General features: G+C 41.6%; 1 protein-coding gene across 1 annotated transcript; it reads left to right on the forward strand.

Moving 5' to 3' along the window:
- Positions 1–541: 541 nt before the first annotated feature.
- LGR4 (leucine rich repeat containing G protein-coupled receptor 4) lies at positions 542–100895 on the forward strand. Its single transcript, XM_056526690.1, has 18 exons — positions 542–929; positions 48225–48296; positions 69301–69372; positions 71348–71419; positions 80722–80937; positions 81569–81640; positions 86865–86933; positions 87132–87203; positions 89282–89353; positions 90389–90457; positions 91255–91326; positions 91414–91479; positions 91658–91729; positions 92618–92689; positions 93143–93268; positions 95724–95845; positions 96245–96322; positions 97586–100895. Exons 1-18 carry the CDS (start codon positions 721–723, stop codon positions 98860–98862), a joined length of 2880 nt encoding a protein of 959 aa, XP_056382665.1. The 5' UTR covers positions 542–720; the 3' UTR covers positions 98863–100895.
- Positions 100896–115064: the final 14169 nt, after the last annotated feature.

The following is a 115064-nucleotide window of genomic DNA, read 5'->3' on the forward strand; positions in this document are numbered from 1 at the left end:
AATGTTATTATAGTACTGTGCTGTCCCTCTTTCATATAAATGTTATTCTAGTATTGTGCTGTCCCTCTTTCACATAAATGTTATTCTAGTATTGTGCTGTCCCTCTTTCACATAAATGTTATTCTTGTATTGTGCTGTCCCTCTTTCACATAAATGTTATTATAGTACTGTGCTGTCCCTCTTTCACATAAATGTTATTATAGTACTGTGCTGTCCCTCTTTGTCATCTTATTATCATGCTCTGGAGCGGTGCAGGAGCTCCCAGCATCCCCCTGGTCAGGCAGTCGTCTCCACCATGTCTGTAGTGCCCGTTCACCACTGAGGGACACGAAGGACTGACCATTACGATTCCAGTCAGACAAGGACCTCAGCGGCCCGCCACCCCGTCGTCCTGCGGCTCCGCCCCCTGCCTGTAAGCCAATCAAAAGGCGGGCTGTTGTGCCTGTGATGTAATTTGCATATGAATGCGCCTCAGCCAATGAGAGCGGGCGGCCTCATTACCATGCACCTTGGCTCATTAGCATGTGGATCGGGCTGCGTGCGGCGCTAGGAGGGAGCGGAATGGCTGCAGCAGTTACATTGTATTCGTAGTGGATCCCGGGAGCAGCGGCGGAGCCTGTTGTTTGTTGGAGCGGTCGCCTGTGAGAGAAGTGCGGGCTCCGGGGGCAGCGCTATTGTCGCACCGTTCTGGACCGGAGGCTGCGGCTTCTGCTGGGGAGGATGATGAGCCGTCCCGGGTGGCTGTGGGCGCCGGGCGCCGTCCTTCTGCTGCTCTTCCTGGTCTCCCCTTCCTCAGGTGGGCCCAGCGGGGTCTCCTCGCCGCCCCCCTGCCCGGTGCCGTGCCGCTGTAACGCCGAGAGGGGAGTGGATTGCTCCGGGAGAGGACTGGTCGCGGTACCGGAGGGTCTGAGCGTCTTCACCAACATGCTGTAAGTACGGCAGGTTAGGGATAGGTGCACACTGGTGCTGGGGTCACACCATGCGGTTCTGCTGCGGTATGATGGAGATGTAGTGTGCCATACTGCGATTGGGAGAACTTTTGTGATGTAGAAGGAAACTGCAGAACTGGTGGCATTCTCTTCTATTGGGGTGACCTCCAAAATATCGCGCAATATAGATAGTCTGGAAGGATTGTGGCAGATGTCAATGTCTACTCCAGTGTTTCCCAACCAGGGTGCCTCCAGCTGTTGCAAAACTACAACTCCCAGCATGCCCAGACAGCCAAAGGCTAGTTTTGCACCAGCTGGAGGCACCCTGGTTGGGAAACACTGGTCTAATCAGTGGGTGCAGGGACTCCCAGAGATTCTTGTTGAAGGTCAGCGCATAGGAAAGTTGGGTGACATCTGCCATACACTGGTACATCCCAGGAGTTGGCATACAACAACCTACCGTTCTAGCCTGTACACATCATAAATACACATATATATTTCCTACACACATTATGCTCAACTTTTCCACTGACTTATTTTTTAGCAAAACCCAATCATCTCAGTTGTGGGGTCTCACAGTCTGCCATAGATCTGCTTAGTTCTAGATCAGTGTTTCCCAAGCAGGGTGCCTCCAGCTGTTGCAAAACTACAACTCCCAGTATGCCCGGACAGACTTTGGAGGCACCCTGGGTGGGAAACACTGGTCTAGATATCTGCCAAGTATAGTTGTTACTAACGTAAGGACAAATGTGGTATAAAGAATCATTTGTTTATTGACTGTTACTTGTAATAAAAGAAATACCCACTACATCATATTGGGGTGTGAATTAATGGGGGGGAGGGGGGCATCTTTAAGGTTTTCTCATTCCTTGGCCAGAAAGAACAGTGGTTACAAAGAATTTCTCTTGCTCTAGATCAGTGTTTCCCAACAAGGGTGCCTTCAGCTGTTGCAAAACTACAACTCCCAGCATGCTGGGAGTTGTAGTTTTGCAACAGCTGGAGGCACCCTGGTTGGGAAACACCGATCTAGATTGAAGGTCTTGACAGATTATAACCCAACTCCTGCTGTGCCTCATGGGGTACTTTAATCTACCGGACCTCCACTGACCTACTGTACCCTCCAAGTGACATTGACCTGCTGATTCTTGTAGAACCTTCCATGTTTATCCGACCTATTGTTTATCACTGGATACTATATCAGTAGTCTTTAACCTTCAGAGCAGACAGTGGCAAACTACAACTCCCAGCATGCCCTGACATCCCCATTGACTTGTTTAAGGGGTACTCTGGTGGAAAACTTATTTTTATTTTATATATTTTTTTTTAAATCAACTGGTGCCAGAAAGTTAAACATTTGGAAATTACTTCTATTAAAAAAAAAATCTTAATTCTTCCAGTACTTATTAGCTGCTGTATACTACAGAGGAAATTGTTTTCTTTTTGGAACACAGAGCTCTCTACTGGCATCACGAGCACAGTGCTCTCTGCTGACATCTCTGTCCATTTTAGGAACTGTCCAGAGCAGCATATGTTTGCTATGGGGATTTTCTCCTACTCTGGACAGAGATGTCAGCGCAGAGAGCACTGTGGCCGTGATGTCAGCAGAGAGCTCTGTGTTCCAAAAAGAAAATAATTTCTTCTGTAGTAGTAAGCAGCTAAGTACTGGAAGGATTAAGATTTTTAAATAGAAGTAATTTACAAATATGTTTAACTTCATGGCACCAGTTGATAATAAAAAAAAAAGAAATAATAATAAAAAAAAAGTTTTCCACCGGAGTACCCCTTTAAATTTGATTTGGTAATAGTCAATGAACATTTTGATTTGATCAGTGATACAGATGTTACAGTTCTGAATTGTTTATATTAAAATTGTAAACATGTTATGAAAATAAATAACACTTGTATTACCTGGTTGGAGGAAATCGCCATAAATAGCAAGTAACCAAAAAATATTATTCAGGGTTTTATTTATTAATTATTTTATTTGTTTTGTTTATTGTATTATTTATTATTCAGAATTGTTTTATTGTCATGTTTCAAATTGGTGAAGTTCTTGTTTGTGTCTGTGTGGCGCGCCCCCCCCCCCCCCCCCCAAACCTTCGAAGATGGGTGAGGGGCCCTAGTAATGTAGAACAGGAGGGGGTGTCAGATTGTTGAGTTACTTTTTGGTTCTGCTTTATTTTTTATTCATTTTTAGAGGCTGGTAAAAGTCTAAATATTTTTGGCCGGCTTGGATACCAAAAAATAAGTCTACAGATTGGCAATTATATTAGTTGTATAAACTCCAGAATAGGTTAAAAATGTTTACGTTCTTTTGACTCTTTTCTTAGAGTGCGTTCACACGGCCGTCTGTCCCCGTTTCTTTATCCCCTTTTCGATTCCGTTCTTGCAGGCTGTAAACGGATATAAAAACTGTTTTTAAAAAAATGCCATTTAGGTCAATGGGATTTTTTTAAATTAATTTTTTTAATTTTTTCTTCAAAATAAAGTTTTTATTGAAGATTTTAAAAAATAAACAAAGTACCGAAGCGATTATTAACGTAAGGCAACATAATGGGCGCACGGGCACCGTATGACATGTCATAGGTAAAGGTATTGGAGACAAGAATCGAAGAAGGAACACAATTAAAGGGGTATTCCAGGAAAAACCTTTTTTTTTTTTTTTTTAATTCATTTTTTTATAGATCAACTGGCTCCAGAAAGTTAAACAGATTTGTAAATTACTTCTATAAAAAAAATCTTAATCCTTTCAATAATTATCAGCTGCTGAAGCTGAGTTGTTGTTTTCTGTCTGACAACAGTGCTCTCTGCTGACATCTCTGCTTGTCTCGGGAACTGCACAGAGTAGAAGAGGTTTGCTATGGGGATTTGCTTCTAAAATGGGCGGTTCCCGAGACACGTGTCATCAGAGAGCACTTGGGGCGCGTTCACACGTCGGAATTCTCGCGGATGAATTCCGCGAGCGAAGCTTCCGCCTGGCGGCCGCCGCCGAAGACGCTTCGGCGCTAGGGCCGTGGGGCACTGAGCCATCACTATTGACGGCTATGCAGTGCTCGCGGAATCCGAGCAAAGAATGAGCATGTTCTTTCTTTGCGCGGAACACTTTCAGCGGCGGAAATGTCCGCCGCTGAAATTCCGCAGTGTGAACGGGTCTCGCGGAAACCCGTTCGCACTAATGTTAAAGTTCACACTGCGGAATTCCGCCCGGGAACTTAGACAGAAAATAACTCATCTTCAGAAGCTCATAAGTGCTGAAAGGATGAAGATTTTTTTTTTTATAGAATTAATTTACAAATCTGTTTAACTTTCTGGAGCCAGTTGATTTATAAAAAAAAAAAAAAAATTTTTCCTGGATAATCCCTTTAACTTCTGATTGAATGTATCGTACTGAGCAGAACACTGATATACTAATGCAGTGGTCTTCAAACTGTGGCCCTCCAGATTTTGCAAAACTACAATTCCCAGCATGCCCGGACAGCCGTTGGCTGTCCGGCCATGCTGGGAGTTGTAGTTTTGCAACATCTGGAGGGCCACAGTTTGAAGACCGCTGTACTAATGTAACCAAATGAACCTATCCATTCTGCAATGGAGGCCCCGGTAGATCCAAGGGGTGAATGGAAAGGGGGGGGGGGGGGGGAGAAGGGTAAAGGGAGAGAGGTACTTTACAGGGGGGGAAGAAGAAGTAGGAGCAGAGAGAATGAAGAGACACAGGCGTGTAAAAGAGTAGGCTCCCTCCAGCGCGGCGGGCCGATACTGAATGAAAGGGTAGTCAATGGGATCCGTTTGTACCCGTCTGCACTCATTTCCGTTTCTATGGCGGCAGAGATGCTGTAATTTTTCTTCCGTCAAAAAAAAATGGATACAGTAAATTTTTACGTCGAAGTCTATGGAAAACGGATGACCCTTTAATGTCGTCTGTTTGCGTCCGTTTTCACTTCTGAGCATGCTCAGAACGAAAAAAATATATATATTTTTGGGGGGTTTATTAACTGAACAATAACGGATACAAACGGATAACATAACTTTTTAAAGTCCGACGGGACGGGTCTAGACGGCCGTGTAAACGCAGCCTTATGGTCTATTCACACGTACAGTATTCTGTGCAGGATTTCAAGCTGTGTTCAGTTTACATTGAAATCTGCAGCAAAAAATCCTGCGCATAAAATCTGCACAGAATACTGTACATGTGAATAGACCATTAAGATGTGACGTTTTTTTTATTTGTTTAGTTTGTTTTGGTTTTGTTCATGAGTTAGATGACAGTCCATATGCTTGGCATAATACTTCTTACTAGACCAGTATTTCCCAACCAGTGTGCCTCCAGCTGTTGCAAAACTAAAATTCCCTGCATTCCCAGACAGCCTTTGTAGTTTTGCAACAGCTGGAGGCACACTGGTTGGGGAAAACTTCACCAGGGTGTTAAAGGGGGTTATCCAGGAAAAAAATTGTTTTTATAGATCAACTGGCTCCAGAAAGTTAAACAGATTTGTAAATTACTTCTATTAAAAAATCTTAATCCTTTCAGTACTTAGGAGCTTCTGAAGTTAAGGTTGTTCTTTTCTAAGTGCTCTCTGATGACACGTGTCTCGGGAACCGCCCAGTTTAGAAGCAAATACCCATAGCAAACCTCTTCTTAACTGGGCGGTTCCCGAGACAGGTGTCATCAGAGAGCACTTGGACAGAAAAGAACAACCTTAACTTCAGAAGCTCATAAGTACTGAAAGGATAACATTTTTTTAATAGAAGTAACTTACAAATCTGTTTAAGTTTCTGGAGCCAGTTGATATATAAAAAAAAGTTTTTTCCTGGATAACCCCTTTAAGCACATAACTTGTTAGTCATTGATATGCGCTCATGCCTCAGTTCCTTTATAACTATACACAGGCATGCAGTCAAGAAATCTGGAAAAGCTGGGTGGTAGTTCCGGAGGTAGCAATAGTTGTAGTCAGACATATGTACAATGTGTCGCCTATATATACTTTTGTTTTGATATTTGCAGAATGTCAGGTTCACAGTGTGAATTGTCTTTATTTTTTTTCTCTCAATTTTTTTGTGCTTTTGACATTAAGTATATTGACCCAACATTAACATTTAATGGGTATTTTTTGTGGGACAGGGCAGCGCACCGTCCCTGTTGTAGGTTGTAGCTGTGCCTTTAAGAGCAGGCTGCAGAGATTGAGACATGACAAGGCTTTCTCTAGAACACAATATTGTTGAAGTCCTTCTGCAATTACCCCCAGTGACCCCACTTCCCACCCGCTCGCTGAGCTGTGCAGGTGGCTACTTTAGTCCTGTAGATCCCCAGTGGATGAGATCCTGTCGAATTTTAGAGGCCAGCTGGACCGCTCCGGGGGCCAGTGACCCAGCAAAAAGAGCTTTTATAGACGTCGATCGTAAATGACCTAAAACCCTTTAACGTGCATTGGTTACCTGACTCTTGGAATTTGTCCCATTTCCTCATATATAGAGGCATGTAAAGGTTTCATCTGTTTTAGCAGCTAATTTGTCAAAATGAATGAAGGAAAAGTGAAGCCCTGTTCACATTATACTTGTATCGCATCCACATACTGTCACCATTTTCTGCGGTAAAGTTGACCTGCAGTGTAGATTTTTAAATACTTACTGTGGGTTTTATCTGTATCAGACTAATGTTGGTGTATCCCTCTAAAATCAGCTTAAAGGGGTACTCAGTTAAACAGATTTTTAAATTACTTCTATTAAAAAATCTTAATCCTTCCAGTACTTTTTAGGGGCTGTATACTAATGAGAAATCCAAAAAAGAAATGCATTTCCTCTGATGTCATGACCACAGTGCTCTCTGCTGTCCATTTTAGGAACTGTCCAGAGCAGCATATGTTTGCTATGGGGATTTTCTCCTGCTCTGGACAGTTCCTAAAATGGTCAGCAGAGAGCACTGTGGGCATGACATCAGAGGAAATGCATTTCTCTTTTGGATTTCTCTTTCGTATATACAGCCCCTAAAAGGTACTGGAAGGATTGTGCTTTTTTTAATTGAAGTGATTTACAAATCTGTTTAACTTTCTGGCACCAGTTGATTTAAAAATAAAAAATAAAAAATTGGTTGTCCAAGCATGCTGGGGATTGTAGTTTTGCAATATCTGGAGGTAGACAATTTAGAGACCACTAATCTAGTGTCTAAAGGTGGCCTCCGGTTTGTCCCTTTAAAAGCAGATGTTGCATTTTGGCATGCATCTTCCCTAAGCATGCATACCTATGGGACAGTGTTTCCCAACCAGGGTGCCTCCAGCTGTTGCAAAACTACAACCCCCAGCATGCCCGGACAGCCTTTGACTGTCCGGGCATGCTGGGAGTTGTAGTTTTGAAACACTGCTATGGGGAATTGGGAGAATAGGTTTAGGCCAGACTATTTTGCGACTGGTATGTATCACCCTCTTTTTAAGGAGTACTCCGGACACTTATTTTTATATATATATATATATATATATATATATATATATATATATATATATATACAAAGGACTTTGCACACATTAACACATTATATTACGAGCCAGTTGAAAGAATAAAGCCAGTTGAAAGAATAAAAAAAAAAAATTATATATATATATATATATATATTATTTATATATATATATATATATATTTTTTTTTTTTTTTATTCTCTCAACTGGCTCCAGAAAGTTAAACAGATTTGTAAATTACTTCTATTAAAAAATCGTAATCCTTTCAGTACTTATGAGCTTCTGAAGTTGAGTTGTTCTTTTCTAAGTGCTCTCTGACACCTGTCTCGGGAACTGCCCAGTTTAGAAGCAAATCCCCATAGCAAACCACTTCTACTCTGTGCAGTTCTTGAGACAAGCAGAGATGTCAACAGAGAGCACTGTTGCCAGACAGAAAACCACAACTCAACTTCAGCAGCTGATAATTATTGAAAGGATTAAGATTTTTTAATAGAAGTAATTTACAAATCTGTTTCTTTCTGGAGCCAGTTGATATAAAAAAATTTTTTTTCCCTGGAATACCCCTTTAAGTAAACTGGTGCCAGAAAGTTAAACAGATTTGTAAATCCTTCCAGTACTTATCAGCTGCTGTATGATCCACAGGAAGTTCTTTTCATTTTAAATTTTCTTTCTGTCTGACCACAGTGCTCTCTGCTGACTCCTCTGTCCATAACAGGAACTGTCCAGAGCAGGAGAGGTTTTCTATGGGGATTTGTTACTACTTTGGACAGTTCATAAAATGGACAGAGGTGTCAGCAGAGAGCACTGTGGTCAGACAGAAAGGAAATTCAAAATGAAAAAAAAACCTTCCTGTGGATCATACAGCAGCTAAGTACTGGAAGAATTAAGATTTTTTAATAGAAGTCATTTACAAATCTGTTTTAAATTTAAGTGGAGTACCCCTTTTAAATGTGTTTTTTTGTCCTGTCCACAGTGCTCTCTGCTGACACCTGATGCCCATATCAGGAACTGTTCAGAGCAGGAGAAAATCCCCACAGCAAACCTATGTTGCTCTGGACAGTTCCTGACACGGACAGGGTGTCGGCAGAGAGCACTGTGGACAAGACAAAAATGAAATTCAAAAAGAATAGAATTTCCTCTGTAGCATACAGCTGCTAATAAGTACTGGAAGGATTAAGATTTCTATATAGAAGTAATTTACAAATCTGTTTAACTTTCTGGCACCAGTTCATAAAAAAAAAAGAAGCTTTCCACTGGAGTACCCCTTTAAGTTCTGTAGATCAGACAGTCTAAGGATCAGCTCACATCTGTTCAGAGCCTCCGTTGCAGATTCCATCGTATTTGACATTATTTAGCGCCATTCTTCCTGTAGCATTCTGATGCTATGCTGGGACAGAAAACCGGTATAGATCCAGGTGTGAACGCAGACTTCTGCCTGTTCAGTCAGTACAACAATGTTTCCCAATCAGGGTGCCTCCAGCTGTTGCAAAACGACCACTCCCAGCATGCTCGGACAGCCAACGGCTGTCCGGGCATGCTGTGAGTTGTCGTTTTGCAACAGCTGGAGGCACCTTGATTGGGAAACACTGCAGTAGAATAAGGTCTAGGGAAATATCGTTCCACAACTGTTGAGCTACAGGGGGGTCTGTGAAGGAGTCTAATTTGACAAGCAATTTATTACCATGACACTTTCTCCAGGCACTTCTATCTCCTGTGTCAGTTCAGTTCCTCCAGTACTGTAGACGCGCACCTACAAACATTTCCCTAAATTTAGGTAATATATGCACAACCCTTAAAGGGGTATGTAAAGGAAAAAACTTTTATTTATTTAGATATATATATATATATATCTCCATCTCTATCTCTATATCAACTGGCTCCAGAAAGTTAAACAGATGATTTGTAAATTACTTCTATTAAAACATCTTAATCCTTTCAGTACTTATGAGCTTCTGAAGTTAAGTTTGTTCTTTTCTGTCTAAATCCTCTCTGATGACACGTCTCTGGAAACGCCCAGTTTAGAAGAGGTTTGCTATGGGGATTTGCTTCTAAACTGGGCGGTTCCCGAGACAGGTGTCATCAGAGATGATTTAGACAGAAAAGAACAACCTTAACTTCAGAAGCTCATAAGTACTGAAAGGATTAAGATGTTTTAATAGAAGTAATTTACAAATCTGTTTAACTTTCTGGAGCTAGTTGATATATAAAAGTGTTTTCCTGGAATACCCCTTTAATATATTCGGTTGTCACTTACAATTCCACCATAGCTACTGCTGTCCCCAGTTCTATAGATGGTGCATGGTGTCCCCAACTGAACTATATGGGGTTCAGAGAGTTTTATTACAGCAGATTCTCTAGTGAGGAATTGTATCAACGTAATGCTGCATTTTTATGCCCTTTGGCTGTTCAGGCATTCTGGGAGTTGTAGTTTTGCAACAGCTGGAGGCACCCTGGATGGGAAACACTGGTCTAGATATCTGCCAAGTATAGTTGTTACTAACGTAAGGACAAATGTGGTATAAAGAATCATTTGTTTATTGACTGTTACTTGTAATAAAAGAAATACCCACTACATCATATTGGGGTGTGAGTTAATGGGGGGGAGGGGGGCATCTTTAAGGTTCTCTCATTCCTTGGCCAGAAAGAACAGTGGTTACAAAGAATTTCTCTTGCTCTAGACCAGTGTTTCCCAACCAGGGTGCCTCCAGCTGTTGCAAAACTACAACTCCCAGCATTCCTGGACAGCCTTTCTCACAGGGACAGAGGTGTCAGCAGAGAGCACTGTGGTCAGCCGGAAAGGAAATTTCTAAAAGAAAAGAACTCTGTAGTAAACAGCAGCTGATAAATACTTGAAGGATTAAGATTTTAAATAGAAGTAATCTACAAATCTGCTTAACTTTCTGGCATCAGTTGATTGATTGGTTTTCCACCGGGGTACCCGTTTAAGGGTGCGTTCACACACTATTTGTTTTTGCGGCTTTTACACCACGTATTTGAAAGGGGGCGGGCTCTTCTCGGCTGTCCGCGGCAGTTTTTCCACAGAGGAATTTACGCTGCGGAAAATCCACCGCAAGCCCCATTGAAGTCAGTAGGGACTGCGGCGGAAAATCCGCCGCAGTGTAAACTCCGCCACGGAAAATCTGCTACGGACTGCCGAGAAGAGCCCGCCCACTTTCAAATACGCATCGGAAATCCCGCAAAAACAAATAGCGTGTGAACGCACCCTAAAGTGTCAATTCTTCAGTTGTCTTATTATGACCGGAGAAGCTCCTAGTTAAAGGGGTATTCCAGGAAAAAACTTTTTTTTTTTTTAAATAAATATATATATATATATATAAATAAACTGGCTCCAGAAAGATAAACAGATTTGTAAATTACTTCTATTAAACAATCTTAATCCTTTCAATAATTATCAGCTGCTGAAGCTGAGTTGTTCTATTCTGTCTGGCAACAGTGCTCTCTGCTGACATCTCTGCTTGTCTCGGGACCTGCACAGAGTAGAAGAGGTTTGCTATGGAGATTTGCTTCTACACTGGGCGGTTCCCGAGACATGTGTCATCAGAGAACACTTAGACAGAAAAGAACAACTCAACTTCAGAAGCTCATAAGTACTGAAAGGATTGAGATTTTTTAATAGAAGTAATTTACAAATCTGTTTAACTTTCTGGAGCCAGTTGATATATGAAACATTTTCCCTGGATAACCCCTTTTAAAGGAATGGTTTGTAGATGGAGTGTATGAAATACTGACCTTGAGTGAGGGAAAACGTTATCGCTGGAAGCTCTTATCTGCACTATATACAAGATCCTTGGAGAAAGCTTCGGTATTGAGCCGTCATGGTCAGCTGTCTTCTATACCCCACCTTATAAATGAAATCCGTATGAGTTTTTGTTCCATGCTCCAGATGTGATGCAGGTCACCAGTTTGGCAGGATTATTTTATCCCTTTGCTCTCCAGTACTAGCTGCCGTCATCATTATCCTGTGGTTTTTGCTCTTTTCATGTACATCGGGTCTATGCAGCGCAGTAAGCTCAGACTCTATTACATAGAAACCTAAATTTATGTTGCAATTTTTATGATTTTTTAATGAAGCTATGGATTTAGCTGCACAAAAGATGGCTCCATGGACTCTGTAATTGGGTAGAAAGTCACCTGGCTCGGTTATTGGCGGCTTGTACTTTTGTGTCTAATGCAGTGTTTCCCAATCACAGTGCCTCCAGCTGTTGCAAACCTACATCTCTCAGCATGCCCGGACAGCCAAAGGCTGTCCGGGCATGCTGGGAGTTGTAGTTTTGCAGCAGCTGGAGACACCCTGGTTAGGAAACACTGGTTTAATGGCTAGAAACTGCATCAAAATCGTAGTTGTTTTGGTATAATCTTTGTTTGATTTGACTAAAATATGGAGTCACCAACATGGCATCCCACTATAATCCCAAAATTGGTGACCGGAATCCTTGTTCTGTAGTTGATTCATCTCCCTTGGACTATCCTTAAAGGGGTACTCCGCTGCTCAGTGTTTGGAACAAACTGTTCTGAACGCTGGAGCCGCAGCGGGAGCTCGTGACTCCATATCCCCGCCCCCTCAATGCAAGTCTATGGGAGGGGTCATGTCATGGGCTCCAGTATTCGTAACAGAGCAGCGGAGTACCCCTTTAATGATTTACAGTACCGTCCGCCATCTTGTCGAGGACTGTTGTTTTCTAAGAAATTGTTGATTCCTGAAAGACAGTCACAATTCTCATTGTATTTTGAACAGTGAAAGCCGGAGTGAGCAGTTATTACCAAATCCACAGGTGCCTCGCCCGTGATATTTCCATATCTAGTCTAAAATATGTTGTGTAAACGTTCTCTTAAAGAGGTTATCCAGGGATAGAAAAACAGAGCTAATTTCATCCAAGAAACAGCACCACCTCTGTCGTCAGGCTGTGTGATGTATTGCAGCTCAGTTCCATTAAAGGAGTACACCCCTGGAAAACATTATATATAATTATTATTATTTTTTTTTTTTTTTAACTGGTGCCAGAAAGTTAAACAGATTTGTAAATTACTTATTTTTAAAAATCTTAATCCTTTCATTACTTATCAGCTGCTTTATGCTTCATAGGAAGTTTTTCTTTTTGAATTTCCTTTCTGTCTGACCACAGTGCTCTCTGCTGACACCTCTGTCCATTTTAGGAACTGCTGGCGTTCCCCTGTTTGGCATTCAGAGATAATGGATGCCGGATGCTACACAACTGACGTTGCGTAGTGATTTAGGGTACGTTCAGATTTTTTAGTGGGTTTTCCGCTGCACATTTGAAAGTGGGCGGGCTCTTCTCGGCTGTCCGCAGCAGATTTTCCACGGCGGAATTTTTTGCTGCGGAAAATCCGCCACAGTCCCTACTGACTTCAATGGGGCTTGTGGCGGATTTTCCGCAGTGTACATTCCGCCGCGGAAAATCTTCTACGGACAGCCGAGAAGAGCCCGCCCACTTTCAAATGTGCAGCGGAAAACCCACTAAAAAATCTGCGCATGTGAACGTACCCTTAGGCTGGGATTACGTATGCCGGACATATATAAACCTAGCCTAATAGAGGGCGCTTTATATAAACCTTTGCAGAGGAAATGTTCTCCAGTTGCCTATAGCAACCAATCAGAGTGCTGCTTTAATTATTTAGAGGTCTTTTTAAAAATGAAAGAAGCAATCTGATTGGTTGCTATGGGCGACTTGTCAGCTTTTCCTCTGCACAGGTTTTGATAAATCTTCCCCATTGTGTATGATTAAGTCCTATGTATTCATGGGGAGCTGCTATTTCTACAAAAGCCCTTTTGGATAGGTTAGAAGTGTGATAGTTGGCACCCCCTGACCTCTGTTACAGTACCCCTATTCTTGTGAACGGTGGGGTTCCAGCAGTTGTCCCTACTGATCAGGTACTTATCACGTCTCCTGTAAAACCTTGTACAGTTCCTTTACTTTGGGTTTGTTCGTACTCTTTACCTTGTGTGGTCTTGGCTTAAGCTCGGTATGTTTTTTGTTATCTAAATTCTCGTGACCTGCCATATTGATTCCTCCTATTGGCTGGTTAGTTTATCCTGCACTTTTCTTACAATGGCGATGGCTTTAGCACCTGGGATTTTGTGGCTTTTCTAAAAGCCTCAGCAACAAAAGGCCGATGCAGGGAGACCTTATGTAAGTGCCGGTGTGTCCTACTGAACACTGTATATCTTGGCCATTTCTCAGACTTGGTTGAGGAATTTCAAGGTAAACAAGCAAGAAGCAACAAGTCGGGACACTGGGAATATCTGAAAATGCCGATTGACATCAATGTGCACCGGGAGACTGAACGAACTTGGTTATTTAGTCTCTTGCTTTCATCTTTCTTTCTTTTATTTTTCCTGTGGTTTTTGTCTTTAGTCGTAAGTTACGAAGAAGGTAAATGCTGGGATCCCGCTACAAAAGGCTCATGTATTCAGCTGGGCTTTCTAGGAATTGGAGGAGAGATTCCCTCCTCCCCTAAAATCCACATAAAATGCCCATTATATAGAAGTCCTACCTCCATTGTCTGCCAATTTTAATAGAAGTCATTTCAGCCATTTTTTCCCCCTGTTATCTGTGTATGGGAGAGCGGGGTAACAGACAATTTGGATGGGTAATAAGTATCTGAACACTGGGACTCCCTGTAATCATTAGAGCTAGGGGGTCCTTATCCCCTGTGTAAATGGAATGGCGGTCGAGCATGTGTGCTACTACTCCTTTCACTTACAGGACTGTAGAAGATAGCCTGGTGCTATATTTGACTATCTCTGTCAGTCCTATAGACAAGGGGCAGCATGCATGCGTCACTGCTAAATTCATATGGGGGGTTAAGGGACACTAGTTCTTATGATCAGTTGGGGTCCGAGCAGTTCGAAGACCCTACCGATCAGAATCTTGCTATCTTGTATTAAAGGGGTACTCCGGTGGAAAACTTATTATTTTTTTTTTTAATCAACTGATGCCAGAAAGTTAAACAGATTTGTAAATTACTTCTATTAAAAAAATCTTACTCCTTCCAGTACTTATTAGCTGCTGAATACTACAGCAGAAATTCTTTTCTTTTTGAAACACAGAGCTCTCTGCTGACCTCACGAGCACCGTGCTCTCTGCTGACATCTCTGTCCATTTTAGGAACTGTCCAGAGCAGCATATGTTTGCTATGGGGATTTTCTCCTACTCTGGACAGTTCCTAAAATGGACAGAGATGTCAGCAGAGAGCACAGTGTCAGCAGAGAGCTCTGTGTTCCAAAAAGAAAATAATTTCCTCTGTAGTATTCAGCAGCTAATAAGTACAGGAAGGATTAAGATATTTTAATAGAAGTAATTTACAAATCTGTTTAACTTTCTGGCACCAGTTGATTTAAAAAAAAAAAAAGGTTTTCACTGTAGTACCCCTTTAACCCGTTTGTGGTTGTCTGCTATAATGTGGCGTGTAGCTTTTATTTTCTGTTTTAGGATCCAGAATATTTGATAATCTGGAACCTATTGAATTCCATGGATCAATATTTTATGTAAATCGATAATAATAATAATACTTTATTTTTATTTTCAGTATTTATTATAAAGTATTTATTATTTGGTGTTCTGTGAGCCCCAGCTATACAACTCTAGACAAATTCATTGTAAGACCTGGTTCTCCTCACACAAAGGTGCAAGTTTACAATTGTGTGTAAATGACTGATCTTGCGTCACCTGTTGTGTTTTGTAATAGAAGTCAAACAATGGGGTGCAAGATGCCATGCAGAAGTTTATGCAACCGCTACTATGCCAGAGGCAGACTTGCCACCCAGGTGTTAGACCTTTCTGGCACGGATTAGATTCAATTCTTCAAATGGTTTTGTCGTTTCCCTTCCATTGCTCCCAGCCGCATTTGATTCTTTGGTCTCTAGACGTGACCGGTCCGTTTTATGGGCGGCCATTTGGCACCTCCCTTCTTGGAAAGGATGGAGAGGGCTTCAACTTAGATGCCAAATGTCCAGTTTGATGCCTGCAGCAGTGGTAGGGGGGTGTTAGTTTTGCATGACTTGATAAGGGAGGGTTCACACCACGATTTTTCTATACAGTTTTTGGATACGGTTTAAAAAAAAAGTATGCAACCGGACATAATTTCTCAAACCATATACGGTTTTCAACCGTATACAGATAAGACTTTGTACACACGTTTTGATACAGTTTAGTCAGGTTTTGAGGAATCGTGTTTATTTTTTTTGGTTTTTTTTTATCAAAAAACTGTTGCAAAAACAGAAGAAGATTAAAAAGTGTGTTTTCTAGAAAACTCCTGTCTCTGGCATTGTAGGATGGCATATTCACTTTAATAGGAACAAGCTGCCTGACATTTGCGCAGTTCCACCATGCTAGCGCAGTTTATGATAAATTCCCCCATTGTGTTTTGGCTGCACATCATGGGTGTTCCCTAACATATGCCTCAGATATATTCCACTGTAAAAAAAAAAAAAAAAATCTATCTATCTATCTATCTATCTATCTATATATATATATATATCTCTATATATATCAGGTAAATTTAATCGGAAATTCTGCCATGTTAACATATCCTCAGAGTGTAACTGGAATGGATTTTGGTTTATTGGCGTCCCATCTGTTGCCTAAATCAGCGCTTTCTCAGTACATGAAGAAATCCACCAATACTAAGGGCTCGTTCACACTACAGACATTCCGCTTAAAATTTCCAAGAGTAAATTCTGGGTGGATTCCACTTGCCTCAGCCTCCAGTCGATCTCAATGGGAGGATCAGATGTCAGATCACATGTCGGAAGTTCTGTAGCGGAAGGAATTCTATTCCGCCAAGAGAATGAAAATGTTTATTCTTTTGGCGGAATCTGCCTGGAAAAGCCCATTAGCCAATGGGACTTTGAATTTCAAGGGGTTAATTTCACAAACTATGTTCTATATGCTAGATCTCCACACTGAACACAATTAAAGGGGCACTCTGGTGAAAAACTATTTTTTATTTTTTTAAATCAACTGGTGCCAGAAAGTTAAACAGATTTGTAAATTACTTCTATTAAAAAAATCTTAATCCTTCCTGTACTTATTACCTGGAATACAGAGCTGTCTGCTGACATCATGAGCACAGTGCTCTCTGCTGACATCTCTGTCCATTTTAGGAACTGTCCAGAGCAGCATATGTTTGCTATGGGGATTTCCTTTTACTCTGGACAGTTCCTAAAATGGACAGAGATGTCAGCAGAGAGCTCTGTGTTTCAAACGGAAAATAATTTCCACTGTAGTATTTAGCAGCTAATAAGTACAGGAAGGATTAAGATTTTTTAATAGGAGTAATTTACAAATCTGTTTAACTTTCTGGCACCAGTTGATTTAAAAAAAAAAAAAAAAAAAAAAATTTGTTTTTCACCCTTTAACTTCTGATTGGATGTATCGTACTGAGCAGAACACTGATATACTAATGCAGTGGTCTTCAAACTGTGGCCCTCCAGATGTTGCAAAACTACAATTCCCAGCATGCCCGGACAGCCGTTGGCTGTCCGGCCATGCTGGGAGTTGTAGTTTTGCAACATCTGGAGGGCCACAGTTTGGAGACCACTGATGTATACAGTCCTAGCAGTTTCTGCTGTTAGTGTCCCTATATACAGGTATATAGGATGTGTTGTGTGTAGCGCACTATTCTACTACTCTCTGTACTCTTTTATGTTGAGCGAGATTAGGAACCTTTTGAACTCTATAGTACCTGTTGTTGTGTTTTGTGTCATAGTAAATTGTCGCTTTAATCTTTGCCCATAACAGGTGTAGATGTGATCGGGGAAGGTGCGGGCACCTCTGTACAGGGATGGCTCAGGGCGGGGGACACTGCTTTGTTGGATTAAAGCCTTCTTACAGTTGGTTGATGTGGACATTGTCTAATAATCTTGTCTCTTTTTCTTCTATATTGTATTTGATGTGTGTCGCTATGTCGGAGTTATTTACTCCGGTGAGAATTACCTTATGTGAATTAAGGAGGTTCAAAGAGATGCGTACACTGCCTATCATGGTTAGAAACTAGTGTAGAGCAGTCATCATTGGTAACCAATTGTATGATGCACACGGGGTGTGTGTGTGTGTGTGTGTGTGTGTGTATATGTATGTATATATATATATATATATATATATATATATATATATATATATATATATATATATATATATATATATATATATATATATATATATATTAGTGAATTCTCCATCTATTGTCTTAACCCCTGCATATTTGTGAGATGTAACCTGTGTCTTCTGCTTGTGAGCTTTGATTTGGACTTGATAAAGGGAGGAATCCCGAAAGCTTCTCTACAAAATTCTTAGTCCAATAAAAAAGGAATAATTTATTTCCCTCTCCCTCTCCCCACATTATACACATATCTGTGTGTTTACATCTGAATCTAAATGTTTTTTTTTCTATTTTATTTTTTAATTTTATTTTTTGCTCGAATACATTAAAAGTGAAAATTGAAGGGAAATCCACTAGCTGATAATGTTGCTACTCATTCAAGTCAATAGAGGGGATTGGATTACGTGTGAACATTCCCTTCTAGGTAAAATCTACAGCTATGTCTGCATGTGACCTGCAGGTTTGTGGTGGACAACAAAACACCAGAACCCACACTATATGCCCCAAAAATGTATATAAATATAAAAGTGCACACCATTGTCTGCGTGTGACAATGTCTGATTAATTATTTAAATATTTATTTCTTACAGTTGTATCTCATTGTTGCCGTCCCATTCACCTAAGATGCTGTTTGTGTTCTCTTTATCCCCCCAATAGCATTTTGGTTACAGTGAATGCTTTGACCCAGCGCCTCAGTAGGAGGCTTATGTAGCTTTACATTTAAGAGAGATGTTGTTGACAAAGCAAACATATGGGATATTTCATTGCTGCCCATACTGGCAGTGTGTGGGACTGGACGGAAAGGCATTCAGCAATATATTGGTTATCTCTAAATTTCATTACAAGGGCTCCTGGACTATGCAGAATATATATATATATATATATATATATATATATATATATATATATATATATATATATATATATATATATTAGTGTGTGTGTATATAATCTGTTTTTATAGTAGTGTGTGTTTAGAATACACATTTGGAGGTTTTTTGTATATTACTTTATGGATGATCTTCTAGTGGCAAGGTCAATAACCTCTTTTGTAATTCCCTACAGTGAATGGATACATTGAAGGAGGTGGATAGCAGTCATGTGATTGTGCTCCCCTCTTGAGTACCCCCATCTATTGTGCAGAGCAGCTACAAAAAGCATCTGACTCCAGCAGACTTGTCCCATTGATTTAATAAGAAACAATGTAATGTTTTACAGTATTTAAGGAAAATGAGCGGCACTCACCATGACAATTCTCCAGCTTTTATTTATGTAAGACTCGTGGGGACATACAGGACAGCAGGAACAAACTGGATACAGCATTCGCTTAATTCACTTCTTCCTGATAAGTGGGAGAAGCACAAAAGACATTGTACCCAGATTGCCATCCTGGGTGTCCTCCACAAGTGTTACTTTGATAAAAGCTGGAGACTTGTCCTGGTGAGTGCCGCTCATTTTCCTTTTAATATTGTATTGGCCAAGTGCTACACGAGTGTGGGAGCAGAGCACCCTGTAAGGAGGTTCCTGGAGTCCCACTCGCAGTGAAAGAAGAGACTAGTGGTTTTCCTTATAAAATAAAATAAAAACAGCTGATGTGAACCCAGCCTCAAGAATGTTCTTTTCTAATAATAAATAATGGTTATAACAACATATTATTCCTAACGTGTTTAAGGCGGTGATCGCCCAGCGGAAATTCCGTGTGGACTTCAGCTTGGAATGTCCGCACAGAATTTCCACTCCAGCAGAGTCCCGTTGAATTCAACGGGATTCTGCAGCTCTGTGCACATAACGGAATTTCCGTGCCAGATGTTTCCAGCACGGAAATTCCTTTCTCCATGTCCACACAAAGAATGAACACATTCTTTGTGCGGACTCCCCACGGAATGCATTAACATTTATGCGATGGTGCATTCTGCCGGCGGCCCGTACTGGACGTGATATCCACACAGATATTTTCTGTGCGGACAGTCTGCCGTGTGAACGCGGCCTAAGGGTATGTTAACATAATAAAATTTCCGTGCAGAATTCCGCACAGAGATTCCGCAGCAGCAGAATCCCATTGACATCAATAGGATTCTGCTGCGCTGTGCACACAGAGGAATTTCCGCAGTAGATGTTTCGCAGAAAGGATAGACTTTAGACTATAGTCTATTCTTTCTACAGAGTCTACATGAAAATGCATTGCCTTCTATGAGGCAGCGCATTTCCGAGTGGTCCTAGTGCGGGCAAAACATGCTCTGCTGTCAGGGTAATGTCTGCACGGAAGTTTTCCCTGCACACATTCTCCCATGTGAACTTGGTTTTAAGTTTTGGAACCCCAAGTGATCAGGTGTTGGTTCTGTCATAATAATGCGCTACCTGTCTTTGCTTTTTCAGTCCAAGTCAGGCTGGGTTCACATCGCGTTTTAGGTAATACTGGACCGCATACGGCTGGGGGGAGTTAAAACCGTATGCGGCCCGTATGTAATGTATTCCAATGAGCCGACCGGAGTGAAACCCTGATTCCGGTCGGCTCATTTTTGCCCCGTATGCGGTTTTCCCACCAGACATAAAACTGTGGTCCGGTGGGAAAACGTCATGCGGGTCAAAAAATGAGCCGACTGAATCAGCGTTTCACTCCGGTCGGCTCATTGGAATACATTACATACGGGCCGCATACGGTTTTAACTTCCCCCAGCCGTATGCGGTCCAGTAGTACCTAAAACGTGATGTGAACCCAGCCTGGAGGGATACGGGAGCGCCCGGATTTAGCTCCACCAGCCGTATGCGGTCCTAAAACGTGATGTGAACCCAGCCTCAGACTGGGTCTTCTTTGACCTCAATCCAGCTCCTCCCTCCCCCACTCCGTCAATTGTCACCTTTTAAGGCTTGTGTACTGCTATTAGTATTGTCACTCTGTGTCAATGTCATGTCCAGTATGTTGCCAAACATGTGAAAGTAATTTTGCGGTGGGAACTGTAGCATATGGCCGCAGGGTGCACTCTGATATTTGCTTTGTTAGGACACCTTGTGCTGAAGGAACGGTTAATATTTTACTCAGGCTGTATAGGGCTGTATTGATGCCTTCCTCTGCCTCCCAGAATGCACTGCATGCAGGTTTCTCTAGTGCTAGACAGGACTGGTGCTGTACTCACTGACTAAAGAACTGCTTCATTGCTTCTACAGCATTCTCCAGAATAGTGTCAAAACCCGACAGGTTTTGTTGGGTTGTGCGCCAGAAATTCTGTCTGCGCCAGAATTGAAAAAAACCCTGATTAACTCTCCATTTTGCCAGGAAACCCCCCAAAGGGGGCGTGGCTTTTGGGGAAATGGGGCGTGGTCAAGAAAGGGGGCGTGTTCCCGAGATTTTCACAAAAAAAACATATTTACTAAGGTTTCCACATAAAATGTGGTGGATTTGAGCTGAGGAAAACCCGACAGATCAGAGCATGTGTAAAAAAAGCAAAATGTAAGGAAACCTTAGTAAATACAGTGGAAAATAAATTGTAGGGAATTAAAACCCACAAAGAAACCTACACAACACTCTTAGTAAATAAGGGCCATAATATGATGAATATACTGTGATTCAATACCTTACTATTGCCCAGATCTGTTCAGTCATTAGAATATAGTTTACCTATATGTCAAGCTTAGACCCTGTTCACATTGTTTTTCTTCTATGGATAGCGTGTACAATGTATGCACTGCAAACAAATAGGATTAGGTTAGTCTAGTGGTCTCCAAATTGTGACCCTCCAGATGTTGCAAAACTGCAACTCCCAGCATAACCGGACAGCCGTTGGCTGTCCGGTTATGCTGGGAGTTGTAGTTTTGCAACTTCTGGAGGGCCACAGTTTGGAGACCACTTGGTTAGTCCAACGGAGCCCCAAGGTGTAATTTTGGCAACCATTGGGCCAGTGTAATTTAGTAATGCCACTTATAGTATAGAACTGTAAACATAAGAACTATTTAACTTCATTTAATTATGTCATTTAAATGGGTACTCCGCTGGAGTTAAACAGATTTTTAAATTACTTCTATTTGAAAGTCTTATTCCTTCCAGTACTTATCAGCTGCTGTATGCTCCACAGGAAAAATGATGTGCAAAATTAGTCTAATTGTTATAGGGTGGCTACTAACTCAACTGTGGATGTGCCATTCTGCCATTTTTATCAGTGGGCTTAAAGGGGTATTCCAGGCCAAAACTTTTTTTTTTTATATATCAACTGGCTCCGGAAAGTTAAACAGATTTGTAAATTACTTCTATTAAAAAATCTTAATCCTTCCAATAGTTATTAGCTTCTGAAGTTGAGTTGTTGTTTTCTGTCTAACTGCTTTCTGATGACTCAAGTCCCAGGAGCTGTGCAGTTCCTATGGGGATATTCTCCCATCATGCACAGCTCCTGGGACGTGACATACTCATTGAGCAGTTAGACAGAAAACTTCAGAAGCTAATAACTATTGGAAGGATTAAGATTTTTTAATAGAAGTAATTTACAAATCTGTTTAACTTTCTGGAGCCAGTTGATATATATAAAAAAAAGGTTTTCCCTGGAATACTTCTTTAAAAAAAAGAATAAATAAAAAAAATGTTTTCCAGTGGAGTACCCCTTTAAAGACAAGAGTCACTTACAATGCCATCAAAATACAGTAGACCCAATGGAACCCATTATAAGTCAACAGGTACTGTTGGAATATGTCATGTGACGGGTCCGACATAGCATTGTGGCTTCCATTATGAATATAGCCCCTAGCAACCAATCAGCTCGCTTCTTTCATTTTTAAGAACGCCTCTTGACTATGGGCAACTGGGCAACTTTTCCTTTGCACAGGTTTTGATAAATCTCCCTCAATGTGCATATATATAGGGAAGAGATGACCTCAAGTAGACAGAGCTGTCAAGAGATGGCTGACACTAGGGTCGCCACCTTTCCTGCAAAAAAAAAATACTGGCCATGCTAATTTGCATAATTATATATGCGTGACATCACAGGATACACATATGCCAGGGAAATGTTGTCCTGTTCTGACCCCTTATACGGGCCTGTATGAGGGCTTGTTTTTGGCACCCCGATTTGTAGTTTTTTAACAGTACCATTTTGGTTTTAATGTGACCCTTTGATCTTTTCCAACCAGGGGTGCCTCCAGCTGTTGCAAAACTACAACTGGAAGTTGTAGTTTTGCAACAGCTGGAGGCATGCCTGGTTGGGAAACACTGATATAGTATATGGTGCAACATTCCGGGAGTTGGAAGACTAGTTGGATAAATACCGGCCATTGCATTGCAGGTATTTTTGATATAAAAACACTGGCAGGGTGGCCAAAATACCAGCTGTACTCGTAAAATACCGGCCAGGTATACACTAGCTGACACTAAAGTATAATATAGAACAAAAGAATTTGTCGGGATACACACAGATTTTGGTGACTTGACAAATAGTCATCTACAATGTATTTCTATATTTTTTATTTTCTCATCTACAGTGGTTGTGCATCTATATTAGCATTGTGTCTTTCATTATGAAAATAATGATTTATTTTGATGTCTGACCAAACGGCATAACGGGCTCCATGAATCAGAACTCGAAGAGCATCCTTCATCCAATGGAGCCAAGATTGAGTTTGTAGCTTCCAAACTGCATCCGAAAAAATGGAGTGTAATTAAACAAGCTAAGATGCGTTTTTTACGATGCTATGATACATTTGAGTTCCGATACTTGGGGCCCATTATGTCGTTGGAAACTGGAAAGGCGAATGGAGTTCCTCGGCAGGCAACATTTACCTCACTAACCCCCATTACAATCACATCTCCTCTCTACTCCCGGCTTAGTGAGAGATTTCCTCACAATAATTACCGTATATACTCGAGTATAAGCCGAGTTTTTCAGCACGATTTTTCGTGCTGAAAACACCCCCCTCGGCTTATACTCGAGTGAACTCCCCCACCCGCAGTGGTATTCAACCTGCGGACCTCCAGAGGTTTCAAAACTACAACTCCCAGCAAGCCCGGGCAGCCATCGGCTGTCCGGGCTTGCTGGGAGTTGTAGTTTTGAAACCTCCGGAGGTCCGCAGGTTGAAGACCACTGCGGCCTTCAACATCATCCAGCCCCCTCTCACCCCCTTTAGTTCTGTACAGTACTCACCTCCGCTCGGCGCTGGTCCGGTCCTGCAGGACTGTCCGGTGAGGAGGTGGTCCGGTGGGATACTGGTTCTGGGCTGCTATCTTCACCGGGGAGGCCTCTTCTAAGCGCTTCGGGCCCGGCCTCAGAATAGTCACGTTGCCGTGACAACGACGCAGAGGTGCGTTCATTGCCAACGTACTTCTGCGTCATTGTCAAGGCAACGCCTCTATTCCGGGCCGGAAGCGCTTAGAAGAGGCCTCCCCGGTGAAGATAGCAGCCCGGAACCACTATCCCACCGGACCACCTCCTCTCCGGACAGCCCTGCAGCACCGGACCAGCGCCGAGCGGAGGTGAGTACTCAGAACTAAAGGGGGGTGAGAGGGGGCTGGATGATGTTGAAGGCCGCAGTGGTCTTCAACCTGCGGACCTCCGGAGGTTTCAAAACTACAACTCCCAGCAAGCCCGGACAGCCGATGGCTGCCCGGGCTTGCTGGGAGTTGTAGTTTTGAAACCTCTGGAGGTCCGCAGGTTGAAGACCACTGAGGGCGAATGATGAGAAGAGGATGATGAAGGGGGGGTGTGGGGATGATGAAGGGGGGGGTGTGGGATGATTAAAGGGGATGATGAAGGGGGGATGTGTGGGATGATAAGGGGATGATGAAGGGGGGATGTGCGGGATGATAAGGGGATGATGAAGGGGGGATGTGCGGGATGATAAGGGGATGATGAAGGGGGGATGTGCGGGATGATAAGGGGATGATGAAGGGGGGATGTGCGGGATGATAAGGGGATGATGAAGGGGGAATGTGCGGGATGATAAGGGGATGATGAAGGGGGGATGTGTGGGATGATGACAAGGGGATGATGAAGGGGGGATGTGTGGGATGATGACAAGGGGATGATGATGAGGATGTTAATGACGGGTCTGGATGATGACGGGGGGATGAGGTATTTCCCACCCTAGGCTTATACTCGAGTCAATAACTTTTCCTGGGATTTTGGGTTGAAATTAGGGGTCTCGGCTTATACTCGGGTCGGCTTATACTCGAGTATATACGGTACCTTCCCTGCTCTTTGGCCTTTGTAACATTTGTTTGGAGAAACTTTGTTGCTCGGTGAGCATTTCCAAACAAGGCAGTGCCTCGAGCTGTCCCGGGACGTGATTTATGCCTCTGACAAGTACGTTGGGCCTCACTGCCTTACATATACATTCTGCACTGGCTTGTAAAGTTCCCATTGTGAATAGAATACAAGCAAATCAATTTTAGTCAAATATCTACCAAGAGTAAACACCAAGTAACTTGTGTAATCGGCCTCACGCTGCAAATGTTTTCCCAAACGTTTCGCTCCCTGTAACATTGTATGAAGCCAATGAATTTTTTTTTTTTTATATGGGGGGGGGGGGGGGGGGGGGGGTTTGTAGTAGTTGGTGCAATGCCAAAGGCAAACTCGCAATGCCTGGTTCACAAGACCGCGTTTGTAGGGTCCGGAATACGAAATTGCTGTTAGGCTGGGGACAGCACGCAACATGCTTTTCGTAAAAATAAATGTAAAGACATTTTAGACTTCTGCCTTCTATTCGGTGATACAGAAAGCAAATCAGTCTACATTCATTGGGGCTGATCCATGTACAAGTGCCATAAACTGCTGTGTAAAGTATTTCCATTAGAAATGGGAAGACTTGATTTTCCTGCGGGTTCTGCATGGATTTTGATAACTAATTTGTCACAGTTCACGCTATTCAAAGAGGTTAAGAATTTAATATAATTTAAATAAATATAAATAAATATATATGGTCAACCACACTATTGTGTACGCCAAAAAAAAGCATCCATTACGGTCAGTTGTTTTTTTTAAGCGTATCCGTTTTTCCCTGTAAAATGCATATGATGATATATATACAGTATAACTCAGTGTGTGTGCGTATATAGATAGGTAGATAGATAGATGTAGATAGATATATAGATATAGATAGATATATAGATATATATATATATATATATATATATATATATATATAATATATAGATATTCCAGCATCACGTCCAAACGGCTAAAGATTAACATGAAACTTGGCACACATGTTACTAATATGTCAACAACAAACATAGGATAGGTGATTTAACCCTTACTCACCCTCATTTGTCAGGGTCGGGTTTTTGTTTTAAAGTCCCATACAAGTCTATGGAAAAATGTTACTGCATAACTTTCAAGCGGCTGGAGATATTTCGATAATTCTTGGTCACATGTTACTTATATGTCCACTTATAATATAGGATAGTTATTTTAACCCATAACTACAGCCATTTGTGAAGGTCAGGGATTTTGTTTAAAGTCCCATGCAAATGCTCCGCTCTGCAATCTCCTGGTGAATGTGTCGGTCTGGCTTGCAAGCCACACCCCATTTCACAAACACGCCCACTGTTTAAGCCCCACCACTTTTATTCTCTCTCTCCTTTTTTGTGCATTGGTCTGGCTTGCAAATCACACCCAGTCTCACAAAGCCACGTCTCCTTCTTTCAGCTGACAATATCTTCATCACAAATCAGTCCTACATGAGGACGCGGATTATGAGGACGGGATATGAAGTCAAAGCTTCCTCCTATGTTGATTTTCCTCCCCAACATGGATTAGGAAGGAAAAACTGGGCAACGCCGGGTACTCAGCTAGTTGTATGTACCCTAACATAGAAAAAAAACAACTTTCCCATAAATTCCCTGCCGCTCCAGCCCCACAGCTGCTTGAGTGTTTCTTGCCAAGTCTACAGCAGTGACCTCGCGTACATCATCCATGTGATTCTACAGCCAATTATGGTCTTCAATGGTCACATCTCATACATGCAAGCAGTGACTACAGAGAAAAGTTATTGGCTGCTGTATGACATGTAAATGGCATAAAATCTGCAGAGTTAAATTTACACAAGATTTTGTACATGTGCTGCAGATTCAATTGGCAGCAAATCTGCAGCAGACATAACTGATCATTGGGGTATGTTCACATGTGCAGATTTTGCTGTCTTTTCTGGATCCAAGTTTGATACTTATTGAAATCAGTGGGTAGGAAAATTGGCCTACAAAAGCAGGAAAACATGCACGTGTGAATAGACCCTAAAGGTATATCACATGTTTCTAGTCAAGGTGTGTAACAGGCAGTTTAGACTGCCTTCACAAGTCTCCCAAGAACTGGCAGCAGAGGACAGCTACATAACAAAATGTATTTGTCTGACTGCTTGTTTGTATCCCTAAACCTTGCAACTGTAGTAAGCCATGTGGTCCCCCTTACAACACCTCTCATAATGGTCCGGCAGCAGAATCGGTTTAAAGGTAATGTCATCAGTGTCACTCGCACGAACCTGTTGGTACAGCCCGGTAGTGACGCTGATGATAACGATACTTGCCTATCCGTGGTCTTTTTATCTGTTATGCTGCTTATTCAGGTGTGTATATACAGTGCTGATCGCTTTCTGACCTCCTTTAGAGGGGTTCTCTAGACAAAATTTATTGATGACCTATCCTCAAGATGGGTAGTTAGTACCAGGTTGGTGGCTGGGGTGCTGGTTGTCTTGATGCTAATCAGCTGTTAGCCAGAGCTATGGTTGGTGCTGACATACACAAGAAGCAGACAGTGCTGTACATTGTGTAGTGGCCATACTGGGTTACCACATTACGACTCCGCTTCTGTTGACTTAAAGGGGAGCTGAGCTGCAGTTACCTAGCATAGCCACTACACAATGTACGGAGCAGTCTGCATCCTGCTCTTTCACCCTTTATGTGAGCACCCTGCTGATCTGATTGTAGATCATCAATCATTTCTGCCTAGAAAAAACCCTAAAACCGCTTTAGCTTATAAATAAGATGTTAGGCTAAGTTCACACTGGTGTTGGGCTCACCATTTTAGCATGCACTATTTTTTTTTTCTCTGCTGTACTTCGGTAAACTACCAGATCTCCAAGGAACCCCATTCAAGTCTATAATAAAGTCAGGACCTGGTGGAGGCCGCTATGCTCCGACCTGTTTTTGGGGCTTTTTAGGTGCAAAAAAAATAGAGCAGAATGGGACAGAGCACAACGGCAATGTGAACTTAGCCAAACTCATTCCTTTTTTTCCCCCCACATTTTTCTATCACTAAGGAGAAACATTTTTTTCTTAATGATCTTTATATGCATTACACAATTCATAGACGTTAGCGCTACATTTTTTTAATGCAGTACTGTGTCGTCTCTGCCTCCATTACCTGTGTGATCAGTACACAAAGTTCCAAACGGGAAAACCGTCTAAGCCCTCTATTGTATATTTGCATAATGCTGGGCTTAATCATGAGACTAATAGAAACAAGAGAATCTCAGAGATATTATGTATTCCAGAAAAAAAACCAAGAGCTATAATCTCCGGTATATATGTATTGCTGTAGTGTTATATGTGCACCCCTGTTCCTTTTTTTATACTAGTCTGTTGAACTTTATTGATTGAACGGTCTCGCTCTCCTGCACTTTGTCTCCTCGGGTGGTAGATAGTATTTGTACTTATACGGATATACAGTGGTGTGAAACTGGTTTTGCATATGTAAGATCCTTTGGCTGTCAGTATGACTTATTATAGATAAACATGTGTTTTTAGTTTTGTATTGAAAAAATTTCTCATTTTAATAATTTGAGATTATAGCTCTTGTTTTTTTGGTATACAAATCTGTGTGTGTGTGACCAAGTAGCTTTTGGGTTGTTTTATTTTATACTCTTTTTGCCTTATTATATTGAGCTTTGTTGCTTTGGTCCCAAACTGTGTGATATGTGACGGAAGGCTTATTATATTATAATTAGCATATTTCTGGTTTCTTGGTTTAACAAGAACCCGCAGAGGGCTCAATCTGGGCCAAATTGTGTCTCGCCTATTTGTTCTGGCTATAGTCCAGGTATTTCTCGGAGGAAGAGAGTAAAGACAATGGGGGGAATTTATCAAGGGTGGTGTAGGAGAACGTTTTTTTTTTTTTCTACACCTTTTAGTTTGTAATATGTGTGTGCACCGGGTAAAAGGGGTACTCCAGTGAAAACATATATATTTTTTTTCTTTTAAATGAACTGGTACCTATTTAATTATTTAACTTCTAATAAAAATCCTAGTCCTTCCAGTACTTATTAGCAGCTGTATACTACTGAGGAAATTCTTTTTATTTTTTTAAATTTCTATTCTGTCTGTCCACAGTGCTCTCTGCTGACACCTCTGTCCATGTCAGGAACTGTCCAGAGAAGCATAGGTTTGCTATAGGGTTTTTATCCTTCTCTGGACAGTTCCTAACATGGACAGAGGTGTCAGCAGAGAGCACTGTAGACAGAAAATAAATCCAAAAAGAAAAGAATTTCCTCTGTAGTATACAGCTGCTAATAAGTAAATTTACAAATCTCTTTAACTTTCTGGAGCCAGTTGACTTAAGACCTTAAAAAAAGGAGAAAAAAAAGGTTGTCCACCGGAATACCCCTTTAAGTAACTGGTCGCATGGTATGTGATCAATATGGTGCTAATACAGATGTGTTTGAAATTACCCTTCAGTGCACCACTTTGTATGGTTCCTCCTCTGAAACTTTTCCTGTGACTTTTTAACCCATGGCACCAAACCCACGGCAAAGTCAGTTATGTAAGCTAGGTCAGGGCTGGTGTGATTTGCGACAAATTGTGCAACAAATCGCTCATGATAAATTTATGACCACTGCAAAAAGTTAACCAGACTATGGAATAGCTTTACAATTTTTGAATAAGCTTGATCTCCTCTACATGCTGGTAACTTTCCAATAAAAAAGAGGAATTTTTCTCTGAATTTATTAATTTATTTTTGTTTTACAACAATTTTTTTGGGGTACTTAACTCTCAATTTAAAGGGGTATTCCAGGCAAAAACATTTTATCCCCTATCGAAAGGATAGGGGATAAGATGTCTGTTTGCGGGGGGCCCGCCGCTGGGACCCCCCGCGATCTCCCTGCAGCAGCCCGCATTCTGTGCGTAGCTGCGTCTGAAGTTTCGGAAACCGCTGGGCTTCCGAGACGGTGAAGTGATGTCATGCCATGCCCTCTCCATTAATTTCTATGGGAGGGGGCGTAACTGCCACAAAGCCCCCTCCCATAGACATGACCCCTCACGATATTGGATATTTAATGCGTTTACAGTGATGTAGTTTAGATGTTTTGTGCACCTTTTTTTGGTGAGAATATAACAATGTTATTTTTAGTGGCACAATTTCAAATTCATGTTCTTGTTGGTGACCCTCTGAGCGTTCATTCTTGAGCGGTAAGTGAACAAATGGACAAAGTGGTAGGAAATGCACATGTGTATTCAGGCACAAGTTCACAAGGTGTGTCTTGCTTCTAAGTATTTCTGGCATCTGCTGTGCTGCTTATTGATGACCTTTCTGCTTATCTAAGGTTAGATTTGTAACCTGAGTTCTACATGTCCATATCTTTGGAAGAACCACAGAACAAATGTCCTTTTGTTCAATTTGTTTTAAATTCTATAATGAACCAGTTGAACATTACAAAAAAAAAGTCTAATACTGCCTCATCCTCACATTTGCTGTCATGAAGACCAGACTCTTACTTTCATGGTGTCCTGTGTGTTTTTGAGGAACATTTGAGCCCATTTACCGATGCAGCTTTTCGTCAGTGAGCCCAGGAAATTTTTTGATATTTTATATGAAGTGAATTTTACGATATAACTGCTATAGTTGATGGATTATTGTTGATGAATGCAGATTGGAAGAACATCTCAAAAGTGGTCTTCAAAAATGCCAGGGTGGCGTGCAGGGCTTTCCAGCGTCGGGACCACGCAATCAATCATCCCACCCCCTTTTCTTTAGATAGGGGATAAGATGTCTAGGGACGGAGTACTTTAAGTTCTCCATAGGCTTCGGCCAAGTAGTTTCCCAGCCCATACCCCACACGTGCTGGGTTTTTAGCCATTAAAGTTGGAATGCAACTCCATACAAATACATGCGTTTTTAACAGGAATTTTACCCAATAATACCCATAAGGCATTGGTCTCCATACTGCAGCCCTCCAGATGTTGAAAAATTACATTCCATCTTTTTTTGCTTGGGGCACACCTGCGAGGGACACACCTATGCACCCCCCCCCCCCCTGTATCCTGTATGCAGTTTGCCCCCCCTGAAGGAAGCTTGCTGCTTGTAGGTAGGAACTGCCTGTAGGTAGTTTCCCCCCCCCCCCCCCCCCCCCCCCTGTATGTAGCTCCCCTACCCCATAGTTCAGTTGTTTTTTTTTTTCCCTCTTTTAAATCTGCTCCATTAGCAAAATTGTTTGGTGATTTTAGAGGCAATAACATGGTTGAAAAGTGAACATTCCCGTTAAACTAAAAGCTCTTTAGCCTTTGTTTGTGCTGCCAGTGCGGTTAATGGAAACCCATCTTTGTTCCATTGTTTCCGGAGGAATCTGGGACCCCCTCCTTCAGAAGTATTGGGTTCCTTGGAGCTCATTAGCCGTGGAGTGGTGTTAAGCATTTTACTTCCCAGTCATATATATATATATATATATATATAATATTATATCTGAATGGAAATATAAGCCTACCTGTCCCCCAGTGATGGCCAGAAGCTTTTTATCTTATGATTTATGTGGAGAAAGTCCATTTTTTGTTGTTGTCAGCTTTGAACGAAGAAACCTTACCCCAGCCTTGCTGTAACCTGAACCGATCTTCTCGGCTTCTTCACATAGCTATCACAAAGTGGGTGCAGTGAACCTTTATCTGATGGCAAAGCCTGCAGAACAATGTTGTAGCCTCTGGCAATGGTTCTGTTGAGTGGGTGTCTTAGGAGATGTTGTGTTTCAGTACCATTGGAGTGCCTTCACCTAGTGGTCTGTATCTCCACATCCATTTTTGGGAATTTTTTTTATACTGTGTGTATGTGTGTATATGTGTGTGTGTGTATGTGTGTGTGTATATGTGTGTGTGTGTATATGTGTGTGTATATGTGTGTGTGTATATATGTATATATGTATATGTATATGTATATGTGTGTATATGTGTGTATATATATATATATATATATGTGTATATATATATATATGTGTATATATATATATGTGTGTATATATATATATATGTGTGTATATATATATATATATATATATATATATATATATATATAAAATTTATGGTCCCATTTATATCATTATTGTTTTACTAATCTAATGTGTAATGTTCCCCTAACTGACTGTCCATCTGTTGCATGCCCTTTCATGATGGGAGTTGTAGTTTTGCAACAGCCTGAGAGCCCCAGGTTAGGGGACACTGCTGTTATATGTATTGGGCTTAGGGTTTCCACCTGGCCAGTGTTTTACCTGCACAACGGCTATTTTGGCCACCCTGCCGGTATTTTTATGTAAAAAAATACCGGAAATGCAATGGCCGGTGTTTATCCAACCAATCCTCCAACTTCCAGAATGTTGCACCATATACTATACCAGTGTTTTCCAACCAGAAAGCCTCCAGCTGTTGCAAAACTACAACTCCCAGCATGCCCGGACAGCCAACGGCTGTCCGGGCATGCTGGAAGTTGTATTTTTGCAACAGCTGCAGGCACCCCTGGTTGGGAAACACTGACCTATACTATATACTACTATATAGTCCAACATGCTGGGAGTTGTAGTTTTGCATCAGATGGGGGCACCCCTAGTTGGGAAACACTGACCTATACAGTGGTCCCTCAACATATGATATTAATTGGTTCCAGGAGAACCATCATATGTTGAAACCATCATATGTCGAGTACATATGTCTATGTAAAAATGGTAATTGGTTCTGGGGCCTCGGAACCATTGTATGTTGAGTACATATCTCTATGGGAAACTGCCAATTGGTTCTGGGATGACCATTGTATGGGGAGTGTATGGGGAGTGTTTAACAAACCAGGGTGCCCCCAGCTGTTGAACAACTACAACTCCCAGCATGCATGTACAGCCACTGACTGTCTGGGCATGCTGGGAGTTATAGTTTTGCAACAGCTGGAGGCACACTGATAGGGAAACATTGATGTATGGGGTGTATAGTGTGTATATGTATTGTATGTGATGTGTGACATTGCATACAGTACTGTACAGTTCTTTAAATACCTTCAGGGGGGACAGAATGTCCTCCATTACGATCCTGCCGACTACAGCTCTATAGGAAAGGAAGGGGAGGGCAGCCAGCAGCTCATTGGATGCCTGCAGCAAGATGCTCCAGGCTATCGGCTATGGCTGCACTGGGGGGTGGGGCTTACACGGAGCTCACAGTGGAAGCCTGTATGAGTTAGCAGGACAGCATGTGAGTAACAGGAGGCAGAACGGGGCACATTAAACAACTATCTGTCAGTTGCTGAAGTTGTCAGCGCTGTCAGATAGCTGTTTGTACGATGGCCCCGACACACAGCAGCATCATATGTCGATGCTGCCTTCAACATACGATGGGCTCTGAGAGGCAATCATATGTTGAAATGATCATATGTCGGGGCCATCATAAGTCGGGGGGTCACTGTACTACTATATAGTCCAACATTCTGGGAATTTTTGTTTTCGTTTGGGGCAGCTGCTGAGCCACAGGCTGCAACAGGGCATGCTGGGAGTTGTAGTTAGTAACGAATTGCAACTCTCGAATTTAATTAAAAAAGCGATCAAAAAGTCACATCAATACAAAAACGGTACTGTTAAAAACTACAGATCGGGTTGCAAAAATGAGCCCTCAAACATCCCCGTATAAGAAGTAAAAGAAAGTTATAGGGGGTCAGAATAGGAAAAAATTTCTCCCCCTGTGTATGTGTATCCCGTGAGGTCACGCATATATAATTATGCAAATTTGCAACCGTGTCCCTAAATTCAACTCTATCTGGATTAACCAAGTGATTTTGAGGCTCATAGGGGGAGATTTATGGAAACCTGTCTAGAGGAAAAATTGTTGAGTTGCCCATAGCAACCACAGATCGCTTCTTTCATTTTTTCAAAAATAAAAGAAGCGATCTGACTGGTTGCTATGGGCAACTCAGCAACTTTTTCCGCTGGACAGGTTTTGATAAATCTCCCTCATAGACACTAAAAAGGGTCTCTTTAGGGTCTTCTAAAATGTTCCTTCAGTTTAGTTTTTTTTTCCCCCCTGATTTTCTTCTAAAGTATTCACTTCTGGTAATACCTGAAATATGCAATTTAACCCATTCAATACATGATTGGTTTTTACTGCAGAAAGGCCATTCATGAAGCCTTCTAGCGTTTCCTACTTCTGAATATAACAAAGCTGTTGCATACTTCAGGTATAAAGGCCGAGCATTCCTCAGGTTATATGAGGCATGCCGTGTAGTCTAGGCTGGTAACGTTCAAAATAGACACAGGACATAGGGGCAGATTTATCAAAACCTGTGCAGAGGAAAAGTTGTCCAGTTGTCCATAGCAACCAATCAGCTTGCTTCTTTCATTTTCATGAAGGCCTGTGAAAAATGAAAGAAGCAATCTGATTGGTTGCTATGGGCAACTGGACAACTTTTCCTCTGCACAGGTTTTGATAAATCTCCCCCATAGAGTTTTCGTAAATAAGAAAGTCAAAACTCTTTTCAAGTGGCTTTCATTTCTGGCACTTTTTCCTGTCATAAACTTCTATAGGTGGAAAAATACCACGTGTGCATGTATGTTGGCATTTCCCCCCCAGTTAGTAGAAATCATGACTTGTAATGAGAAAAATGTAGGGGATTAACTGCTGATAAAAACCTATATGAAACCTGTCCAGAGGATAAGTTGCGGAGTTTCCCATAGCAACCAATCAGATCGCTTCTTTCATTTTTGAAAAGGCCTCTGAAAAATGAAAGAAGCGATCTGATTGGTTGCTATGGGCAACTCGGCAACTTTTCCTCTGGACAGGTTTTGATAAACCTTCCTCTCTATCTTTGAAAATAAATCCACAAAAATTAAATAATGAAGGATACGAATGACGGGGCAGTTTTTTAGGGAATTGTTGTTTGTTAGTAGGGAAAGTTGTTTCTTAGTACCTTCAGAGTTGTCTTTCACAGAGAGTGAAGACCTGTTATTAATCTGTAACCCTCAATTGTCAACAATTCAATTATTCTATTTTATTAAATGAAGAGTAACTTTTAATTAGTAGTTATGCACGAAGTGGCTGCCGACACACCCCTGCATGCATCTCTATGGGAGGGACGGAAATACCCCAAATCTGTATCTCCAGCTCTCCCATAGAGATGCATGGAGCGAGTATGTTGGCTGCCGCTTCTCGCACAGGGTTGACACACCCTCTTCCTGGGGACTGCCCTGAGTCCCAGTAGTCAGACTCCCCCGCCATCTAAAACATCTCTCCGATCCCTTGGATAGGGCATAAGTTTTACTGCACTGGAGTACTCCTTTAATGTTTAGGTCTAAAATTGGGCATAGACTTTAGATAGATGTTGGTCAAATGAGTATTCTGGAGAATCACCCAAGAGAAAAAGGATTGGGCAGTTGAAATATGCCATATATATTAGATCGACGGCAGGTGCCATGGAGCTTTATGCATGTCTCTTGTATCTTCAACAAATTCACGAAATCAACATGATTCACATGGTTCTGTGCTCATGTGATTCCGGAGTTTATGATTTTAATGTCCCGTCCTTCTCCCAAACCAGGAAGTGATGCAGTGAGCTAAAAATACAAAGTGGGCAAAACCCCTCTAAGTTGACAAAGTAGGGTAGGGCCAAATAACTTGCTTCCAAATGACATCTAGAATGGGATCTGCTAAGTAAAATGTAGTGGAGGCTATCATACGTTAATATGTCGTATACATAGATATCATATAAAATGTCATTTGTTTTGAAGTGATATACACGTACAGCACACTGAAATAAAAAATAAAAAAGCAAATACAACAAATAGAAAGAGAAAACCCTGCCCACCATTGCTTACTATATATTTCTAGTATCTAGCAAGTATATTCACACACATTGTGTGTGTGTGTGTATGTATGTGTGTGTATGTGTGTGTATATATGTATATATATGCGCATATACAGCTGTTTTAGAGACCCTTGCAATTTTCTTCCCTTCTCCTTTAAATTCAGCAAAGCAAGCGTGTAATGCGTTATTGAGCGGAGCCGATGGGAGTGCTTTGTGCCGTCCTTAATTAAGGGCTTTGTACGCCTCAACAAAGGAGGGCAAAGAAAAAGTACGATTCAGGCTCATTGTTGGCTGTCCCTATCGGCCCGGTTTACCAGCTTGCTATTGGTGCACTATGTGCTCTCTGAACATTACTGACACTTTTGTTCATGGTTAACGGAGGTGAAAGAAGCCAATTATTGGCTTTTTTCCCCTCTTTTTTTTTTTGTCATCTATGAAAGGCAGCTGCAGAGAGATGAAAATAAAGGCAAATATTCCAGGGCCTGTGATGATTTTGATTTGGCCTTTTCTTTCTCATTTTCTTTCTCATTTTCCTTTTTTTCACTCTTGGTACAATGCTTTAGGCTGAGGATTTTATTGTGTATTTTGGACCTTTTTGTAGCGATGATATTTACTTGTCTAACATGGAAGGTTACACTTCCTGAATCCCTGTGGCGATACACAATGGGGGAAATTCTGTAGCAACTGTTGATTGTCAAAATTTAGCAATTGTATAGAAATAGGTCATATTAATGTGTTAATGTTGGGACTTTAACATTTATGCTTTCACTGTCCTAAACATTGCTGTGTTTGTGTGCTTTGAAGTAAAGACAGGTTTTTAAGAACAGAAAGATGGCTTTGCAAGTGCTCTTTGGAAGAACAATGGGTTATTCGGTTGTCGAGGGGGGGGGGGGGGCATGTCTATTCTGCGTAAAACAAGTCTCCTAGTTCTTTTTTCTTTTTTATTTTTTTAGAATAAATAATAATGGATCATTCTTGGTCCTATTTTACTTGATTCAATCTAGTGATGTTGTGCTTAGTTTAGTTTTTCTTATACCCACAAACTTCTACTAGTGTTATAGGAAAGCAAATAACTTTGGTATTGGGTTAGGACATTGCGGCATACTTTTATATTTGTTTATGTATAAATGTTGAATTTTGTAGCATGTAAAGTTATTCTGCTTATTTATTGTGGTTGTTTCCCAAACTAGAAAGGATATAGATCATCTTGGCACAATGGTGAAACTAGCCTAGAGTCATTCCCAACAATGCTTTTTCTTAACTTCTATACTGTCTCTACTTTCTGGTTATACATTTTTTGGGTTTCTTTTTGTGCATTGTTATGGGGGCAGCCATCTTGCCTGAGCTGTTTTTAACAGCAATTAGTGATATGCTTTACAGCAGGACCCATAGGCATAGCAAACAAACGGACAGGACCTTTCCCTTTCACAGGAATTGAATACCTTACTGGGCATGCCCTATACATTTTTCATAGGTCATTCTAGAGGGGGTGGGGTGTTTATCTCTGCTGTAAATGGTGGGTGATCAAGTGTTATCTCCCTTCTGGTGTCAACTTTTACTTAATCTCCCAGTAACACCTTTTTCGCAGCACTGACAGGAATCATCTGTACAGAACAGGAAATTTCAGGCCTAGTGGCCAGAACTAAAACGGCCAGACTTGATTATTTTAAAATATGGATAGTAAAATGGCAAATTAAGAGTAAAAACTCCACAAATTCTTTAAAAAATTTGAATAACTTTAAAAACCTAGTTTAACCCAATAGGTCACTTTATAGGTTTATATAAGATTCAGATCCTGGGCCAGTATCTATTATTTCTGTCTCCTCCCCCAACATTACTGCGGCCATCGGTATATGGCGGCCAATTTTCTCCAACTTCCTTCGATTTAGCCATATGACTGCACAGCTATAAAAGCTGAATGACGGTCATTCATTTTATTGTCTTCTCTGCTTAGAAATAAGTATTTGTTACTTAATCAGAAAAGTGGCTTTTGTTCACCACCACCACAATGCATTGTGTTCAATGTCTCTGCTGGGAGGTAAATTCGGAAGAAGAGCTTCTCAGCTTCAGGGCAAATCAACCACTTACAAATTGACGCTTTGTGACTTGCTCCAAGTGACATTGTTTGTTCTGCAATTTGGCTTACAGTCAGCTGCTCTCTATAATGTATATGCCAATATTTATCTTCTCTTCACCATTACTGCCATCCTGGACACTTGTTAAGCTCCGGGTGAGTCAATAAAGTTAAAGCAAATTGTGACAGTCGCCGTATGTCAAAAACACTCTCTCCTTGGCAGCTGTCACCAGACTGTGCTTTAGTCTATTCTGTCACCTGGATTCCACTTCATCTTTACTTTTATACCATTAGGTTTTTATACTGTTCTCAATGGAGTTCTCCAGTTTAGAAAACCCACTTTCTTATACCCCGTTATTCTAAATTCTATGATGTAACATAGTTCATAAGGTTGAAAAAAGACCAGAGTCCATCAAGTTCAACCTATAACCCTAATAAGTCGGGATAAGTTGATCCCGAGGAAGGCAAAAAACCCTCATACTAGAGGTAAAAATTCCTTCCCGACTCCAAATATGGTATCAGAATAAATCTCTGGATCAAACTTCTGTCCCTATAAATCTAGTATCCATAACCTGTGATGTTATTACTCTCCAAAAATGCATCCAGACCCTTTTAGAACGCTATTACAGAGTTCACCATGACCACCTCCTCCGGGAAAGAATTCCATAGTCTCACTGCTCTTACAGTAAAGAACCCCCGTCTGTGCTGGTGTAGAAACCTTCTTTCCTCTAGACGCAGAGGATGCCCCCTTGTTATTGATACAGTCCTGGGTATAGGCACTTTGTAATTCCTCATTTCCCCTTGTGGTGGTGCTGTAGGGAAATTGAATACTTACTGCAAGGTGTACTGGGAGATCATTTTGTGAACAACTTATTGCCAAAGTACTCTGTATCAATATATAGGGACGGTCTCAATGTTATGAACCTTTAATGGGGCACTCTGGTGAAAAAAATTATTCTCTCTTTTTAATCAACTGGTGCCAGAAAGTTAAACAGATTTGTAAATTACTTCTATAAAAAAAAATTATAAAATATAATCCTACCAGTACTTATTAGCTGCTGAATACTACATAGGAAATAATTTTCTTTTTGGAACACTGTGCTCTCTGCTGACACCTCTGTCCATTTTAAGAACTGTCCAGAGTAGGAGAAAATCCCCATAGAAAACATATGCTGCTCTGGACAGTTCCTAAAATGGACAGAGATGTCAGCAGAGAGCACTGTGGTCATGATGTCAGCAGAGAGCTCTGTGTTCCAAAAAGAAAATAATTTCCTCTGTAGTATTCAGCAGCTAAGTAGTACTGGAAGGATTAAGATTTTTTTTGATAGAAGTAATTTACAAATCTGTTTAACTTTCTCGCACCAGTTGATTTAAAAAATAAATAAATACGGTAATTGTTTTCCACCGGAGTACCCCTTTTAGCAGATTGTCACAACAAGCTAGCTATAGTAAGTAGAGATGAGCGAACTTACAGTAAATTTGATTCGTCACGAACTTCTCGGCTCGGCAGTTGATGACTTATCCTGCGTAAATTAGTTCAGCTCCGGTGGGCTGGAAAAGGTGGATACAGTCCTAGGAAAGAGTCTCCCAGGACTGTATCCACCTTTTCCAGCCCACCGGAGCACTGGAAAGCTGAACTAATTTATGCAGGAAAAGTCGTCAACTGCTGAGCCGAGAAGTTCGTGACGAATCAAATTTACTGTAAGTTTGCTCATCTCTACTTGTTACTCATGTAATGTCATTGCTATGGGTGTCTATGAACATATACTGTACATAAGGATCTATTTATTTGAGGAGAGGGTGTATTATTTTCCAAAATCCTGTAGGGGCGACCTTTTTTGTTTTTGTTTGTTCCCTCTGGGGAATCTGTAGTGAATAATTTGTAATAATAAAAATCTGTTCCTTTTCTCCCAGGGGGGGTATTTAGTGCTTTCTTTTTCCTCTCTTGTTAGTCTAGTAATGTGAGTCTTATCTTAAATACCTGACCCCTGAATTCATTATCTGCAACCTCTGCAGCACCAGTGTGGTGTGAATGGAAGACATTCACTGCCAGGGTAATGGATCATGGTGGAGTCCTCCCTTCCACGTGAATGAGCGGTTAACCCTTGCCTAACCAGATGGGAAGCTTTGAGGAAAATATCTGACTTCCATTTTTTTCCCCTCCAAATAGATTTTCATTGCTTTATCCACAGAAATCAGCAAAATCCCCAAAACAAAATTTTTATATACCGTAAATATAGACACACGATGGAAAAGACTTTACGATTAAGATTAATGGAAAACATACTTTTTTTTTGCACCGCTTTTGTTTATTTTTAAACCAAACCAGTTCAGGTTTATTTCTGCATTGTTCTTGGTTAAAGGGGTATTCTGTTGCAAACATCTTATCCCGATCTATGGGCAGGCAGCTGCCTCGTCCGGAACACGGAAGCTTGCAGCTTCCGTGTTCGTGACGCCATGCACCCCCCCATTCATAGAAGTGAATGGAGGGGTGTGGCGGCTTGCATCGCCAGTCATCTGTCATGGAGCGGAGTTCGCTCCGTGCACCCAATGATGGCGTGCCGCAGCAGAGATCGTGGGGGTCCCCAGAGGTGGGACCCGCGCGATCTAACATCTTATCCTTTGGATAGGGGATGACATGCTTCCAACGGAGTACCCCTTTAATAAAGCTAAGATTGTAGCAATATTGATGAAGGCAAAAATAAAATGCCGATTCACGGTTGGCTTTGCTGATGTTTCATGTTTTGTGGTATAGCATGCCTTTATGTGCCTTTTTGTAGACTCTGTTCTAAGAATATGCAGTGTTTTATAAAGTTACAATATTTATTGGTTCCAGAATAAACATAAATTGAAATCATTGTATCTTAAGACAAAAACACTATTAATAACCAGTAATTGGTTCCAAAGCCCCTAGAAAGTCAATTCAAAATAATTAAAAAAATAATAATAATTTAGGCCGATAACTAATAAAGATAAAGCAAGTCCTTATATAGAACAGTCAGAAATAGCTACTATAAGCTATAAATCCTTTTTAACATAGTGGACAGAAGCTTCTTCAGGGTTCTGTCCAGTTAATACGAGAAAAATTAAATAGAGTTGTCCTCAAATGGTGTCCATGGGATCAGCTTATTCTGGCTCAGATGAAGGGGGAGTAATAAGACAGTACTAGACAGTACTGTTTGTCTGACTAGTAGCATCTCCCATCAGTGCATGCATCTCAGTGATATGGGTGTTTTAGCAGTAAGATACCCACTCTAATTGGTCAGATCTCCCAAACCTTTATATAGGTCTCAGATCTGGACTTTTTCTAGCATTGTATGTGAAGTATGGTTTCAGGTTACAATGGTCTAGGAAAGACCAATATTGTGGCCATTGTAGCTTAAAGCATACCTGTCATTGCAAAAACAAAGTGAAATGTTACTCAGTACCTAATCCTGATCATGTACATGTCATTTTATTTCTTGTGTCTAGGACCTATATATCCCTAACAAATAGCATTTGTATGTTGCTCACTTGCTTTGTCTTCTTGCCTTGTGGAGGGGGCGTGTCTGTCTCCCTCACTATGGATGACTCATCTGCTCTAAGTCTCGGAGCAGCCTGGCAGTCTGCAAGTCACTGCACAGTAGTTTTTATGCATACATTTTCTATATGTTCCTAGTAAAGCTGGATGCTAATCAGCATAGCTGTCACTATGTGTGTCATTCAGCTTTCACAGACTCCTGAATGTTTGATCAGCTGCTTTGTCATTCAGGAGTCAGAGAAAACTTTGGCTGTTCAAGCATGCTGGGAGTTGTAGTTTTGCAACAGATGGAGCAGCAGTGTTTCTAAAGCACTGTGTTAGAGCAGTGTTGCCTTTTAGCTGTTGCAAAACTACAACTCACAGCATGCCCACACATCCTTTGTCTGTAGTTTTATTTTTATTTATTTTATTTATATAGCGCCTACAGATTCCGCAGCGCTTAAAATTATGGGGTACAAACAAAGACAAGTATCAGACATAAAAGGTATCAGACGTAGTTTTGCAAGAGATGGAGGCACACAGCTGGAGAATACACAGCTCTAAAACAGTTTTATAAAGTTTGTTCCCCTAGCTGTTGCAAAACTACAACTCCCATAATGGGTGCAGTGGTGCAATGGTGATCTCCTATACTGGATACCAACACACTTTACGGACGGTATCCAGTATGCTGCAAAATACAGAGTCGTCTGTCTGCATTAAGATAGATGACCCCTAGTGGCTATTTTCATTATTCATTTTAATTTTTTTTATTTTTTTTAAATATGATGACTTTTTTTAAATATACATTTATCAGTAGTACTAGAAAATATAAAAAGTTTTTCTTAATGACAGTGCCTCTTTAAGAGACCACTGTATTCCTAAAACGGTTAGCTTCTGTCCAAATGACATGTTAGGGCATATGAGGATCATACTTGAGTTTCCATGCTTTGGACCACCTTCTTTTATTAATAATGGAGATATAAGGAGTACTCCGGATAGGGTAAACTTCTTGTGCATAGTTACAGTAGACTGGCCCAGATACTATGAGTGGGAACATTTTCTGAGCATGCTCTGTGACATGTCCAGAAGTTTTTCCTCAGGGATGGGGAGGCTAAGTTGTGAACATCGCCTATTGTTGAAATCTTCTGTTATCTTGTCCTCTTTCACTATAATCCTGCCAGTGATAAGGAGAACACTGCTGGAAAGTGATCTGTACAGAACAAGCTATTTCAGTCCCATACTGGTCCTCCTCCAGTCTTTAGCAAAGATTTGTTGTGATCACAGGTCAACACACTACATCACTGCAGCTTGATAAACCAAAGCCAGTGGAGGACCAAAGAGGCTCCAGCACTGGATTGTAAGTAAACTGCATTTCATCTGCTAATCTACTTATGCAGATTTTGCAAGATATTTACAGCAAAATCTGCATCAGTATATTTATGTTGTGGATTAGCTGCAAATTTTTACATGACCAATAAAATGCGTTGAGAGCATCTGCATCCAATTGACTTTAGATATCTACCTCATAGGTCAGTTTCTATGTGGAAAGATTTTAGGGGGGTCTTCAATGATCTAATGGTTTTTCTATGGAACAGTAAGAAGATTATACAGATCTGACACTTGCTTTGCCGTTGGCTGAAATGTTCTTATCGTATGTCACCAACTCTACCATAAGAGAACCATGCATGTAAATTAAGTGGTGGCTGTAATATTCAAGACATGGAGGCAAGGCTTCTTTTTGGACCAGCTGAAGGCAATGGGGTGCCCTCCCTCCAAAATAAATACCATTTATAAAGAGTCTGTTGCCAGGAAGCAGGAAGCCATCAAAATACAATTGCTGACCCAACTGCAATAAATAATCCACTCCTTGCAGTCCTGTAAAACATATTTTTAGTCAAAAATAATAGTGCCAAATTTATTACATATTTTCCGTTTTAGGACTGTGTATTCCTTGTGCTACTTCAGGCTATTTCCGTCCAGAGTTTGACATTTCCAACCTGTCACGTCTAATTTAAAAGTGGCAAAGCATAAGCTGGCTCGCCTACATGTTATGTGTTTTTAGAACTTATCTTTTCCAAAACCTCTGAGTTTTTTTTTCTATTTGTTTCTTTTCCTGAGTGTTTTTCCTCTTCCCTCTTGTGCCGGAAAATATATAGTTGTTGTTTTTTCCTGAATTTTTGTAACCTCCCTTGCCTCTTTTATTTATTCAGTTTTGTGCTTAGATGGATAACCCTGTCTTGGTGATTCTATGTAGTCACTTTTTCTCTTGGTGTTTTCAAGATATTTATTTTTGTATATAATCAGTCTATATTGGTTTCCGCAGCAGTGGCCCTGCTTACATAGAATGCACCTTTCCTGTTTCCTTTAAGGCATTTGGTGAACACATGCAGTAGCTTCTGGTCCAGCCACTCTTCTCCTCTCTAAAAATGTTTTAATAGGACAGCTTATGGGCATGGGAAGTAGCTAAGATTACGGTAGATGCCATATTCTATGCCAATTCTTATTGTCATCTATCATTAGAACACAAAGTGGCCGAAAAGTATAGGGCTTCTATTGTATATTATAAAGCAGACAGCTGCCACTTGGACAGCACACGATGAGGATCAGATGTTCACATTTGAGTTTTTTTACACAGTTCTGGAAGTTAATCTGCTTTAGTCTTCATTTTCTGCACCACCAGACACCTACCGGATGACATTGATACTACCCACTGTGCTGCATGTATTCTGAATTTTGTCCTTTTAACCAAATGGCACAGTGTTTTCTTAATGCCAGAAATGCTTGACTAGGGAATTTTATCGTATTTCTTGACCACAATCTGATGTGTATTGGGAAACCCATGAGCCATTGGCTACAACATCTTAATTTTGTACATCATCATGGTTCCATTACTTTTCTGGCTAAAATGTTTAATATAGTTTCCTTTGGATTATACAAATCTGATGAAATATGTGCTGGTGTAAGACCGTGACCTGCACTTAAGTTCTGTACTATCTTCGTGTCACAGACCAGTTCAAGGACAGACGTGGCTTAAAATGTTTAAAGTTGAGCATTCTTAATTTAGGACAGGGGCCAAGACTAACAGTGACCTATTATTCTAGTCCACTGGTGATATTCACCATTGTTTCTAGGGTTATGCGATGTTAGTTTTGGTGTTCCGGGCCGAATGCATCTTGATATGGAATTGACCGGTAGGCAGTAGACACTATAGAAACATGAAGTTGAGAAGTTGTGCATCTTTTGCTAGAACAAAGTTTTCATAGTTGGTTTAGAGTATTTTATATAACATTATATTCAGATCCTACCATGACGTTTGTTAAGTAGACAGGATGTGAAGTTATGAAGTAATATCATAGCATTATAACACCATAACCAAACCATTGCAGAAACAGAAAAACCCTTTGTCATCAGAAGCAGTTCCACTTATGTCCCTGCACTCTGGTATTGATCATCCTCGTTTAACTTTATTTTGTTTTAATATTTCATCCATATCCACCCCCCAAAATTTCAATCCTAGAATGAAGTTAAACTGATTGAGGTGTGTCTGCCCGGTGTATGTTCACAGATTCCAATAGCAGTAGTGCAGCTCTGGGGGAGACTATTGAAAATATTTTAAAGTTTTTCAAATGACACCGAATACCCTTTTATACACCTTACTATTAAAACATAAGGGGGAGATTTATCAAAATCTGTCCATAGGAAAAGTTGCTGAGTTGCCCATAGCAACCAATCATTTTTATTTTTTTAAATGGCCACTGCAGAATGAAAGAAGCCACCTGATTGGTTGCTATTGGCAACTCAGCAACATTTCCCTGGACAGGTTTTATTAAATCTCCCCCAATGTTTACATTTCTGAAATTAAACCTCTAAATCAGACTCAAAATATTGCGGTATTCCGGGCAAAAATATTTTATCCCCTATCCAAAGGATAGGGGATAAGATGTCTGATCGCAGGGGGGCTGCTGCTGAGATCCTCCACGATCTCCCTGCAGCACCCGCATTCTGTGCGGGTGCTGAATCTCCAGTTTCGGAAACCTCCAGGTTTCCGGGACGTGACGTCATGCCACGCCCCCCTCCATTCATGAACGCCCCCACCCATAGACATGAATGGAGGGGGCGTGGCGTGACGTCACATCCCCAGTCCCGGAAACCCGGAGGTTTCCGAAACTAGAGACGCAGACCCCCCGCGGGGGCTGCAGGGAGATCGCGGGGGGGGGGGGGGGGGCGCGGTGGCGGCCCGCTGCTAAGACCCTTTGGATAGGGGATTAAATGTTTTTGCCCGGAATACCCCTTTTAAAGTGTGTATCTCACTTCAAAACTTTTTGACATTGCTTCAGAACATAGCAAAAAGAAAATGTTTTTATCAGTCAGGTGTTCAGACCACGACCAATTATTAGAACGAGTCAGGAGAAAGGTGCAGCTGACTAAAACAATCCCCTAGACTTAAATTCTCACTCTGAGCTAGTTCTAGCTATTGAATACTCAGACCATGAATGATCAAAACTTTTGATTTGTCTCTGCAACATCTCAAGTCCACTTCTCAGTTTAGCCCGCTTCTCAGTTTAGATCCTCGTGTGGGTGTTTTTTCCAGTAATGCTGTATATGTATGTGAGGTCTGTGTGTTCAGAATCTAGAGTTTGCTGTGGGTGCTCTGCTTCCTCTTGATACTTGTACAGAGTCCATCTGATTGTTACCTGCAGATTTTCCTTTTTTGTGCTTTACGCCCTATCTACAGCCTGCAGAAGTTGCCCTCCATGTATGCTCTCCCATCTTTACACACTTAAAGGGGTACTCCGCCCCTAGACATGTTATCCCCTATCCACCCCAGACATCCAGTGCACAGAGCCAACTTCACTCGGTGCTGGATGATTAGCGATGCGGAGGCTTGTGATGTCACGGTCACGCCCTGCTTGTGACATCACGGCCACGCCCCTCAATGTAAGTCTATGGGAGTCACGCCCCCTCCCATAGACTTGCATTGAGAGGCGTGGTCATGATGTCACAAGCGGGGCATGGCCATGACGCCACGAGCCTCTGGCGCTGCACATGACCCTCTATACGAATGTCGGGTGCAGCAGGGAGATCCCCAGCGGCAGAACCCCTGCGATCAGACATCTTATCCACTATCCTTTGGATAGGGGATGAGATGTCTAGGGGCAGAGTTCCCACCCTAAAGCTACAGTGTACAACTCCCCCATGTATGCTCTCCAGCTTACCATATTTTTTTCTTTTTTGCGTATAACCTTGCCCGTCCCATCACACCCCCCTTTCTGCTGCTTTTAGGAACTGAGAAAAATAGTTTTGACAATACCTTTATTATCGATGTGGTTGTGTCTCAAGAATATTTTAGCAGACTTCAGTTGTGCTTCATGGTTGCCCTAAATGTTTTGTTGGAAATTATCATGCAGGTCCTGACTTGGCAATGTTCTACTGCTTATGTGGAAACCAGAAATACTGACACATTTAGGTTTCATAACACTAAATTCAACACGGCAACCCTATATTTACTTAGACTGTAAATCATAACTGGATACTAATTTAAGATACAGAACATATGTTTGTCCACAGCTGACCCTGTTCTTACGTTTTTGTTTTTTTATTCACGGTCTACAGATTGCTGACATTTAGACTTTGTGATCTATGAAATAAAAACATATTTTCCCAAAAATGTGTTGGCAACATTGAGCGATGCTATCTGAATAAAGATACCGGCCCTGAAGTGTGGTTTTACCTCTTGGTTGTCGTATGTGAATGTATTGAGGAATTGCACAAACAAGCGGTTTGCACTGTATTTACCATATATACTCGAGTATAAGTGGAGTTTTTCAGCATGATTTTTCGTGCTGAAAACTCCCCCCTCGGCTTATACTCGAGTGAACTCTCCGCCTGTCAATCCCTTCTCAGTGGTCTCCAACCTGCGGACCTCCAGATGTTGCAAAACTACAATTCCCAGCATGCCCGGACAGGCATCGGCTGTCCGGGCATGCTGGGAGTTGTAGTTTTGAAACATCTGGAAGTCCGCAGGTTGAAGACCACTGCGGCCCTCGTCATCATCCAGACCCCCCCCTTTAGTTTTCTACTCACCTCCCCTCGGTGGGAAGGAAGGGTGAGCTGGTCCGGGCCATCTATGCTGCAGGGACCGTCCGGTGGGGAGGGTTAGTCATTCCGGGCTGTCCATCTTCACCGGGAGGCCCTCTTCTCCACTCCGGGCCGGCTCCGGACTAGTAGTGTTGCCTTGACGACGACGCACAGGGACGTCCCTGCGCATGAACGTCCCTGTGCTGCGTCGTCAAGGCAAAGTCACTAGTCCAGGGCCGGCACGGAGTGGAGAAGAGGGCCTCCCGGTGAAGATGGACAGCCCGCAACGACTAACCCTCCCCACTGGACGGTCCCTGCAGCATAGATGGCCCGGACCAGCTCACCCTTCCTTCCCACCGAGGGGAGGTGAGTAGAAAACTAAACGGGGGGGGGGGGGGTCTGGATGATGACGAAGGCCGCAGTGATCTTAAACCTGCGGACCTCCAGAAGTTTCAAAACTACAACTCCCAGCATCCTGGGAGTTGTAGTTTTGCAACATCTGGAGGTCCGCAGGTTGAAGACCATTGATTGAAGGGATTGACAGGCGGTGATAATGAAGGGGGGGGGGGATGATGATGAGGTGGATGATGATGGGGGTGTTTGACGTGGGTCTGAATGATGACTGGGGGGATGATGTATTTCCCACCCTAGGCTTATAGGCGAGTCAATAACTTTTCCTGGGTTTTTGGGGTGAAATTAGGAGCCTCGGCTTATATTCAGGTCGGCTTATACTCGAGTATATACGGTACTGAAGGGAGGCTTTTGCCACTTGATGGAATAGCACAGCATGTAATGTGCTTGCTGTCCAAACAGTGGACATCTCGATCTGTATGTTAAAGTATAAAGTAAATTTTTTAACAGTGTTATCTGTTTTTATCTTATGAATTTATCTCCTTTTTCTCCTATGCCTTAACATTGTTCGGAGTTCGCGTTTTTTTATTTTATTTTTTTATTGATAAATATTGTATGTATCTTCTATATTAAAATTGTAAATATAATGTTCTTCTAGATACTAATTGCTTTTTATCAATGTTTTTTTTTTTTTTTTTTTTTCAGGGACATCAGTATGAACAACATCACAAAGTTGCCAGAGGGTGCATTTAAAGGCTTGCCTTATCTCGTAGAACTGTAAGTGTATATATATAAATATTTTTTTTATATTACAATAATTTCACAGTTCAAATTGAAATTTATCTGAAATGAGTCTCTACTGGACTGTACTATCAACCCATAGGCACTCTGTATTCAGCCGTAGATATAGCTTAAAAAAATCCAATTGCTTTAGCGCTAGATCTAATGATTTGAAGTTTTTCCAACAGGTCATTGACAACTGGAATTTTTCTGTGTATTGGAGCTCAACTTTAATTTCCATAAAGAAGTCTCATGCCCGACATTACAGAAAAACGTATCCCCTATCCGCAGGGGGTCCATGCGCTGTGGCACCCCCCCCCCCCTTGATCTTCTGTATGGAGCTCCGGCTCTCCCACAGAGTGGTGCATCATGACCCCTGCCCGAAGTGGGGGCCGCCACTCCCCCTCCATATATCTCTATGGGAGAGCCAGTCGGCATTCTTTGGCTCTTTGGCTACATATATGGAGGGAGTGGGGGTCGTGATAGGCCGTTCTGTGGGAGAGCCAGGGCTCTGTACAGGCGATCGCAGGGGGCCACAGTGCTCGGACCCACCGCGATCTAAAATTTGTCCCCTATTTTTCTGTGATGTCCAAAGGATAGGGGATAAGATGTCTGATCGCGGGGGTCCCGCCGCTGGGGACCCCCGAAATATAGCATGCGGCACCCACCTGTTTCTGCTCCGGAAGCGCTGGAGGGTCTGGGTCCCGACCACGGGAACGGAAGTTTGTGACATCACGACTCCGCCCCCGTGTGACGTCACGCCCCGACCCCTCAATGCAAGTCTCACCTGGCTCCGGCCGTCTCCCGGGGTCTTCTGCTCTGGTGTGAGATCGAGCAGACCAGAGCAGAAGATTACCGATAATACTGAGCAGTGCTGTGTCCTATACATAGCACTGCACAGTATTAGCGATCAACTGATTGCTATGAATAATGCCCTATGGGGACATAAAAAGTGTAAAATAAATAAAGTAAAAAATTTTTTAAATAAAAGTGAAAAAATGTGAAAAATCCCCTCCCCATTAAACAAGTAAAGCGTCCATTTTTCCCATTTAACCCCCATAAAAGCGTAAAAAAAATTAATACACATATTTGGTATCGCCGCTTGCGTAAAAGTCTGAACCATTAAAATATATTGTTAATTATCCTGTATGGTGAACAGCGTAAACGTAAAAAAATAAAAAGTCCAAAATTGATGCTTTTTTGTCACATTTTATTCCAAATTTTTTTTTTAATCAAAAGTAAAACCTAAGCAAAAGTGGTATTGATAAAAAACTACAGATCATGACGCAAAAAATGAGCCCTCATATCGCCCCATATACGGAAAAATGAGAAAGTTACAGGTGGTCAAAATAGGGCAATTTCAAACATACTAATTTTGTTAAAATTGTTTGAGATTTTTTTTTAAGCGGTACAATTATAGAAAAGCAGATAACATGGGTATCATTTTAATCGTATTGACCCACAGAATACAGAAAACATGTCATTTTTACCAGAAAATGTACAGCATGAAAACAAAACCTTCCAAAATCTGCTAAATTGCGGTTTTCTTTTCAATTTTCGCTCATAATACCAAACATTGCGCATACATTTTATGGAAAAATAAGTGATGTAATTACAAAGTACAATTGGTGACGCAAAAAACAAGCCCTCATACGGGTCTGTGGATGGAAATATAAGAGAGTTATGATTTTTAGAAGGCGAGGAGGGAAAAAGGAAAATGCAAAAAATAAAATGGGCCTGGTCCTTAAAGGGTACCTCTCATCAAATAAATCTTTGATATATTTTAGATTAATGAATGTTGAATAACTTTCCAATAGCATGTTAATGAAAAATATGCTTCTTTCTATTGTATTTTTCCCGATCAGTCCTGTCAGCAAGCATTTCTGACTCATGCTGGAGTCCTAAACACTCAGAGCTGCCAGCCTGCTTTGTTCACAGCCTAACAGGCTGTGAACAAAGCAGGCTGGGCAGCTCTGAGTGTTCTCCTTTGTGAACAAAGCAGACTGGCAGCTCGTAGTGTTTAGGACTCCAGCATGAGTCTGAAATGCTTGCTGCCAGGACTGGTAGGGAGACCCCTAGTGGTCATTTCTTCAAAGTGGAAAATTAAATAGAAAGAAGCATATTTTTTAATAACATGCAATTGTAAAGTTATTCTGCATACATTAATCTATAATATATCAAAAGTTTTTTTTTGATGAGAGGTACCCTTTAAGGGGTTTAAAATCTGACAATGTGATTTTATGGATTTTTTTTCTCATTCTCATTCTCTTAGTTGAGGTATACCTATGATGACAATTATAGGCCTCTCTCATCTTTCTAAGTGGGAGAACATGCACTATTGGTGGCTGACTAAATACTTTTTGACCCCACTGTATTTATCAGAAAACTGATGTGCCGATCCCAAACACTTTCTTTGTTGTGCCAGTTTTGACTGTTTAGTATTTGTACATGTGCATTCAGAATGGCATAAAGTGAATCTAATTGGTGTTTACACGATCTTAGTGGGTGGGAGTTCTCTAAACTGCAGGCTATGTATACGTAAAAGGCTTGCTAGACTGCTTTTCCAACTGACTCCAATTAGCCCGTTCCTGTCATTGTATTCATCCGATGAGAATGTTGCTTCATTCTGTCAAACTGGGATGAAAAATTTGCTTATTCAGTGTTTACGTGCTGCACAATTCACTAAAATTTGCCTCCTAGATTTGTTTTAATTTCCTGTCATTGACAGGATCGGGCTTTGCCATGGACGGCATTAAATTAAGCTGAACTGGTGTGACCTAGTTATTGCGCTGGAAATACCACACAACCAGTTGTGAGAAATAACAAACATAACAAAGGGTGTGACCAGGGCGGAATTTTTAATTATCTATTAGCGGAACAAATCTCTCAGCCCGTAGAATAGTTTGTAGAAAGAAAAAGATGAGGAGAAATTACGTTAAGGAGGTTCAGGGTCAGAATGGAGATTTGTTGCAAATAGCATCTCTATTTCTGGAGGACCGTCCTTAATTACACAGACCACCTATTATAGTGATTGTAATTAGAGATGAGTGAACTTACAGTAAATTTGATTCGTCACGAACTTCTCGGCTCGGCAGTTGCTTACTTTATCCTGCATAAATTAGTTCAGCTTTCCGGTGCTCCGGTGGGCTGGAAAAGGTGGATACAGTCCTAGGAGACTCTTTCCTAGGACTGTATCCACCTTTTCCAGCCCACCGGAGCACCGGAAAGCTGAACTTATTTATGCAGGAAAAGTCAGCAACCGCTGAGCCGAGAAGTTCGTGAGGAATTGAATCACTGTAACTTCGCTCATCTCTAATTGTAATGCTCAGTTTCTTCTGTGGTGGCACTGCAGGGATATTGATCACTTTTCCCAAGTTAGCCACAGATTTAAGGGGTATTCCAGGAAAAAACTTTTTTTTTATATATATCCACTGACTCCAGAAAGTTAAACAGATTTGTAAATTACTTGTATTAAAAAATCTTAATCTTTTCAGTACTTATGAGCTTCTGAAGTTAAGGTTGTTCTTTTCTGTCTAAATCCTCTCTGATGACACCTGTCTCGGGAAAGAGAAGAGGTTTGCTATGGGTATTTACTTCTAAACTGGGCGTTTCCCCAGGCAGGTGTCATCAGAGAGGATTTAGACAGAAAAGAACAACCTTAACTTCAGAAGCTCATAAGTACTGAAAGGATTAAGATTTTTTTTTTATAGAAGTCATTTAGAAATCTGTTTTAACTTTCTGGAGCCAGTTGATATATAAATAAAAGTTTTTTTCCTGGATAACCCTTTAAGCTTTATAAAAAAAAAAAAAAAAAAAAAAAAAAAAAAGTGTCCCAGTTATCTTCTCTGTCCCAGTTATCTTCTAACACAGTTTGAGAACTTTTTTTTTTTTTTTTTTTTTTTTCTTCTTTAGGAAGTTCTCTCCTTCTATATCAAGGCAACAATGACTATCCAGATGTACTAGATTATGGGTGCTTAGACCTCTTGATATTGATTTGGTTCAGCACCTGCATTTGGGTTAGTACCTGTTTTAAAGGGAAACCGTCATTCATTTTATGCTGCCCAAACCGGGAGCAGCATAGAACGGGAGCAGGTAGCGTCATTCTGGATGTACCCAGGCGTTTCAGAGTAATCCTTGTTTAAAAATGCCACCGGGACCAGAGTAACCTCCCCTGGGGCGGATACCTTGGGGAGAAGCAGGGAAGTGTGCCACTCAATCCTGTCGGGTGGGAAGAAGCCGCTAAGGCTCGCCCCCATGACTACTTACCCTCTTCCAGGTAGCATTTGACACTATGAATTACTCTAATACACCAGGGTGTTTTTAGTGTAATCGTAGTGTCCCAGCATCTCTCTGCCTGTGCCAGTTTTATGCTGCCCCCAACATGATGTAATAGCTGACGAAGGTCCCAAATCACTGATGACAGTCCTGTACTGCCACTGCATTATGCCAAGTCAGCAAGATTGTCCATCTGATATAGTGGGGTTACTGTACTACTTTCAGTTAACTGTACGGTGCCTGGTAAAAGATTACATGTTTCACATACAAATCAGCACACGTAGAGTCCGCATGTATGCTGGCTGGCAGATACAGTGGTCCCTCAAGTTACAATGGTCGTCCTGAAACCAATTAATATGGTTTGTTGAAACCATTGTATGTTGAGACCAGAACTCTATGGAAACCTGGTAATTGGTTCTAAAGGCCCCAAATGTCATCCAAAAATAGGAAAAAGTGAGGATTAAAGAAAAATAAGTAGATAACTAATACAGATAAAGCAAATCCTTACATATAAAAGTAAGAAAGATCTGCTGGGAGCTGTAAATCACTGTCTATGCCAGTGTTTCCCAAGCAGGGAGCTTCCAGCTGTTGCAAAACTACAACTCCCAGCATGCCCGGACAGCCTTTGGCTGTCCGGGCATGCTGGGAGTTGTAGTTTTGCAACAGCTGGGGGCACCCTGCTTGGGAAACACTGGTCAATGTAGAGGACAGGAGCTTCTTCAGGGTCCTATACAGTACACACAGTGTCCTAAAAATGTAACATGGAGTTGCCCCCACCTGGTGTCCAAAGGAGCAGGCAACCCTGGTACAGGTAAAGTGTACAGAACATGTAATACCTCCCTGTACTGTAGGGGGCGCTACCAGACACCAGTCAGTGCATACGCTTCAGTAATACAGGGGTTTTACCAGTGAAATGTCCATTCTGATTGGTCGGTTCTTCCAGCTATTGATATGTTTTGCTGATCTGGACTGTCCGTAGCAGTGTATGTTGAGTCTGGTTTCAACTTACGATGGTCCAGAAAAGACCATTGTAAGTTGAGGGATCACTGTATTGTCTCTGAAGCCTGCAGAATTGTAAATGTAGCTCCAGAGTATAATTCAGCCTGTAAATTAGAATCAATGTCGTGTATTTGCAAAGTTGTTCCTCCCTTTTTTTTTTTTTTTTTTTGAAGTAGAATAAATCTTTGTTTTTCTGAAGGTAAAAATACACTTTTTTAAGCTTTTTTTCGATTTTGAAGAACGGTCTATGTCTGTGAAAGGGCATGGAACACAAGATTGCCGAGTCATCCTAATAAAATAGTGTTGGCCAAACATGCCCTTCTATCTCATCCCAGTAAGGTGTGGCTTATGAGATGTGGCCAAACACCTCCCTGTGGTGTGCTACTCCTTGCTTAACGTGTGCCTCCTGCACTGCAGCACACAACTCCCGGTGGTCCGAGTGTCTGTTTTGGCTGATGCAGCCATACAGACATCAGTAAATTGCTTCCAGATGAGTCTCTTGGGCAGACAATAGAGAAATGTTAAAAGCTTTTAAGGTTGCAACATAGTCATTTAATGGACTTTTGGCAGGTTATACGGCGCACATTAGCTTCTTTTATCTCCAGTTATGCTGCGATAGTCCGGCATCTTTTGGACCTTATTAGAATTTTAAAATAGTCCACTTTGTAGCTATACTTGCTTTTCACATCTACGGTTTATCGTAAGTGTATATTTAGACACTTTTAGGGAGTTTTTAGATTTTTTTTTTCCTACCACTGTTTAGATGACGCAGTTTTTTTTTTTTTTTGAGAATTAACATGACATTTGCCTCTGTTGTCTCTGTAACTAGTAGAGATGAGGAAAGTTATTGATTCAATTCATCACAAACTTATCGGCTCGGCAGTTGCCGACTTTAGCCTGCATAAATTAGTTCAGCTTTCAGGTGCTCCGGCTCGAAAAGGTGGAGACAGTCCTAGGAGAGAGTCTCCAGCACCTGAAAGCTGAACTCATTTATGCAGGATAAAGTCAGCAACTGCCGAGCCGAGAAGTTTGTGACGAATCGAATCACTGTAATGTCACTCATCTCTAGTAACTAGTAAGGGGTTGTTACATCTCGGCAGCTCTCCCTGTTGACCCTTTAATGGAAGAAAATAAGGGGGGCCCCTGCTGGAGGCAACCTCCTCTATATAAGCCAAAGTAGTGAGTCGCTATCAAAAATCATGACACTACCGCCAACTAGAGACTGCATCTACGCTAAAAATAGATTTCCCGATGTGTATGGGGATTCCTCTTGACTCTCCCATGATGGCAGATATTGGGTAGATGGGGTAAATAATTTAACAGTTCTCCACCCCTAGACATCTTATTCCCTATCCAAAGGATTGAGGATTAGATGTCTGATCACTGGTGGGTCCCGGCTGCTGTGACCCCCCCCCCCCCCTCTTCTTTAATCTCTGTTCTGGCACCCCAGTAATCTACATGCAAGGAGCGAACCTCCACCCTAGCAATTAGATATATTATCCTCTATCCTTTGTATAGGGGTTAAGATGTCTAGGGGTGGAGTGCTTCTTTAAATTTCAACATGTTTGATCCTTTAGTCAAGAGATAAGCTGCTGCTTTCAGAGGTAGCCCTATTGAGAACACATGCATGCCCGCTGGGCATGCATGTGTTATCAATAGGGCTACCTCTGAAAGCAGGTTATTTAGTTTTTTCTGCAATTGCACACTTTTTAGTCCATATTCAGACTGCTCGTACATCAGAGACACCCGATGATGGACAAACTATATCTTTCTGAGAACATTTCATTTCTGAAAGATCTTTTTTGTGGGCATCTGGCTATTGATGGGGAATTTTGAAGATGGCGGATAGAGATGAGCGAACTTACAGTAAATTCGATTTGTCACAAACTTCTCGGCTCGGCAGTTGATTACTTATCCTGCATGAATTAGTTCAGCTTTCAGGTGCTCCGGTGGGCTGGAAAAGGTGGATACATTCCTAGGAAAGTGTCTCCTAGGACTGTATCCACCTTTTCCAGCCCACGGGAGCACCTCAAAGCTGAACTAATTTATGCAGGATAAGGCATCAACTGCCGAGCTGAGAAGTTCGTGACGAATCGAATTTACTGTAAGTTCGCTCATCTCTAATTGCGGACTTCTTTCCAGAAGACCAGTTTGTCATCGGTCGGATAAAATGATTGTTTTTAAAATTCACCTGATCCTGATGGACAATAATTTTGGTTAAAATCGTCCATTTTCATCAACTTCATATAAAGCCTCAAGTTTGGAGTTGGATATATAAAACTGGTAGCTGCAGACTTTATTTGCTTTGTATAGAAGACTTGTTAAGTGAAAGATAGTTAGATTAATTAATTATATGTTTCATAGATGTCCTGAAATCCATTAACATATCCGGTTAATTCAGGTTACGTGTCTTCTTGTACAACGTAGCACGGAACTGCTGCCTTCTATTTCTGGGTTAAATCTTAAAGGGCTACTCCACTGTAAAACTTTTTTTTATCAACTGGTGCCAGAAAGTTAGATTTGTAAATTACTTCTATTCAAAAATCTATTAAAAAATCCAAGTACTTATCAGCTGCTGTATGCTCCAGTGGAAGTTTTTTCTTTTTGAATTTCCTTTCTGTCTGACCACAGTGCTCTCTGCTGACACTTCTGTCCATTTTAGGAATTGTCCAGAGTAGGAGCAAATCCCCATAGGAAACCTATCCTGCACCGGACAGTTCCTAAAATGGACAGAGGTGCCAGCAGAGAGCACTGTGGTCAGACAGAAAGGAAATGCAAAAAGAAAAGAACTTCCTGTGGATTATACAGCAGCTGATAAGTACTGGAAGGGTAAAGATATTTTAATAGAATTAATTTACAAATCTTTTTAACTTTCTGGTACCAGTTGATTAAAAAAAATAATAAAAAGTTTTCAAGGGGAGTACCCATTTAAGACATTACCAATGGAATAAATAAGTACATTGGACATGGACTCATTTAACAATGGCAAACAAAACTTAGTTGGAAGCTTCCATCTGTGTTGAGCGACTAGTGGGATTTTTAATCACAAAGGGGGAGATTTATTTAAACCTGTCCAGAGGAAAAGTTACCGAGTTGCCAATAGCAACCAATCGGATTGCTTCTTTCCTTTTTCAGAGGCCTTTTCAAAAAGGAAAGAAGCAATCTAATTGGTTGCTATGGGCAACTCAGCAACTTTTCCTCTGGTTTTGATAAGTCTCCTTCTGCCAAAAGTGGCCAAGTGAATACTGTACCTGAGGTCCGGTCATGTAGATATCCCACAAACTCTTTGGCATGTTGGCCATGTAGAGTACACGGAGTTATCATTCTCCCTCTGTGTGATCTAGAATGTTCAGTGGAGGGTCCAGCAGGATGTTCCTGGATTAGAAATGTATATAGGGTATCTCGATGTTTCACAAGTCCTGATCTCTAGGCTGAGTAGTTCCTCACGCTGACAGGGAAGGTGTTAATGTAGTCAGGTCGGGTTCTCTCAACTTACGAGGTGTTACGATGGCGCCTGCAATATTTGCCTTGAGTTTTGCAATATGTGCACAGCTATTTCTGCCCAACATAAGTACAAGTGTGTACTTACTACATGCTCCTACGCTTTACACCTTCGACTTGTGTTTTTCCTGAACACTATACTGATCTTTACTCCTTACTTGCCAGGTGTCTACTTGTCACGTTCTCCTAAAGCTTTCCATCTTGGAGCACAAAACAAGGTGGGGCTACTCTAAAAGGGATTACCACATAGAGAACAGGTTTAGCATTGCTTTAGTGGTGTCATTTTTCCTGTAAGACCGTGGGTTTAACATTGCATGTGCAAATATCAAAAAATATCACCAGTCCGTGTCCCTAATTTTCCTATGTCCAATTTATATATACAGTGGTCCCTCAACATACCATGGTAATCCGTTCCAAACGGACCATCGTTTGTTGAAACCATCGCATGTTGAGGGATCCGTGCAATGTAAAGTATAGGACAGGGGTCTACAACCTGCGGACCTCCAGATGTTGCAAAACTACAACACTCAGCATGCCCGGACAGCCGTTGGCTGTCCGGGCATGCTGGGTGTTGTAGTTTTGCAACATCTGGAGGTCTGCAGGTTGAAGACCACTGTTAGAGGAAGTTGTACTCGCCTGTCCCCGCCGCTCCGGACCGTCACCGCTGCGCGGGATGATCGCCGTCCATCGCTGTCGCCGCGTCCCCTAGGTGTCCCCGACGCTCCGGCAAGGCCTCTGCTTCCCCGGAATCCGCGCGCTCCAACGTGATGACTACTATGGAGAGCGCCAACGATGCAGGGGATCCCGAAGAGGACGCGCCGAAGCCCCGAGGACAGGTAAGAGACATCACCGGAGCTCACGGGGCACCGTAAACGGCTATCCGGTGGCAGCTGAAGAAGTCTGCGCTGCCGGATAGCCGTTTATGCGATGGCCCCGACATAAAAAAGCATCGTATGTTGAAATTTATCGTATGTCGGGGCCATCGTAGGTCGGCCGGTCACTGTATATTGATTCTTGATCCTTGTTCATAGGAAACCATTGGGTTAGAAACCGGTGGAACACAGAGAACAAGGAAACCCTGGTTGCGTCTTGAACCTTGGACCCCACTAGTGCAAGGAAACTGCTAAAATACCGATGCACCATTCTGGCCTGTTATAAATATTAATATATTGGTTGGATTTACCACTGGCCTCCTTGATCAAAGTGTTTGATAACCTTAGAGCAACATGCGCCAACTCAAATTGCCTTGGTGGCATAATACATGGCTGGCCTAAATTTACTTTGATTTTTGTAACATTTCTAGCCATCTTCCCCTGTAGTCCCTATGGTACAGTTCAAAGGTACCACAGCCACATCTTGATGTTATCCAGAATATAGACCAAATCTAATGCATGCCACATACTTTTTTTTTTCTTCGTTTTTTAAATGCCCCACCCACTGTGCCTTATTTATTTATAGAGGTATAGGGGTACTCTAGGGGAAAACACACACACACACATATATATACATATCAAGTCCCTGTGGAGCATACAGCAGCTAAGTACTGGAAGGATTAAGATTTTTTAATAGAAGTAATTGACAAATTTGTTTAACGTTCTTGGACCAGTAGATTTAAAAAAAAAAAATAAATATATATAGTTTTCCACACGAGTACCCCTTTAAGGTAAATTCTGTAGATAAATTAAGCCAATATTAGACCCTAAAGGTGGCCATACATTTTTAATAACTGTGAATCAAACATGAAAGTTTAGGAAACCGAACTCAAAGGCAACGTCCGACTGTAGTATAAGGTGTATGAGCACCCTAAGGGTGCCATGGGTATTTTTTTTTTTTGTTTCACACTTTAGCAGAAATTCACTGCAAATTGGCAATTATTCTGAGGCAAAATATGTACATGCGGAATTTGCTGTGGATGCTGGGACCTTTTTTTCTGGGTCTACTCATACGGCAGAATTTGCGCTTGTGGAATTCCGCCTCAAGTTAAAGCCCATAGGCTTCTATGCGACTTGCGGTATTCACTTTCAAATTAAAGGCCATAGACTTCTATGGGATTCCGCACTCCCGTAGGAGTGCGGAATCCCATAGAAGTCTATGGGCTTTAATTTGAGGTGGAAATTCTGCCGTGTGAATAGACCCTTTCTCTTCTGCTTTAATTTTAACAGTCGAAAAATGGTGTTAGATATTTGTTCCCGAAACCTAAAACCGCAGCCACAGTTTTGCTAATCCCCATTCATACTTCAGCAAATTACTCAGCTGGGGAGCTGCAAAATGATGTCGACACTTAAGTGTTTTATTACAGCTGGGCTACAGTTTCCACCCGGAATAATATATGTAATGAGCCGCAGAGATATGAAAGGGACAGTTTGGGTTACTAATTATTTTTAACCTTTCGAAAAGTGATTTTAGGTTGTGATTTAGCGCTTGTGCACGCGGAGTAATTTCAGACAGAATTGTCTGATTTTGGTGGCTGATTCCAACTCAAAAGCAATTCTACCTGGAAAGAGCCTCCCGATAAGCTCAATGGGATTTCCACATTCACAGAGTAATTTCTGCTCTGAACTTTGTGATGCAATCTGAATTCTGACTGAAGAATTGATTTTGTCAATTCGTGAGAGGGAGTCTGTGTGTAAAATCTTATGAAGTTAATGGGTCTTCTGCACCAAATCTTTCGTGTGTGTATATATTTTATTTAATTTTTTTTATATATATATATTTTTTTTTTTTTATGCCCAATGTTTTTTTTTTTTTCTCTGACATAATCTGTCACAGAAGTCGGGAGGCCCCATTACACCTTAGACAGTCAGCCATTCCCGCATAAATCGGCAAATTTGGTGGACTTATTTTCTAATGTGAGCGGGGGCTGTCCTGTTTTTCTACATTGTGGCAGTACAGAATCCATTACCATTTTACTTGGTACCTCTACATACAGGCAGAATTACTTATTTGCAGTCAGTGTCTGATAGGAATGATCCTTTGTTTACCTGTATAGCTTATTTGCATTCAATAATGCCACAATGTCTTCGACCTGGACAATAGAGCATTTGCTCTAAAAAAATTTTGGTCACTTCATCCATTACCTTTTATACAATTAGCCTAGTTTTCATATAAAGATATGTAGAGATGTAACAAAAACGGAGAGATAGCCGACACAACAACCAAATACATGGTGCGTTGATCAGTTACAGATACAAAAACCCCCAAAAAGTTAACGGTAGCACTATAGATCAAAAAATGTTTATAGTAGGGATCGATATTATCGGCCGATATTCACGATTTTATATTATATTGGCTGATCTTATCGGCCGACATTCATGATTTTGGACATTATCGATATCGGCAATTACCTTTCCGATAATTCCGATTTGGACTTGATAAAGGGAGGAATCCCGAAAGCTTCTCTACAAAATGCTGTTAGTCCAATAAGAAAGGTATTAAAAGATACTGCAACATTTTATGATTTACATCACTGGACTAATACGGCTACTCAAATTTACTATATAATTTGAGAGAGATAAATATAAAAGATATAGATATATAGATAAAGATTATAGATATAGATACACACACACATATATAATATATAGAGAGAGAGAATATTTCTGTAGATTTTATTTAGCATTTGAGTGTTCACTTTCTTGCACATTCTTGTGAAAATCAGCCCACCTATATAATTGCCCCCAAATTGGGTATTATCCATGAGCTAATCCGAACGCTACGGATACGAGCTTGCAGCAGGTAATGTCTTGATGTTAAAGGTTTAATGTCATTTAAAAACCAAAAAAACTGCAGCCTGCAGGCGAAGAAATGTCTCATCTTCCGCTTCCTCAATCCTGAAGGCATTATTTATATCATCTGAAGAGCTTGTGTCTAGTGCTAATAGTGCACATCCCCTCCCCGCCTCTAATTATGAGGTTCTTGACCCTTCTAAGCAGTAAGTCCGTCAACGGCCCACGAATATTTGGCAGGCATGTTAGAAAAACCTTTCGCTTACTCGGCCAGTTGTATCCTGTTTCCTGGAAGATTGCCAAAGTGAGGAAAAGCGGATGCTGGGTGAATTGCTCTTCTCTGTTAGTTGGTTTAGCAGGCTGAATAAACAGGAGTTGCCTTGAGGTAGGCAGATCATCTAGACTTAAAGTCACGCAACGGCGCTCGGTTTCAGCATGTTCCTCCTTCCAAATAGCAACATTGGGTAAATCTGTATATTGTGAAGCGGTGGGGAGACGGTGTTTACTTCCATCGCAACATCCGCACTGTTATGTCTACAGCTTGGGTATAGTCTGATTCCAGTGAAGGGCAGTAAAGATTCTGAATCCCCATATTCATGTTTAGGTTTGTATCTAATTATAGAAAAAATAATTAATCAAATTATATATATATATATATATATATATATATATATATATATATATATATATATACAGTGATCCCTCAACTTACAATGGCCTCAACATACAATCGTTTCAACATACAATGGTCTTTTCAGGACCATTGTAACTTAAAACCAGACTCAACATACAATGCTACCTACAGTCCAGATCTGTGAAACGTGTCAATGGCTGGAAGAACCGACCAATCAAAATGGGCATTCACTGGTAAAACACCTGTATTACTGAAGTGCATGCACTGACTGGTGTCTGGTATTACATGTTCTGTACACTTTACCTGTATCAGGGTTAGATGCACCTTTGGACATCAGGTGAGGGCGACTCCGTTACTTTTTTGGGACACTGTGGCCCAGATTTATCAAACTGTATGAGAGAAAAAAAATGCAGAGTTTTTCCCATAACAACCAATCACAGCTCAGCTAACGAGCTCTGGTAAAGTGAAAGCTGAGCTGTGATTGGTTGCTGTGGGAAAATCTCTCAATTTTTTCTCTCACACAGTTTGATAAATCCTGGCCTGTGTGTTCTGTACAGGACCCCGAAGAAGCTCCTGTCCTCTACATAGACCAGTGGTTCCCAAGCAGGGTGGCCCCAGCTGTTGCAAAACTACAACTCCCAGCCTTTGGCTGTCCGGGCATGCTGGGAGTTGTAGTTTTGCAACAGCTGGAAGCTCCCTGCTTGGGAAACACTGACATAGACAGTGATTACAGCTCCCAGCAGATCTTTCTTACTTTTATATATAAGGATTTGTTTTATCTATATTAGTTATCTACTTATTTTTCTTTAATCCTCACTTTTTCCTATTTTTGGATGACATTTTGGTGCCTTTAGAACCAATTACCAGGTTTCCATGGAGTTCTGGTCTCAACATAAGATGGTTTCAACATACAATGGTTGTCCCAGAACCAATTAATATTGTAACTTGAGGGACCACTGTATATGTGTGTGTGCGTATGTATGTATGTGTGTGTATGTATGTGTATATATATGTGTGTGTGTGTATATATATATATATATATATATATATATATATATATATATAATATATAATGAACAAAGACTAGGTCCGGCACCAGGATGGTTGCAGATAAAAGCTGGCGTTGTTTTATTGAAGATATCGCAGTACAAGGCAGAACGTCTGATGCGTTTCGCACGTGACCGTGCTTAATCGTAGACTGACAATTCTATGATTAAGCACGGTCACGTGCGAAACGCATCAGACGTTCTGCCTTGTACTGCGATATCTTCAATAAAACAACGCCAGCTTTTATCTGCAACCATCCTGGTGCCGGACCTCGTCTTTGTTCTTGTCTAATAATAGGCTGGAGGCGGTACCAGCCGGACCACAGCACAGGTGGTGAGGAGGGCGTGTATGTGGTGAGCGGCTCATACCTTGTTACAGAGATATATATATATATGGAAGGGAGCTGAGGAGGGCTACATTTACATGGGACCAAAATGTGTCTTCAACTGTGGATGTCCAGCTATTGCAAAACAACAACTCCCAGCATGCCCAGAAGTTTAGCAACAGCTGGACATCTATTTGGACACCGCTGCTGAAGCATATCATTTAGAGACCAATCTACAGCTGGAGGTCCACACTTTGGAGACCACTTCTGTAGAATGTCATTAAAGGGGTACTCCAGTGGAAAGCTATTTATTAAATCAACCGGTGCCAGAAAGTTAAACAGGTTTGTAAATTACTTCTATTTAAAAAGTTTAAGCCCTCCAGTACTTATCAGCTGCTGTATGTTCCAGATGAAGTTCTTTTCTTTTTGAATTTCTTTTCTTTCTGACCCCAGTGCTCTCTGCTGACACCTCTGTCCTTGTCAGGAACTGTTCAGAGCAGGCGAAAATCTCCATGGCGAAACCTCTCTTGTTCTGAACAGTTCCTGACATGGACAGGTGTGTCAGCAGAGAGCACTGTGGGCAGCCAAAAGAAATTCAAAAAGAAAATAAATCTTCCTCTGGAGCATACAGCCACTGATAAGTACTGGAAGGATTAAGATTTAGAAATAGAAGTAATTTACAGAATCTGTTTAATTTTCTGGCCCCAGTTGATATAAAGCAAATTGTTTTCCACAGGAGTACCCCTTTAAGAAACTGGCCAATGGCTGTCCAGGCGTGCTGGGAGATGTAGTTTTGCAACATCTGGAGGTCCACAGTTTGGAGACTATTTCTGCAGGATGTCATTTAGAGGCCAATCTGACTGTTGTAAAAGTGGCATATCAAATGCACCATTGTAGAAGATTGTTGTAAGACATTTTTAGAAACCTAGTCATGCATTATAGCACGGTGCTGGTTTAGGGGTCTGAAAAAGCCTTCCCTTTATGGTCACAAAATAGAACTAGAGATGAGCGAACTTACAGTATATTTGATTCGTCACAAACTTCTCGGCTCGGCAGTTGATGACTTTTCCTGCATAAAGGAGTTCAGCTTTCAGGTGCTCCGGTGGGCTGGAAAAGGTGGATACATTCCTAGGAAAGAGTCCACCTTTTCCAGCCCACCGAAGCACCTGAAAGCTGAACTAATTTATGCAGGAAAAGTCATCAACTGCTGAGCCGAGAAGTTCGTGACGAATCGAATTTACTGTAAATTCGCTCATCTCTAAATATAACCTTTTGCTTTATTGACCAGATCTATTTTGGCGTCATGTACATACATATCTGGGCTGGGTACTGGCCCAACAACCCAACAAAATGGATCAAAAGTGGTCTCTCTGGTCATGGCACGGTCCGAGTAATCTTCTGCTTGGACTCTCATAGACTTACATTGGTCCCGATCAGGCAATCTGTTCTGCACTTGTCCTGTTTGCTTTACTGCGGATAGGAGGATGTTGCTGTTAAACAGATGTAAGAGCAATTAGTTGGCAATTATGGGCACATCCCCTCTCTAATAGCCATGTTAATTGTGAAGAGCCGGTCTAAGGCAGACCCTGGGACCTCACCATCACCCCCCTCCCTTTTCTCAGGGAAAGGAACCAGCTTGTGCTCAGTTTACCGTGTAAAGCGATCTCGTGTTGGCAGCCTGGTGGCCGGGATTACTAGGTGTGCCACATTTTAGCACTTGTCTGATTCTGCATTCAGGAAAAGGCTTGTGATATTTAAGCCGCGGTGCAAGCAAAGGTTGGACCACACAGAAAATGTTTATCGGGAAGTAGGACAAGCAGAAGAAAACAAGCCAGGAGGAAGGACGCTATGCCGAGAAGTGCACATCTAGAAGAGATTATTTTGTTTGTTGATCTTCGTAGATTGCCAGGATCTGTAGGATAGATGTTCCTTGACGTCTCTTAGAAACTACAGTGGTCCCTCAAGTTACAATATTAATTGGTTCCAGGACAACCATTGTATGTTGAGACCACAACTCTATGGAAACCTGGCAATTGGTTCTGACGCCTCCAAAATGTCATCAAAAATAGGAAAAAGTGAGGATTAAAGAAAAATAAGTAGATAACTAATATAGATAAAGTAAATCCTTACATATAAAAGTAAGAAAGATCTGCTGGGAGCTGTAATCACTCAGTTTTTCCCAACCAGGGTGCCTCCAGCTGTTGCAAAACTACAACTCCCAGCATGCCCGGACAGCCGAAGGCTGTCCGGGCATGCTGGGAGTTGTAGTTTTGCAACAGCTGGAGGCGCCCTGGTTGGGAAACTGGTCTATGTAGAGGTCTATGTATTTCCTAAAAAAGTAAAATGGAGCCGCCCTTACTTGGTGTCCAAAGGAGCAGCTAACTGTGACATAGGTTAAGAGTAGTACTGAACATGTAATACCTCCCTGTACTGTAGGGGGCGCTACCAGACAGGAATTCAGTGCATGCGCTTCAGTACTACAGTGCAACCACTAATACAGGGGTTTTACCAGTGAAATGTCCATTCTGATTGGTCGGTTCTTCCAGCCATTGACACATTTCGCAGACCTGGACTGTCCGTAGCATTGTATGTCGAGTCTGGTTTCAAGTTACAATGGTCCTGAAAAGACCATTGTATGTTGAAACGATTGTATGTTGAGGCCATTGTAAGTTGAGGGATCACTGTATAAGCAATTCTACACAGTGAGCAAAATGAAGTTCATGAGGCCATTTTCATGTTAATGAATAACTGGCCCAGAATAGATGTGTGCCATAGACAGCCATAACCTAAAATCCACGACAGGTAAGGGGAAGAGCATTGACTATATCAGGACAACGGGTATATTAGTCAGCAAAAATGGGAAAGTCTAATGATCTGAGCTACATTGTCATGGGCCAAATAGTGATGACGGAATGAGAAAACGGTACGTCTTGTGGGGTGTTCCCAGTATATAGGGGCAGTACCTAACAAAAGTGACCCAAGACTGGACAACCGGTGAACAAATGACTGGGTTATGGAAGTACATGGGATCTGAAGACTAGGCCCATCGGGTCGGATCACTGCGAGGAATGTGGACTTGTAAGGCTGGGTTCACTCCACGTTTTTCAAATACGGTAACCGTATACGGTTTTCCGCAAAAAAAGTATACAACCATATCTGAAACCGTATGCATAGAGAATGCATTGTAAACCGTATTCCAAATGTTGTGTACGGTTGCATCCGTTTTGCCTTGGATACGGTTTTGCCGATTTTTCAACCGTAGGCAAAAAACGCTGTCGACCACGTTTTTGCCTCCGGTTGGAAAACCGTATGCGAACCGTATGTGGTTCTTTTAACATTGTTGTCTATGAGAACCATACACAGAATTTCAGAATACGGTTGCACACGGTTTTTCTAATCCGTTTTTGGAGTTGACACATGCGCAGATTGGAATTTCAATAGAACAATAATAACTTTATTAAATTGCTTGAAAAATAATTCCAACAAAATAGCAAAACCGTTGGCAAAAAATGATGCAAACGGATAGAACCGTACAGGGAAAAACCGTATACGTTTTAATTTGGAGTCATACGGTTGTATACGGTTTTTGCCATACGTTTTTTTAGCAAAGACGTGGTGTGAACCCAGCCTTAGAGTGCCTTGTTTGACTTTGTTAAAGTACCCGCACTGTGCGTGTGAGCATTGGACTACAGAACGACTGAAGATTCTGGCCCAGGTGCTTATAAGAGTTGACATCAGGAGGCACTATGGAAAGAAAAGCCGGTGCCCATATTTTAATCCGTCATATTGGTTCCCCATGCAGTGAGATTATTTGAAACATTCCACAAGTGTGTAAAAACCTGCTGCTGTGTGACAGTTTAGTTAAATAAATCTGCCATAGTGCCCTATTCAAGACAATCTATAGTTTTTATTTTATCTTTTATTTTTAAATATATGTTTTGAATTGCCATGCTTGGTTGACTACAGTATTTAAGATTTTCAGGGGGTACCCTGGTGGAAAACTGACATCTGCTGACATCTCTGTCCATTTTAAGAACTGTCCAGAGTAGAAGAAAATCCCCATAGCAAACATATGCTGCTCTGGACAGTTCCTAAAATGGACAGAGATGTCAGCAGAGAGCACTGTGGTCATGTCCGCAGAGAGCTCAGTGTTCCAAACAAAAAATAATTTACTCTGTAGGATTTTTTAATAGAAGTAATTTACAAATCTGTTTAACTTTCTGCCACCGGTTGATTAAAAAAAAGTTTTTTTCCCACCGTAGTACCCCTTTAAAGAAAATGTATATCAACATGTTATGGCCAAAGATGCTAAAGAAGGTTTCTTAGAAGCATAAGTTTAGACTGTATACTCGTGGCCAACCATGTCATTAGAATTTCCCAATATGTACACTAGACACAGATACAAAACATGTTGTCCATGTAACACAACAATAGCAAAACCAAGATATTCACAGCACACTCTGATGATAGTTACCAGTTGTTGGGTCCACAAAAGTCCATTGTACCAGCATCCAAGCAGCTGGTGGGTTAGGTCTAGTAAACAATAATATTCCCCATAGCTGAAAGATAAAAGTAGTTTACTTGATCTATGCCACCAACCTCTTGGGTTAAGAAGTTCATTGGACCATCATCCATCAAGTTATTGAATTCAGCAATCTTTTTACTGTATGCTATACAGGAGTCAGAATTCGGATGTTTGCCATGCTTCTTATGCACTCCTTTCCATCTTCTAGTTTTGGAAACCGATGGAAACTTAGTCATGCATTGAGTCATGTATAATCCACGCCCTTTTTAACAAAGTCACACCCCTTGATTGCATGGTAATATAAAAAAGACTGGAGGATGGCACCTCAATTATTAAATTATAGGAAACATAGCCCCCCAAAAAAGAGAGATCTGTAGACGTTTCTGTAGATCAGCCACTCACATGTAGTGTGAGGAATAAGAGCATATCACTCCGGATTTAGAGGTATTTGGCATCAAGAAGTGCTGCCTAACCGCAATGTCCGAGGGAAACGGAAGCTTCCATTATGCAGTAGCAGAAAAAGACCCCTTCAAAAAGCTCTGCTGATTACAAAGGACGATCACATGTAGAGTGAACCAAATGATCTCTATTCTAGATAACAATTATGTTTCAGGGTTCACAGATCCCTTCATCAGGACCTTGTCAAGTTAAGTCAGAGAGACTGCCAAGATGTTATGCACATAAGTCTGTTTTACAGCTCTGTTTTAAAGGGGTTCTCCTGTAAATGATGGCCTATCCTCAGGATTAGGAAACCTTATCTGATCAAAGGGATGCTGTCACTTAGCCCCCTGCCAGTCAGCTGTTCAGCAGAACTGCGCTGCCCAGATGTACACAGTGAACAATGCTGGAAGCAACAGTTCCATACATTGTGTAGTGGCCATACTGCGTCAATGCAGCTCAGCGTCCATTCACCTTAATAGGAGCTAAGCTGCAATAAGCCAGCGCAGCCACTACATCATCTATGGAGCCAGCTTCCAGCCCTGTGCACTGTGTGTATGTCTTGGTGCCATGGTTCTAGCAAACTGGTGGCAGAGGTGCTCAGCGACGCCCCCCAGGCAAATGTAATTGATGAGCTATCCTGGGATTTTTTCGGTTTTTCTCAGAAGACCCCTCTTGTCTGGAATCACACTATGTTTTGAGCATATTTTCACTGGATCCGGAAAATCGGGCACTCCCATACCCCAGCCAGACGCGGCCTGCATCTTTCATTTGAATGAGCCGACCGGAGTCAGATAGTGACTTCGGTCAGCTCATTTTGCCCCATATCCAGTTTTCTGACCGTATACCACGGTTTTAGGTCCAATCACAAAACCGTCTCATTAAAATTAATGAGATGCTGACCGGCGCCGGATCCGGTGACCGTATGCTCAAAAGGTAGTGTGAACCCTAAACTTTTTTCTTCTCTGAAACACCACAGAGTAGTAAGTAGGCATAAATCTCCTGAAAGGCTTCCTTTACCATGCAGACAATGATTATTACCAGGGGTTTTGCAGCATCCAGATCCTCCTCCGAATCTGCATGTACATTTTGTGGCAAATTTGCGCATGATATAAAATAACACCATGTTTCTGTTCCCTTAATGGGAGAGCTGTGTCATTCAGGATTTTTGTATGGCAAATAATAATGAGACCCTTTTAGATGCAGCTGCTAAACTAGGTCAGGGTTTGTCTCATTATGACTGGGCACTGGCACGATAAGAAGAAAATGCTGGCCCAGTACCCGTCTGATGTACGAGCCGTCCTCACTGGGCACTCTCCAGGTCTCATTACTGTACAGTGTGTCTCCTATTGCCATTTATTGTTGTCATAGAACAAGTGAAATACTTTTTACCATCAATTATCCATGGCTTCAGAATCTTTATTTTTTTTTTCTCTCATGTAAACTCATTAGAATATTTTTAGTAAATTTTCACTTTATCTAATTTTTTTCCTTTCTCTCAGTCTCAATTATTATTACAATTTTTCTTCCAGGCGGCTGGCGGGCAATGACCTCTCTTTCATCCATCCCATGGCCTTGTCTGGCCTGAGAGAACTCAAAGTCCTGTAAGTAATTGTGCAGTTTTGTTAGTAATTACATGCCTGCCCTGCTCTGGAAGCACAGCAAGCCTTTCCCTTTAACCCTCATAGACCCAGGGGAAATTGGTTGTCCTCCAGTGACACTGCCACCCTCCCCCCCCTTTTTTTTTTTTTTTTTTTTTTTTACATATGATGTCTAATATTTGTAGTTTTGTGTTTACAAGTTTGCCGTGGTGGTATCAGCAGCGAAGTCCCGACTCGGCCGGCGATAGGCTGAGCGGCAGTGTGATGTTTTCAGCCCCAGCAGCAGTTGCTGGTGTAGTGAAGAATTGTGTATCTTGAAGCGTTCTCACACTGCCGCTCAGCCTATCGCCGGCCAAGTGGGGACTGTGCTGCGGCCGGTGATTGGCTGAGTGCAGTATGACTCGCCGCCAACCAGGAAGAGGATCGCGGCGGAGACCGGAGTGGGTTACCAGGGGAGCGAAGGAAGGTATGTACCTGTTTATTTTTTTACTGCTGGCAGTATTGATGATAATTTTCCTATTCTGGAGTTCTCCTTTAAGTAGTGCAAGGTACTGCAGAGTTGTCCCGTTCACTTGAACAGCTGAGGATAGACAATCCATATTCAAAGCCGGGATCACAATTTCAGTCTGTCAAATGCATAGGGCTTTTTATTTTATTTTTTTTTTTTTAAGTAGCTGTTGGTAGCTCCTATCCTCCACATTCACAAGGACACACAGTGTGGTTGGGTGTGCTTGTGTTTACAGAAGGGAGAGGGGAAAAAAAAGCTGTTGGACTTTTATGGTGGCAGTGTATGTCCCTGGCAAACAAAAACCTGAGGTGTTAAAATTAAACTTTGATACAGACCCATTTTGTTCAAACATTTTGCTACATTTCCCAGTTTTGGGTTGCTTACACAACTCCCCAAAACTGGGTGGGACTTAAAGGAGTACTGTTGTCAAAATTAACTTTCCACAGGTTAGGTAGCTGAACGGAACCCCGTCCCGCTTAGTCAGGAGCGCGCGTTGTCTACCTCCTAGATGCCACGCGCTCTATTTCTTTGAATGCTCCTGACTGAGTGGGATGGGGTCCCGATCAGATCATTGGTTTTGCCCCATGAACTATCCTCAGCATAGAGATTGGTGTATGATCACAAGGCATCTGACTGCATGGACCCCCTGTGAACTGGAGAATGGGCGGTAAATGGAGAGACATTTTCAGATCTGTTTATCGCAACTTCAGCTGGAGCTTCCAGAGTCCATTCTCAAAATTGGGGAGAGAGGGATGGAACGGTCTCTACTGTCGCAAACCCAGCAATAAGAAACTTAGCCCCTTAGTGTTCATTATACCATAACCCCTTTACCGAGGGGTCATGGTCTCTTACAGCCCCACACATTTATGATAATTTATGCCAGGAATTGACATAAATAGCTAAAACTGAAATCTAGTACAGCTTGTAACCGGCATAGATTTCAGTTCACAGGCACACAGACATATTCACAGGCACCAAACGTATTAAAGGGGTACCCCACTGCCCCAGCGTTCAGAACATTTTTTTCCAAATGCTGGGACAGTGGAGTACTCCTTTAAGCTGCATTTAATTCAGGTGCAGTTTTCCCTACAGGCTACATAGAAAATGCTGGTCTTAGTAAATTTCCCCTCAAGATTTTGTTTGCCAAGAAGGCTTATAGCTGTTCATTCTATTAATAAGCCTTGATAGAAGATGAGGTGTTATCACGGTTATGTTTACACAGTATTTTTGGTCCTTATTTGACCCCTAAACCATTGAAATTTGGACTACATGCCAAAAAATGGCTGAAAATGACAAAATACTGTGTGTGAACATAGCCTTATAAAGATTTATAGAAAGACATTGGAAGTTGACCCATTGCAAATTTCACACAATTTAGCATTCATGACTCTTGAGATCCCCCTTGAGTGGTTAATGCAGCAGTCCTCATCTGGCACACGCTAATTTATTTATTAAAATTTTTTTTTGTAGGACCCTTCAGAACAACCAGCTGAAGACTGTTCCTAGCGAGGCTTTAAGGGTTCTAGGATCTCTTCAGTCCCTGTAAGTGGCTTTATATTTTGGTGATATATATATATTTCGGTATTTAAAATTTTTTTTATTTTTTTTTGCTTTTATGCTGTTTTATGCTTTTATTAAGCTTTTATGCGCGGTTATATAAGCAAACAGTGGCAATATTCTGCCTATTTACTCCTATGGTAAAAAAAAAGGCATACATACTGCAAACTTGCTTTTTTTCAAGTTGTTTTGTATTATCACAGTGAAGGAGAAATTTAGATTTTTGGATATCTGGCATATGCTGCTTGTATGTGTTCAGCTTTTCAGCGGTATACACCAAATCTTCTGTAAAGCAATGTGAATAAGGCCTTAGAACTGTTTGTTTGTTCTGGTATATAACAGATTGATGATAATGATGTGCAAAGGAGATAACTCTAGGTCCATTTGATTAGATTTTTTTTTTTTTACATCAGGATCTGTGGAACAGATGGTGTTAAATCCACAGCTAAAATTATACTGAGAAGTCTAGACACCACCAATTACAAATTTGACATGGGTTACCCGTAAGGAAGCAGCTCCGCTCTGTGAGGATGCTTAATTTTACAGTACCCATTTTAACTATTGTGAATTAGACATCAGTCTCTTCTCTATGGAAACTGAGTGTTGTCCGGAGCGTTGGTTGTCTGTGTGGTAGCGCAAATAACACCATGTACAGCTGCAGAAGTCTGGATTTAGGTTGCCGTAGAATAAATAAATGTTATGACTGTCGTGGACTGGTGCCCTTTCCCATTTTAGAATGTACATTTGAAGTATGGAAGATGCTTGTGAGGTTTCCAGACCGACCAAACACTATAATTTAATCTATGCAAGGTTCTATTTTGGTATCTCCACGGTTATCATTGCTGTGTGTTTAGAATCCTCTACAGCCTTGGTCAGAAACTCTCTAAATGGCAGCTGTGGGTAGCAGCACATATTATATGGTGGTTTATGCTTTCAATACATAGTTCCCTTTATAAAAGTATGAGATGGGTCGAAAAGCACTCGAGCATGTTTGTGTAAAATATATATATACGCACACACACATAAAAAAAAATATATATATATATATATACACAAAACAGAGGAAACAAGTGGCACTGATACCTCAAACATACAGCTCCTTGAGATTTATCAGGAACGGCAGTGCAGGTAACCAGGCAAACCCAGGCGTGGCGGTGCTGGGACAATACGATGGTAGCAATAAATGGTAAGAACACTAAAGAAGCACCTTGACAGCTGGTCCGGAGGAACAGTCCGAGATGGGAGCTGAATGACCAGAGCTTATGCGGTGAGTGCAGGACACCTGTTTGTTTCTTTAGTGTTCTTACCATATATTTATATATTATTATTATTTTTTTTAATAAGAACTTGTATACATATAAGTTACATGGCTGAATCAGCTCAGATCACTAAATTGAGTTCTATAATTTACTGGGAAAAGATTTAGTATTTGCTCAGTTCCTCCTCTTCAAAAACATGCTGTCTGTCTGACAGGTTCCCTTTAAATTTTATTTACGTGACATTGATATAACATGCTCAATAATAGATGTTTTGAGTGTCGAAATTCAAGGACAATGTACATGGGAGTTGCACTATATGTGGGCGTGTGTTTATATACACACAAACATACATATGCACGCACACACACATATTTTTTTTAAATGTTAATAATGGAGTAAGATATCCTGACAAAAATATGAAAGAGTGCTATGTTGTTGTTTTCTTCTCCTAAGCAATTAACCAAACACCTTAACAACCCTTGTATCCTACAGGAACATGTGCTGTTGAAAGATGCTTTTGTTTAGCATGAGGCGCTGTTTTTATTTTAACGGAGGTGATATGTTTTCAAGTTGGTAGGTTTGGCACATTGGGTTGTGTTCCACCAGACCTACCAGGTTGTCTGATGTAAACCAAATCCTCCTAGAAGTCTTGATGTTTGCACAGCTACCGAGCCTCCTGCCAATCGTCAACCGTTGAATACACAATGGAAATTACTGAACTCTCGCTTTCTTTTAACTCTTCTTCTTGATTTTGGGGGATCAAAGTAAATAAAAAGTTTGAATTGGTGACTAAGTGCAGGCATTGGAAGCAATACTTATCTAATTTATTTGGAAAATATTGCATCTCTTTAGTCAATAAGCTGTCCAGGTTGTAGAACGAACACTAGTCTGCTTAATGGCTACTTATGACGGAGAGGAGTGCCATAATGAGTTTGTCGTCTGACCAGGAACTGTCCAGAGTAGGAGCAAATCCCTATCCTTCTCTGGACTGTTCCTGACATGGACAGAGGTGTCAGCAGAGAGCACTGTGGTCAGACAGAAAATAAACTCAAGTGGATCATACAGCAGCTGATAAGTACAGGAAGGATTAAGATTTTTTAATGTAAGTAATTTACAAATCTGTTTAAAATTCTGGCACCAGTTGATAAAAAAAAAAAAAAAAATATATATATATATAATTTTCCACTGGTGTACCCCTTTAATAGAGAGCATATCTGTAAGAGGACTATGCCAGGACCATCATATCCCAACCTATAGTTTTATGGAATAATTGTTAAATTGGTCCAAGCAACCATACATTTTGGGGACTTAATCCCTAATAGTGTTAGTGACAGAGTTGTTGGTCTTAATTGTCGTTGGACCATGGGTGTGTCCAACCCCATCACTTAAGCTTATCAACATTAGGCCACTTAGAGCATCTTGCTTGTCTTTAGTGAAGGCATTTTGTTGACTTTTGACGAGTTTATCCCACCGGAAAATCCTCCTTTTGATCTTCAGGGGAGGTTTATGAATCTGGAATAAAAAGACAAAGAGGGACAGGTATTTTCTCGTTGCTTTTTGACTGAGCCTGGGGCCTTTTGTATCCAAAGATATTTTAATGCACCTCTGTTTAAATACTCCTTCCTCTCGAGAAGGCAGAAATGATTCATCAATTCAGGATTATTTATTTGCATTAAGTAAGAGGTATGCAGGTGTCATTACGTAAGGGGAGTCAGCGCTCAGGTCACTGCTTTGCATCAACACTGTATTTTGAGAATATCTTTCTTGGCTTGTAAAAATAATTCTGACACGTTCATAAGCCTTCAAGCAACCTGTCAAAGTGACAGCAGGATTGATGGGGAGGGAATTAGCATTTCTGTATGGTATTCTCTTTATGGGGGCAAAGAATGCAAAGTTATCCTTTTATGCCTCTCTTGGTTATTTACGTTCAAAATATTGGTCTGTGAACGATTGGGGATATAGTTGGTTACAGTTTATCACCTGCCACCTTCTTTCAGTGTGTTCCTATAGCCTGTATATAAAGTGGATTCGGAAGCCTACTAATAGTTTTGCTCTATTTTTATTTTTTTTTAAATTGTCAGAATTTAGTGTTTATTCAGCTCAGATGGAACAAACAAGCAGCGTTCTCCTGTGTAGATCCCTCCAAAGAAAATGAAATGGTACATAGTAAAAAAAACACTCACCAAACGTGGTTATGCATCTGCGGGAACAACACACATAAAGGTAATATAAGGTGGATTATCTCAAGGCTCCCTCTCTGCTCAACCCACCAGGCGTATGTTAAAGGGGTATTCCGGCTTTATACATCTTATCCCCTATCCAAAGGGTGACTTCACGGCCATGCCCCCTAGTGACTCCACGCCCCTCCATACATGTCTATGGGAGGAGGCGTGACTGACGTCATGCCCCCTCCCATAGACATGAATGGAGGGGTATTGCCTGGCACAGAATGCCGGGGGCTGCATCGAGATCACCGGGTTCCCCAGCAGCGGGACCCCTGCGATCATACATCTTATCTCTTATCCTTTGGATAGGGGATAAGATGTATAAAGCCGGAATACCCGTTAAAGCAAACACAGTCTACTCCGACTGCTCGACAAGGAAATAAGCCAATATGGTTAAACTGTGTGGATTTATTAAAATGTGCAAACATGTTGAACGTTAAAAAAATCTACATGTTTTACCATCATATTTGATTCTGGCAGCACCCATTATTCCCTTGTCGAGGAGTTGGAGTCGATTGTGTTTGCTCACTCAGATAGAAGGGATAGATCCTTCTAGGAATATCCATGTTCTATAGTCAAGACATACACAAGCAACTCCAGAAAAGGGTGGCCCCAAGATGTGTGCTAAATATTTTTAGATAATGGTTGCTTAGAGGCAATATAGGGATGGCTTATCTTTAAAGTATACCCATCGGATCCAACAAAAAAGATTTTTTTTTTTTTATATATCACTCAGTACCAAATCCTGACCATGTACATCTAATTTTTATGTCTAGCACCTTTATTTATTTTATTACACTTTTAATTTAGCTCACTCTTCTGAATTCCTCTGAAAGGGAGGGGGCGTGGCCTCACTGTGCAGGTCTCCGCCCCCTCCCTCAGTATGCTGTCTGTTCACATCTCCCCTAGCATTAGAAAAACTACAACTCCCAGCTTGTCCTCACTGACAGTATCGGGACACAAGCTGACAGTGGGAGGATTTTTCCTCCAGCTGTGAGCCCTGCACTCACACCTGTCAATCAAGGAAGTATGTCCATGACATAGGTGATGACTCATGGACACAGCAGGACTAGTATGTGTCCACGCAGGCAGGGGGGTGGTTGTTTGGCTTTTTCAGTATGAAATACTGAAAAAAAAATTATGAAAGCAATTGCAAAACCTATTGGTTTTGCATGTTTTACAACATATCAAAAGTTTTTGTATCTGACAGTGCCCATTTAAGGTGTGCCATCACCAGAGGTTGCACCCTTTCCTATGGTGAAATTAAAGGGGGCACATTGCTGGTTTAGCACTGTCTGTTGTTGTTGTTTTTTTTCATTCCTGGCCCCCCTTGCTGGGAACTGTAGTTAGCGCAATTCGCATGAACAGGACTGAGCCAAAGTACGTGGCAGAATATTGCTAGCATATCCTATTGTGTGGGTCCCAGAAGGGAAGCCTTTCCCAATCATACTACTATGACTATGATAGCAACGTAACATTAAAATATGAAGTCTCTTTATGCTTAGTCGGGCAGTCTGTCACTTATGTGTGAATGTGTAGTAGTTTAGGAGAATTGTGATGCCTGTTCTATCAGGCTATTGTAGTCCGCCAGGGACTTATTGATGGCTTTCTCCAGATGCACAGTAAAAGGAAGAAAGCTGTCAATCAATGGCAAGGGAATCTACACCTCCTGAATACATCAGATTCCAGCCTCACAGTGCTCCAAAACTACTATGTTAGGCTGGGTTCACACCACGTTTTTGCAAACAGTTCCCGTATCAGGTTTTTGATAAACGGATTCTGGACTAAACTGTATTAAAACTTGTTCAAATTTTAATCCGTGTACGGTTTGAAAAATGATGTCAGGTTGCATCCGTTTTTTAAGGAAAAAAAGTATACGTTTTTAACTTTTCACTCCATTATGAATAAAGTTTCACTTGTTTGATTGAAATTCCAAGAAAAAAAACTGTGCAAAGTAAAAAACCGTATGGGGAAAACCGTATGGAACCGTATGCACATACAGTTCTCATTGACTCCCATGTTTAAAAATAAAAAGTATACGTTTTGATACAGTTTTTTTACCTGGACCAAAACGTGTGGTAGGCTACGATTTTGGGTAGGGGAAAAAAACTGACACAACCGTACAGGATGCAAAACAGGCACAACCGGGTGCATGTTTTGGCATACGGTTTTCAATGGAGAGTCAATGCATACGTTTTCAATACGGTTCCGTACGGTCCAGCGCTGCTCCCTTGTAAAATGAATTCCTTTTATTGATTCGTATGCACCGTAGGTACAAAACACAGGGTAGTCACAGGTGACGCGTTTCAGCCCAAAGGATAGTGGATAAGATGTCTAGGGGTGGAGTATTTTGGCTGAGTCTTATAATATTGGTCTCACCCCCTCGGCCAAGTTGAACAGGCATTTTACTGGTCAGAAGAGATGACTGTTGGCCAAATAATCCCATTCCTCTGGTGTATGCGGTCACCTTTCACCTCAGGAGCTTGTAAATAAAACACATGTATATAGTTTTTTTTTGCCAGAACACACAAATCATCTAGGTTTCACACTTCAGATAACATTGATGACAACTGTGCAACCGGAGGTAAAGCTTCAATTTACCTCAGACAAAGAGGAAAAACCAACATGTCTACAGCTGTTCCCCAGATTTCATATGTTCCCGGTGACAGGGCAGATAATGCGCGCAGTCATCGGCTTTTGTTTTTCTTTTTGAAAGGAACGAAATTGCAACTGTTGTCCGTTCCATCTTCATTTCTCAGCTGACAGTAAATCGGAAAGACGAAAGATTGGAGCTCTGTAAATGATCTCTGGGCGCTTTGTTTTGAGAAGCTTAATGCTTGGGCAGCACAGCCATTCATCACCAACCTGACAGGAGAGTGCAGGTGTTTTCTGTTTAACCAGGAGGAAGCCTGTCAATTTAAAGTGTAACCTAGGTTCTGCCACACGGGTATCCATGTTAACCCTTTGCATGCTCATGCACTTTGTTCTCAAGCGCAACTTCATCAATTCCCAGTTCAAAGTATCCCGTAACTGAGGATTAATTAAAACCTCCAGTGTAACGTGATAGCCTAGGTGGGGCGCTGGCTTAGAGCTTAGCCTTTTGTTATAAACTGTGCTGTGATCTCTACTGAATGACAATGATTTAGACTCTGCTCCATTGATGTTATTTAGGCTCCAAAACACACATAAACATCTTGTTGTGAAGCGGAGGGGAAGCGCCAGGGCAGGACGTTGTCTGATACATACATATGTTTAATGGAAGGTTCTTTGAAGTTAATAGGCAATAATGATGAATGTTCTGTTTATTGGTCTTTTTGCTACAAGTTAGACTAAGTGTGAGCGGTTCATTCACTGCAGAAAGTTTTGCGATTTTTTTTTTTCCAGCTATCTGTATACAACTTCCACCACAACCAGATGAATAGGGCTGGTTTTTAGTTGTAGAAGTTTGTGCAACAAAATACAAAACCATTGCTAAATACTGCACTTTTATGGCATTTTGGCACATCTGAATATACTGAGTGCTTTTTACTTTTTAGGTTGAGGTTACACACAGGTTTTTGTAGCCACATGCAACTTTTGCCCTCCTGTGGCGTGCACTAGTTTATTTAGGAAACTTGCTAAAAAAAAAAGCTGCCAAACAAAACTGATTAGCCTCAGACTTGAGGCTAGGATAACTCTAAACTGGCTAACCATGTTAGATTTAAGTCTGCGAAACCCAGAATGGGCTTACTAGCTAATTTGAACTGGCAAATATTTTCTACAAGGAAAACTTACAGGATTATCTTTTAACTATGCCCGATGTAATATATATATATTATAAAAAAAACTGTACTCCCCTCCCAGAGCACTCCATTCCGGTGTACTGCTCCCCCATTGCGTTCCTCTCGAGCTGCAGCATGATGCCTGGGCACAGGAAGCACTCGGGCCCAATGGGGGAGATTAATCAAAACCTGTGTAGAGGAAAAGTTGACCAATTGCCCATGTCAACCAATCAGATTGCTTCTTTCATTTAGATGCCTTTTCAAAAATGAAAGATGTGATCTGATTGGTTGCTTTGGGCAACTGGTCAACTTCTTCCTCTGCACAAGTTTAGCTAAATCGCCCTGAATGTGTTTTATAATACCTCTTAGTGATTTCCCACCTTGGCCAACAATTCGCTAAGTGAGTTTCAATAGATTCCAAGTAAATTTTCCTTATACTCGATGAAGGAAACAGTAGCTACTAATTTTCTTTAAATCACCACATGCTGAGAATTCAGAGCAATTTTAAATAAAATAAAAACTTGACTGCAGTGATTTGGAATAGATTTGTAAGCTATTTAATGCATTCCTATGGATGTTGATGTTGCAGCATTTTAATTTTAATTTATTTAAAGGGAGAGAAGTTTGTGTGTTGCCCATCCTAAAAGGATTGTCTGTTAGAGCACCTCTTTTAAATATCCTATTGGGGAATACTGAGTAAATAAAATGGGGTTCCTTGTTAGAGTTGTGAATAGCTACAAAGAACTTCTCTCGCTCTGTTGGACCCAGAACGTCTGTTTGTTGAATGGATGACCCATTGATCTAAGTGGGCTACATGTAATACTACTTATGTCCTGTTGTGGTGCTGCAGCGAAATCGAAGACTTTGGGGGAAAAAAAAAAGTCCCCCTCTGATCCCAGCTTAGCACAAGCACAAAAAAAATAACTATGATATATAATATATTAAAGCTACCGGCAGTCAGGTTCTGCTGTGAGGACTTGTTCTGAATGGATAAGCAGTAAACTTAAAGGGGTACTCCAGTGAAAAACTCCAGAGTAGGATAGGTTTGTTATGGGGATTTGCTCCTACTCTTGACAGTTAGAGACACAGAGGTGTCAGCAGAGAGCACTGTGGTCAGGCAGAAAAGAAATTCAAAAAGAAAAGAACTTCCTCTGTAGCATACAGCAGCTGTTAAGTACTGGAAGGATTTAGATTTTGAAATAGAAGTCATTTACAAATCTAGAGAAAGTAGGTAGATGCCAGCGATTAAGAAACTTCACCTTTATTGGAACCACGTAAAATCATCAACATGGAGAGACTTCAGTAAGACAAACGTTTAAAATTCCAGGAATCAGCGCCAAGCTTGGCGCTTGGCACTGATTCCTGGAATTTAGAACGTTTGTCTTACTGAAGTCTCTCCATGTTGATGTTTTTACGTGGTTCCAATAAAGGTGAAGTTTCTTAATCGCTGGCATCTACCTACTTTTTCTATATCCTTGGAGGATTACATTGCCGTGCGGTGGCCGGGTGAGCTGACTATTTTCTCTACTTTGCCTCGTTTACAAATCTGTTTAACGTTCTGGCACCAGTTGATTTAAAAAATAAAAAAAAATAGTTTATCACCGGAGTACCCCTTTTAAGCAGTGCCAATGGATGTGCATCTTTAATGTAATCTTAGGTCAGAATATTGAAACTGCAGTGCATGGTGACCAAGCACATTCACATGGCTGGAGAACAATACAGCGCCACTGTTGTAATAAGATGCAATCCTTACTTATTGTACCTGTTCTTATACCTGTATCCAAGATTAGAGCGGAGAATGTTAAATGGTTGATAGTTGTGTTATTGGATATGGGCCACTTCTTGACAGCAGAGCTTGTTGGTCACACATATTGTATTTATACCACTGCATTTTGTTTTGTGCTATTTACAGGGTCCGCGAAATTGAGATGTGTTGGTTGGTTTGCAGGATCCTTAGACACGCAGACAGATATAGCCAGTCACCATTGTATCTGTGTTATGGAGATGGCACTATTCTGAATAACTGAATGTCTCTCTTGCAGGCGACTAGACGCAAACCACATTGTCACTGTGCCAGATGACAGCTTTGAGGGTCTTGTGCAGCTCAGGCATCTATGGCTGGATGACAACAGCTTAACAGAGGTGCCCGTCCGTCCTCTCGGCAATCTCCCATCCCTCCAGGCCTTGACTCTGGCTCTGAACAAAATCGCTCACATACCAGATTATGCCTTCTCCAATCTCTCCAGCTTGGTTGTTTTGTAAGTAATTTTAGCTGCGTAATATAAAGAATGAATTACAAATCTTATCTAACCATATTTAAATCTAGAAATGTGTTGATGCATACCAAGTGGCTGCTCCTAAGTCAATGCTGCTGACTATAGTAGCCTGTATTGATGCTTATAGAGCAGCATGCATATCCCGAAATATATATACTGACTGCGAACTGGAAAGATCCCATTAGGAAGGGGAGAAATTGCTATACACCACATAATGAAAAAATACACCAATAAACTATATCCTTTAAACCACTGTCAGGTGGCCTGAAGGACATTGGTAACAGTGGCACCAGTCAAGGGTTGGGATACATTAGGAAGCAAGTCAAAAGTCACTTAAAGGGGTACACTGGCCTTAACATGTTATCCCCTATCAAAAGGATAGGGGATAAGATGTTAAATCGCTGGGGACCCCTGCGATCTCTCCTGCAGCACCCCTATTTTTCAGCTCCACAGATTTTAATATGGCTGATTAGTATGTGCAAGTGTTAAAATAATAATAGTGTGTGTGTGTGTGTGTGTGTGTGTGTGTGTGTGTGTGTGTACAGCTCTTTCACACTCTTTATTTTCAGTGTCTTTTTGTTTTATCCATTTAAATGTTTCTTATCTTTTTCAGACATCTTCACAACAATAAAATTAAAACCCTCTCCCCCCACTGCTTCGATGGACTGGACAGTCTGGAGGCGCTGTGAGTATCCACGCTGCTTAACCTGCCCCTCTGCAATATTGATCCATCACCTTTTTCTTTTCTGGTGGTGGGAAACCGATGCCATGAGGAGCGTGGCCACATATTGTGTCAGAACATACTTCTTTCATTATAGATCACTTACTTCAGGGTATGGTACTCCAGGGACGGGTTTCATCACCAGAGCCTTTACTTTAGCATTCCCTTTAAAGTATGAAAGGGAAGAAATGATTGGCTTCCTAGAAAGCCTTTCTTGGAATATGCACGGAAGGCCATAGACAGTGAGATGTTTCACCGTCAGTTTAGTTAATGAGGCGTCACATTCTTAGAATCCGATGTAGAAACATAATGAGAATTAAATTGACTTTAGTATTTATCCTCCTGTAATTCTCTGCTCTGTAAAATGTACCTGGCCACAACTGTAATTCTGTTCTCTGTAATCCAGATCTTCCTGGTTCCTGAATTACGAATCTCCCTTTCCTTACCGTCTCTTCTGCCTGTGTAATACATATGTTTGATGACAACTAGTAATGGCAGCTATTGCTTGTGTAGGGGATTAAGCAAAACAGATTGAACCAGAAAATGTCATATATGTTAATAAAGCATGCTAAAGGCTAGAAGTGTAGAGAAATAAAGCTGAACCCAGAATCGCTGCATTACAGTGACCTTGAAACAACTTGAAATTCTACTTGGAAATTCTGCTGCACTATTGCTTTCATTGAGATTCCACTGTACAGTACACACTCCACCATCAAAATCCTCCACCAATAGAATGGACATGTTCATAAATTTGGCGGAATACCAAAAAAATATCATTTTCGGCTATGATTCAGTTGGTGCCAGTAGTGTGGATAGACCCTATGGCTACATGATCTGTAAATATGTGGTATTGCAGCCCAATCCTATTCACTTCAATGGAGCCAAACATTATGGTGCTTTTTCTTGAAAACACACAAATTTCTATTCTTTCTATTCTTCTTGCAGCACGATTTGTGCTGTTGCCCTGCAGCTCTGGGGTCCTGGTTTGAATGAGACCAAGGACAACATGTGCACTGAGTTTGCCTGTTCTCCCCATGTGAATTTACCTGTATAGGTTCTTATTACAACTCTAAGTTTAGTAAATAAGAATGTAAGCTCTGTTGGCGAGAGAGGTTAAGGTAAAATACAGCATTGTGGAATACGTTGTTGCCATATAAGCTGCTGACCCCGCTATGTACCCATGACCAACGGTTCCAGTGTACCCCTTGCCTACCCCACCAACATGCCTGTTTCCCAGAACCGCAATTCCACTGTATCAGATGTGTTACAAGTCAAGCTGAAAGACATTTGTTCCTCTTGACTTGTTAAACATAAGCGTATCTATATTTATTTCCTTCCCCTTATCCTGTGCAGCTTCCATTACGGTTATCGCTTCACACGGAAGCTGGGCAGGTTGTATGAAAAATAGAGAACATTTATATCATCTAAAGGAAAAAAAAAGAAAAAAACACCTTTTGTTGTCAGTCCGTGTAACCGTATCAGTGCTGCTTCTAATTCAATACAGACAGACAGGCGCACAGAGGAAGAAGGTATGAAAGAGACAATGAAGAATAGGCTATGCCGAGGCCAAACCGGTCCAGGAGATAGGATCAGTAAACAGTGCGGTGCCAGTCACCGTCCTACCAGAGATTGCAGTGCAAATGGAGTTGACATAAGATTAGATTTCACTATTTCATGATAATAAGGGCTGGGTCTAGTTATAGGACTGCTAAATAGTGAGGCATCTTTTATATTTATTTTTATTCTGTATGAAATTGGCTCAGTTCCATACCTGAAAAATGCAAGCAAACAAGTGCAGTGGGATGTGTGTGTGTGTGTGTGTGTGTATATAGAGTACACTTTTACAAGGATTGTCCGTTATCCCCTGTTAGGGCATTAATGTAATAAAGATTAAAGATCCAGAACCTGGTGTAGAACTATGAAACTTTAAGACCCCATACATGTTAGATGTGTCTGTTAACCATGTACCTGCTTTAAGGAAGTCAGGGGGCCCAATACTCTTTAGATGGTTGGCTGACCATCTAAAGTGTATGGGGGCTCCTGAACCTCTTCCAACAGGTAATGTCAGGTGAAGAACGATCTGGCTTGTTGAATTTAATCGAGTAGATAAGCTGCTGCCAGTGACTTACTTGCTCTCTCTCCGTATTAGACACCATAAATGCTTGGCTGAGGGGGGGGGGGGGGGGGGGGTGTTATGGATCAAGAGAAAGCAGTTTGGCCAACAGCTACTTTATATGTATGGTTACCTTTTAAAAGGGCCTCGTCTGGATTTACCCTCTGAGCCATAGTGTATCAGCAGCTTCTGCTCCGGTGTAACATTTCCACGTAACGCTATTCTTCCTATACTAAACATACATAGTGGCAATCTGTAATGTTCCCCAACAATTAGATCTGATAGCTGGGCTTGTACTGATCAGTCTGAGCAGCTGGGAGGAGCACTCTTAGGGGCCCTCAGCTGCAAAGATGCACTAAGAAGGCTCTTGTGGACCCATTCTCTCATCACACAAAGTATCTTTTGGACCCCTATGCACCCTACTAACTCCACTTTAGCAGAGCATCTTATAGATGCCTTAAAACTGTGGTTCTCAAATTGTAGTGTGCTGGACATATTGATTAACAGCAGGACGGGCCGACCATCTTATGTTCTTCCTATCGAAAACACATCCACATACTCACTGTTCTTATATGTGAAACAGTAGATGATCATGAACTTAAGAGCACATTGCTGTCATTTAAGTAAGGGGTACTCTATTTAGGAGTGTTGAAAACATTGACCTAATACATACATGGCTGTCAGGAGTGTGGTTGGAAATAGCTCTGCGTATAGCTGAAGGGCACAACACAATGGCCCTGATTTACTATTGTAAACCTGACATGTTTTGTCTGGATGTGCGCAAGATTTTGTCACATTGCGCCAGAAATTCTGTCTGCGCCAGAATTTGCACCTGAATTGAATAAAACCCGACTAACTCTCCATTTTATTGAGAGAACCCGAAAAAGGGGCGTGGTCATCGGGGGGAAAGGGGGCATGTTTCCGACATTTTCACAAAAAAACTACATATTTACTAAGGTTTCCATAAAACTGTGGTGAATTTGAGCTGAGGAAAACCAGACAGATCAGAGCATGTGTTAAAAAAAAAAAAAAAAAGGGAAACCTTAGTAAATACTGTGGAAAAATATTGTAGGGAATTAAAACCCACAAAGAAAACTCCACTCCACTCTTAGTAAATCAGGCCCAATATGTTATCTGTGGTTTTCCATAGGACTGTATGAACTGGATGTGTCCTCATGCCACACAGAACAAACAGTTAAATTACAAGCACAGCTCTGCTACATCTGTATAAAAATAAGAACATGTACAGCTTTTTTACTTCTTGGTTTACCAATTTTTCACACATACTAAATGTTGCCACTCAGGGTCCTGCGTTGCCATCTCCGCCCGGCTTTATTTCCTTGCTTCACCATCCAGCGCGCATAGAACTGCCGGTCTGAACTGAGCTGACCCCTGGCCATTGTTTTGCTGGATCAGATATAAACTACTCACTGAAGGAAGTAATTAAAGATGGAAAGACAAATCCTGTGGTGTAACCAGGGGATAAGGATACCATCGATTGTATTTACACGCCAGCCGCTCCACTCTCTTGCAGGCGGATGTGTTTCAGTATAATGTGCCTTTTGTTTCTCTGTACAGTCACTGTGCAGTATGGAGACCCTTTGCCTTATATATTTAAGGCTTTGTTCACATCTGTTAAAAGCTTTCTGCCTGGACTTGACTTGGCTCTCCCAACCGGTACCGAAGATAAAACAAAAGACAGACAGCGCTCCATAGTGTGACATTGTTGTTGCACAAAGGGTTTGGAATAGATGGATATTGCTCTTACCCCAATGGGTTACACTCCCCCCAACAATGGATCAAGATGTAGAATATGAATAAGGCGTCAGCAGCCACTCCTCGTCTCGTCATAATGCAATGCGTTTCACAGCACAGCTGCTTCATCAGGCATCCCTGATGAAGCAGCTGTGCTGTGAAACGCGTTGCATTATGGGTGAATAAACATTTTATCCTGCTACCTGGTTGTTGAGCGCCCGTGTATCCTGTCTACACCTTGGAATTCTATCGTTATTTTTGCTCTACCTAAGATGGATGACTGTGACGTATAGTCATACAATTGTTGAAAGTAAAACAAAAAGACAGCAAAAGCGTAACAATGTGCCGTTACTCCGATATAAAATGGAAAAAGGTGATAGGTTCTGCTCACCTGATGGTGTTATACTAAGAGCATAACACCTATTGATGCATATCCCCCAATCTGTGGGAAGGTAACCGGGATGCAGCCAGGAGCTAGCCTGTCCGGGAGTAGTCTCGGAACGGTTGTACATGCAGGGATAAATCCACGAAGTGGACTGAAGAAATTTGCTCCAGTTGGCGCTTCACCATAATGTGGATAATGGATGCCGGATCAATGGAAAGGAGTCGGATCACAGGGTGAATAAAATATTTATTGGATACAGCGCTAGGATTACTCGTTTCAGGTCCTTCAGACTTACTTCCTGTGCTCAATATTAAGGTATTATTATATAATGGAAGAGAAAACAAGTTCAGCCAGCTCATCCCGCCTGGACAGAAGGAGCCCGGACTCCGGCGCTGGACAACCCCACGGAGAACAGAGAATGCAGGAGATGGAGTCCAGCTCAATTTGCTAGTAAAATCCAATTTATTGACAGACAAATGCAGGAACACAAGGGTTGCACGTTTCAAGCGCCAAAGTGCTCTTAATCATACCTTAGGAACATTGTGTTCCTGCATTTGTCTATCAATAAATTGGATTTTACTTGCAAATTGAGCTGGACTCCATCTCCTGCATTCTCCATTATTATATAATGCCTTAGTATGGCCTTTAATTTTTTTTGCATATAAAGGCCCTAGAGAGGTCTATAAGCGCTATATTAAAGAGCTGTTGAATTTGGAGGCTGTATAAAGGGATAGTTGTGAGCAATGCTTTTGACTTTAGTAGTAGTGTCTGTCAGAGGGAGTAGCACTATATACTACACTGTTCATGACAACATGGAATCAGTTTGCACATGTGAACACATCCTAATGTTAAAATGGAATATAATTGTTTCTTTCTGTAAAGGTATATTCTCCTTATACTACAGTATATTAATCAAACATTTCCTCTCATTTCAGTGACCTGAATTACAATAACCTTGAGGAGTTCCCTGATGTCATAAAGTCCCTGAATAACTTGAAGGAGCTGTAAGTATCTGACTGTAGGCTTTCATGACTAAACTGCCGCGTTGCAATAAAATCGTTTGACTGACAATTGTTTGGCCACTAACTCCAGTTTATTAGAGCGTCGTGTAAATGTCAGACGCTCTGGGAGACAGATGCCCTTTTGTGTTTGGAGTTTTTTAAAGGTTGGCTAACCATAAAATATTTTTTTCTTGTATTCAGAGGTTTCCACAGCAATTTCATTACTACAATTCCTGATGGAGCATTTGAGAAAAACCCTTTACTAAAAAGCATGTAAGTACCTGAGGTGCAGGCACCATGGATTACGTTCTGTATCACAGGTTTTCTAGCTTAACATTTCATAAGAAGGTTAAGTGACCAGGTCAAGAATGCTTGGATATGTGGTGTTGGTGACTGTATCACACATGAGGAGTTTAGATACCAAGTCCCTGTATATTACAATAACATATCTTTTTAGAATGTAGAAGATTTTTATCCCCTCTTTCTCTTTATTGAAGACAATCCTGATGATCCTTCCCTATTGCACTTCCATGGCTCCTGGATAAGCAGAATGTTGGATTTTCGGCCCTGCTAAAAGGGTCCTTATACTTTAGAGAGTAGCCCTACCTCTTTTTTCTCTTTTTGGCCTAGGTGGCAGGTGGAAATTCCTTTCTTAGGGTCTATTCACACGGCAGAATTTCCTCTCATCCACCCCAATTCCGCTTGTGTGGGATTTGTGCGGAATCCAAGCGGAAATTCTGTAGAAGTGTGAATGGGAGTGTGGACTCCCATAGAAGTTTATTGGGCTTTTATTTGAGGAGCAATTCCTCAATTGGACATTGAGGAAATTCTGCTGTGTGAATAGACCCTTAGGAGCATCAACAATCATTACGTGATTTTAGGGGAACTTGTGACCACCTTCGCGCTGCCTGAATCATGAGTCCTCAGGACGTTCTCTTGCAGCTTCTACCCACCCCACCAACCTTAAAGGGGTACTCCTCCTCTAGACATCTTATCCCCTATCGAAAGGATAGGGGATAAGATGTCAGATCATGGGGGTCCCACCGCTGGGGACCCCCGGGATCTCGGCTGCAGCACCCAGCTGCTGCGGCTTCCGGCAGCGCTGAAGGCTCTCATGACCATGACTCATGACTAACTCCTCACGACCAGGGTGACGGGAGATCGTGATGTCACGACTCCGCCCCCTTTTATGTCATGCCCCACCCCCTCAATACAAGTCTATGGGAGGGGGCGTGACGGCTGTCACGCCCCCTCCCATAGACTTGCATTGAGGGGCGTGACGACGCACGGGGGCGGAGTCGTGATGTCACGATCTCGCGTCACCGTGGTGAGGAGCCGAAGCCTCACGCGTTTCCGGAAGCCGCAACAGCTGGGTGCTGCAGCCGATATCCCAGGGGTCCCCAGCGGCGGGACCCCTGCGATCTGACATCTTATCCCCTATCCTTTAGATAGGGGATAAGATGTCTAGGGGCGGAGTACCCCTTTAATTCATTGCTCTTGTCCCGTTGGGAATAGGGAAAGATTGAACAATCAAGGCTGGTTGGGTGGCATGAGGAAGGTTCTAGGGACCACTTTGATGAACTATGGTTCAGACAGTATGAAAGTGGTGTCAGGTTCTGTTACATGTTTAAGATTTGTCAGCAAACTACCATTGTATATTCAGGCAAACCAAGTGTATTAGTGATTCAGATTAGACTTCTAAAGCTCGTTCACATGTCTAACTTAATGAAGATTTTGTCATGGACTCCTCACAATAAATAATACACATCTATTGCAGAAATGTAAGTTTTTCTACTACGGAAATACACTTTAATGCTTTTATTCCAGCATGGGAATGTAGCCTAAACGTGTATAGAAGGAGATGAAAATAGTATTCAGCCAAAGCCATTGTAGGAGTATGGCTAGCATGAAAAAGGGGTTGTCCTGGATGGCTGCTGTCGTTATTTTTTTTATTTTTTTTAAACAACTGTTTATTTTTGCTTTTTGTATTTCAACATATGTTACAAACATGAAATGGAGGAATGCAGTATAAAATAAAATAAGGGTTACAATATAAATTCTGTACAGGAACGGTATCATAGTTCCACAATTATAATATTTTGCAACACATGTGGTTAAATGTTCTTTCACGTGTTTGTTATGCTGCACCACACCTGTCCACATGTTGTGTTTTATTTCAGCTTAGTCTAATTCACTTTATTAGAGCTGATTTTCAGTACAATGCACAACCCATGGACAGATGTGGGGTCAGGTGACCTAGTCACATACCTTCTATCACTGCAGATCACTGACCTGTATGCTTACTAGACATTTCAACTAACAGTTATGTTTTTTTATTTTTTTATTTTCAGACAACTTTATGACAATCCTTTGTCTTTTGTTGGGAATTCAGCTTTTCAGAACTTATCAGACCTCCGCTTCTTGTAAGTACTTGTTTAACCTTATAGGATGTGTTAAGCGAGATACTTGACGCAGCAGTAGTGGCTGCGGCTGCCGTTCATTTTTAGGCATTATCCCTCGATTAGAATAGCATCATGTTAACTAGCTGATCAGGAGGGTCCTGCCGCAGGGAGGGTGTAGATCCTGTGTCCCCTGGGTGAATGTAATGACTGCATGCTCCACCACCGCTCCATTAACTCTCTGTGGTATTGCCAGCGGCTATCCTTTGTAATCCCATAGATGGTAAATGAAGCAGAGGCCGAGCATGTGTGCTGTCCATTCACCTGGAGGATAAGGGACCTTCCTTCTCATGACTGGTGGAAGGGACTCATTTTCCAAGAGACCTCTTGGACATGAGGGGAAATCTGGTTGCTATTGGCAACTACTCTAATTTTTCTGTGCATCTTGTTTAATAAATCTGAGTCCAATTCCTCCTCGTTTTAGGAGAATCCATATGTACTGATCTAATACTTCTCACAGCAGTGTGTGTGGTACAAGTGTATCTTAACTAGACAATCCTATAGGAGCTAACTAAATGCACCCCTATCAAGCATCCTATAGCTTAACATAAGTCAGTGGGCTATACTAGGATGTTCTTAAGATCAGAGGGGAAGGATTGGACCCAAATATGGGCTCTCTGCACCTGAAAACTTTAAAGATAAGGAAAACCCTATGGGGGAGATTTGTGAAAACCTGTCCAGAGGAAAAGTTACTAAGTTACCCATAGCAACCAATCGGATTGTTTCTTTAATTTTTCAGAGGCCTTTTCAAAAATGAAAGAAGTGATCTGATTGGATGCTATGGGCAACTCAGCAACTTTTCCTTTGGACAAGTTTTGATAAATTTCCCCCTTAAACTCTTATGTGCACCCATTGCAAGTCAAAGGGTAAAAGTAACCAGATACAGACTTAATTTGTAACAACTATTGCCCCAAAGTACTATAAACATTCCAAATTTAGATGCATGGCTATGTTTGTCGCACTGTTGCTGATGGAGCCTTTTTTTTTCCCCCCCACAAGGGTGATTCGAGGGGCGTCTGATATCCAGTGGTTTCCAAACCTAACAGGAACAGTAAATCTGGAAAGCCTGTAAGTATTTATCAACCTTTCTGGCTATGTGCTACCTAAACTTAAAGGGGAACTCCGGTGGAAACAAGTTAAAAACTAACTTTCTGGCACTAGTTGATTTGAAAACATTAAACAGATTTGTAAATTACTTCTATTAAAAAAAATCTGAAGCCTTCCAGTACTTATCAGCTGCTGTATACTACAGAGAAAGTTGTGAAGTTCTTTTCAGTCTGACAACAGTGCTCTCTGCTGACACCTCTGTCCATGTCAGGAACTGTCCAGAGTAGGAGCAAATCCCCATAGAAAACCTCTCCTGCTCTTGAACAGTTCCTGACACGGACAGAGGTGTCATCAGAGAGCACTGTGGTCAGACTGGAAAGAACTTCACAAATTTCTCTGTAGTATATCTGTAGTTTACGCAGCTAAGTACTGGAAGGGTTGATATTTTTACAATTAAACAAATCTGTTTAAATACAGAGAATATAGGGTATCTCACCAAGAACAAAAGGATCTGACATTGAAATTCAAAATGACTGATCCTTTGCTCCCCAACATCTGTGGAGTAAAATTTAGGAGACCCATATGCACATTACATGGTCCCACTGAACACTTCTAGCGTATATGTGAGCCTAAAGGAGTTTCCTAACCTTAAGCACAAACGTATACACGGTTCTAAGTAAAATGATAAGGGCTAAGCAGTTTGGAGCACTGTTAAGCAACATTGCCCTTATCAGCCTCTGCCTTGACGTGTACGGTTTATCCACCCTTATCTAATCTCGCCATCTCATTTCCATACACTTCTCTTATATATTGTACAGGACCTTGACAGGCACCAAGATAAGAAGCATCCCACTGAACTTGTGCCAGGAGCAGAAGATGCTTCGATCCCTGTGAGTCCATTGCGACAGTCCGTTATTCCTTTTTTTATTGGCTTTCATTTCGGCTTAGATCCATTATTTTAAATTAAATTTTTTCAGGGACCTATCTTACAACGAGATCACATCACTGACCGGACTGAGAGGCTGCGGCTCGCTGGAAGAAGTGTAAGTAGTTGTTCCAAATGATGTTGCCATTTCTGTGCTGCTTCTGATGTCCAACTGTGCATCCTAATCGGAAGTATACATCTATGTGTTTCTATAAGTGCATCATCTATTACCCCATTGTCGGTCGCTTAGGTAATAATTATCTTTAATATGCACTTTGTTTTTTTTACTTTTATAGTTCCCTGCAGCACAACCAGATCACAGAGGTACAGAACGAGTCTTTACAAGGCCTCACCTCCCTCCGCATGCTGTAAGTACTTGATTTATGGCAATTGTTTTCTTTTACGCGGTACAACCTCTTAAAGAGACACTAACCTTAAAGACTATTTAGCTGCACATCATATGTCATCTATTGTTTCTTGTGAGAAGCCAGTCAAGACAGGTTGGCTATAGTATTCTTCAATAGGATGATTGATAAGTCTGGAAATACATATCTCTAGTCAGGAAAACCTTTAGACCTTGTTCAGACATGGTGGATTTTCTTTCAGATCTCACATTGTAAAGCCCCAGCGAAAGGCAGTATAGGGCTCTGTTCACACAACAGACTAGATTCTGTTATAGTCTGGAGCCAACAGACCCTATTAATTAACACAGCCCTATAGGTAGTGGTGGGATTCTTTAAAGGGATACTCTGCCCCTAGACATCTTATCTACTATCCAAAGGATCGGGGATAAGATTTCTGATTGCAGGGGTCTCACGCGATCTCCTTGCTGCACACGGCGTTAATTTAGAGAGTCAGTTTCAGCGCAGGTGGCTAGTGATGTCACTGCCACGCCCCTCAATGCAAGTCTATGTTAGGGGGGCGTGATGGCCGTCACACCACCTCCCATAGACTTGCATTGGGGGCGTGGCCATGATGTCACAAGTCTCCGCCCCGCATCGCCAGTCATCCGGCACGGAGCAAAGTATGCTCCATGAACCGGAATTCTAGGGTGTCGCAGCAGAGATCTCGGGGGTCCCTTTGGATAGGGGATAAGATGTCTAGGGGCGGAGTACCCCTTCAATCCTTATTCAGATGCTGGTTGTCCAGGCATGCTGGAAGCTGTAGTTTTACGGACATAAACAAAAGTCCATAATGGCTTAGTCCATCTCATACCATTTTCTTAAAGACTAATGCTTTGTTTTTAACTATTGCAGGGACCTCAGTAGGAACTCCATCAGCAGGATCCACAGTGACTCCTTCAGCACCCTGACCTCTATATCCAGACTGTAAGTGACCAGCTTCACACCATCCCTCCCATCATCCTGCATAAAGCTAGCACATCTCCCCTTCACTCTTGCTTAGTTTTTTTTTTTCTAAATTACCATACACTGTAATCTGTCTTTGTATGCTAAGAGGATTTACTTTCTAAAAGTATTTAATAAGATCATAGACCCCCAGGGTAATCGACAGAAATCAGTGCAATTTTACGATGAAATAACAAATGTTCTTTGAAAGGGCATTTTAGTCAGATTAAGATTTTTTGGCGACATAGAGAAATGTCAAGTGCATGTTCTGAACAGACTGTTGTAATAGTTGAGTATTATACACCCTGGTAACCAAATTGGAAAAATACAGACCAGTGGCGCCCAAAGTGTCAAAGCCATGCACGAACTTTCCCTTGAATGTGATGAAACAGGAATATTTTTTCTTCTCCTGATGTTGCTCATTGATTCTTTCAGGGACCTGAGTTTTAATCAGTTGTCTTCGTTTACAACTGGAGGACTACACGGCCTGACACAACTAAAACTGACTGGAAATCCTACGTTCAGAGATTCGCTGTCAGCTAAAGACTTTCTTAAGTTGCAGTAAGTAATCCTCAGTATTACAGTGTAGCATGTCTCTTGGTCTGTGGTGTGTGTGTGTGTATATGTGTGTGTGTGTGTGTGTGTATATGTATATATATAAGTGTAAGCCGACCCGAATACAAGCCGAGGGCCCTAATTTCACCCCAAAAACTCAGGAAAGGGGGGGGAAAAAAAAAAAAAAAAAAAAAAAAAAAGTTATTGACTCGACTATAAGCCTAGGGTGGGAAATACATCATCCCCCCCCCCTTCATCATCACCGCCTGTCAATCCCTTCATCAGTGGTCTTCAACCTGTGGACCTCCAGATGTTGCAAAACTACAACTCCTAGCATGCTGGGAGTTGTAGTTTTGAAACCTCTGGAGGTCCGCAGGTTGAAGACCACTGTGGCCTTCGTCCTCATCCAGACCCCCCCTTTTTTTAGTTTTCTACTCACCTCCCCTCAGTGGAAAGGAAGGGGGAGCTGGTCCGGGCCATCTATGCTGCAGGGACCGTCCGGTACGGAGGGTTAGTCATTCCGGGCTGTCCATTTTCACCCGGGGGGGGGGGGGGGGGAACGACGCACAGGGACGAGTAGAAAATTAAACGACGATGAGCGACGACGCTCAGGTGAGTAGGAAACTAAAGGGGGTGTCTGGATGATGACAAAGGCCGTTGGCTGTCTGGGCATGTTGGGAGTTGTAGTTTTGAAACCTCTGGAGGTCCGCAGGTTAAAGACCACTGCGGCCTTCGTCATGATCCAGACCCCCCCCCCCCCTCCCCCTTTTTAGTTTTCTACTCACTTCCCTTCGGTGGGAAGGAAGGGGGAGCTGGTCCGGGCCATCTATGCTGCAGGGAGGGTTAGTTATTCCGGGCTGTCCATTTTCACCCGGGGGGGGGGGGGGGGGGACGCACAGGGACGAGTAGAAAATTAAACGACGACATGCGACGACGCACAGGTGAGTAGAAAACTAAAGGGGGTGTCTGGATGATGACAAAGGCCGTTGGCTGTCTGGGCATGCTGGGAGTTGTAGTTTTGCAACATCTGGAGGTCCGCAGGTTGAAGACCACTGAGAAGGGATTGACAGGCGGAGAGCTGAAAAACTCGGCTTATACTCGGAAAAAAAAAATTATATATATATATATATATATATATATATATATAATATAAAATATAATATATATATATATAAAATATAATATATATATATAAAATATAATATATATATATACACACATATACACATATACACACATATATATATATATATATATATATATATAACACACACACACACACACACACACACACACCTCAGCATATAAAATCTAGTGAGCTATCAACGCATGATTGTTCAGATCTGAGTAAAGAGACTCTAGTGCTTTATTATTGATCCAGGCATAGAGACTACTATTCAAATCCTGCAGCCCACTCAACAGACCTCAGCTGCAGTAGTAGACAGAGCTACTCTTATCTGGATATTTCTGTACCTTGGTGAACAATTAAGTGTTCCCTATATTAAGTGGTGGTGTGACTCTCCAATGGCAGCCCAGCAAGCAGAAGATCAATTAGAAATCCCTGTTATCTTATAATATAACTAATACATTTTGAAACATATAATTCCCCCATTAAAATAAGTACAGTGCCCATTTGGCATGGTGCAGAGACACAGTATGTGCAAGCTTGTAGAGGACACTTCTATTGATGACAAAATCCAGTGGGGGTCCTCCGTATATGGTCATTGTGTGGGTGGAGGATAGACTGGTATCCCCATACTGGAGCTCAGTTTGACCACCCTTTTATCAGTTATCCAGTAAATAGGTGGTGATTTCCCCTGGAACACCCCCTTCTAAAGAGTTTGTAACAAAGTACTCTAGCCCATTGGCTTCATCTGGAATGGACACAATACCCAGTTCACTTTAGAAGTTATGTTTCATTAAGTTTACAATGAAAATGCAATGTATTAAAGGAGTACTCTAGTGCAGAGTATTCCTGCTCCGTCCTGCCTGGGCTGCAAAATAAATGAAAATGAACCATTACTCACCTCCCTGGGTTCCCCGGGAGCGTCACTACAGCTGATCGGTCCTCCGGTCCATCTCCTTCATACTTTTGGGTGTAACGAAGCGTCACATGGTGCTCAGCCTATTGCCGGCCGTCGCGATGTTCAGCCTCGGCCGGGGATAGGCTGAGCACCATGTGACGCTTCGTTACACCCGGAAGTATGAAGGAGATGGACCAGAGGACCGATCAGCTGTAGTGGCGCTCCCGGGGAACCCAGGGAGGTGAGTGATGGTTCATTTTCATTTATTTTGCAGCCCAGGCAGGACGGAGCAGGAATACTCTGCACTAGAGTACTCCTTTAAAGGTGGATAGATTGCAAGCATACTGATTTTTTTCACTTAATGTGTTCTGTGGCCCGGTTTTACTTGATGATGATAAAATGATGCTATTTTCTTTCCCACTTAAACCTTACTCTAGGTCTGTGTCTGTTCCATATGCTTATCAGTGCTGTGCATTCTCTGCATGTGACTCTTATGTGACCTCCAGTGTGGAAGATGATGGGTCCAAGTACCAGAAGCTTCTACAGGATCATGAGAAAGGTATCTACCTAAATGGGGTTAAATCGAACGCATAAAATGTGACACACACTCGATATACCCAACCTGTGTGTGTACTAAAGTACTCCAGTTCAGGTTGTAATCGGTGAGGATTCGATGCTCCAGACATCCACTTTTCCGCACAAATATGGCATGCTGTACTTTAGATCGCTGTATTCCCCCCTATTGTTTACGCATGAGAGTGGCTGTGCCTGGTATTGCAGTTTAGTTCCATTTTTTTCTGGTATGTAGTATGAAGTACAGCCTCCTGTATAAAAAAAAAAAGCCCTTGAGAACAAAGGCATGATAAAGATAGACCAAACTCATTTAAAAGTAAGAACACTTATCAATTTGTAATTTGGAATGATATATGGTGAGTCAAACAAATGTCTTCTGACTTAGGTGCCGTTGAAGATTACATGATATCAGAGGAAGTTAAAGACCATGTGCAGACAGTTGTTCATTGCAATCCACCTACAGGTAAGTGAACTTTTCTTATTCCCCTAGTATTGTGCACCAGTAAGTAGTGTAGGTGTCAGGCGTAGTTTTAGACTGGTCACTAAAGATATTTTGTACTATGAGAGTAAAATAAATCTCTGTGAGAAAATGTACACCCAATAAATGTACAACATGAGCCTGACTATGATTAGAGATGAGCGAACTTACAGTAAATTTGATTCGTCACGAACTTCTCGGCTCGGCAGTTGATGCCTTATCCTGCGTAAATTAGTTCAGCCTTCAGGTGCTCCGGTGGGCTGGAAAAGGTGGATACAGTCCTAGGAAAGAGTCTCCTAGGACTGTATCCACCTTTTCCAGCCCATCGGAGCACCTGAAAGCTGAACTAATTTATGCAGGAAAAGTCATCAACTGCCGAGCCGAGAAGTTCGTGACAAATCGAATTTACTTTAAGTTCGCTCATCTCTAACTATGCTATTGGCCATCAGGCTGAAAGAGGACTGTTATCTTGTCATTGCCAAGCCTAGGATGAATGTCAAGAATGCATAGTGTCCAGCTATAGTTACTTTAGTCAATGATTTTGTCCCTTCTAAATATGCAGGCTGTTTCCTTAAAGGGGTACTCTGCCCCTAGACATCTTATCCCCTATTCAAAGGACAGGGGATAAGATGTCCGATTGTGGGGGTCCCACAGCTGGGACCCCCACCATCTCTGTGCAGCACCCAGCGTTCGTTAAAAACACTTGGTCGCCATGCCCCGCCCCCTCCTATAGACTGGCCTTGAGGGGCGTGGTGTGACATCATGAGGGATGTGGCCGTTGCCCGCTCCAAGTGTTCCGAACCATGGGGCAGCGGAGTATCCCTTTTAAGGCGGCCATACACCTTTTATAGAGGTTGTCCGAATTTCCCCGGTTCTCCCCTGTTCAGCTGAACATGCATGTGTTCTCATTGGGAGAAGGAAATAGGCTGCAACCAGACATCTCCCGAAGCAGCTGATTCTTAAAAACAAAAGGATCAAACATTGAAATATAACATGCCTTGTCCTTCCACCAATGACGTCTGTCGTGGGAGTATTGGGGTAGTTTTCTCTAAGAAAATGGCCAGAATCTGTAATATATTGTTACCAAAATCTCGTTTGGACAACGGGGTGGTCCATTAGAGATGTGTCACTGTAGTTGGCTGGTCCTAAGTAAATCGTCAGGATCTGCTGACTTGGCCACCTTTTTTAGGTATGTTATGTAGACAATCACTGACCATCTAATTAATCCTCCCATCTCTTCTTTTTCAGGAGCTTTCAAACCCTGTGAGTTTCTGCTTGGCAGCTGGATGATTCGGCTCACCGTATGGTTCATCTTTCTGCTCGCCGTAGTCTTCAATGTCATAGTCATCATGACCATGTTTGCTTCCTGTTCCACCATGTCCTCCTCCAAGCTCTTTGTGGGCCTCATTGCCATCTCCAACCTCTTCATGGGTATATATACAGGAATTTTGACTGTATTGGACACAGCCTCTTGGGGACAGTTTGCGGAGTTTGGCATCTGGTGGGAAACTGGCAGTGGATGTAAAGTGGCTGGGTTCCTTGCAATTTTCTCTTCAGAGAGTGCCATTTTCTTCTTGACCTTGGCAGCCATTGAACGGAGCTTGTCTGCAAAGGATATAATTAAGAAGGAAAAGAGCCAGCATTTAAAGAAATTTCAGATTGCTTCAGTCGTCGCTCTGTTTCTTGCAATAGCAGCAGGATGTTTGCCTTTGTTTCACGTTGGAGAATTTTCCTCCTCTCCCCTGTGCTTGCCTTTCCCTACTGGAGAGACACCATCTTTAGGCTTTACAGTTACTCTGGTTCTTCTAAACTCCTTGGCATTTTTAGTGATGGTTATAACATATACAAAACTATACTGCTCTTTGGAGAAAGAAGACCTTTCTGAGAACACAGAGTCCAGTATGATCAAACATGTCGCCTGGCTCATCTTTACCAACTGTATCTTCTTTTGTCCTGTTGCCTTCTTCTCATTTGCCCCGCTGATCACTGCAATATCCATAACCCCTGAAATCATGAAATCCGTGACTTTGATATTTTTCCCATTGCCAGCTTGCCTCAACCCTGTACTGTATGTTTTCTTTAACCCCAAGTTTAAGGAAGACTGGAAGCTTCTAAGGTGGCATTTGACCAAGAGACGTGGCTCTGTTGCAGTCGCGACTAATGCCCAGAGGGGATGTGTGACTCAGGATTTTTACTATGACTTTGGAATGTATTCTCATCTACAAGGCAACTATGCAGTGTGTGATTACTGCGAGTCGGTTCTCCTAAAGAATCCGCCAACCTGTAAACACTTAATAAAATCTCATAGTTGTCCAACGTTGGCCGTCGTGCCCTGCCACCGGTCAGAAAACTACTGGTCAGACATTGGGACTCAGTCTGCCCACTCAGACTGCGCAGATGAAGAAGATTCATTTGTGTCTGATAGTTCGGACCAGGTCCAGGCTTGCGGTCGAGCCTGCTTTTACCAGAGTCGTGGCTTTCCATTGGTTCGTTATGCGTATAATATACCAAGAATGAAAGACTGAGCAAATGCTTGTGGGATCTATTCATAAGAAATATATAACGGTGGTCGAAGAGCACAAACCATGAACGACCTAACATCAAAGGGAGCACTTTTATAAGCATGTCACTTATAAGAAGGGAAGCGGACAAAGGATGTCAGGACTCTTAAATGAAACCCTTTGTTGTCTATGGGGCCGTGTATTTTGCGCTGCAAGCAGTTACATGCCTCTGCAGGAGACAGAAGTCTAAAGACTGACTGTTTGGACTACAAATAATGTGTAAACCAAAATTTTACCTGCAATCATTTTGTTTTGTCTGTCGTCTAATTTACGTAACTTGTCGTCATCCCCCCAGTATAATGTCTTTTGTATGTTAGCTCAACGTTGTTGTGTACATCGGTCATGTAGCACCATGCAGATATTGAGTGAGTGTCGTCATATGAAGACAGCTGTCAATCATTCTGCAGCAAAGTAGCCTGTATGTTTAGTAGCTTCGAATAACTTGCTGCAGGGCTGAAAAGGGATCCACTCCCTGTGTCTGTGAAACTGTGATCCTAAGCAAGGTCGAGTAAATGGAGCTAGTTTGTTGTACTCAAGGTCTATCGCAACTAGTGGTGCCACGAAGATGTGTGCTCTATGTAACAACTGTCCTATAGGTAAACCTAGACCAAAAAAAAAGTTACAGTATTATCTATGTTAACACTTACAAGGGCTAGAAATATTCTAGGGACAGTAATGGGTTTTCTAGTAATAGAGAATAGTGCACAGGTTTAATACATTTTATAATCCAAATGGCTTTTTGGGGAATCGCTGTATTTGTGACTGATACAGCGGGTACAGTTTGTAGCAGTTCAGAAGTAATATTAATCGTGCCTTATTGATTTCTAGGTAAGATATGTCTTAAAGTGTCCTGTTTTAGCACCCACGTTAGGCCGCATGACTGGCCAGAATTCACCTGTCTGTCCTTATCATGATTTATAATATCTGTTATAAAGAACGGCCTGATAACTTTCAATTCCACCTGCCTCAGTAGGGTTGGATGCTCAGTAATAGAAATTCTGCCATGGGAATGCACAAAACTTGGTACGAAGACTGAAAATGACACATAATAGGTGCCAATGTATGTCATATGGAAGGATGTTTCCATAAATTGCATACTCTGAGCATCTATAATAAGATCCATGGATAAGCTATTACACTTGCAGACTTAGAGGGTGTGTGTGTGTTTATTAAGAGGTCTTCAGTTTTACCTCAGAAACGTCACTTCATGTTTGTGGGCTTTGTATTGCAGCTTATCCACATCAAATAAATGGAGCTAAGCTGCAATACCACACCCAATTTATGGACAAGAGTGGTGCTGTTAGAGTTTAAAAAACAAACAAACAAAAAAGAATCTATTCTCATGCAATCGTAACCTGATTGGAAACAGAATGGTTAAAATCTCAGCAGTTCCCATAGAGGGTGATGTTGCCTTATCCTGCCAAAATGACAATCATGTAATGTCTAGGGGCTCCTCCAGGGTGGAGATTCCATTAACTGGTGCACAAAGGAACTATAAACACTGCGAATAGTTTGAAGATTCTGCAGGGAGCAATTGAAATCTGTTGTGACATCTTGGTAAACTATGGGGCACATCTCGATCCTGGCCCTCCTTATTCCCAGGCTTTACCACAAAACCACATCTGAAATGTCCTTTCAAGTTTAAATTCCCTTTCCTTTAAAAGTGGGTTGCAAAAAGAGGAAATCCTCATTAATCAGAAGGGTCCTCTTTTAAGTTTACCCCAAGTAATCAGCTGTAGTATGTGCAGAACAGACAGCAAGTGTTCACTTCTCCTGCAGCACCGCCACAGGAGAAGTGAAGTATTACACTATGCATATACGAAACAAAAGGTTGCCTGGTCATCCAGAGATGCCATTTTTAGCCTCTCCCCGTGTTCTGGCTAAAAAAAACATTGGTCCTAAATGGGGAATCCCGACAAAACTATTAGGCCCCAGTTAAACAGTGTGTCTGCCCGGAAAGTTTACAGGTGGACATTCCACTAGCTGCAGGTGCCAGCAAAAAATATAATATATATATATATATATATATATATATAATATAAAAAATCAACTGGCTCCGGAAAGTTAAACAGATTTGTAAATTACTTCTATTAAAAAATCTTGATCCTTCCAATAGTTATTAGCTTCTGAAGTTTTCTATCTAACTGCTCAATGATTATGTCACGTCCCGGGAGCTGTGCATGATGGGAGAATATCCCCATAGGAACTGCACAGCTCCCGGGACGTGAGTCATCAGAGAGCAGTTAGACAGAAAACAACAACTCAACTTCAGAAGCTAATAACTATTGGAAGGATTAAGATTTTTTTATAGAAGTAATTTACAAATCTGTTTAACTTTCCGGAGCCAGTTGATATATTAAAAAAAGTTTTGGCCTGGAATACCCCTTTAAGCCCACTGATAAAAATGGCAGATTGGCACATCCACAGTTGAGTTAGTAGCCACCCTATAACAATTAGACTAATTTTGCACATAATTTTTTGAGCTCCAGTTTTAGGCTTTTTTGCATTTTTTTTTTATATATGTATATTTCTTTCTCAAAATAGACAGGCTATCCAGGATAAGAAAAAAATTACATAGTTGCTTTTTTAAACCAAAAATAAAAAACACCACCACACCTGTCATCAGGTGGTTTGTGGCATTCACTGCAGTGGAACTGATCTGCAATACCACACACAAACTTGAGTGGCACTGTTTCAGGAAAAAAAGCAGCTATGTTTTTCTAATCCTGTAGAACACTTTTCATTTTACAGCCTTGAAATTTATGTACGTGTGGGAAAATGGCCATTTTATTGTTAAATTTAATTGAACTAGTTATTTAAAAAAAGTGTGAACATGGCCTTACAGAAGATAATACCTGGAAAACACCTTTAACACTAAATGCCTTATTAACATATCTGAACATCAGACAACCCCCCCAGACTGGCATTATCCCCTTAAAAAAAAAAAAAAAAAAAATAAATAAAAAATTTAATCTTACAAACGTCACACTAATTTTGAGCACTTAAAAAATATTTTACTATCCAGCCAATCAAATTATTCCAAACCGATCGAAGATATTTTGCTATATTTGTAATAAGTAATCAGATTTCTTTTTTTATTGCAGCATTTGTATCATTCCTTAAATCCGTTTGTTTTTGAGTAATTGCTGTGTACACAAAGAAGCAAAATTTGTCATAGGTTCTTTCTGACCACGACCCCATCCCCCCACGTTTTTGTTTTTAGACACATTCCGATCTTAACCGTGAAGCTAGATTGAAGTTTTACAAATTCAGCTGTATATAGTGAGCATATTTTTTTATCTTTCTATTATAAATTATTGGATAGAGCACAAGGTTGGGATGTATAGCTTCAGTTTATTTTGTCAATTACAGCTACCTCCTTTAAACTATATTGGCTGCCAGTAGCAGAATGAATCAGTTTATATACTTTTTCTTGCCTTGTAAATAAGCTCTTTTGTACATAGCTGCTGTAATAAAGCTGCTGTATATTAATCTTGGGAGGGGTTTTACTCTGTATATTGTAATTTTTTGTTTTTATATGAAAAAGCTTTTAACAAGTAAAGAATTATTTCCATTTTGTGTGGTTTTCTTATTGGTTTAGGAGGGGAAATCTAAAGATCTTATTGGAGGCCATGAGATTAGACCAGTGATGTCCAAACTGGGGCCCTCTAGCTGTTGCAAAACTACAATTCCCAGCATACCCAGACAGCCGTTGGGCATGCTGAGAGTTGTAGTTTAGCAATAGCTGGAGCTACACTGATCTAATTATTTCACCTGGCTGAACTTCAGCACTAGCAGCCAAGGGGTTAATCAGTTTAGGAAAATGTAACCCCTATGCAATGGATAGGGGATAAGTTCCAGATTACGGAGGTCTGACCACTGGGACCCTTCTGCACTCTCCTGCACTGAGCAGGGGTCAGCACGCGCCCTCCACGCATCTTAGTGAGAGCCAAGCACTGTACACGTGTATCTCTGGCTCTCCCATATTATGCATGGAGATCATAAGGCATAAGGGTTCCTCCGCTATCAGACCCTGTGATGTGACATTTATCCCTTTTATCCTTTGGATAGGGAATACATTTTACTAAACTGGACTACGCCTTTAATAAGGTGAACTGCACTGATGAGACTGAAACCCCTCTTTCTGTAAAGCAGGAAGATTCGCTGAAATGTAGGCAACATTAAGAAATCATTTGTGTGGAAAAATCTGTATAATCTATTAATCTGAAGGGCAACAGAATGGAGACCACTGGCTAAAACCAAAACAGTGGTTGAACTTGGCCCAGGCTCCAAACTAGAGTTAATTTTGTGCTGGATTCACACCAAATGGCCGTACCTAAGGTGCAGTACAATGATCATGAATGGAGTTCAGCAAAGTCTATGCACATGCAGTGAAATAATCTGTGTATTGAGAGTTATGCCATAGGGAAGATTTATTTAAAACTCCATAACGTCTTAAAACCTAATCTTTATTTCAGCCATAATAAAAAATTAATTAAATAAATAAAAAGACATATAAAAACCTTAGTTTCATGAACTACATGGAAAAGGGTCTATAAATTTCAAGACATGCCCATTGGCTCTTGGCATGATTAAGAGCCCTTTTCTGTGTACATAGTTCCTAGGACTTTGTTTTTATGCCTTTTTTGTTAACGTGGCTTAAATAAAGTTAATGTTTTTAAGACGTTATGGAGTGCTGGATAAATCTTTTCCCATGTGACTACTCCAGTCCAGCCAACAGGACCTTTCTTTCCGAGCACCTACTACACAGAGGAACATTGGATTCAATATTCCAGACTATCTACAAACTGGGTGAGCTGGTTCCAATTACCTTTTTTTCTAGTAATGTTGACATTTTCACCTTTCCAGCATACTCTATTATTATTTCTGGCTTTGCCTCGGATTTCACCCTCTAAAATGTCTATAAAAATCCACAGCAAAATGCATGAAAGATTTGGAAAGCTGATAAAATTGTGGGCACATGGCCTACAATGGGTACCCGGCGAGAACTTCAAGCCTCTTTTCTTTTTGTGTCATCTGCTACTGTCCTAGTAACTATTCACTTTTTACCATTTCCAGACCTGACATTACATCTGCAATTATGACACTTTGGTCATAATTTAGGCTAGGACTACACAGGTACTTAGATGGTGGCACAAATCGCCATGTTGTGCCAAAAGTAAATGTGGTTGCCTTGTAAGATGCAAATATCTGCTCTTTTCAGTCCATCTCAGGTTTCTGGTGACTGTTGCGTCACAGTAATTTGCAGATCACAATGTGACCACCTTTTTCTTTCCTTAGCTAGATACAAAAAAAAAACGGCACCACAAAAAACTAAGGAGACTTCTATAAACCCCCTGTATCCACGAGTTTATTAATAAAGGAATCGTTCAGGAAAAACTGACCTTGTGTAATGCTCTGTACAATGCCTGAAAGGTGGTGGTTTTCTTTCCTAGGAATCATTATTGGTTCTATTTTATTTATTTATTTTATTTATTTATATAGCGCCTACAGATTCCGCAGCGCTTTATTCTGTGTATCCAGTTTTTATGGAGTTTTCCTTTTAAGGATTTTAAGTTATTGTATCTCAGAATTCATTGTAATTTTAAAGATCTTTTATTGCCTATATTGTGCACACTTACCCTCATTACTCCTACAGTGCCATCTTTTCTATTCCAGCACAGCTACATCCATGCTTTTTATTCTGTAACTGGGTCATGTGATGACCAGCCTGACCAACAGAAAATGGTCAGTCATGGGTCAACTGACATAATCATTTTATCCCTCTTAGCAGCTTCCAGACCCTTCCTTTCCCATATCTGTATGCTGCTACTGCTATCTCTATGGGATCAGGATATGTATATATAATATGCTCAATGACCCTCATTTACTAAGCTCTTTCCATTAGGTTTTGTTGGTTGGTTTGTTCTTTTGGTGCCTGCTGTTTGCAACATGTCTGGGCCAGCATGCGCCGGATAAAATACACAAAACCAACCAAAATCTATTTAAAAACAAAAGGGGTGTGGCAATTCATTTGCAAAAGGAACCTACATAATTAAGGATGTCTACTTAAAAAATAATAATAATAATAATAATTCTGTGGAGAAAAGTTCTGACCATAAAATAGATGTTCTGAAAATAACCCTAATTGCACCAAAAAACCCCACACCAATGTACATAATAATAAATAAATGGATTATTAAACCTACATCAAATACAACCCTCGAAGTTAAAAGGGACTATGGGGTAAATTAAAACCTGTGCAGAGAAAAAGTTGACCAGTTGCCCATAGCAACCAATCAGATTGCCTCTTTTTCGTTTTTCAGAGGCCTTTTTTTTTGAAAAATGAATGAACCAATCTGGTTGCCTCCAGTTTCCTCTGCACAAGTTTTGATAAACCTCCCTCTTAGGGTAGGGTTACACGTGCCGTATTTTGCTGCATATCTGCTCTGCCTCGGTAAGTGTGACAGACCAGCTTGTGAGCTGTGGACCCCCCTTCCCCCTTTGCAAAATCCATAAATCAGTATGGCTGCCACATGAGCTAAACCGGGTGAGCTCAATGCATACACCTCTACATTATTCTCTTATTGCTGCACTATATAAGCAGATGTTTTCCTGGGATGCTTCTTTAACAAAAAAACAAGAGGATCTTCCATTTTTGGAATTTTTTTTTTGTCTTTAGTTACAGAAAATGTCCATTTCCCCCACTTGTAGTACTGTATTTTACCACTGGTGATGAGTAAGACCTCTTTGAAGACCTATGCAAAAATGCCACCCGCTAGACGCATAAAAAGAAGTGTCCACCGGAAGGTTACATCCCTTGGGTGGGATATGTAAAGAGTCGCCAACCTTTAACAGAATTCTGATTTTGAAAGGTGTCAGAATAGCAATATATAGGTCCTGTTATAGCGAAGGACCATCTACCTTAGGGACGTGTTTCTGGTGGGACACTTACTGTTGCACAGATTAATAGAAGAAAGGATGTCCTAATCTTAATGTTCTTTACTTATTTCACTTATGTGCCCACATATACTAAAACTGTAGATTACCCGGATTTATCACAGTGGCTCAGGCTGCTTCAGATGGATCATATTCTTCTGGCACAATATTGGTGCGCAGTGTCGCATCTTCAGCAACGCTCCTTTTATTAAAGCTAAATCCCATTTTACAGAGGTGTCTAAAAAGTGTCTCGAACTCTTTCTAAATGTGGTGCAAACATAAAAACATAGAAGAGAGTTTTGGCACAATTAATGCCAGAATACTGAGGAATTTTCCATCTGTAACCTGGCCTTACCAATCTAAACCCCAACACACCAATATTTATTGATGAGGTGTGCAACATCAGTGTCTTAGGAAAAACTTTTGACATCATGTCCAGATCCGTCAAAAGATTAGATCACACTGGGTCTCAGTCCTGAGACCTGCTGTGATGGCGAGTTATAGCCGGCTAAAGTGTGCGGCAGCACATGCCCCACATGCCTACTGTCACTCAAACCAGAGACTCTTACCGCATTTACCAGTTGGGCAGTATAGAGCACTACCGCACACTTTTCAGGGTTATAACTCGAGATTTCAGCAGGTCTCAGGACTGTGACCCTGTGTGATCTAAACTTTTGACATGTTCAGAACTGTCAAAGGCTTTTACAAATGACCGTAGCTCTTTTTTTGTTGGCTGTACTACATAATGCAGTAGTGAATCACTGCTAAATACTAGGCTGCGTTCACACTGCCGTCTAGACCCGTCCTGTTCTTCTCCCATCAAAAATAAAAACTGACTTTAAAAATAAAAAAAACACAATGGATGCAAACGGATGTGATCCGTTTGGATCCGTTATTGTTCAGTTAATAAACACCCCCCAAATTTTTTTTTGTTCTGAGCGTGCTCAGAAGTAGGAACGGATGCAAACGGATGACATTAAAGGTTCATCCATTTTCCATAGACTTCAATGTAAAATTTACTGTATCAATTTTTTCTTCCTTTTCTTTGACGGGAGAAAAAATACTGCAGAAATGAGCACAGACTGGTGCAAACGAGTGTGAAAGGATTGTAAAAAAAAATCCCATTGATCGCAATGGGATTATTTTACAACCGTTCGTAATCCGTTTACAAGCAGCAACAACTGAACCTAAATGGAGAAAAATAAAACGGGGACAGACGGCCGTGTGGACGCACCCATATGGGATTGTAGTATAAAATGAATCTTTTAATATACAGTACACATAAGGTTCTGCCCATTTTATATACTGATACATCACTCGTGTGTTTGCAGTCATACTGACCTTGGCTTCACTCCATGTTGTCAACAAACAGAACTATTTTTCAGATATTAACAATGACCACTTTACAGGTGCGGATAATGGCAAATAAATATGAGCAACGCTTTCCAGGTTTATTTCATGCTCTGCTGGAGCAAGGGTGGGAACAAAAATAAAAGCATAGCAATTCTCACCTGTCCTGTATCTTATAAAATATTCAATCATCTAGAGTGTTGACTGTGTAGAGAGGGACCATATGACCGGCCAAAGTTCTTCACATCATGGGATTTTTGTTCCTCCACCAATTCTGAGACCACGTGGACAGAAAAGAGCCACATTCTGTAATAAAGGGAAGAAAATAAAATAACGTTCCAAAATGACAAATGTTAAAGCACAACTCGCAAGGATGTTACCTATAACTCTCTAGCCTGTGAGTTCCCCACTTCTATAGTGAGCAATCTATGAATTCACAGCATATCTCATATATTTGCATAGGACTTCTGACAAATCTGTAGATTGCTCACTTTAGCAGCAGACTGCTCGCGGGCTACAGAATTGTCGACAATTTTAAACACATTTCATTCTGTTGCAACATCATTGGAGCTGCTTTCTGCTTAATGGGGTACTCCGCCCCTAGACATCTTTTCCCCTATCCAAAGCATAGGGGATAAGATGTCTGATGGCGGGGGTCCCGCCGCTGGGAACAAATGTGATCTCTGTCCTGCACCCGGCGTTCGTTTAGAGCGCCGAGTTCAACGCCGGAGGCTCGTGACGTCACGGCCATGCCCTCTCAATGCAAGTCTGTGGGAGGAGGCGTGACTGTCGTCACGCCCCCTCCCATAGACTCGCATTGAAGGGTATGGCCGTCACATCACAGAGCCGTGCACCGAATGGCCGGGGTGCTGCAGCAGAGATCTTGGGGGTCTCCAGCAGCAGGACCCTGTGATCAGGCATCCCCTATACTTTGGATAGGAAAGAAGCAGTCTAGGGGCGGAGTACCCCTTTTAAGGTCCCCATCTCCCCCTTTCACACTCCAATAAGGAATAGTCCACACAAACTACTCTCTGCATTGTAAAGGGAGGGCCATTTATATGGATACACCTTAATAAAATGGGAATGGTTGGTGATATTAACTTCCTGTTTGTGGCACATTAGTATATGTGAGGGGGGAAACTTTTCAAGATGGGAGGTGACCATGGTGGCCATTTTGAAGTCAGCCATTTTGAATCCAACTTTTGTTTTTTCAATAGGAATAGGGTCATGTGACACATCAAACTTATTGGGAATTTCACAAGAAAAACAATGATGTGCTTGGTTTTAACGTAACTTTATTCTTTCATGAGTTACTTACAAGTTTCTGACCACTTATAAAATGTGTTCAATGTGCTGCCCATTGTGTTGGATTGTCAATGCAACCCTCTTCTCCCACTCTTCACACACTGATAGCAACACCGCAGGAGAAATGCTAGCACAGGCTTCCAGTATCCATAGTTTCAGGTGCTGCAGAATGGGCAAAACAAAAATTGGAATAGGACCCTCAGTTTACGCAGAAGATTTTGTTCAGTGATGAGGAAACTTTTATGTGAGTGGTGAAGTTAACAAACAAAACCACCGCTATTGGTCTGACACTAACCCACATTGGATAGAGCCCTCCAAGACTGTTGGAACACAAAAATTGATGGTATGGTGTGGTTTATGGGGTACAATGATAGTGGGGCCATTCTTCATCAATGGAAACCTCAAGGCCACTGGATATGGGAAATTGCTACATGATGATGTGTTTCCCTCTTTATGCACTGAAGCTGGCACGTTCCCTGAGTTTTTCCAGCAAGATGGTGCATCACCACATTATGGGTGTCAGGTCCGAGCATTCCTAGATGAACAGTTTCCTGGAAAGGGGATTGGTCGTCGTGGGCAAGTTGAATGGCCCCCAAGGTCTCCCGATCTGACCCCCTTAGACGTTTATCTTTGGGGTCATCTGAAGGCAATTGTCTATGCTGTGAAGATACAAGATGTGCAGCACCTGAAACTACGGATACTGGAAGCCTGTGCTAGCATTTCTCCTGCGGTGTTGCTATCAGTGTGTGAAGAGTGGGAGAAGAGGGTTGCATTGACAATCCAACACAATGGGCAGCACATTGAACACATTTTATAAGTGGGCAGAAACTTGTAACTCTTGAAAGAATAAAGTTACGTTAAAACCAAGCACATCATTGTTTTTCTTGTGACATTCCCAATAAGTTTGATGTGTCACATGACCCTCTTCCTATTGAAAAAACAAAAGTTGGATTCAAAATGGCCACCATGGTCACCACCGATCTTGAAAAGTTCCCCCCCCCCCCCACATATACTAATGTGTAACAAACAGGAAGTTAATATCACCAACCATTCCCATTTTATTAAGGTGTATCCATATAAATGGTCCAACCTGTGGAATGTGAGCTGCTACATTACAATGAAAATATCTGCATGTGGGCTTAGCTACCACTCCACCTCATCTACTATGGGGATCCAAGAGATGACCATACATATGGGCATCTTCGGCACTCTCATAGAAACGAATGGAGCGTGTGCTGTCTACTCGCACTCCTTCACTGACGACAGTCGTCCTGTTCCGGAGACTGCAAGGGGGAGGGGGGGGGGGGCTGGATACATAAAACTGCTAAAAAAAAACTGCTCCCTAATTTTGCACTTTTTTTTTTTCTAAAAATGTCTGCATTTATGTTGGCTTTTTCTCTTTACTGTTTTATCCCCTACGTTTTTGCATTAGAATATTTCATTAGAAACACCATCAGCATGCTGCGATGACCTGTGAGCTCCCTTGGACGCCTATGACACCTAATTCAGGATGAAGATTCTGACGATTTCTTGTTTTTTGGCTTTACTAGACACTTTATAGTGGATGTACCTGTGAGCACAGGATACACCACAGGAACGACACACCCACGCAGATATTTGAGCATTCTTACAATGGCGCCAGGGTGATTTACTGTATATTGTTTAGTGTTTTAAGAAATAAAAGTTAACTGTGTTTGACAGCTGAGCTAATTGTCTTAAGACAGTTTAGTGTATGCAGTTTGTGGGAACATTTCTTAAAAGATTATCAGTTTTAATGAGAAGCATAACAGGGGCTTATGGAACGATTCCTTCACGTTAACTCAGGGTTTGTCAGCTATCGTTTTAACATGTTCACCACCGGGACAGTGTGATCCGACCTGCTTTACTTTTTGTTTTATTGCTGCTGAGATAGATATAAATGGCATTCTTCTAGCATACAGAATTTATAGGAGGAAATCTGTCATCATACCAGTTTATAGCATTTACAGCCTTAGGTAATGTACGTCTTTTTTTCTGGAATATCATTTTTCAGTTTTGTCATATTGGATACAAGCTTTCCTTAGCAATACAATTATGTCAGTTTTGCTCTCAGTAGTAGTGTTGTTTATATAACATGGATGTCACGTTGGGCAGGGGAAAATGAGCTCCTTCAGACCACTGTCCCTGCCTTTTGAGGTACCCACTTTCTTAATAGGATGACCCCAACCACGGTGCCATATCCTGCTCTGGTACAGTGCAAGGTGTAGTAAAGTCCATTACAATACACAAACACTGTACAGATGTCAGGGGAAGCAGGTCAAGACACAATGGGGGAGATTTATCAAAGGATTTAGACTGGTTTTTCCTGTCTAAATTTGTCGCACAGAAAGTCGCAGTCTAAATATGTGCGACTTTTCTGCGACTTTTGCTGTAGAGGATTTTTAGAACATGATGCATTCAAGTCTATTTTAGACGGAAATGCATTGGAAAATGCATTGGTGCTGAATTTATCAAAAGCGACTTTTTTGCGATAAGTCGCATCTGCCCAAAATACGCTGAAATGTCAGACCATGTTGGAGCAGGTCTAAATGCAGTTTAAGCTGTAGACCCTGAAGTCTGAGCACAGAATTTATCAAGGGCTGTGAGACCTTTGATAAATTAGGAGCACAATAGACAGGAGACTACCACATACGCTGGTCTATAAGCATACCCAGAATAGACTAGATTAGTAAATGTCCCCCAATGGGTTAACAGACAGAACTAGATACAAAACACGCGATAAACAGACAAACAGTCTGAGTAGTCAGATGGGCTGAATCCAAACCTAGAGTGCTCTCAGTACAAATACAAAAAACAGAAGAATAGTCAGGTCACTTATCCAAGGGTCAAAACACACAGGATAGATCAAGCAAGGAGCAATTTAGTGGAGAAAGAACTCAAACACTGCAAAGAAGAAACAGACTGGCTAGATCCCACCTAAGAAGGGTGTGGATGCTGAGGCCAAATTAATTGGCCTGTTGTCCATGGCTCCTGATTGGCCCGGGCACACAACAATGTAAGATGCATCAACCAAACTTGGGAGAAATTAACCCTTTTGCCACAACCAGGTCAGCTTATTGCAATGGGCTTATATTCAGAGCATTATAAGTTGTCTAATGTGGACAATAGCTTCTTATCCCGATTATAAGCTGATCTTAATACAGTGGGGAGAACAAGTATTTGATACACTGCCGATTTTGCAGGTTTTCCTACTTAAAAGCATGTAATCTTTATCATATGTACTCTTCAACTGTGAGAGGTGAAATCTAAAGCAAAATTCCAGAAAATTACATTGTATGATTTTTTTTTTAATTAATTAGCATTTTATTGCATGACATAAGTATTTGATCACCTACCAACCAGTAAGAATTCTGGGTCTCACAGACCTGTTATTTTTTCTTTAAGAAGCCCCCCTGTTCTCCACTCATTACCTGTATTAACTGCACCTGTTTGAACTTGTTACCTGTATAAAAGACACCTGTCCACACACCCAATCAAACAGACTCCAATCTCTCCACAATGTCCAAGATCAGAGAGCTGTGTAAGGACATCAGGGATAAAATTGTAGATCTGCACAAGGCTGGGATAGGCTACAGGACAATAAGCAAAAAGTCCAGACACGATAAGCCACTATAGCAATCCTGTATTAGCAGGACCAGCATAAGCAGTATTCACGGTACATAGCCTTTATATGTGTGTTGTATGGTGCTCACAGACTAAGAAGAGGATCAGCATGAATACATAATAGAAAGCCGCGTCGGAGCACTCACCTCAAACACATGAGCTTGAACAATAAAGCGTGTTTATTGAGCTTGCAACTGGGCATCTAGCAGGGAGGTGGGTAGATGGAACATAGGAAGGGTGGGTTCAGCTGGTGGAATAAGTCCAAGATGACGGTCAATCTACCTCAGTTTGGGGCTCCATGCAAGATCTCACCTCGTGGTGCATCAATGATCATGAGTAAGGTGAGGAATCACCCCAGAACTACATGGCAGGACCTGGTCAATGACCTGTAGAGAGCTGGGACCACAGTCTCCAAGAGAACCATTAGTAACACACTACGTTGTAATGGATTAAAATCCTGCAGCTCACGCAAGGTCCTCCTGCTCAAGCCAGCACTTGTCCAGGGACCGTCTGGATGATCCAGAGGAGAAAAGGGAGAAGGTCATGTGCAGTGGCGTTGCGACCGGGGTGCGGGGGTTGCGGCCCGCACCGGGTGACACCAACCTAATGGGGTGACACCAAGACGCCCTCCCCAGCTACACTGACACCCCCCTACTGTGCCCGACCGGCCTCCCATCCGTCAGCACCCCCCCACCCCCCCCGCCTGCGCTGTGTTTGCGGTGCGCCCGTCCGTTAGCAAACCCCCCCCCCCCCCCTCTTTCAGTGCGCCCGTCAGTCATCACGCCCCCCCCCCCCCTCACCTTCACCAGTACTGTGCACGGCCTCCGCTCCCACGTCTGCGCCGGCCTGACGTCACACCGCATGGCCGCGCAGGGGGACGTCAGTTACGTCACTCGCATTGCGCCCGGTGAGAAGGATCGCTGCGCTGGATGATTGAGTGTGTGTGTCTGTCTCTATCTATGTTTGTGTGTGTGACTCTCTGAGTGTGTGTGTGACTCTGTGTGTGACTGTGTGTGTGTGTGTGTGTGTGTGTGTGTGTGACTCTGTGTGTGACACTGTGTGTGTGTGTGACTGTGTGTGTCTGTCTGTGAGTGTGTGTCTTTCTGACTGTGTATGTTTGTGTGTGTCTCTCTCTGTGTTGTATGTGTTTTTTTTTTTTGTGTGTGTGTGCATGTGTGTGTGTGTGTGGGGGGGGGGGGGGGGGAGACTTTGACGCATTGTGGGGAACCTGCAAGGGAACCTGCGGCCTAATGTGGGGAGTCTATGTTACCTAATGTGCGGAGTCTATGCTACCTAATGTGCGGAGTGTATGCTACCTAATGTGGGGAATCTGTGCTACCGAATGTGGGGAAACTGCTACCTAATGTGGGGAATCTGTGCTAACTAATGTGGGGAAATTGCTACCTAATGTGGGGTAACTGGTACCTACCTAATGTGGGGAAACTGGTACCAAATGTGGGGAATCTATGCTGCCTAATGTGGGGGAAAGATGCTACCTAATGTGGGGAAACTGCTACCTACCTAATGTGGGGGAACTGCTGCCTACCTAATGCTCCCCCCCTGGCAGTAGCACCCTCATCATCCACCAGCAACACCCCCCCCCCAGCAGCACCTCCATCAGCAGATCCTGATGGTGGATGATGGCGGTGCTCCTGCCAGTAGGATGATCCTGCCGATGGATGATGGGGGTGATACTGCCAGGGGGGATGGCCAGTAGCACCCTCATCATCCTTCAGCAACACCCCCCCCCCCAGTAGTAGCACCCCAATCATCCACTAGCAACACCACCAATACCCCCCTCCCGTGGTAATAGCATCAGCTAACGGATGTTGAGGGGTGTTACTGCGGTTGTGGTATTATATTCAGAGGGTGCACTGTATGGCAACGTTATATTCAGAGGGCGCAGTTAGTGGTAGTATTATATTCAGAGGGCACAGTGGGTGGTAGTATAATATTCAGAGGGCGCAGTTTGTGGTAGTATTATTAGAGATGAGCGAACTTACAGTAAATTCGATTCGTCACGAACTTCTCGGCTCAGCAGTTGATGACTTATCCTGAGTAAATTAGTTCAGCCTTCAGGTGCTCCGGTGGGTTGGAAAAGGTGGATACATTCATAGGAAAGATTCTCCTAGGACAATATCCACCTTTTCCAGTCCACGGGAGCACCTGAAAGCTGAACTAATTTATGCAGGAAAAGCCATCAACTGCCGAGCCGAGAAGTTTGTGATGAGTTGAATTTACTGTAGTTTGCTCATCTCTAAGTATGATATTCAGAGGGCGCAGTGGGTGGTAGTAAATATTCAGAGTGTACAGTATGTGTTGGTATTATATTCAGAGGGTACAGTATGTGATAGTATTATATTCAGGGGTACAGTATGTGATAGTATTATATTCAGGGGTACAGTATGTGACAGATTTATATTCAGAGGGTACAGTATGTGATGGTATAATATTCAGAATCTACAGTGTGTGGTAGTATATTCAGTGGGTATGGTGTATGGAAGGTTTATAATCAAAGAGTATAGTGTATAGTAGTATTATATTTAGAGGATACAGTGTCTGGCAGGTTTATAATAATACTTGTTTTCATATAGAGGATAAGAATGCGCTGACATAGTGAGGAGACGTCTGGGCGTCACATTCTACAGACAGAAGTTTTAGCTGGAACAAGTCCTGGCGGTATGTACCATCTGAATTAGATAAGGGAAGACTATAGAGAAGACGTCACTGATATCATTGTACATTCTCCTCTCTATGTCCTATCAGAGCTGTAGTCACTTGTCAGTTCTACAGTTATGGTCAGTGAAACCACAACTCCCAGCATAACCTCACCACTGCATAAAGGGGTACTCTACTGGAAAACATTTTTTTTTAATCAACTGGTGCTACAAAGTTAAACAGATTTGTAAATTACTTCTATTTAAAAATCT

The sequence above is a fragment of the Hyla sarda genome, chromosome 6 (assembly GCF_029499605.1).
Source record: "Hyla sarda isolate aHylSar1 chromosome 6, aHylSar1.hap1, whole genome shotgun sequence".
NCBI lineage: Eukaryota > Metazoa > Chordata > Amphibia > Anura > Hylidae > Hyla > Hyla sarda.

Coding starts and splice junctions, on each gene's coding strand:
- LGR4 (XM_056526690.1), top strand. CDS start 721: ATGATGAGCCGTCCCGGGTGGCTGTGGGCGCCGGGCGCCGTCCTTCTG. Junction 89,354..90,388: donor TTATCAGACCTCCGCTTCTT/GTAAGTACTTGT, acceptor CCCCCCCACAAG/GGTGATTCGAGGGGCGTCTG. Junction 91,480..91,657: donor TGCGGCTCGCTGGAAGAAGT/GTAAGTAGTTGT, acceptor TTACTTTTATAG/TTCCCTGCAGCACAACCAGA.